The sequence below is a fragment of the Carettochelys insculpta genome, chromosome 27 (genome assembly GCF_033958435.1).
Source record: "Carettochelys insculpta isolate YL-2023 chromosome 27, ASM3395843v1, whole genome shotgun sequence".
NCBI lineage: Eukaryota > Metazoa > Chordata > Testudines > Carettochelyidae > Carettochelys > Carettochelys insculpta.
Genome location: NC_134163.1, coordinates 4,782,259 through 4,924,135, shown reverse-complemented (window position 1 = coordinate 4,924,135; position 141,877 = coordinate 4,782,259). Strand labels below are relative to the sequence as shown.

The 141,877-nt window shown below is 54.2% G+C and overlaps 3 protein-coding genes across 3 annotated transcripts; 1 reads left to right on the top strand and 2 right to left on the bottom strand.

Moving 5' to 3' along the window:
* Positions 1–58,835: 58,835 nt before the first annotated feature.
* LOC142002160 (kelch-like protein 23) lies at positions 58,836–66,385 on the top strand. The gene is made up of 3 exons (XM_074978027.1): positions 58,836–59,866; positions 62,208–62,619; positions 66,066–66,385. The coding sequence occupies exons 1-3, from the start codon at positions 58,945–58,947 to the stop codon at positions 66,376–66,378; spliced, it is 1,647 nt and encodes a 548-aa protein (XP_074834128.1). The 5' UTR covers positions 58,836–58,944; the 3' UTR covers positions 66,379–66,385.
* A 22-nt stretch (positions 66,386–66,407) lies between these two features.
* Positions 66,408–127,508, bottom strand: CERS4 (ceramide synthase 4). Its single transcript, XM_074978029.1, has 4 exons — positions 127,425–127,508; positions 91,362–91,535; positions 72,345–72,462; positions 66,408–69,216 (listed from the first exon to the last, which is right to left on the bottom strand). Exons 2-4 carry the CDS (start codon positions 91,532–91,534, stop codon positions 69,022–69,024), a joined length of 486 nt encoding a protein of 161 aa, XP_074834130.1. The 5' UTR covers position 91,535; positions 127,425–127,508; the 3' UTR covers positions 66,408–69,021.
* Positions 109,765–112,533, bottom strand: LOC142002161 (uncharacterized). The gene is made up of 2 exons (XM_074978028.1): positions 111,340–112,533; positions 109,765–110,983 (listed from the first exon to the last, which is right to left on the bottom strand). The coding sequence occupies exons 1-2, from the start codon at positions 112,052–112,054 to the stop codon at positions 110,361–110,363; spliced, it is 1,338 nt and encodes a 445-aa protein (XP_074834129.1). The 5' UTR covers positions 112,055–112,533; the 3' UTR covers positions 109,765–110,360.
* Positions 127,509–141,877: the final 14,369 nt, after the last annotated feature.

The window sequence follows — 141,877 nt, the reverse complement described above, 5'->3', positions numbered from 1 at the left end:
CGGTTTGAGTGACAGGCTACTAGTTTATAGCCAAAAAGCAGTTAGTATCCGCAGTTTTTTAAGGGGAAACTACACAATTTAACTTAAGAAAACTTTAGACAAACTAGCTAGCTTAAACTAACACAAGTAGTGTGTACACAACAAAGGCACGTTGCTGGCGTGATTTTTCACCCCTGCCTCTTAAACCTGGTGGAACCAGAGTCTTTCCCTCAATTCCTATAGGAAAGAAGTGTAATACAGGTGTAATTCTTACCCCTGCCTCACAGATCCAATGTGACCCAGAATCTTCCTCTCAAGCCCTCAGGAAGAAGAATGTACGAACCAAGAGTCCCAGTCTCTGGAGTCAATATCGGAGCTAACCAGCAGGTGTTGGTGATTCGAGCTCAAAGCGCGGGCGGGCGGGGGGAGGGGGTTGGGCTGCCAAATCCCTCTTTATACCCACTTTAGTAACGTAGGCTTCTTCCTGGTCTCAAGTGGCCAATCGTGGAGGAATGTGTTTGAATCACAGGTTTCCCAGGGAAGGTGCAAGGCTCAATTTGCACTTGTGAGGTGTGGAAAATTGGGCACCTTTGGAGGTGATAGGCTGAGGTTCCCCGTTCTTCCTGGGGGTAGTGATCAGGCGTGTCAATTACCGATATCAACCAGAAGGTCTGGTTTCCATGTATGGTAGAGCATCTGGGTGATACAGTACACCTGCATTCCCAGGGTATCAAGGGCTGCCTGTCTCTCTCTCTCTCCCGCGGGGAGCGGGAGGGAGAAGAAGAACATGCTAAATGGGTTGGCGGGGGTCGGGTTTCATGTGTGGCTATAATACCATGGGGCGGGGCGGGGGGGGCTGCATTTTGTGCGACCTGGGACCACCACGCCTTTGAGTGGGTGACTGATCATTGTGTCGTTTCCCCCCCCCCCCCCCCCGACCCCCACCCCCGTTGCTCCTGAGGGAGGTGCCCTTCATGATGTTCAGGGACATGTGGCTCCCTCTCACTAGGCTGCAGGAGTGGGAGCGGATGACAATGGTGAGGCCCCCCGTCCCCCCCCCCGCTCACCTTAGGACTCGGTGGTTTCCTCGCCCTCCTGGTTCCCAGGCCCAGGCTGCTCCTCCTCCAGCTGCCGCTCCTCTGCCAAGGTGTCGAGGCATGCCGGGTTGCCGGAATGCCAGTGCCTTTGGCCACGTGGCTCAGGGCCTCCAAACCAGAAGCCACCTGGAGTGTACTGTGGAGGCTTCCTGTATGTGGGGACTCCAGCAATGGACTCCAAAGGCTAACTTTAAGGCTCTCCACTGAGGTCTTGTCCAGAGCCTGCAAAGCAAGGAAAAGCCGCGGCTCAGAGTGAAGGACATGGGGCTATAGCTACAACTGGTGGGAAGAGAAAGCGCTGCGCAGCACTGCTGAGGCCCCCCCCCCCCAACCAAAAAACACAGAGAGCCATGGCCATGCCCATTCCCACCCTATGGCCAGCAGTTAGCAAGGGCTCTGGGATTTGAGACCTGAGCAGGGCTCTGTGGAGGGCGCTGTAGGCAGCAGGGCAGGAAAGAGCCAAGCTGCACTGGATGGGAGCTCAGTTGCTGTAGAAAACACTGGAAGGAAGGACTCCCCAAGGAGGATAGTGTGAGCCCCTGGCGGGAAAGGTCCAGCCAGGCAGCCTCGTCTCTCGCACAACCCCCCCACCCCGGAGGAGTGGGGTGGGAGGGGCTGGGTGTCTGAGTCTTCCTGCAGCCACAAGGGCATTGGCCAAGACTGCTAATCTACTGGTTACCCATGTTGGGGCGGGGGGGTCCAGCCCCATAGGCTGGGTATCACTGCAGGTTCCGGTTCTCCCGCAGCAGCTGGGAGCCACGTCGCTGCAGCTGCCGATCTCTACACCTTCCCACAACACCAGCAAATTTCCCAAGTGCAAGGCAGTTGGGTGATGGCTGCAGGTGTGTGATGGGGTTCTGGGGTCCCCCAAGCTCTGCACCCTGTCCGCAGGCAGGAGAGTCTCTCACTTAGCAGGAGAACAGCAGGTTTATTAGCCGACAGGACACAGCATCGTACAGAGGAGTCAGTGCAGCAGGCAGAGACAGCCAGTCCAATCCATGTTGGGGAGAGGAGCCCCCGAGGGGCCCCCATAGCCGGCGCCTTGCCCCCTCCTTTGTCTCTCTCTCCCTCAGCCCAGACCCACTGCCTCCAACTCCCAGTCCCAATTCAAACCCCTTAAGCTCCACCTCCTCCTTTGTCTGCAGTACAAAGGTGTTACCTGGTCGTCAGGGTGACCCTTAGCAGGAGCCCCACACCCTCTGTGAGTCACACACACACAGGTATCCCCCACTCCATCACAAGGTGTGCGTGAATGTTTGGGGGCTCAGACAAGACACCCCGATTCCCCAGAGTATTGGGCGAGCCCCTAGGCCTAGGGTGTTCCCAGCCCCTCCCCAGCCCTGCCTGGCTGCTCACCTGGACCAGAGACGCTGCAGCTATCGGCCTGGCTGCTACTGTAGTCCCAGGTGCAGCTGTCCATGGGGAGTGGGACCACCCTGCTAGCGCTGGGACTAGAACCCGACAGCTCCTGCTCTGAGGAGTCTGGAGGGAGCTTCGTGTGCTGGCAGTGCGATGCTGCCTGATGGGATTCGGGGCTGGGCTCCTGGGGCAGATGATGGGGCTACTTACAAGCGGGCCTGGGCTGGTGGGACTCGGTTCAGAGGGCTCCTCGGGATGAGCAGGATGAGGGGGACCCTCACCTACATCCCTGCAGCCCTATGGAGTACATGGGGGCACAGCACAGAAAAGAGAAGATTGAGGAGGCAGGTATGATAGCAGTTTTCAGGTATCTAAAGGGTGTCAGCAAGAGGAGGAGTGTTCTTTTTGGCCTCTGAGGATGGAACAAGAGGCAATGGACTGCAGCAAGGACCTTTTAGGTTGGACATTGGCAGCGCAACCAGCACCATCAGGGTCCCTTCGCCCATGCGGTGGGCTTGCAGCCCCATGCCACATCCTCCCCTGCAGCCTGATACTTCTAAGCCTTTTCCATTCACCTCGCCCCCTGTCCCAGCCACAGCAGCACCCGCCCCACATTTCCTGGAGTTCACCAGCAACACAGCTGGGCAGGAGCTCACTGCACGGGCTGCTCCCATTCTCCCTCTCAGCACTTCTGCACTGCGACAAGCAGGCAGTCTCCTCTTCCTAGTACAATGGGTCAGTCACAACGACCGTCCATCCCTTTGCAGAAGCAGACGCTCCTTCCCGTCCCAGCTCTCGCATGCCCAGGCTAGAGGCGGACTCAGACCCAGGAGGCCGGGCTCCTCCTGTGACACCTTTCCCCACGTCAAAAGGCCCAAAGCTCAAAGTCACAGGGTAGCCAGGGTCCCTTGTTTCCCATTGATTTCCATGTGCAGCAGCCAACAGGGCCAAGCCTGCAAGCCCTCCCTTTTCTAAACACTTCATGACACGTTGGAGGCAGTACTGATCCCTTCAGGACCTATTGGGGGCCCCCCCTCAAACATGGAATGCCCGACATGGTGAAGGAATCTTGGGTTACTTCACCAAGCACTAATCAATCTGTCAGTCTGCAAGTTTTACAGATTGGTTTTACAGATACAAATTTGGCATGACCAGTTCTTCCAGCTACACATGGGTCATTTTTGTCAAATTTAGGATAAACTACTTTGCTAGTCTTTAAAGTGCTACTTGACTGCTTTTTTGTTTTGGTAGTGTATAGACTAGCACGGCTTACACTCTCTTAGGATTCCTTAGTTACTGCTTTTTTTTCTTTCACCCAGGGTGTCAACGCTTCTCCCCCACCCAGGCTCACTACCCCGAAGAGTTAACGACACATGCGGATTCCAGAGTACAGAGAAGGGAAGCAACCCAAGGGTCCAATAGAGAAAGGTGATGGCAGAGGCAGAAGGAGGAGCCAACAGTTCCAACCTCTGTTCTATTGAAAAGGTACAATCCCTCAGGCAGGGACAGAACTCAGGAAACCAAAGGGTGGGGGGAAACTTTTACTGAACTTGGTTTCAGTCAGAAAAATCCCATTCAGACAAAACCAGTTTGTTACTTCAAACTGCAGCCAGGATGAAAAATCATTGCGGAGTGCCGCAAGGCTCAGGTCTGGGTTTAGTGTTGTTTAACATCTTTATTAATGACCTGGATGAGGGACTGGATTGAATCCTCAGCAAGTCTGCGGATGACACAAAACTAGGGGGAGAGGTAGATACGGTGGAGGGTAGACAGAGAATCCAGAGTGACCTGGATAAATTGGAGGACTGAACCAGAAGAAATCTGATGCAGTTCAACAAGGAGAAGTGTAGAGTCCTGCAGCTGGGGGGGCTGGAAGACGCCCATGCATTATTATAGGCTGGGGACCAACTGGCTCAGCAGCAGTAAAATGGAAAGAGACCTAGGGGTTATGGTGGATGACAGGCCAGATACGAATAAACAGTGTGTCCCTGTAGCCAAGAAGGCTAACAGCATACTAGGGTGCATTAGGAGGAGCAGTCTGGGCACATTGGCTGTGTGTACACGTGCCCCAAACTTCGAAATGGCCATGCAAATGGCCATTTCGAAGTTTACTAATGAAGCGCTGAAATGCATATTCGTCTGTAAAATTAACACGTCGTCGTTCGAAATTAACACGCCTTGCCGCCACGCGGCGCGTCCAGATGGGGCTCCTTTTCGAAAGCACGCCACCTTCTTCGAAGTCCCCTTATTCCCGTGAGCTCATGGGAAGAAGGGGACTTCGAAGTAGGCTGGGACCTTTCGAAAAGGAGCCACTTCTGGACGCGCGGCGCAGCGGCAAGGCGCGTCAATTTCGAATCGCTGCTGCCGCCCGCATGCTGATGAAACGCTGAATATGCATTTGGGGCACGTGTAGACATAGCCATTGAGATAAGTAGTTATTCCCCTCTGTTTAGCACTGGTGAGGCCACATCTGGAATAGTGTGTCCCGTTTTGGACACCTCAGTATAAAAAGGATGTGGATTTGCTGGAGCACGTTCAGCGGAGGGCGACAAAAACGATTAGGAGGCTGCAGCACACGACCTATGAGGATAGGCTGAGGGATTTGGGCGTGTTTATTTTACAGACGAAAAGACTTAGGGGTGATTTAATAACAATCCTCAACTTACTGAAGGGGCACTCTAAAGAGGAGGGTGACAAACTGTTCTCAGTGGTGTCAGAAGGCAGAACAAGGAGCAATGGTCTGAAGTTACAGAAGGAGAGGTGTTGGTTAGATATCAGGAAAACTACTTCACCAGGAGGTTTGGTGAAGTGCTGGAATGCGTTGCCTAGCGAGGTGGTGGAGTCTCCATCCCTCGAGGTTAAGTCCCGGCTTGACCAGGCCTTGGCTGGGATGACTTAGTGGGTGTTGATCCTACTTTGGCCAGGGGGCTGGACTAGATGACGTCCTGAGGTCCCTTCCATCTCTGAGATTTCGTGATTGTATTTTGTTCCTTTCCTTCTTGGAGCCTGGCCCTGGGGGTGGGGTGTAATGGGCTTCATATTGGTTATACTCTTCCATACTAGGCCCAGCTGCCACTCCGGAGCTCACCAACCAACCTCACATAGGTGAGGACAACCTCTCCCGTCATATTCACACTCCCATACTCTGTGCGTTACCCCCCTACTTACCCCACACCACCCAGCCCTCCCCACCACACCCCTCACTCCTTCCCTTGTCTCACAGGTCCAACCCACCTTCAAACTCCACCTACCACCCCAACCCCCGTGTGATGGACTGAGGGGTGTGTGTGACAGGCTGAGCAGCTCATGAGGGCTGGGGACCGCTGGCTGTAACCCAAGCTGAGAGGTAACACCTCTGTCCCTGAACAAAGGGCGGTGAGGAGCCCAGCTGGGTTTGAATCTGAGCTAGCAGAGGGGAGTGGTGAAGGCAGTTAGCCTGTGCTGAGGGGAAGCTAGACCCCAGAAGGGAGCAGCCCTCGGGTCTCCATTCCTTAAGATGGATTGGAATGACTGACTCTGCCTGCTCTACTGACACCACTGCACTGTCTCTGTCAACTAATAAACATCCTGTTCTACCTGCTGCGTGAGAGTCACTCCTGGCTGCAGGTGGGGTGCAGAGCTTAGGGACCCCTGTACCCCATTACAGATGGATACAGTTAGAAGGAACATTGGGGGGGGTGGTCAGGCTTTCATCTGAGGCATATGTGTGGGAACCAGAGTCTCCTGTAAGCTGAGCACTTGGACAGCTACCCAGGAAAAATTCAGGTGCTGCCCAGCTGATTAGCTGAGGACCACAGCCACTCACAGTGAGTAGCAGATGTTTCTATTGGTGGTGTGCATCTGCACATAACCAATTTTTTCCCACATACGGATGGAAAAACTTAGTGGGAATCCTGGTGTGGGCGCTGGGCTGTGGGGTGCAGCCTCCCCCCCCAACGCGCCCTTAGGAGGCTGTGGGGGAGCCGTCTGTCCCTGATCCCCTGCTGTGCTCACAGACCTGCGAGAGCAGGTGGCAGGAATGCTCCCTCCAGATCTCCAACACTGTCCAGTACGTGCTGGAGTTCACTAAGTGCATTGATGGCTTCATGGTGCTCTGCCATAACAACCAGATCATCCTCCTCAAAGCGGCGAGTGCGTGGGGAGACTAACCTCAGCCGCAGTCGGGCTTCTCCCCTTGCCCTGCTGGAGCAGCAAAATCCCCCCTCCCCACCAGCATCTAGACACTGGCAAAAACACGTGGGAATAGGGCCCTGGCCTGGTCTCCTGGTGGCACAGTGGGGCTGAGCTAGTGCCCCAGGGGCTGGGGAGCCAGGCACAGCATGGGTCTGCTGCCAGCTACTGACTGGGCTGGTGGTAAGGTGGGAGGGGGACCTGGCTCCCCACCCCAGAAGGAGCAGGGCTGAGAGGAATGGGCGGGGCTTACCTCAGTCAGCCCCCACCCCCATGCTCTCTCAGAGCCACACTCAGTGCAACAGCCCAGGGCACCGCAGTGTTTCACAGGGGCTTGGCACTCTGGACGCTGCCTTGGCCGCAGTTCCAGACCTCGTTGAAACACTGGGTCCAGGGGTCTGCTGCTCTACCCAGTGGTGGGCCTGGCTGCTGCCCCAACATGCCTTTACAGGCCCTGGTCAGGGTAGCGGCGTCTACACGTGCACGCTACTTCGAAGTAGTGGCACCAACTTCGAAATAGCGCCCGTCGCATCTACACGCGTCAGGCTCTATTTCGAAGTTAACTTCGACGTTAGGCGGCGAGACGTCGAAGTCGCTAACCTCATGAGGGCTACGTCTACACGTGCAGCCAACATCGAAATCGTTTATTTCGATGTCACTACATCGAAATAGTATAATTCGATGAACATCATCTACGGCTGCGTCTACACGTGCACGCTACTTCGAAGTAGCGGCAGTAACTCCGAAATAGCGCCCGTCTCGTCTACACATGTTGGGCGCTATTTCGAAGTTGAAATCGACGTTAGGCGGTGAGACGTCGAAGTTGCTAACCCCATGAGGGGATGGGAATAGCGCCCTACTTCGACGTTCAACATCGAAGTAGGGACGTGTAGAAGGTCCGCGTCCCGCAACATCGAAATAGCGGGGTCCTCCATGGCGGCCATCAGCTGGGGGGTTGAGAGATACTCTCTCTCCAGCCCTTGCGGGGCTCTGTGGTCACCGTGGGCAGCAGCCCTTAGCCCAGGGCTTCTGGCTGCTGCTGCTGCAGCTGGGGGTCCGTGCTGCATATACAGGGTCTGCAACTAGTTGTTGGCTCTGTGTATCTTGCACTGTTTAATGAAAGTGTGTCTGGGAGGGGCCCTTTAAGGGAGCGACTTGCTGTTGAGTCCGCCCCGTGACCCTGTCTGCAGCTGTGCCTGGCTCCCTTATTTCGATGTGTGCTACTTTGGCGTGTAGACGTTCCCTCGCTGTGCCTATTTCGATGTTGGGCTGAGCAACGTCGAAGTTGAACATCGACGTTGCCAGCCCTGGAGGACGTGTAGACGTTATTCATCGAAATAGACTATTTCGATTTCGCAACATCGAAAATCAGCTATTTCGAAGTTGGGTGCACGTGTAGACGTAGCCGTAGACGTGACGGGCGCTATTTCGAAGTTACTGCCGCTACTTCGAAGTAGCGTGCACGTGTAGACGCAGCTTACACGTCCGCCAGGGCCGGCAACGTCGATGTTCAACTTCGACGTTGCTCAGCCCAACATCGAAATAGGCGCAGCGAGGGCATGTCTACACATCAAAGTAGCACACATCGAAATAGGGATGCCAGGCACAGCTGCAGACAGGGTCACAGGGCGGACTCAACAGCCAGCCGTTCCCTTAAAGGGCCCCTCCCAGACACAGTTGCACTAAACAACACAAGATCCACAGAGCGGACAACTGGTTGCAGACCCTGTGCCTGCAGCATGGATCCCCAGCTGCCGCAGAAGCAGCCAGAAGCCCTGGGCTAAGGACTGCTGCCCACGGTGACCGTAGAGCCCCGCAGGGGCTAGAGAGAGAGCATCTCTAAACCCCCCAACTGATGGCCGCCATGGAAGACCCAGCAATTTCGACGTTGCGGGACGCGGATCGTCTACACGTTCCCTACTTCGACGTTGAACGTCGAAGTAGGGCGCTATTCCTATCTCCTCAGCTGCGTCTACACGTGCACGCTACTTCGAAGTAGCAGCACCAACTTCGACGTTAGGCGGCGAGACGTCGAAGTCGCTAACCTCATGGCTGCGTCTACACGTGCAGCCAACATCGAAATAGCTGATTTCGATGTTGCAACATCGAAATAGTCTATTTCGATGAATAACGTCTACACGTCCTCCATGGCCGGCAACGTCGATGTTCAACTTCGACGTTGCTCAGCCCAACATCGAAATAGGCGCAGCGAGGGAACGTCTACACGTCAAAGTAGCACACATCGAAACAAGGGTGCCAGGCAGAGCTGCAGACAGGGTCACAGGGCGGACTCAACAGCAAGCCGCTTCCTTAAAGGGCCCCTCCCAGACACAGTTGCACTAAACAACACAAGATCCACAGAGCCGACAACTGGTTGCAGACCCTGTGCATGCACCATGGATCCCCAGCTGCCGCAGCAGCAGCCAGAAGCCCTGGGCTAAGGGCTGCTGCCCATGGTGACCATAGAGCTCCGCAGGGGCTGGAGAGAGAGCGTCTCTCAACCCCTCAGCTGATGGCCACCATGGTGGACCCCGCAATTTCGAAGTTGCGGGACGCGCAACGACTACACGGTCCCTATTTCGATGTTGAACGTCGAAGTAGGGCACTATTCCTATCCCCTCGTGGGGTTAGCGACTTCGACGTCTCGCCGCCTAACGTCGAAGTTAACTTCGAAATACCGCCCGGCGTGTGTAGCCGTGACGGGCACTATTTCGAAGTTACTGCCGTTACTTCGAAGTAGCGTGCACGTGTAGACGCAGCTGAGGCGATAGGAATTCTGCCCTACTTCGACGTTCAACGTCGAAGTAGGGAACGTGTAGACGATCCGCGTCCCGCAACGTCGAAATTGCTGGGTCCTCCATGTCGGCCATCAGCTGGGGGGGTTGAGAGATGCTCTCTCTCCAGCCCCTGCGGGGCTCTATGGTCACTGTGGGCAGCAGCCCTTAGCCCAGGGCTTCTGGCTGCTGCTGCGGCAGCTGGGGATCCATGGTGCATGCACAGGGTCTGCAACCAGTTGTCGGCTCTGTGGATCTTGTGTTGTTTAGTGCAACTGTGTCTGGGAGGGGCCCTTTAAGGAAGCGGCTTGCTGTTGAGTCCGCCCTGTGACCCTGTCTGCAGCTGTGCCTGGCATCCCTATTTCGATGTGTGCTACTTTGACATGTAGACGTTCCCTCGCTGCGCCTATTTCGATGTTGGGCTGAGCAACGTCGAAGTTGAACATCGACGTTGCCGGCCCTGGCGGACGTGGTTATTCATCGAAATAGACTATTTCGATGTTGGCTGCACGTGTAGACGTAGCCGGTGTGGCCAGGGAGACAATGCGAGAGGCTTAAGGCAGAGCCATCTCAAAGGGGGGCGGGGATGTGGCTAGGGGCAACCCCCCCCCCTTCAGGGCCCAGGCCTAAGACAAGCTCCCTCACACCACAAGCTGCACCCCTCCCCCCCAGACAATGGGGCCCAGGATTATCTGGGGCAGAGGGTTGTGCGGTGGAGGCAGCAAGGGTTGCCTCCCCTCCCCCCACACTCAGCACATGTGTGGCGGGAGTCTCTGTGCCGCGCCGCGCCGCACCTCCCCCCCAGCTTCTGCAGCTCACTTCCCCAGAGTGGCGGGAACCAGGGGGTGTGCCGCATCCTGCCGCTGCAGAGGAGCCAGGCCCAGCGGACGGGGAGGGCGGCAGGCACAGCACAGCAGGGCGGAGCAGGCTGCTGCTCCCACTGCCCCCATGGTGCATGTGGGGGGTGGGGGTGAAAGGAGGTGGCCTCCACCACGCCAGGCCCTGGGCCCCAGAAAAGCCCCGTCCCTGCTGTGCATAGGATGGTTGGGGTGGCTGCTGCAGGGCCCCCAAAAGCACAGAGCACGCTGGAGTCTGGGCTGCTCTGGTCTGTGCAGAAGCCCATAAGCCGCTCTCCAGAGGCTGCTGGACATTAGAGCCCCTTGGTGCTGCTCTGATTTACATTGGGGCAGCCTAGAGTCAGGAATGGCTGAAAGCCGCCTTTCCCCTCACTGCCCTGCAGGCTGCAGCTCCTGGAGAAGAAATTCTACAGGGGATGTCCAGAGGCCACTTCCTTTTTCCTTCCCTGCTCTGCCTTCCCCTTCCTCTGCTCTCTCTCTCCCCATTGCCTTGCTTTTCTCTCCTCCCCACCCCCACTTCTTCCCCTTACCCACCCTCCTGCATCCCTTCCCCTCTGTCACCCTCCTTCTTCCTGGCTCTTATTTACAAACTGAGGCTGCTCTGGCTCATTCACACACAGCGAATCACCCGCCCCAGATGACCACAGGTCCCACCTCCCACTGTGGGAAGGAATAGTGGAGTTCATGCTTCTGACAGGAGCTGGAGCCTAGGGCCAACGGAGGAGCCCTGTCAGACCACACTGGTAATGGTGGGAGGCCCAGGAGGCAGGTCATTGAACAGGGCAGCCAGCTCAGCCCTCACACTGTCTCTCCCGCTTGGGAGGTGACGAGGTGTAGGGGCATTGTCCTGCACCCACCCCTCCCTGGAGAGATCCTGGCACCCCTATGGGGGGTCTCTCTCTCTCTCTCTCTCAGCCCTATTACCTGGTCAGCTTGCTGCATCCAGAACCTGTTTTGAGACTCCTCTTCCTGCCTGGCTTCTGGATGATCACAGATAGCAGCTGGTGGCACTGGGTGAGGGACAGAGAAGGGGAAAAGAAGAGGTGCTGGGTGGTGAACCGGGATCTTGTAGAGCCATAGCCATGCACTGGGCAAGGGAGAGAGAACTGGAAAAGTATTTGCATAGCTAGAATCCATATATCAGGATTGACTTATTTCCCTAGTGAAGACCTAACCTCTATACTCTCACATCGACCTCCTGTACGTTGCATGATAGAGTACAGGGATCAACTATCGACTCCAGAGACATGATTTCGTCATGTCTTCACCAGATGTGCAAAAGTGAATTCCGAAGATCGACTGTGACCGGGTCGATCATCTGCATAGTATAAATGAGCCCTGAGGGTATGTGTACACTGAAAAGCAACATCAGCACAGATGTAGCTGGACTGTTGTAGTCTGGCTGACCACCTACTCCCTCTGGGGGCAGAAGAATTCTTCTATTGACCTAACAGTATCTATACCTGGCCTTATATTGGCTTAACTACATTTCTCAAGGACAACTGAACTTTTAGGTGCAGATCTGGCCTAGGGTTGCCAAGTTGGTAATATTTAAAAATCAGGCACTCCATGCCCTGTCTTTCCTCCCCACCCATCCGCCAAGACAACTCTCCTACCTCTTCACCCAAGGTCCTGCCCTGCTCCTCTTTGCAGCCCCCAACCCCAAGAATTGCCCCACCTCTTCCCTCACCTTTGCCCTCAGCCCACTCCTCCCTTCCCGCTGTCTCTAGCTGCTTTTCCCCTTCCCACCCCACACCTTTGTCAGGAAGGACTTGGCTGCTTTGCCAGGGCTGGGAGCTGCAGCTGCCTGATGCTAGAAGGAGGGAACCCAGACTGAACAAGGGCTGGAGTAGATGATGACCCAGCACCTCCCCTGCCTGTAATAATTGTACTTTGGGTATTGTGACAAAGCCCCTTGTCAGCCTCTGTGGGTCCCTGCATTCTGTGGCAGATCTGTGTTGCCTCAGAGACTCGTGGAGGCCCCCTTTTGCCCAGGCCATTCCAAAGAGAGGGGTCTCAGCTTAGGGAGCCATCCTCATCATAGGCAAGACCAGTACAGGGAGAATAATACCAGTCCCCTTGCAGGCCTGCGCCTGCTCCAGTAACGTGATCCCTTGGGGGGAAGGGTGGGGGGAGTCCAGACCCACCCTCTACCCTGGACTCCGGCCCAGGGTCCCCATGAGAACAAGAGGCAACCGGCAGGACGTTTACCCCTGCCCCGAAGTAATAGCCTCACCCTGGGCCACTTCCTCCACCACTTCCCTGTGGTACCTTTTGGCTCTGCTCGTGCTCTGCTCCTCTGGTGCACCTCCCAAAACTTCCGCCCCTGCTACCAGCTGGGGAGCCTTTTATAGGGGGCACAGGGCCTATCTGACCAATGAAGGTCTGGGCCTAGACAGGGAATAGAGACACTCTGTCTTATAGGCTGAATGGGGGGAATCCCATTTGGGGAGCCCCGCGATCGGGAGGTGAGGTGCTGGGCAGCCTTTGGCTGCTTCAGGACCCCTGGGGCTGTCTTTCGGCTCCCCTTCTGGGCCAGCTTCTCTTCCCTGCCTTAGGCAGGCTGCTTTCTTCTTCACCCCGCCCCCCCCCCAAGCTAGTTTCTTCTGAACCTGCTGCGTGGGTGGTGTGGGGGGGGGGACTCCTGCTGCCCTGCCTCTTGGCAGGGAGGGGGTATCCCCCTTCCATCTTCTCGGGGGAGACTCTGCTGGCCCTCTGCTTGGGTCCACCTTTCCATCCACTGGCTGCTGCATCTTCACTGCTCCGGAGGAGGTAAGGGGCTTTCTTGGGCGGTGGTTGGGCTTGCACCCACAGCTTGCTGTGGAGTGGCTTGGGGTGGTGAGTTTTAGTGGGGCCCCTCCCCACCAGGGCTCCAGAGGGGGCGGGGGGTGTTAGGTTGTGGTCCCTGCCCCACTCTTGAAGCCACTGCCTCCTTCACCTCCCCACCCCCTCCACGCCCACCTGCATTGGGGCCCTTTCCATCTGGGCCCCATCCTAATTATCTGCCCCTTCCTCCTTCCTGCTCTTGTGGGGCTCTACAGTGGCTGCCGTGGGCCGACCCTCAGGCACCCGTGGGCACACTCTTCCCCCAACTCCCCTCTCCTTTGGTTGGCTTTGCCACCCTTCCATCTTGCCCCCCCTTCCTTGTGCCACGCTCCCCCACCTTCTTCTGTTAGATGCCTGAGCCCCTCCCCTTCCACTCACTCACCTCCCCACATTTACAAATATTGAATTCCTCCCCCCCCCGCCAAACAAACATCCCAATGCAGTTGCAGGAGCTGCTTACCACCCTGTGCTGGGAGTGGTGGCCCCCTTGCACCTCTCTTTCCTCCCTCTTCCCTCCTGCCCGACTCCCACCTGACCAGGTCCTCAGTTTGGGTGGTGGAGGAGGGGTAGGCAGCCACTTCCTCCCTCCCTTCTCCTCTCCTCCTACCCTCCCGTGCTCTTTCTTAAAGTGCCCCACCTCAATAAATTCCCTCGCCCTTGCACCCTTCACCATGGACTCTACAACCAGCGGGGGACCATCTGGCGATGCCCCCCTCCCTCTTCCCTCCACTGGCACCCCTTCCACCTCTGAAATGGCGGCCTCCTCGTCCAGGGCCACCGGAGTCCTTGCCATCTTGTCGGCCGAGGGCGCAGGCGTAGGCTCTGGGGCTCCTGGCAGCCCCGCCGCGGCATCCTCCGGAGACTCCGCCCTGCACTCAACCCCCCCAAAAGGGTAGGAAGGCCCAGGGGAAAAGAAAGGCAAGAGGCCCGCCTGGAAGGCCAAACCTCCCATGGCAGGGGCTCTTACCCCAGCTACTGCAACATCTGGCGCAGCTCCCCCTTCTCCCTGCCCCCCCTGATTCCACCACTGCGCCTGGGGGTTCCGATTCTTCGGACCCCAGGTCGTACGCCCAGGCCTCACATGCTGCTTCCTCTGCCTCCGCCAGGACTACCACCCACGACAGTCGCGGCCCTTTCCTCCGCGCTCACCAGGAGGCACAGAGTCCGCTGCATCCTGGCGGCTGCCTCGCCCCACGTGGAAACCTATGTGCGGGTGTTGGCACGGGCAGTGGGTGGTGGCAGCCTCCCGGATGTTTGGGAAGATGGTCTTCTTCCTGGCTTCAGAGGCCGCCGCCCAGGAGGTGGTGGAGAGGGTCCTGGCCGTAGGGGGCGTGCACGTGCCCCTAGAGACACTAGAAGACCTGGGCGAGGGGGTGGTGTTCTCCTCCATCCCACCCTTCCTCCCCAACTCCGCGCTTCTGCCTTTCTTGCCACCCTGGGCCGGCTTCTGTCAGTCCTGAGCCCCCTCCCCCCTAGGCTGCAAGGACCCTGCCCTTCGGCATGTGCTTTCTTTCCACTGGCAGGCTCGGGTACAACTGTCGCCAGCGGCAGCACAGGTCGGGGTAGCCCAGGAGTGGGCTATGCTGGAACCCTATGAAGGGGCCCAGGACCGGGTCTTTTACACCCTGGGGGAGGCCCTGTGTTTTGTGTGCCGGGCGGGGGGGGCACATCCGGAGGGATTCCCTCCTGGCCCGGCGCGAAGAGGAGCCCGGGACCTCCTCCAACATAGGGAGGCGACAGCTAAAAGACCGGCAGCGCCCCAACCTCGACAGGCCCTGGGACCACCCCTCCTCCTCTCATCCCGGACGGCTCCATCGCCACTCGGGCGTCGGAGGGTGCCCGGCCGCACAGTGCCAGGCAGGAAAAGCGGGCGCTGGCACCCGAGCGGGCACAAGAGCCGGGCCCTTGGAGGAGAGGGAGGCAGGGCCAGCGGCAGGACCAGGGCAGGGCCCACCCCAGGGCGGGTCATCCCTTCCCGCTGCCATCCCAGCCCCTCCTTTCCTCCCTCCCTCCTTGCTGCCTCAAGCTGCGTCTACACGTGCACGCTACTTCGAAGTAGCGGCAGTAACTTCGAAATAGCGCCCGTCACGTCTACACGTGTTGGGCGCTATTTCGAAGTTGAAATCGACGTTAGGCGGCGAGACGTCAAAGTCGCTAACCCCATGAGGGGATGGGAATAGCGCCCTACTTCGACGTTCAACATCGAAGTAGGGACGTGTAGACGATCCGCGTCCCGCAACATCGAAATAGCGGGGTCCTCCATGGCGGCCATCAGCTGGGGGGTTGAGAGATACTCTCTCTCCAGCCCTTGCGGGGCTCTGTGGTCACCGTGGGCAGCAGCCCTTAGCCCAGGGCTTCTGGCTGCTGCTGCTGCAGCTGGGGGTCCGTGCTGCATATACAGGGTCTGCAACTAGTTGTTGGCTCTGTGTATCTTGCACTGTTTAATGAAAGTGTGTCTGGGAGGGGCCCTTTAAGGGAGCGACTTGCTGTTGAGTCCGCCCCGTGACCCTGTCTGCAGCTGTGCCTGGCTCCCTTATTTCGATGTGTGCTACTTTGGCGTGTAGACGTTCCCTCGCTGCGCCTATTTCGATGTTGGGCTGAGCAACGTCGAAGTTGAACATCGACGTTGCCGGCCCTGGAGGACGTGTAGACGTTATTCATCGAAATAGCCTATTTCGATGTCGCAACATCGAAATAAGCTATTTCGAAGTTGGGTGCACGTGTAGACGTAGCCTCAGTCCCCTGGCCTTTCCCTTCTGCCACCCAGCACCCCGTCCTCGGAGGATAAGGTGCTGGTAGGGGGAAAAAGGACGTGCGCACACTCGGCACGCGAACCTGTCAGAGGACGGGGCGGGCGTGCCCCGCAAAGCACCAAAAAGAGACGCCAGCCCCAGCCCACCGACCATCTGCTGGGGGTGGCCAGAGTCTCTGTGGCAGCCATAAAGGACACCATCCATTCTGCCCCGGAGCCGGAGCCTCAAAAAACAGAGACTGCCTCCATCATCCCCTCACCCTGCTCCGACACCCCTCCAGCCACTGCCCAGCTTGCCACTGCGGAGCATCTGGAAGAGGTGAGCCTCGGCCTCGCCCTCCTCTCGCAGGAGGTCGAGGCCCTGGGTCTCAACCCGGCGGCCCTTGACACGGACGGCATTCTATTGGAGGCCTGCGGGCCCTCCCTTTACTCCCCACCCCCCCTTGCTGCCCCTCTCCCTGTCCACTAACACCCCTTTAACTGCCCCCCCTTCCCTGCTCTGGCACATCGCGGGGTGCGGCCCCCCCCCCAATCGGGGACGACCTGCCAGCGGGGGTTGGCCAGTCCGCGGACGCCCCGGGAGAACTGGTGTTCCCATTATGCCCTCCCTCCCCTCTTGGGCCCAAAGACCCTACCACCATTCCCGCCACCCCATCGGTGTCCGTCACTGAGTGCATGGGCACCTTGCCTCTAACCCCAACTACCTTTCCACCGCCCATGGAAGTTCCCCCTCCCGAGATCCCGTCCGCTCCCATCCCAGGCCCTACTCCCACCCTGGCCCCGCTCTCTACCCCCACCCTGGCTCCCTTCCCCAATCAGTGCCCCATCCAAAAACCTGTAGCCCTCCTCCCCGTCCAGGCCCTTCCCTTCCCCCTCTTCCTCCACTCCCGCCCCTTCCTCCTCCCCCCACTTCCCCCCCATTCCCTTCAGACCCTTCCCCTCCAAACCTCATCCTCCCCACCCTCCACTCAACACTTGTCCACCCACGTCATGAAGGAAAACCTGGTGCACATCTACGTCGAGTGCGCCTGGCTGCAGCCCATCTTCTTCTGGCTGCACTTTTCCCCACACCTGCTCATCTTGTCACACCCTATCTGCGGCCCCACAAAGTCGCGGGACCTCCTCGTCAGCCTTCTCCTGGCCATGGCCAAAATGGCCATCTACAAAATGAGGGAGAGGAGGCTGGCAGAGGGGGCGACCTGCGAAAGTGGAGCCTACTTCCATTCCACCTTCCGATCACGAATCTGAGCAGAGTTCCTCTGGGCGGCGTCCACCAACTCCCTGGACACATTCGAACAGCGGTGGGGGCTGTGCGGGGTCCTCTGCTTCGTATCCCCTTCCTGCTCAATTATTGTAAACCTTTGATCCTCACTCCTGCCCGTTTTTTATCTTTGTTGCCCCCCACATTCACTTGGAACCGGGTGTTTTTTGTGGGCCCCCCCCTCGGTATGAGACAGGCCTTTTAGTTGTGGGCAGGCTATGCCTGCCCACTCCCTCCCCGGCACTCAAATAACAGGCTGCAGGGCTGCTGCGGGGATCCCTTTTGGGGAGCCCCGCGGTTGGGAGGTGAGGTGCTGGGCAGCCTTTGGCTGCTTCAGGCCCCCCTGGGGCTGTCTTTCGGCTCCCCTTCTGGGCCAGCTTCTCTTCCCTGCCTTAGGCTGGCTGCTTTCTTCCCCACCCCGCCCCACCCCTCCCAGCTACTATCTTCTGGACCTGCTGCGTGGGTGGTGTGAGGGGGGACTCCTGCTGCCCTGCCTCTTGGCGGGGAAGGGGGTATCCCCCTTCCATCTTCTGGGGGGGGACTCTGCTGGCCCTCTGCTTGGGTCCACCTTTCCATCCACTGGCCGCTGCATCCTCACTGCTCCGGAGCTTGCTGTGGAGAGGCTTGGGGTGGAGAGTTGTGGTGGGGCCCTTCCCCACCGGGGCTCCGGGGGGGGTGGGATGTTAGGTTGTGGTCCCTGCCCCACTCTTGAAGCCACTGCCTCCTTCACCTCCTCACCCCTCCACACCCAGCTGCGTTCGGGCCCTTTCCATCTGGGCCCCACCCTACTCATCTGCCCCTTCCTTCTTCCTGCTCTTGTGGGGCTCTGCAGTGGCTGCTGTGGGCCCACCCTCAGGCACCCGTGGGCACACTCTTCCCCCTAACCCCCCTCTCTTTTTGTTGGCTTTGCCACCCTTCCATCTTGCCCCCCCTTCCTTGTGCCATGTTCCCCTACTTTCTTCTGTTAGGTGCCTGAGCGCCTCCCCTTCAACTCACTCACCTCCCCACACTTACAAAAGCTGCTTACCACCCTGTGCTGGGAGTTGTGGCCCCCTTGCACCTCCCTTTCCTCCCTCTCTCCTCCTGCCCCACCCCCACCTCACCAGGTCCTCAGCTTGGCTGGTCGGGGAGGGGTAGGCAGCCACTTCCTCCCTCCCTTCTCCTCTCCACTTCCCTCCCCTGCTCTTTCTTAAAGTGTCCCACCCCAATAAATTCCCTCGCCCTTGCACCCTTCACCATGGCCTCTACAACCAGTGGGGGACCATCTGGCGATGCCCCCCTCCCTCTTCCCTCCACTGGCACCCCTTCCACCTCTGAAATGGCAGCCTCCTCGTCCAGGGCCACCAGAGTCCTTGCCATCTTGTCGGCCGAGGGCGCAGGCGTAGGCTCTGGGGATCCTGGCAGCACCGCCGCGCTGTCCTCCAGTGACCCCGCCCCGCACTCAACCCCCCAAAAGGGTAGGAAGGCCCAGGGGAAAAAGAAAGGCAAGAGGCCAGGCTGGAAGGCCAAAGCTCCCGGGGCGGGGGCTCTTACTCCAGCTGCTGCAAAATCTGGCGCAGCTCCCCCTTCTCCCTGCCCCCCTGTTCCCACCACTGCGCCTGGGGGTTCCGATTCTTCGGCCCCCAAGGTTGTATGCCCAGGCCTCGCACCCTGCTTCCTCTGCTTCCGCCAGGACTACCACCTCTGACAGTCGCGGCCCCTTCCCCGCGCTCACCAGGAGGCACGGAGTCCGCTGCCTCCTGGTGGCTGCCTCGCCCCACGTGGAAACATACGTGCGGGCTTTGGCACGGGCGGTGGGGCCTGCGGCTGTGGTGGCGGCCTCCCAGATGTCCGGGAAGATGGTCTTCTTCCTGACTTCGGAGGCTGCCGCCCAGGAGGCGGTGAAGAGGGACTTGGCCTTAGGGGGCGTGGAGCCGCTGGAGCCGCCCCTGGAGCCACTGGAAGACTGGTGCGTGCGTGTGGTGTTCTCCTCCATCCCGCCCTTCCTCCCCAACTCCGCGCTTCTGCCTTTCTTGCCACCCTGGGCCGGCTTCTGTCAGTCCTGAGCCCCCCTCCCCCTATGCTGCAAGGACCCCGCCCTTCGGCACGTGCTTTCTTTCTGCCGGCACGCTCGGGTACAACTGTCGCCAGCGGCAGCACAGGGCAGGGTAGCCCAGGAGGGGGCTGTACTTGTGCCCTAAGAAGGGGCCCAGTACCGGGTCTTTTACACCTTGGGGGAGGCCTGGTGTTTTGAGGGCTGGGTGGCGGGGCACGTCCGGACGGATTGCCTCCTGGCCCGGCGTGAAGAGGATCCCCGGACCTCCTCCAACCTGGGGGGCCACGAGCCACAAGAAGGGCGGCGCCCCAACCTCGACAGGCCCTGGGACCACCCCTCCTCCTCTCATCTCGGACAGATCCATCGCCGCTCGGGCGTCGGAGGTTGCCCGGCCGCACGGTGCCAGGCAGGAAAAGCGGGCGCTGGCACTCGAGCGGACACAAGAGCCGGGCCTGCGGAGGAGAGGGAGGCAGGGCCAGCGGCAGGAACTGGGCAGGGCCCACCCCAGGGTAGGCTCTCCCTTCCCACTGCCGTCCCAGCCCCTCCTTTGCTCCCTCCCTCCTTGCTGCCTCAGTCCCCTGGCCTTTCCCTTCTGCCACCCAGCGCCCCGTCTTCGGAGGACTGGGTGCTGGTAGGAGGAAAAAGGAAGAAAGGAAGTGCGCACGCCCGGCACCCCACCCTGTCGGAGGACGGGGCGGGCGTGCCCCGCAAAGCACCAAAAAGAGACACCAGCCCCAGCCCACCCACCGAACCCCGGCCACCGACCGTCTGCCAGGGGTGGCCAGAGTCTCTGCGGCAGCCATAAAGGACACCATCCCTTTTGCCCCGGAGCCAGAGCCTCAAAAAACAGAGACTGCTTCCATCATCCCCTCACCCTCCTCCGACACCCCTCCGGCCGCTGACCAGCTTGCCCCTGCGGAGCGTCCGGAGGAGGTGAGCCTCGGCCTCGCCCTCCTCTCGCAGGAGGTCGAGGCCCTGGGTCTCGACCCGGTGGCCCTTGACACGGACCGCCTTCTATTGGAGGCCTCCTGGCCGTCCCTCTACTCCCCAGCCCCCTTGCTCCCCCTCTCCCTGTCCACTAACACCTCTTTAACTGCCCCCCTTCCCTGCTCTGGGACATCGCGGGGTGCGGCCCCCCCTCTCAATCAGGGACGACCTCCCGGCAGGGGTTGGCCAGTCCGCGGACGCCCATTATGCCCTCCCTCCCCTCTTGGGCCCAAAGACCCTACCACCATTCCCGCCAGCCCATCGGTGCCCGTCACTGAGTGCGTGGGCACCTTGGCCCTAACCCCAACTCCCTTTCCACTGCCCATGGAAGTTCCCCACCCCGAGATCCCCTCCGCTCCCATCGCAGGCCCTACTCCCATCCTAGCCCCCCTCTCTACCCTCACCCTTGCTCCCTTCTCCAATCAGTGCCCCATCTAAAAACCTGTAACCCTCTCCCACTCCAGGCCCTTCCCTTCCCTTCCCCCTCTTCCGCCACTCCCGCCCCTTTCTCCTCCCCCCGCTCCGCTTCCACTCCCTTCAGACCCTTCCCCTCCAAACCTCATCCTCCCCACCCTCCACCCTCCCCTCAAAACTTGTCCACACACGTCTGCCCCCGAGGCTGTGCTCGCCCAGGAGGCCTTTGCCGTACCGCCCACTCCCAGCACCTCCGGGGCTGCTCTCCCTTTGCCGCCGCCATCCCTCACAAACTTAGATCTAACTCCCCGCTTCGACCTTTTTTCCAGCCGCCAGACCCACAAGAAAATGGTGTTGACGGATCTCTGGCACCCCGAAACCCCAGCACCCCATGCGCTGGCGGGCGAGATACACCAGTTCTTGGACGACGTCCGCGGGTCCAAGAACAAGGTCGCTCTCGCCCTCCAGCGCTGGGATGACTTCCACGCCAACCTAGAGTCTGTGAGGGCTCTTTTGAAAGAGGGCAAGGGTACCGGGAGGAGGGACACCATGGCCTAGCAACAGGCCCGCGGCTTCCGTGTCGCTTTAATTACCTTCGGCGTTGGTCACGGCTTCCTGCGTGGCCCCACGGGGGCCGTCGGTGTTCTCTCCGGCGAGGATCCTCCCCAGCCCTCCAAATGGCGCTGATAGTCTTTGCCTCATTAAATGCCAGGGGCTGCGGGTCGGTTCTCCGCAGGTGCCGAGTGCTCTCCTTCATCTGGGTCGGGGGGGGGGGTACTCGATCATCTTCTTGCAGGAGACCCGCACTACTCCGTCCGCCGAAGCCAGCTGGCAGCTGGAGTGGGGAGACGGGGTCCATCTTCGTCACCTCTCGGCCCATCGGGCCGGGGTAGCGACCCTGTTCTCCCCAGACTTGCAGCCCGAGATGCTGGGGAGCATCGAGGTAGTGCCAGGCAACCTGCTATATCTCCGGGTACGGATACAGGGGCTGCCCCTCCACCTCCTCAACGTCTATGCCCCGACATCTGGCCCAGAGAGAACATCTTTCTTCTGGTAGGCAGCGGCCTTCCTACGCTCCATTGATCCTCACGAGTGCCTGGTCCTCGGCGGGGATTTCAATTGCACGCTTGAGGAATGGGACCGTACGGGGACTGAGCAGTGCCAGGCCGCTGCGCACGTCCTCAGGGAGCTCATCAACCATCGCTCCCTGGTGGACATCTGGCGCAGCCACCACCCGGACGAGGATACCGTCTTTACCTACGCCCGAGTGGTGGGCCACAAATCTGTACGCACCCGGTTGGACCACATCTATATTACTCGCCAACACCTTTCCCGAGCCCACTCCTCCAGCGTGTGGCCGGTCCCTTTCTCCTACCACCACCTGGTGGCCGTGAAGGCTTCCCTTTCACCGGGGAAGCAGAGGTCGGCCTACTGGCATTTTAATAATAGCCTGCTACGGGATGTGGGCTTGGTGGCATCCTTCCGGGAATTCTGGAGGGCCTGGCGTGGGCAACGGTGCGCCTTTCCCTCGACGCGGCGGTGGTGGGAACTGGGAAAGATGCGCACACGGCTCTTCTGCCGCAACTATACCCGGGGGGCCAGCTGGAGGCGGGATGCGTTGATAGGGCACCTGAAACAGGAGGTCCTTGAGCTGGTGTGGCGTCTAGCCGCCAGCCCCGAGGATCCATCCCTCTGTGGCTCGTACCGGGACAAGCGCGACGAGCTCAGGGCCCTCAACGCCCTCCGGGCGCAGGGGGCCTTTGTGCGGTCGCGGATCCAGTTCCTACGGGAGATGGACCGCGGCTCCCGCTTCTTCTACACCCAGGAGAAAAAGAGGGGTGCCAAGAAATATATCCCCTGACTCCTTGCGGAGGATGGCACCCCTCTTATGGATCCGGCGGAGATGCGTGAGAGGGCTCGCGCCTTCTACGCAACCCTTTTCTCCCCGGATCCAACCGACCCCGACGCCTGCAGAGTGCTTTGGAACCAACTCCCTTCGGTCAGCGGGGGCGACCGGGACCGGCTAGAGCTTCCTCTCACTCTGGCCGAAGTCTCGGAAGCCCTCCGTCTCATGCCCACCAACAAATCCCCGGGCATGGAAGGGCTGACCGTGGAGTTCTACCGCGTGTTTTGGGATGTCCTCGGCCCGGACCTGCTCAGCAGCTGGGCCAAGTCCTTGCAGAGCAGGGTCCTCCCCCGTCATGCAGGCGGGCCGTTCTCACCCTGGTGCCCAGAAAGGGGGACCCCCGCGACCTCCGGAACTGGCGTCCCATCTCGCTCCTCAGCACGGACTACAAGATAATTGCCAAAACCATCTCCCGTCGCTTGGGGTCTGTGCTGGAGGACGTGGTCCACCCCGACCAGACCTACACCGCCCCAGGCCGTACTGTCTTCAATAACCTCTATCTGGTCCGGGATCTCTTGGAGCTTGGGTGTAGGGATGGCCTGTCGTTCGCCTTCCTGTCCTTGGACCAGGAGAAGGCGTTCGACAGGGTGGACCACGGGTATCAACTGGGCACTCTGCGGGCCTTCGGCTTCGGACCCCGTTTCATCGGGTTTCTCCAGGTGCTGTACGCTGCCTCAGAGTGTCTGGTCAAGCTCAACTGGACCCTGACCGCCCCGGTCAGCTTCGGGCGAGGGGTGCGTCAGGGCTGCCCGCTGTCCGGCCAGCTCTCCGCTCTGGCCATCGAGCCCTTCCTCTTTCTCCTTTGGCGAAGGTTGACGGGGTTGGTGCTCCGTGAGCCGGAGCTGCGGCTGGTCCTGTCGGCGTACGCCCATGACGTACTCCTCGTGGTCCAGGACCCGGGAGACCTGGTGCGGTTGGAGGCCTGCCAAGCTATGTACTCGGCGGCCTCCTCCGCCTGGGTCAACTGGGTCAAGAGCTCTGGCCTGGTGGTCGGGGCTGGGTGGCAGACGAGCCGTCTCCCCCTCGCGGTCCAGGCCATCCGGTGGAGCACCGATCCGCTGTCCTATCTGGGCATCTTTCTATCCGCCACGCATCCCTCTCTGCCGGAAAACTGGCAGGGCTTAGAGGGCAGGGTCTCTGAGCGGTTGCGGAGATGGACAGGGCTGCTCCACTGTCTCTCCCTAAGAGGGAGAGCGCTTGTGCTGAACCAACTAGTCCTGTCCATGCTCTGGCACGACCTCAGCACCCTAGTCCCACCCCCGAAGTTCCTGGACCAGCTCCAGAGGTTAATCCTGGACTTCTTCTGGCCAGGACTGCACTGGGTCCCTGCAGGGGTATTTCATCTTCCCCCGGAGGAGGGAGGACAGGGCCTCACTTGCATTAGCACTCAGGTCCATATCTTCCACCTCTGGGCCCTGTTGAGACTCCTCAACACCACCACCAACAGTGCAGACAGTCCGGCAAGGAGTACGCTGGCGCACGCTTTCCTCCGCCGTTACTGAGGGCTCCGATACGACCGGCATCTCTTTTTCTTATCCTGGAGAGATGGTCTGCGAGGCCTCTTGGAGCCGCCAGCCTTCTACAAAGACCTCCTCCGCACCTGGCAGTTGCACACAGCCTCCAGGTCCTTAGGGGCCGCCTTGTGAGAAGACCTCCTCGCGGAGCCCCTGCTACACAACCCCCACCTTGGTGTGCAGGCAACGGAGTCTCCCGTGGTGTGCCGTAGGTTGGTCCTAGGTGGAATCACCAGGGTCGGAGACCTCCTGGACTACGACCGGGGGGACTGGATGGAGGTCCCGGCACATGGGGCTCTCCACTCCGCTCCCGCCGATGGGTACTCGAGGAGGTTAAGGCCGCCCTGCCGCCCACTGCACATATCTACCTTGGCCGGGTCCTGCGAGAGGGTGCGCCCCGCCCCCCTCTCACTCCTAGCCACAAATGGTGGGACCTCTTACCTCCATCGGAGGGTGGGGAGCCCCGGTGGGCCATCCTCTACTCTGCCTTGGTTCCACGGCCCGCCGGGGACATCAGCTGGAGAATCCTCCATGGAGCGGTGAGCACAGGCGCCTACCTGGCGTGGTTCACCCCCATCCCAGACACCTGCACCTTCTGCGGCATGAGGGAAAACCTGGTGCACATCTACGTCCAGTGCGCCTGGCTGCAGCCCATCTTCTTCTGGCTGCACTTTTCCCCACACCTGCTCATCTTGTCACACCCTATCTGCGGCCCCACAAAGTCGCGGGACCTCCTCGTCAGCCTTCTCCTGGCCATGGCCAAAATGGCCATCTACAAAACGAGGGAGAGGAGGCTGGCAGAGGGGGCGACCTGCGACTGTGGGGCCTACTTCTGTTCCTCCCTCCGGTCACGAATCCGAGCAGAGTTCCTCCTGGGCGGCGTCCACCAACTCCCCGGATATCTTCGATGAGCGGTGGGCGCTGTCTGGGGTCCTCTGCTCGGTATCCCCTTCCGGCTCCCTTATTTTAAACCTTTGACTCTCACTCCCGCCCGTTTTTTATCTTTGTTGCCCCTCACATTCACTTGGAACTGGGTATTTTTAGTGGCCCCCCCTCTCTATGAGAGGGGCCATTTAGTCGTGAGCAGGCTATGCCTGCCCACTCCCTCCCCGACACTCCAATAACAGGCTGCAGGGCTGCTGCGGGGATCCCTTTTGGGGAGCCCCGCGGTTGGGAGGTGAGGTGCTGGGCAGCCTTTGACTGCTTCAGGCCCCCCTGGGGCTGTCTTTCGGCTCCCCTTCTGGGCCAGCTTCTCTTCCCTGCCTTAGGCAGGCTGCTTTCTTCCCCACCCCTCCCAGCTACTATCTTCTGGACCTGCTGCGTGGGTGGTGTGAGGGGGGACTCCTGCTGCCCTGCCTCTTGGCGGGGAGGAGGGAAACCCCCCCTTCCATCTTCTGGGGGGGGACTCTGCTGGCCCTCTGCTTGGGTCCACCTTTCCATCCACTGGCCGCTGCATCCTCACTGCTCCGGAGGAGGTAAGGGGCTTTCTTGGGCAGTGGTTGGGCTTCCCCCCACAGCTTGCTGTGGAGGGGCTTGGGGTGGTGAGTTTTGGTGGGGCCACTCCCCACCGGGGCTCCAGAGGGGGGTGGGGTGTTAGGTTGTGGTCCCTGCCCCACCCTTGAAGCCACTTCCTCCTTCACCTCCCCACCCCCTCCACACCCAGCTGCGTTCGGGCCCTTTCCATCTGGGCCCCACCCTACTCATCTGCCCCTTCCTTCTTCCTGCTCTTGTGGGGCTCTGCAGTGGCTGCTGTGGGCCCACGATCAGGCACCCGTGGGCACACTCTTCCCCTTAACCCCCCTCTCCTTTGGTAGGCTTTGCCACCCTTCCATCTTGCTGTGATGGAGTGGGGGGGGTGCATGTGTGAGTCAGGCTGGATGTCCGAGGCAAGCAGCAGCTCCCAGTGGCTAAGGATGACCCTGGGGCTACAACTGGCAGATAACACCTCTGCCTGAACAAAGAGCAGGGAGGAGCTGAGCTGGGTTTTGAATCGGGGGCGGCAGTTAGAGGCGAGGAGAAGAGAGAGCTGGAAGGCAGCCAGCCTGAGGAGGGGAAAGCTACACCCCAGAGGGGCACCCCTCGGGGTCTTCCCCCCAGGACAGGTTGGAAGGACTGTCTCGGGCTGCTATGCTGTTGCTTCTGTGAGAAACTGGACATCTGTTGCCTAATAAACCTGCTGTTGTACCTGCTGAGTGAGAGTCACTCCTGCCAGCGGATGGGGTGCAGTGCAGGGGGACCCCTGAACCCCATCAAACTGGTGTCAGAAGTGGGATGCACTGCACCCACGGATGAGCTCCCAGCAGTGGCTGACTGAGCACCAGAGAAGGAAGGAGTCTCACAAGAGTCAGAGGGGGAACAGAGCCATTCCTGCAGCTGCTGCTGGTGAGTGGATACCCCGGGAAATAGCGGGGAGATGGATTATACCCGACTCCTGAAGGCAGAGCTAGCAGGGCTGTGCAGAGAGAGGGGCCTGACCGTGGGGAAGGCGACCAAGGCCCAGCTCATTGCACAGCTGGAAGAGAATGACCGATCCGGGGGGGCAGAGCCTGTCCCGGCAGAAAGTGGCCGGTCAGCCTCGGGAAGCATTTCGGATTCTCCGACAGGAGCAGGGGCTCGACGCCGTCAGACAGACGCGGTGCCCACCAGGTCGCGCTCAGCTAGCGGTGGTCCATCGCGGGCAGAGTCCCCCGCCGCAGAGCTGAGACGGCTGGAACTCGAGGTGAAATTAAAGGAACTGGAGCACCAGGAACGGGAAAGAGAGCGTGAGCATGAGCGACAGGAACGAGAAAGAGAGCGTGAGCACGAGCGCCAGGAACGAGAAAGAGAGCGTGAGCATGAGTGCCAGCTACAAGAGAGACAGCGGGAGGAGAGAGAGCGAGAGCGGGAGCATGAGCAAACCATGGCAGAGGCGAGACGCCAAGAGGCCCCAGCTGCGGTAAGCGGGGAGAGGGCCAGACAGCTCGGGGTGGCCAGTCACTTGGAGACGCGTGTGCTGGCCCAGTGTCAGGACACAGGGGACATGGACGAGTTCCTTACCGCCTTCGAGCGAGCCTGTGAGTTGCATGAGGTTCCCCCAGATGAGTGGCTCCGGCACCTCACCCCCTTGCTGGGCCGGAAGGGCGCAGCGGTGCTCAGCCAGCTGGTGGGGCCGCAGCCTGGGGACTATGAACAGTTCAAACAGGCCCTGCTGCATAAGTTCGGGCTGACTCTGGAGATGTACAAGAAGAAGTTCCAGGAGGCGCAGAAGAGGCCAGAGGAAACCCACGTAGATACAACCGCCCGCCTGAAGCAATACTACCAGAAGTGGGCATTCGGAATGGGAGTCCAGTCCGTAGAGGACCTGATCAAGCTGGCGGTTGTGGAGCGATTCTACGAGATGTGCGCACCTGACCTGAGGGTGTGGCTCGTGGACCGGAAGCCGGGGGACTCACATGATGCAGGGAAACTGGCAGATGACTTCACAAACAGCCGGGCCAGGTTTGAAAGTGAGCCCCACAAGGAGAGGGAGTCTCGGAGAGAGAGGGAGTCCCGGAGGGAGAGGGAGTCCTGGAGAAACCGAGAATCTCAGAGAGACCGGTCCCTAACTGTACGACAGAGGGGACCACCTCTTGGGCGAGCCCAGGAAAGAGGGGCCAGCCACCCACCCCCCAGAGAGCCAAACAGAGCCCGGACAGAGCAGCCGGCCCGAGGGACACAACCAGACCCAAGCTGTTACCGCTGTGGGCAAAAGGGGCATAGAGCAGCCCAGTGCCCCAGGCTCCCAGACAGGTTGAGCAGGCCAGGGGGTCATGGAGTCAACTGGGTGGGGTCCCAGAAGTCAGAGGGGCTGGCGGCCAAGGCGGGTGGTGCTGACAATGGGCACTCGGATTGGGCCGAATCCGCCCCACAGACCAGCTCCTCAGGGGGACCAAATGCTCAGAGGCCAGTTTACAGAGTGGGGGCAGCGCTACCTCTGTGGAGCAAGTGTCTCAAACACCTCGAGGTAGACGGGAAAAAGGTCACGGGGTTCTGGGACACAGGCGCTGACGTGACGCTGGCCCGACCCAGGGTGGTGGCAGCGGGCTGCATGATACCCGATTCCCACATGACGATAACAGGAATTGATGGGACCCCTTTCAAGGTGCCCATGGCGAGGGTGCACCTGAAATGGGGGAAGAAGGAAGGCCCCAAGGAAGTGGGCGTGCACAGCCATTTGCCGGCAGATGTACTGATGGGGGCTGACCTGGAGAACTGGCAAGGTGAACGCCCTCGTGCCCTGGTCCTGACCCGTAGCCAAAGAAAACGAGGGGTGCGCTCCCCAGATTCAGGGGTACAGGCCCAGCCAAAGCCACAGGGGCCAACCCTGAGAGAAAGGGGGCCCCCAAAAACCAGATCTCACAGGCCAGGGATGCTGGAGCCAGGCAGGGATGGGGAAGTAGCCTCCGCTCCTGCCCGAGCGGAAGAATTCCAGGCAGAGCGGCAGAGAGACCCCTCCTTGCAGAAGCTGAGGGAACTGGCCAGTCTCAGCCCAGCTCCGCAGCTGGGGGAGGGCTGCAGGGAGAGATTCCTGTGGGAAAAGGGATTCCTGTACCGGGAATGGGCTCCCAGACGCAAAGCGGAGCCATGGAAGGTCCAGAGGCAACTGGTGGTTCCCCAAAAGTACCGGCGCAGGCTGCTGTACCTAGCCCATGATGTCCCGCTCGCAGGACACCAGGGGATCCACCGCACCAGGAGAAGGTTGTTACAGAACTTTTTCTGGCCAGGGATCTTTGCAGCTGTCCGTCTGTATTGCCTGTCCTGCGATCCCTGCCAGAGGGTGGGGAAGAGCCGGGACAAGGGGAAAGCTGCCTTGAGGCCACTGCCCATCATAGAGGAGCCTTTCCAGAAAGTGGCTATAGACATAGTGGGCCCCTTCAGCAAGGCAACGCGTTCGGGGAAGAAATATATTTTGGTAGTGGTAGATTTTGCCACGCGATACCCAGAAGCAGTGGCCTTGACCTCTATCGACGCTGACACCGTGGCAGATGCACTGCTGTCCATTTTCAGCAGAGTGGGGTTCCCCAAGGAGGTCCTCACAGATCAGGGGTCCAACTTCATGTCGGCCCTACTGCAAAGCTTGTGGGACAAGTGTGGGGTCCGGCACACCTGGGCCACAGCCTACCACCCGCAGACCAATGGGCTGGTGGAGAGGTTCAATGGGACTCTGAAGCAGATGCTGAGAACCTTCATGAATCAATACCCCCATGACTGGGACAAGTACTTACCCCACCTGCTGTTTGCATACAGGGAGGTGCCCCAGGAATCCACGGGGTTCTCCCCGTTTGAGCTGCTGTATGGAAGGAGGGTACGGGGACCCTTGGACTTGCTCAGAGAAGAGTGGGAGGGGACGGCCTCCCCTGAAGGGGAGTCAGTGGTACAGTATGTACTGACCTTCCGGGAAAAACTCACCGAGCTCATGGGCCTGGCCAGGGAGAACCTCTCCATGGCCCAAAGGAAGCAAAAGGTCTGGTATGACCGTAACGCCAGGGCCCGAGCCTATGCCACCGGGGATCAAGTGATGGTCCTTATACCTGTGCGGCGGAACAAGCTGCAAGCGGCCTGGGATGGGCCCTTCAAGGTCGTCAAACAGCTAAATGACGTGAATTATGTGGTGGAACTGTCGAACCGGGCCCACAGCCACCGGGTCTATCATGTGAACATGATGAAACCTTACTGGGACAGGCAGAACTTGGTGCTGGCCGTGTGCAGACACTGGGAGGGGCAGGGGGAAGATCCCTTGGTGGATTTACTCACAAGGACTGGAGCCGGCTCCTTGCTGGAGTCTATTCCCCTCTCAGACCAGCTGACCCCTGCCCAGCAGACGGAGATCAAGGAGGTGCTGCATTCGCATCAACAGCTGTTCTCGGACAGACCCGGACGCACTGACCTGGCTGTCCACCGAATAGAGACAGGCACCCACGCCCCTATCAAGTGTGTGCCATTCAGAGCCACAGGGAGGACGGCTCAGGACATAGAGCGGGAGGTTGAAAACATGCTGGCTCTGGGGGTGATCCAACCCTCGTCCAGCCCCTGGGCCTCTCCCGTGGTGTTAGTCCCTAAAAAAGATGGGTCTGTTCGGTTTTGTGTGGACTATCGCAAGCTTAACGCCATCACTGTCTCGGACGCCTACCCCATGCCCAGGCCTGATGACCTTTTAGACAAGCTGGGGGGAGCCCGTTACCTCACCACCATAGACCTCACCAAGGGGTACTGGCAAGTGCCATTAGACCAAGATGCCCGGCTGAAGTCGGCTTTCATCACTCCTGTGGGGCTCTACGAGTTCTTGGTCCTGCCCTTTGGCCTCAAGGGGGCACCTGCTACCTTCCAGCGTCTGGTGGACCAGCTACTGAAGGGGATGGAGAGCTTTGCCCTGGCTTACATGGACGACATTTGCATCTTCAGCCAGACGTGGGAGGACCATGTGTCCCAGGTCAAGCAGGTGCTGGACCGACTCCAGAAGGCTGGTCTGACTATCAAGGCAGGGAAGTGCAAGGTGGGAATGGCTGAGGTGACCTACCTGGGCCACAAGGTGGGCAGCGGCTGCTTAAAGCCAGAGCCAGCTAAAGTGGAGGCTGTCAGAGATTGGCCCACACCCCAGACTAAGAAGCAGGTCCAGGCCTTCATTGGGATGGCGGGGTACTACCGGAGGTTTGTGCCCCACTTTAGCTCCATCGCAGCCCCCCTCACGGAGCTGTGTAAGAAGGGAAAGCCTGACAAGGTGGTTTGGACCGAGCAGTGCCAAGAGGCCCTCTGCGCGCTGAAGGAGGCTCTGGTCAGGGCCCCAGTGCTGGCAAATCCAGACTTCAACAAGCCCTTCCTGGTGTTCACCGATGCCTCAGACGTGGGGCTGGGGGCGGTGCTAATGCAGGTGACTGACAAAGGGGAGAAACACCCCATTGTGTACCTGAGTAAGAAGCTGCTGCCCCGGGAGCAGAGCTACGCGGCCATAGAGAAGGAATGTCTGGCCATGGTGTGGGCGCTGGGGAAGCTGCAGCCGTACCTGTTTGGACGGCGTTTCACCGTGTACACCGATCACTCACCCCTGACCTGGCTGCATCACATGAAAGGGGCCAACGCCAAGCTCCTGCGGTGGAGTCTGCTCCTGCAGGACTACGACATGGAGGTGGTCCACGTCAAGGGGAGCAACAACACCATAGCCGATGCCCTGTCACGCAGGGAGGGCCCCGAACTTCCCCAGGTCACTGGCTAAGTGACCCCGCTCAGTGCGGTCTGGAAGGGGGGAGAGATGTGATGGAGTGGGGGGGGTGCATGTGTGAGTCAGGCTGGATGTCCGAGGCAAGCAGCAGCTCCCAGTGGCTAAGGATGACCCTGGGGCTACAACTGGCAGATAACACCTCTGCCTGAACAAAGAGCAGGGAGGAGCTGAGCTGGGTTTTGAATCGGGGGCGGCAGTTAGAGGCTGGGGAAGGGAGAGCTGGAAGGCAGCCAGCCTGAGGAGGGGAAAGCTACACCCCAGAGGGGCACCCCTCGGGGTCTTCTCCCCAGGACAGGTTGGAAGGACTGTCTCGGGCTGCTATGCTGTTGCTTCTGTGAGAAACTGGACATCTGTTGCCTAATAAACCTGCTGTTGTACCTGCTGAGTGAGAGTCACTCCTGCCAGCGGACGGGGTGCAGTGCAGGGGGACCCCTGAACCCCATCACACTTGCCCCCCTCCCATGTGCCACGCTCCCCCCTCCTTCTGTTAGTTGCCTGAGCTCCTCCCCTTCCACTCACTCACCTCCCCACACTTACAAATATTGAATTCCTCCCCCCCCCCCCGACACCGCAATACATTTGCAGGAGCTGCTTACCACCCTGTGCTGGGAGTTGTTGCCCCCTTGCACCTTCCTTTCCTCCCTCTCTCCTCCTGCCCCACTCCCACCTGACTAGGTCCTCAGCTTGGCTGGTGGGGGAGGGGTAGGCAGCCACTACCTCCCTCCCTTCTCCTGTCCTCCTCCCCTCCCCTGTTGTTTCTTAAAGTGCCCCACCCCAATAAATTTCCTCGCCCTTGCACCCTTCACCATGGCCTCTGTCCCCTGCTGGTTGTAATCTCGCGATGCCCCCCTCCCTCTTCCCTCCACTGGCACCCCTTCCACCTCTCCCTGCCCCCCTGTTCCCACCACTGCGCCTGGGGGGTTCCGATTCTTCAGCCCCCACCAGGTCGTACACCAAGGCCTCGCACCGTGCTCCCTCTGCCTCTGCCAGGACTACCACCCCCGACAGTCGCGGCCCCTTCCCTGTGCTCACCAGGAGGCATGGAATCCGCTGCCTCCTCGTGGCTGCCTCGCCCCAAGTGGAAACCTACGTACGGGCGTTGGCACAGGCAGTGAGGCCCAAGGCCGTGGTGGCAGCCTCCCGGATGTCTGAGTAGATGGTCTTCTTCCTGGCTTCGGAGGCCACCGCCCAGGAGGCGGTGGAGAGGGGCTTGGCCGTAGGGGGCGTGCACGTGCCCCTCGAGACACTGGAAGACCTGGGCGAGCGGGTGGTGTTCTCCTCCGTCCAACCCTACCTCCCCAACTCCGCCCTTCTGCCTTCCTTGCCAACCTGGGCCGGCTTCTATCAGTCCTGAGCCCCCTCCCCCTAGGCTGCAAGGACCCCGCCCTTCGGCATGTGCTTTCTTTCCGCTGGCAGGCTCGGGTACAACTGTCGTCAGCGGCAGCACAGGGCGGGGTAGCCCAGGAGGGTGCTATACTGGTGACCTATGAAGGGGCCCAGTACCGGGTCTTTTACACCTTGGGGGAGACCCGGTGTTTTGTGTGCCGGGCGGTAGGGCACGTCGGGAGGGATTGCTTCCTGGCCCGGCGCGAAGAGGAGCCCGGGTCCTCCTCCAACCTGGGGGGGCATGAGCCACAAGACCGGTAGTGCCCCAACTATGACAGGCCCTGGGACCACCCCTCCTCCTCTCATCCCAGACAGATCCATCGCCCCTTGGGCGTCGGAGGTTGCCCGGCCGCACGGTGCCAGGCAGGAAAAGCGGGCGCTGGCAGCCGAGCGGGCACAAGAGCCGGGCCCTCGGAGGAGAGGGAGGCAGGGCCAGCGGCAGGACCTGGGCAGGGCCCACCCCAGGCGGGTCGTCCCTTCCCGCTGCCATCCCAGCCCCTCCTTTCCTCCCTCCCTCCTTGCTGCCTCAGTCCCCTGGCCTTTCCCTTCTGCCACTCAGCGCCCTGTCCTCGGAGGACTGGGTGCTGGTAGGGGGAGAAAGGAAGAAAGGAAGTGCGCACGCCCGGCACCCCACCCTGTCGCAGAACAGGGCGGGCGTGCCCCGCAAAGCACCAAAAAGAGACGCCAGCTCCAGCCCACCGACCATCTGCCGGGGGTGGCCAGAGTCTCCGCGGCAGCCATAAAAGACACCATCCCTTCTGCCCCGGAGCCGGAGCCTCAATAAACAGAGACTGCCTCCGTCGTCCCCTCGCCCTCCTCCGACACCCGTCCAGCCACTGCCCAGCTTGCCCCTGCGGAGCGTCCGGAAGAGGTGAGCCTCGGCCTTGCCCTCCTCTCGCAGGAGGTCGAGGCCCTGGGTCTCAACCCGGCAGCCCTTGACACGGACGGCCTTCTACTGGAGGCCTGCGAGCCGTCCCTCTACTCCCCACCCCCCTTGCTGCCCCTCTCCCTGACCACTAACACCCCTTTAACTGCCCCCCTTCCCTGCTCCGGGACATCGCAGGGTGCGGCCCCCCCTTTCAATCGGGGACGACCTCCCGGCGGGGGTTGGCCAGTCTGCGCACGCCCCGGGACAACTGGTGTTCCCATTATGCCCTCCCTCCCTTCTTGGGCCCGAAGCCCTACCACTATTCCCGCCACCCCATCGGTGCCCGTCACTGAGTGCATGGGCACCTTGCCCCTAACCCCAACTCCCTTTCCACCGCCCATGGAAGCTACCCCTCCCGAGATCCCGTCCGCTCCCATCCCAGGCCTTACTCCCACCCTGGCCCCCCTCTCCACCCCCACCCTGGCTCCCTTCCCCAATCAGTGCCCCATCCAAAAACCTGTAACCCTCACCCCCTCTAGGCCCTTCCCTTCCCCCTCTTCTGCCACTCCCGCCCCTTCCTCCTCCACCCACTCCCCCTCCACTCCCTTCAGACCCTTCCCCTCCAAACCTCATCCTCCCCACCCTCCACCCTCCCCTCAACACTTGTACACCCACGTCTGACCCCGAGGCTGTGCTCGCCCAGAAGGCCTTTGCCGTACCGCCCACTCCCAGCACCTCCGGGGCTGCTCTCCCTCTGCCGCCCTCATCCCTCACAAACTTAGATCCCACTCCCCGCTTCGACTTTTTTTCCGGCCGCGGGGCCCACAAGAAAATGGGACTGACGGATCTCCGGCACCCCAAAACCCCAGCACCCCATGCACTGGCGGGAGAGATACACCAGTTCTTGGACGATGTCCGTGGGTCCAAGAACAAGGTCGCTCTCGCCCTCCAGCGCTGGGATGACTTCCACGCCATCCTAGAGTCCATGAGCGCCCTTTAAAAAGAGGGCAAGGGGAGCAGGAGGAGGGACGCCACAGCCTAGCTACGAACCCGTGGCTTCCGTGACGCTTTAATTACCTTCGGCGTCGGTCATGGCTTCCTGCGTGGCCCCACGGGGGCCGTCGGTGCTCCTTCCGGCGAGGATCCTCCACAGCCCTCCAAATGGTGCTGATCGTCTTTGCCTCATTAAATGCCAGGGGCTGCGGGTTGGGTCTCCGCAGGTGCCAAGTGCTCTCCTTCATCTGGGTAGTGGGGGTACTCGGTCACCTTCTTGCAGGAGACCCACACTACTCCGGCTGCCGAAGCCAGTTGGCGGCTGGAGTGGGGAGACGGGGTCCATCTTAGTCACCTCTTGGCCCATCGGGCCGGGGTAGCAACCCTGTTCTCCCCAGACTTGCAGCCCGAGATTCTCGGGAGCATCGAGGTCGTGCCAGGCTGCCTGCTGTATCTCCGGGTACAGATAGAGGGGCTGCTCCACCACCTCCTCAACATCTACGCCCTGACATCTGGCCCGGAGAGAACATCTTTCCTCCGGCAGGTGGCGGCCTTCCGTGACTCCATTGATCCTCGCGAGTGCCTGGTCCTCGGCGGGGATTTCAATTGCACGCTCAAGGAACGGGACTGTATGGGTACTGAGCAGTGCCAGTCCTCTGCGGACATCCTCAGGGAGCTCATCAACCATCGCTCCCTGGTGGACGTCTGGCGCAGCCACCACCCAGACGAGGATACCGTCTTTACCTACGTCCGAGTGGTGGGCCACAAATCTGTACGCTCCCAGTTGGACCACATCTACATTATTTGCCAACACCTTTCCCGAGCCCACTCCTCCAGCGTGTGGCCGGTCCCTTTCTCGGACCACCACCTGGTGGCTGTGAAGGCTTCCCTTTCACCGGGGAAGCAGGGGTCAGCATACTGGCATTTTAATAATAGCCTGCTAGGGGATGTGGGCTTGGTGGCGTCCTTCTGGGAGTTCTGGAGGGCCTGGCGTGGGCAATGGTGCGCCTTTCCCTCAGTGCGGCGGTGGTGGGATCTGGGAAAGGTGCGCACATGGCTCTTCTGCTGCAACTATACCCGGGGGGCCTGCTGGCGGCGGGATGCGTTGATAGGGTAGCTAGAATGGGAGGTCCTTGAGCTGGAGAGGCGTCTAGCCGCCAGCCCCGGGGATCCATCCCTCTGCGGCATGTACCAGGAGAAGCGGGACGAGCTCAGGGCCCTCGACGCCCTCCAGGTGCAGGGGGCCTTTGTGCGGTCGCGGATCCAGCTCCTACGGGAGATGGACCGCGGCTCCCGCTTCTTCTACACCCAGGAGAAAAAGAGGGGTGCCAAGAAATATATCCCCTGCCTCCTCGCGGAGGATGGCACCCCTCTTATGGATCCGGCGGAGATGCGTGAGAGGGCTCGTGCCTTCCACACAACCCTTTTCTCCCCGGATCCGACCGATGCCGACGCCTGCAGAGTGCTTTGGAACCAACTCCCTTCGGTCAGCGGGGGCGACCGGGACCGGCTGGAGCTTCCTCTCACTCTGGCCGAACTCTCGGAAACCCTCCGTCTGATGCCCACCAACAAATCCCCGGGCATGGATGGGCTGACCGTGGAGTTCTACCGCGTGTTTTGGGATGTCCTCGGCCTAGACCTGCTCAGCGTCTGGGCCGAGTCCTTGCAGAGCAGGGTCCTCTGCCTGTCATGCAGGCGGGCCGTTCTCACCCTTGTGCCCAAAAAGGGGGAACCCCGCGACCTCCGGAACTGGCGTCCCATCTCGCTCCTCGGCATGGACTACAAGATAATTGCCAAAACCATCTCCCGTCGCTTGAGGTCCGTGCTGCAGGACGTGGTCCACCCCGACCAGACCTACACTGTCCCGGGCCGTACCGTCTTCAATAACCTCTATCTGGTCCGGGATCTCTTGGAGCTTGGGTGTAGGGATGGCCTGTCGTTCACCCTCCTGTCCTTGGACCAGGAGAAGGCGTTCGACAGGGTGGACCACGGGTACCTCCTGGGCACTCTGCGGGCCTTCGGCTTCGGACCCCGTTTCATCGGGTTTCTCCAGATGCTGTACGCTGCCTCAGAGTGTCTGGTCAAGCTCAACTGGACCCTGACCGCCCCAGTCAGCTTCAGGTGAGGGGTGCGTCAGGGCTGCCCGCTGTCCGGCCAGCTCTCCGCTCTGGCCATCGAGCCCTTCCTCTGTCTACTTTGGCGAAGGTTGACGGGGTTGGTGCTCCGTGAGCCGGAGCTGCGGCTGGTCCTGTCGGCGTACGCCCATGATGTATTCCTCGTGGTCCAGGACCTGGGAGACCTGGTGCGGTTGGAGGCCTGCCAAGCCATGTACTCGGCGTCCTCCTCCTCCTGGGTCAACTGGGTCAAGAGCCATACTGCAGAACCGTACTGCTGTAAGGTGGGTGCATAACTGGCTGGATAACTGCTCTCAGAGAGTAGTTATTCATGGTTCACAGTAGTGCTGGAAGGGCAGAAGAAGTGTGGTTCCACGGGGGTCTGTTTTGGGACAGGTTCTCTTCAATATCTTCAACGATGTAGATATTGGCATAGTGAGTGCATTGCTTCCGTCTGTAGGTGGTACCAAGCTGGGTGGGGAGACTAGGGTGGTAGTTCAGAATGATCTGGCCACACTGGAGAAACGGCCTGAGGTCAATAAGATGAAATTGAACAAAGACAAATGCAAAGTGCTCCACTTGGGAAGGCCTAATCACTGTCACACATACAGACTGGGAAGTGACTGTGTAGGGAGGAGTCCTGCAGAAAGGATCTAGGGCCAGAGTGGAGCACAAGCTAAAGAGGAGTCGACAGTGTTGCCAAAAAAGCAAATTCTGGGCAGCACTAACAGGTGTTGTGAGCCAGACACGAGAAGCAATTCCTCTCCCACACCCTGCGCTGAGCAGCCCCCGTTGGAGTTTTGTCCAGTTCTAGGCCCCGCATTTCAGGAGAGATGTGGAGCAGATGCAGAGAAGAGCAACAAGGCTGATGGAAGGTCCAGAGAACATGAGCTGTGTGGGGAGACTGACAGAACTGGGCTCCTTTTGGCTTAAAATAGAGAAAGCTCCGAGGGGACATGAGAGCGGTTTTCAAGTACTTAAGAGAGCTGCAAGGAAGAGGGATAATTGTGGTGCCCGCCCAGGCAGCCCCCTGCCCCACCCCCTCTCCACTCCCCCCTTCCCCCGCCCAGCCTGTCCTGTGACAGGGAGTCCTTCAGGCTCTGGGGTGCCCTGAGGGCTGAGGCGGGAGCTGAGCGTCTCTGGTGGGGCTTGGGGACAGCTTTCACTTCCAGGGCTGCTGGAGGCTCCTGGGCTCTGAGTGCTCATTGCGCAGCCACTCGGGCTCTGGGGCAGCCAGCCAGTGCCCCATGCCCGCCCACCCACCGGGAGAAGGGCTGCGTCTGCAAGGGCAGCACTGGTAGGTGCAGCTCCTGGCTCGGGGCCATGCAGGGATGTCCGGGGAGAGACTTGGGAGCCTGGGGCTGGGGACCAGGACCTGGGGAAGGGGCAGAGCCAGAGGTGGTGCTTGGTATCGCTTGAGACAGGCACTGACCCTTGTGCTCGTGCCAACATTTCAACGGCTAAATGGGGTGTCCCCATGTGGCCCCTCTGGGTGGCCTCCCTGCCCACCTCCTCTCCCACCCCCGCCCCCTTCAGGCAGTAGGGCTGGGACATTGGGGCAGGGTTAGGGGTGCTTTTAAATAGTGGCTCTGCCTCACCCCAGAAGTGGCTGCATTTCAGCACTGGGGAAAGTGACTCTGGGGCAGCACTGCAGTGGGCTATCAGGCAGCTGTTGTGTTGCACCCCAGGGGGGGCTGCAGTGTAATGCTGGGTGGAGCAATTTCCATACAAATCCATCGAGGGCAACATGATTCTCACCATTTTGGGGGTGGGGAAGGCAGGAGGGAGGTTTTGTTGGTGCTGAATTGGGCTGGGTGGCTGGCCCTGGGAGACACCCTACTGACTAGTGCAAGCTCAGCAAAGCAATGGGACAGGGATCGTCCCACCAGACGCCCACTTGGACTTGGAGGGGCTGAGTTATGGTGAGCCCCCTGCAGGCCTAGCCTGGTCTCGCTGGCGCACACAGAGCTCAGCCAGCTCAGCCCGGTGCTGATGAAGCCAGATGCAGAGCTGTGAATGCCCCTGCCACCTCTCTTGCCCTGCCAGTGACAGAAGGAGGGGTTGAGCAGGAGGGCTGGGAGCCTGGACCCTGGCTTTCCCCTGCCCATTGTCTTCCCTTACTGCTGCCGGCAGGATTGCAGACAATTACCCCAGCACGGCTCACCTGTCCCCCAGCCCCTGGTCCAGTTGTCTCATCTCCCTCCAGTTTGGGTGACCCGAACAGACTGGCCCTGACTGTGCCTGGGATGGTTGTGAGTGTTGTACCTGAACCCCAGCCCCAAACCCCTCATACCCCACATCTCCAGACACCTGCAGCATTAAAGAGAATCGGGGAGTTCCAGGTTCATTGGTGTGATGGTTACGCATGTCAATTACCAATTCAGTCTGATATTCTCAGTCATGCAGATGAGCTTTGTTGCCAGCTCTTTGCTGACTCCTTGTTCTGAATTCTGACCGAGTTCAGCTCATTGGTTTGAGAAGGTCGCCCACCCCTGCCTTAGGGCGCAGGCTTTTGTGGGTAAAACCCCACGTGGGCAGGGAGGTGAGATGTTCTGGCTGGAGTAGCAGTGTGGGCAGAGCTGCCAATGTTGGGGTTTCTGGCAGGGACTGGTTCTTGGGTTGGGGTTTCTGTTATGTGGGGTGTGGCTGCTGGCGAGTGTCAGTGTCAGGTGGGGGCTGTGTGTTGGCAAGGCCTGTCCTGTCCCCCAATGCCTGTGAGAGGGAGGGACCATTATAGGAGTGGGGGTGGGTCATTGATGTGCTGGTGGGACGTGAGCTGGGGCTGTACATGACGTTGGGGTGTTCTATTAGCTGCCCTCCTGGGCCTGTCCTATAGTAGGTGACTTCTGGGCACAGGTCTGGTTCTGTCAGTCTGTGTCCTCTGTTTGCCAGGTGGGTGTTGCAGTTTCATCAAAACCCAACACAGACCCTGGGGGTGTTTGTCTCTGACAGATTGGAGCCAATGTGGGTTATCTCAGGACTGGGCATTAGACATTGAGGCTACGTCTACACGTGCACCCAACTTCGAAATAGTTTATTTCGATGTTGCGACATCGAAATGGTCTATTTCGATGAATAACGTCTACACGTCCTCCAGGGCTGGCAACGTCGATGTTCAACTTCGACGTTGCTCAGCCCAACATCGAAATAGGCACAACGAGGGAACGTCTACACGGCAAAGTAGCACACATCGAAATAAGGGAGCCAGGCACAGCTGCAGACAGGGTCACGGGGCGGACTCAACAGCAAGCCGCTCCCTTAAAGGGCCCCTCCCAGACACACTTTCATTAAACAGTGAAAGATACACAGAGCCAACAACTAGTTGCAGACCCTGTATATGCAGCACGGACCCCCAGCTGCAGCAGCAGCAGCCAGAAGCCCTGGGCTAAGGGCTGCTGCCCACGGTGACCACAGAGCCCCGCAAGGCCTGGAGAGAGAGTATCTCTCAACCCCCCAGCTGATGACCGCCATGGAGGACCCCGCTATTTCGATGTTGCGGGATGCGGATCGTCTACACGTCCCTACTTCGATGTTGAACGTCGAAGTAGGGCGCTATTCCCATCCGCTCATGGGGTTAGCGACTTCGACGTCTCGCCGCCTAACGTCGATTTCAACTTCGAAATAGCGCCCAACACGTGCAGACGTGACGGGCGCTATTTCGAAGTTACTGCCGCTACTTCGAAGTAGCGTGCACGTGTAGACGCAGCTCACGTGTTGGGCGCTATTTCGAAGTTGAAATCGACGTTAGGCGGCGAGACGTCGAAGTCGCTAACCCCATGAGGGGATGGGAATAGCGCCCTACTTCGACGTTCAACGTCGAAGTAGGGACCGTGTAGACGATCCGCGTCCCACAACATCGAAATTGCCGGGTCCTCCATGGCAGCCATCAGCTGGGGGGTTGAGAGACGCTGTCTCTCCAGCCCATGCGGGGCTCTGTGGTCACCGTGTGCAGCAGCCTTTAGCCCAGGGCTTCTGGCTGCTGCTGCTGCAGCGGGGGATTCATGCTGCAGGCACAGGGTCTGCAACTCGTTGTCGGCTCTGTGGATCTTGTGGTGTTTAGTGCAAGTGTGTCTGGGAGGGGCCCTTTAAGGGAGCGGCTGGCTGTTGAGTCCGCCCTGTGACCCTGTCTGCAGCTGTGCCTGGCACCCTTATTTCGATGTGTGCTACTGTGGCGTGTAGACGTTCCCTCGCAGCACATATTTCGATGTGGTGCTGCACAACGTCGATGTTGAACATCGACGTTGCCAGCCCTGGAGGACGTGTAGACGTTATTCATCGAAATAGTCTATTTCGATGTTGCTACATCGAAATAAGCTATTTCGATGTTGGCTTCACGTGTAGACGTAGCCCATATGAGAAAGTGTTCCTGGCAGCCGACACAGCTTTAAGGGAAACTGAGGAACTGACTCAAAACTCGAAACATAACTATTCATACCCCTCTTCCAGTTATTAAACCCATATTGGAAGGAAAGGAGCTACCGCCAGGTCTGGCACAGAAAATGACAATTCAAAGGTGGGCACTGTACATACACCACAGTGTAGGTGGTGCAGACACTGCACAAAACCACACCACAATTAAAGAATCTTTATGGAAGGTGGGCATGCCCGAGGAATACCACCTACCCCCGCAACCGTCTCCTATATGAGACGCTGCTCCATTTGACTCATCTCACCCTGAGGGAGTGTGGTTCACAGACGGCAGTGCTAAATTAATCAAAGGAAAGTGGAGGGGAAAAGCTGCAGCCGTCCCAGCAGACAATTCCACCACACCCTTAACTACTGAGATTGACGGCTCTGCCCAACTTGCAGAGCTGGTAGCAATAAAACTTGCTTGTGAAGCTGGTGCTCACACTGTATACACTGATTCATATGCTGTGTGGGCAGGTGCCACCCAGTGGATCACTAACTGGAAAAATAATAACTGGAAAATAGGAGGAAAGCCTGTATGGGGACTGGAATACTGGAAATGGCTTTATAATCATGCCACTCAGCAACCCCTAAACATAGGACATGTGTCAGCCCACCAAAAGAATAGCACTCCAGCTGCACAGCTGAATAACCTGGCTGATGCAGCAGCTCAGATCTCTGTTACCCAGGTGGATTGGGAACGCCTATATATCTGGCTGCATGAAATTCTGGGACACACAGGAAGTGGGGAGCTGGTAAGGCAGGCACATATCAGGGGGTGACCCCTCACCCACCAACAGGCTTGGGATTTGGTACAAGCCTGCACTACATGTGCTGAGACCAGGAGGCATATCACTGAGGGACAACGGTTTGCCACACTAAGGGATGGGAAGACACTATGGGGAACCTGGCAGGTTGATTATGTGGCACCAGACAAAGGTGGAAATACATTCTCACAGGGGTGGAAGTCGTCTCGGGAACAGGGTTTGCTTACCCTGCTCATTTAGCAACAGGACTGTCCACAATTATGAGACTAAACCGCCTAATAGCACTCGTCCCAACACCCCAGGAAATTCAGTCTGACAATGGCTCACACTTTAAAAACAAGCCTGTCCAGGAGTGGGCTCTCCAGAATGGAATTCAATGGACCTTTCACCTCCCATACCGACCTCAGTCCAGTGGCATAGCTGAGCGATGGAATGGACTGTTAAAATACCACCTGGAGCCTACGGACGGTACCTGGGGAGACAGATTAGATACTGTGGTCCAGCGGCTTAACAACCGGCAGACCCCTGCGGGTAGCCCAATTAGCAAGGGATTCTTCCGTACAAGAAGAGCCTCTCTGACTCCAGCAGCACCACCAGCAAGCTCCACATATGCCCCTGGGGATACTGTGGTAGTTAAGCACCCCAGCCTGGGCACACACACTTGTATACTCCAGTCTTACAAAGGAAAGGGAGTTTGGATTATTGCAAACCCCCACAAGCTGCCACTAACCATTTCTGAGGCTTGGATTGTATCCAAGACCTGCTGACTTTGTGCTTTCTTTCAGGAAAGGAGTTAACAAGATAACAACCCACACGGGACTTGCAAATACACCTTAAGGGCTCTTCACTTATCAGCCTGAGCCGATCCCAACGCACACAATAGCATGACGCCCGAATTAGCTGCAATGTTCCTCCTGATCACTGTGATCTCAGCTGCACCTGAGCATCCGCTCAAAAACGCCATCCAGACCATTGCCTCTGCTGCTGGTGCTACAAACTGCTGGATGTGCACCCTGCTAAACTCCTCCACAGGACTTGGAGTTGAATTTGTTCCTTTAAACTTAAATGACTAGTGGAACAAAAGCGACTTTTTCCAGTGGGGACCAGCCTGGTTTGATGACAGCAACCCCAGCGATCACAACCTTTTAAATGACTCTGGGAAGGGAACTTGGGGGTGGCATGGACAATGGAGACCTACACTGTGGGGTCAACCTTTGGAATATATAACAGAAACCTCCAGGGAAGTGTACCCATCTGCTTTGAGAATAAAAATGGCACAGGACCCCACCTTGGGTGGTTAAGGGATCAGCAGTGCACCCACATCATAAGTTTTAATGAGAAATTAAAAATCTGGGATATCTATCCCAGTACAACCCCCCAAAAACCCTTAAGGTGCTGGGGATATAACATCTCCCACAGTGGCACATTATTGCGGAGGAATGTCACTGTTATTCCCCTAAACTTTAGTCAATACCCCGAGGGAAAAGCCTGGTACGATCATTCCCTATTCATAATTCCCACCACTGGACAAATATACAACCCCACACTGGTAACCAGTAATACCCTACTCTCTAACCAGTGTGCCAGAGCAGACGTTTTTGCTGCAAACCAAGTCCTACAGGACCTGTTGTTTGCTTTGCATTGCACAACTGCTAATGACAGTCACTGTGCTACCCACCATATTCCAAAGAAAGGACCCGCTGGAACAGGGTGGTATAAGGGACCCTATTCCCCTACCCTAAAGAAAGAGCCAGGACTGTTTTTCATCTGTGGGCAGCAAGCCTACAAGTATCTACCATTAAACTGGATAGGGCGCTCCTCAGTAGGGCACGCTGCCCCTGGGGGACTTACTGTACACCCCCACATTATGGGTCCAGGTGTCACTAACCTTGGAAGTTTCTTGCACCGAATGCCAAGAAGATTCACCACAAACCCCCTTATAGAACACCCTACAGGTTTCCACCAGTTCACCCGTGCATTCCTGCCCTGGCTTGGAGTAGCTGAGCTGGAAAAGGCACTAGTAAATGTATCTGGGCAAATAGAGCAGGCTCTAAACAACACTGCAGATGCCCTAGGCTTGCTTAATGAGCAAATACAATCAGTAGCCTTCTATGCCCTACAAAACAGAATAGCCTTAGATGCAGTTTTAGCCAAACAAGGGGGAGTATGTGAAGTAATTAACCAGTCTTGCTGTTTTTATGTAAATAAATCAAGACATATTGAACAAGATGTACTCACTATAAAGGGCGCTATTAAGGTACTACATGCTGTAACTGAGGATGGGAAAATCTCATGGCTAGATTGGCTAGCCCAACACTTAGGACTTTCATTAACTCCATTCCTTCACTCTATTGTAAATACTATATTAACTATTTTACTCATTGTACTTGCTTGCTCTATACTTCTATGTATTGTTAGGTGTTTTATGTACACAGCTGTCTCCTCTGCACAAATCCAGTATATGGCATTGGCAAGTGATTCTAATTAATCCCTTGATCCAAAATTACCTAATCAGACCCTGCCAATAGGGCAGTTTTAGCTTCCTCCAAGGAGGGCAAGAGGTGGTGGCATCACCACCACCTTGTATCCTGGGACATAATAAGGCGTGTCAAGGGGGTGGAATGTAGCCAGACATGAACCCCCCCATTTGGCCTTTTCTTCCTCCCCCCCCCCCCACTGGGACAGACAGAGAGAGAAATAAGCAAGGGAGACAGGTAGCCTTCGATGTCCTGGGAACACAGGTGTGCTGTCTCGCCCAGCCTCTCTACTATACACAAAAACCAGACAGTGAATGGGCTAGCTAATGGCCCCCTTCTGGCTGATCTCGGTGATTGACACGCCTGATCACTTCCCAGGAAGAACGGGGAACCCGTGCCCATCACCTCCAAAGGTGCTCAATTGTCCACAATTCACAGGTGCAAATTGAGCCTTGCACCTTCCCTGGGAAACCTGGGATTCAAAACACATTCCTCCTGATTGGCCACTTGAGACCAGGAAGAAGCCTACGTGACAAAAGGGGTATAAAGGGGTTTGGCAGCCCACCCCCCTTTGAGTTTCAATCATCTACACCTGCTGGCCAGGTCTGGAATTAACTCCTGAGACTGGGGACGCCTGGTTCGTATCTACTTCTTCCCAAGGGATTGAGAGAAAGATTCTGGGTCACACTGGATCTAGGAGGCAGGGGTAAGAATTACACTTGTATTACACTTCTTTCCTATAGGAATTGAGGGAAAGACTCTGGTTTCACCAGGTTTAAGAGGCAGGGGTGAAAATCACACCTGCAACTTGCCTTTCTTGTGTACACATTACTTGTATTAGTTTAACCTAGCTAGTTTGTCTAAAACTTTTCTTAAGTTAAATTGTGTTGTTTACCCTTTAAAAAACCGCAGGTACTAACTGTTTTGGGCTGTAAACTGCTAAAAACCATTAGCCTGTCACTCAAACCGCGGGAAGCCCTCACCTTATCTTTACAACGCGTTTACCCCTTTGATCTATTAGAACACTGTGATCCTCCACTATCTTTTACATAGAACTGTAGAAAATCATTATCTTGTGTATCAAACCACGGGGGTCCTTACCTTACCTTAATTGGCAAGCTGCGGTCAGCAATCACCTTCTGTAAACATTAGTAACCAGGAGAAAAATCATTATTCTGTCACTCACTCGGCGGCCATCTTGGTTCCATTCATAAAGTGAGCGGTCAGGTTAAAACCCCCTTTTACACGCGGCAGCCGCTTCTGCTGTAAAATCGCTGCCAGCGGTTTCCTGTTAACTGTTAGTAAAGTTATAAACAAAAATTCACAGGTGTGGTGCTTTGATCACTTGTCAAATTGTTTCCATCTTTGTGTAAATAAAAAGTAACTGTTAAAGCCTCTGTAAGTGTAATTTTCCTCTTGCTGCTGTACCCGAACTAAACACAAACCAAAGAACCCAGCCTGCCCTGGCTGCTTATCGTAGCTGCTGGTGTGGCATCACCCCCTTTGCCCCACCAGACCTTTAGCTGGCACCTGGGCATCGGCTCACAGGCCCCCACCCCGAATAAGATGGCACCTCTGAAATCCAGTCTGGTGAAGTCATCGCTGACAAAGCCAAACAGATGGAGCGCTGGGTAGAGCACTACTCCGAGCTGTACTCATGCGAGACCATTGTGGTTGATACAGCCCTCAATGCTGTCGAGCTCCTACCAGTAATGGACGAACTGGACTGGGAACCAACTGTGGATGAACTGAAGAAAGCCATTGACAGCATTGCAGTAGGAAAGGCCCTGGGCCAGGATAGTATACCACCAGAGATAATCAAGTGTGCCACAGACACCCTCTTGGAACCCCTACATGAGCTACTGTGCCTGTGCTGAGAGAGGGAGAGATTTCACAGGATATGCACGATGCTAACATTGTAACCTGGTATAAGAACAAAGGAGACAGAAGCAACTGCAACAATTACCGTGGAATCTCCCTCCTAAGCATCAGTGGTAAACTGTTTGCTCGCATCATCCTCGGCAGACTCCAGAAGATTGCTGAGAGGGTGTATCCCGAATCACAGTGCAGATTCCGCGCAGAGAGATCTACCGTTGACATGGTCTTCTCTCTGAGGCAGCTGCAGGAGAAATGCAGGGAGCAGAGGAAGCCACTCTATATTGCCTTCATCGACCTGACCAAGACCTTCGACTTGGTTAACATGGATGGACTGTTCAAACTGCTCCACAAGATAGGCTGTCCACCATGGTTACTCAGGATGATCCAGTCTTTCCACGAAGACATGAGCGGAACCATCCAATATGATGGCACATTATCGGATGTTTTCAGCATCAGCAGTGGCATCAAACAAGGATGCGTCCTTGCTCCGACGTTGTTCAGGATCTTCTTCGCGCTCCTCCTGAAGCATGCCTTTGGATCTTCAATGGAGGGCATCTTTTTGCACACAAGATCTGATGGGAAACTGTATAATCTTGCAAGGCTGAAAGCTAAATCTGAGGTGCGAGACGTCCTCATCAGAGATATGCTGTTCGCAGATGACGCTGCTGTAGTGTCATACACAAAAGACCAGCTTCAGAAACTGCTGGATCGGTTCTCCAAAACATGAAAGGACTTTGGGCTTACCATCAGCCTAAAGAAGACAAATGTACTTGCTCAGGATGTTGCTGAACCTCCATCAATCAGCATTGCCAACTATACTTTAGAGGTCGACCACGAGTTCATTTACCTCGGGTCCACCATCACTGACACCCTGTCATTGGAGTCTGAGCTAAATAGGAGGATTGGAAAAGCAGCCACAACTCTGTCCAGACTCAGTGAGAGAGTGTGGAATAACATCAAGTTGTGCACCCACACCAAAATGCAAGTCTACAGAGCCTGCATCCTCAGGACCCTCCTTTACGGCAGCGAGTCTTGGACCCTGTACGCCTGCCAGAAAAAGAGGCTGAACATCTTCCACTTGTGCTGCCTCAGGCGCATCCTTGGATTATCCTTGTCCAACACCACCGTCCTTGAGCAAGCTGGAATCCCAACCATGCACGCCCTCCTCAAGCAGCGGTGGCTCCGCTGGTTTGGCTACGTCCACAGGATGAATGATACAAGGATCCCAAAAGACATCCTGTATGACGAGCTAGCCTCTGGCAAAAGACCTCCCTGACGCCCCCAGTTGCACTACAAAGATGTTTGCAAGAGGGACCTCAGGGAGGTAGACATGGAGCCGGACATCTGGGAGGACCTGGCAGACGATTGCATCAGAATGAAGCAGGAACTACACAAGGGCCTTCAGAAGGGCGAGATGAGGCTCAGAGGGCTAGCAGAGGAGAAGCGAACCCACAGAAAGCACAGTAAGGACCTGCGAGACACCCATTACACATGCAACAGATGCAGCAAGGACTGTCACTCTCGTGTGGGTCTTCACAGTCACAGTCACAGCTGCAAATGATTATCCCAAATGGAACTACAAAGGGCGCGATCCATAGTCTATGTAGACTGAAGGGTGCTACTACAAAATGGGTGGCCAACGCGAGCCCTACTGACGGCTGGTGTCATCCTGTCCCCTTCCCTCCCCACCGCAGGGGCCTCCAGGGGCTCGGCGAACGTGGAGCAGGTGCAGTCTGCTGAGTGGGGAGATGAAGACCTGGAGGAAGCTGCTCTGCAAGATATCAGAGAGCAGCTCCAAGATCGAGAAAAGGCACAGACGTTCCCCAGCTGGCAGGAGTGCTGATTGTCCAACCCCTTCCCAGCATCCCCACCCCCTCCAGGGTGACTGGTCCATGAGTGTCCCCAACTCTTAGTGGGGACCTTCCTCCTCCAGGATGGGGGAAGCCTGAGCCTTGCTACTGGCATGGATGGGGCAGGGAGGTCACAGGCTAACAGGCTGTCTCTACCATCCCCACTCCTGAGGGCGCAGTATGAGGTGCAGAAGCTCCGGTTCCTGCTGGCCATCGGCCCCATCTGTCTGGCTGCCCAGAGGCGAGGCCACAACATGCTGGAGCCACATTGCTGCAAGGCAGCCGTGGTGGAGAGGCTCATGGTGAGCAAGACGGTGTAAGGGGAAAGGAGGGGACACCCCGGCCCTTGGGGTGGGGCTGGGGGTGCAACAGAGACAGAGGTTGCTGGGGCTGAGCCCTGGGAAGGAGACAGGAGAAATTTGGAGCCTGACTGCTCGTGGGCAGTGGGAGAGTGAGGGGCTGCAGGGGGAGGGGGCAGCTGGGGATGAGGGAGGAGCTGGTCCCAGCTTGGGAGCTGGGAAGGGGCTGCATGGGGCAGTTCTGACAGGAGAAAGGGAAGGGGCTGAGCTAGGCAGGACCCTGGGGAGGAGGCCCCCTGTGCTGGGCAGGAAGGGAGCGGAGGAGCAGGAGGCGGGTGGGGGGATCCTGCTGGCTGGGGTGGGTGCTGGCGGTGGGATCTCCTGATGGGGATGAGTCCAGGGTCCCGAATCTCACACGCTCCTTTCTCTCTTCAGGGTCTCACAGGAGATCATTGACGAGGAGCCTGGAGACCCTCCATCCATCACAGTCTTGGCCAGTGCCCTCGTGGCTGCGGGCAGCCTCAGGTACTGAGCCCCTCCTGCCTGACTCCTCCCCTGGGTGCTCTGGCCCCAGGCTGGGCATCCCTGCCCCCACCCCCCTGGCCCCCTCTGACAGGCAGCTCTTCTGACAGAGAGGCCGCAGAGGTGCCCTGTCTCTTGACTGGGCTCTTCCCATCTCTCCAGAGGTGCTCTGGGGGCTTTGGGAGGAGATCCCTCCTAGGGTCAGATCCAGATGAGCCGCAGTCTCCAGGCAAGAGGTGCTGCTCCTGCCCTGCCACTGTCTGTGTGGGAGGCCTTGGCATTCCCTGGCTCACGGCCTCAGCTTCCATTTTCCCTGACTAGGCACATGAACACCTGGGAGATGTTTGGACAAAACATCTCCTGTCACCCGAAAACAGGGCCACGTGCTGCCCAAGTCTAGGGGTCCTCCACCTGAAAGCACCACGCCACTCACACAGAGCACGTCCCTTCTCCACGCTGAATTGCTTAAACAGGGGCACTTAGTCTGCGTCTGCTCTACGAAGTTGTTTCGAAATAACACCCCTCCACACAAAGGCATTTGAGATGGCACCCAGCTGTTTGGAAATCACATTCTGGGCACATTGTGCCTATTTCAAAAGAGTGCCGCTGGAGGCCCTGGGGCTTCTTTCAAAATAGGCGTTATTCCTCCTGCAATGAGGTTTATCGATTTGAGAATAACACATTTGCTATTCCAAGGGCAGCGTTTCATTCCCCATTGGTCTCGTTGCACAAGGGTTACTGGTAAGCTCCACGTAAACACTTATTTCAAACCCTGGTGCAGCATTGCCTGTCCCAGATTTGAAATAAGGGAGCCCGGAATAATGTATGCAATTTACCCACTGCAATTTGCACAGGTTATTTCAAGATACACTTCCAGTGTAGCCCTAGCCTAAGGTTTATTCTAAAAGAAAGAAACCCAAGGTTGAAAATAAAATTTCAAATGACTCCAGTCTCGCACCCCAATGTTGAGTTCCTGGTGCAGGTAGCAGAGCTAAAAGAATTGGCCATTGTATAAGTTTCTGGAATTCATCCTTTGTTATGCTGGGTTATCGGTCCTGGTACGCTGACTTCAGAGCACAGATGCTCTTTACACATAGAGCTTGTATCTCACAGAGCTCAAAGGGACCTCGAGAGGTCATCGAGTCCAGTCCCTGTCCTCTTAGCAGGACCAAACACCCCCGCTCCCCCGACATAATGTTTTAATCTATTTGCCCCAGGCCCCTGTTGGGGATTCCGAGCCCCTGGGGTACAGTGTCCCTCCAGAAGTCCGAGGCTGGAGGTCAAAGCAGTGAGGCAAGAGTTAGACGTAAAAGGAAACTTTATTAGGCATGCGTGCAGGCTGCCATCTTACAGAGAAGTGGGAGACCTGAGAAACACTTTCAAGGGCTTTTTATACAGTTTGTTTAGACAGTTTAGTCGTTAATTTTCTTTAACATATGAAAGTCTCAGCAGAATTGCCCTGAGATGTTTCTGTAAGCACCAGATGTGCTTCAGGCCAGTTTACACTACAAAGGTACGTGATAAACCAGACAGAGGAGCCTGCAGGATAAGGGACTTCAAAGAAGTGCAGATGACCCTCTAGTTTCTGTTAGAGTGAGGCCTGGTTAGTGTGAAAAACTCTTTTAACCCTTAAAGCAGTTTTTCCCCCAAGCCCCTAAATGGTGTCCTTCAGGATTGAGCTCCCCACAAAGCACTGAGCGATCCCTCCCCACTCAAGCGATGACTTGGAATGAAGGCAAACGGGGGAACCTCTCGGGCCCTTTTCATACACTTGCCCACGTGGAGGGAAGTCCATTGGTCTCCCGGGGTGAAAGTACCACCCAAGATGTTGTTTGTCACATGAGGAACTCACCTATCTGGGCAGGACTCTGCAGCAGCTGTCGCTGACACGCTGGTCCCAGCAAAGTGCCTCACATGAAGATGGGCACCACTCGAGCTGCATTGCCATGAAGTGCTTCTATTGGCATCAGTAGCCGCCCTTTCACAGCACACTGGCCAAGGCTGCTGATGTTCTCCCAAACGTTTGCAACACAAGTGCACAGCCACCACTGCTAACTTCACACCCCACAATGACACACATCTCAGCAGCAGCAGCAGGAGAATCAGGGACTCATACGCTTTCCACAGACACCTCCCTCGGAGCACTTGGCCCAGCGTTTGGTACACACATAGAACAGCGACTGCAACCAAGTTTTAAATGTTCACATCAGACTCCAATAACGTCGCCCAGGTTGTGCCGATTCCCTGGGGTTTCACATCCGTGTTGATGCCTGTCCCCTTCCACAGTGCACAGTCTGATCCCAGCTCTTCCCTCTCGGCAGCACCATGAAGCCGGCCTTGGAGGGAGAGCAAGAAACCCACCTCCTGCGCACTGCCCTGCACGCTGTGTGCACCTGGGACACCCAGCAGGACACCAGCCAAGACCAGGCAGATCCTCCTCCGACCCCAACCTGCCAGGAGCAGGAGTGGCTGCTGCTCCCCGGTCCCTTGATTGGCTGGAGCTCCAGCGACAGACGGGGGTCTGAGAGGGACGAAGCTCCAGGGCTGGACCCTTCCCTCCAGGGGAATCACGTTACCCTCCTGGGGAGACCTTCCTTCCGATGTTTTGCCCGGCATCCGAGCTCCCATCCACAGCAGCTTTGCTGTTCCCTGCCCTGCTGCCTACAGCGCCCTCCGCAGGACCCTGCTCAGGTCCCATGTCCCCGAGCCAGCCCAGCGCCCTTGCTAACTGCCGGCCATGGGGCGGAATGGGCAGGGCCAGGCCGTGTCTTTGGGGGTCTCAACAGTACCGCCCAGGGAACCCTTTTCCCAGCTGTGGTGGCTGCAGCCCAGGTCCCTCACTCTGAGCCGCGGCTCTCCCTTGCTTTGCAGGCTCTGAACAAGACCTTACTGGAGAGCCTGGACTTCATGCTGGGGAGTCTCCTGGTGGAGTCCCCACACACCGGCAGGCTCCACGACCTCTTGGAGGTGAGCCCAGGGGAGGGGCAGGGAAGGGGCCCTTTTCCCTGAGCTCACAGGAAGACTGGTCAGGAGAGCCTAGCAGCTCCGTTTCCCGTCTGTCCCCCTCGCTGGCTCCCCTCCCTGGGCTGCCCTTAGTCGGGTCGGTCAGGGCGATCCTGTGTCAGGCCCAGCCGCTTGCAAGGGCAGAGGAAGGAGCTGGGCGCCCAGCCAGAGCTCTGCCTGGGGCTGCTGAACGCTGACCCCCTGAAGGGCTTGAGGGGTGAGAGTCTGAACCCCACTGCAAGATCCAGGAGCTGGGCTCACAGAAGAGCCTTGGGAGGGACACAGGAGCGTCCCAGGGAATCAGCCCTTCTCGGCAAGGGGACCCGAGATCCCTGGGGGCGACAAACCCCTTGTGAAGCTCTGCCGTCCCGGCCTCGGCTCTTCCACCCTGCGCACAATATCTCAGCCCCTAGGGCTGGGGCCGGGCTGGTTTGCACAGCACGGGCCCTTGCCCAGTGATCCTGACCTGCCTCCTCCCCTCACAGCACCTGGACTTCTGGCTGGTGTCCAGGTGCCCCAGGAGTGAGCAAGGGCCCTCCACTGCAGCGCGGCCCTGCTCAGAGTCGCCGCCACCCTCCTGGCGTTTGATGTAAGTGACCTCCGAGCCCAGCGCTGCCTCCCACGGGTGGAGGTGCTGCCGGGGCGGCGCCGTGGAGCGTTTTGCTGGCGAGGCAGAGTCGGAGTCCTGCGGGGGGCAGAGGGAAGGAGACTCCTGGCTCAGGGACACTGGGAGCTGAGAAGTTGATGCTGATGGTGTCCCCTCTTCTCTCTTCCCCATTAGAACTCAGCTGAGTTCCCAGAGCTTGGGCCGCCATGCAGCTCATCTGCCCCTCTTTATTGGAGACCCATCTCCACACATCCACCGACTGGCCTGGGAGGATGTGTACAGACTCTACCAGCTGCTGCTGCACCACAGGGGTAAGGAACCCAGCTGGGCCATGGGACCCAGAGACATACTGAGAGTGATGGCACCTGGGTGGGATGTGTCACTTCTGTCTCCGCCCTGCTGTGCCCCCTGCCTTTCGATGGGGCCAGGATGCAGGAAGGGCTCTGCCCACTGTGCAGCCATCAGTGGGAGGGGAAGGACTCACACCCTGCAAGCAGAATGACCCGGGTGTCCCTCTCAAGGCTCACCATCCACCAGGCGGAGGACCTGTGGTACTGGGACTGGGAGTTGGACAGCTGGATCCTGGACTTCAAAAACACCATCCGGATGGGAGAAGTAAGGACATGCAGACAGGGCACGACAGGCTCAGGGGACAGGGCTGGCTGGGTTCTCTGGGTGGTTAGAAGTTACTGGTGTGGGGCAGTCTCTGGACTCCCTTAACGCCTGTCACCTTGGAACAGGGTTGTGGGACAGTCCTGAATTTCCTTCACAAGTCCTGCTGCCCACTGGAGATTTTTGCATAAATGGGGGATGTGGCACTTGTCAGGGAAATTTCATCCTGCAGCTAGGGCTGCATGCAGGGCCTTGCACCCACCACCCCCCGCCCGCAGGCCTGTGGGGGTGCCCCCTCCTCCCAGTTTTCAGAAAACTGATGCAGGACAGGCAGCCATGCTAGGGATCCCGGGGCTGGGGCTGCCTGTCCTGCGGAAGTTTTGCCAAACTCTGGCAACCCTCCCTTGGAAGAAAGGGGGTTCCCTGAGCCAGGTGCCCCTGAGAGCCGCCCTGGAGCTGCAGCTGCTCTCTGCCTCTGCCCCAGGGCCACCAACGGGTAAGGCTGTTCTAGTCCCGGGATTTGGAGCCTGGTTCTGGGCTGTTGGCTAACGCCTCTCACCCCCTGGGTTTTAGGTCTCTGTGAAGTTCCTGTTGGCGCAGCAGCGGTGGTATTTCCTTTGGGCGGCGGTGCTGGCCATGCACTTCCCCCTGCTACACCTCAGCCAGGCTGAGCTGCTCGTGGCCTCCTCCCTCCTGCAGCAAGCCCAGAAGCTGAGGGCCAACACAGTGAGCAGCTGAGGAGAGGTAGGAGATGGCGGCAGGGCTGGGGCCTCGTTCCCCCTCCGGCCATGTGCTGGCCTGGCAGCTGGGAGCCTGGTGGGAGTGAGCCAGAGCAGGTGCTACTGGGAGGGGAGGGGGATTCTCCAGCACTGCTGGGGAATGGGGGGCAGGAGAGCCCCTAAGTGCTCTCTGGAGCCTCTCCCGCCTGCTCCACTGGACCCACCGAGGTCCCCGTCACCTGAGCCACCAGCCAGGGTCACTCCCAGCTGGCAGCTGGGAGGCCCAGGAGTGACTGTGGCTGGCGACTGGGCAGGCTGGGCTGAAGCCGAAGGGCAGGGAGAGCTCGTCCTGCTGCTGCAAGGCCAGGCTGTGCTGGAGAGAACAGTGGGGCGGGCGGGAGGCTAAGTCAGCAGGGGGGTCTGACCCCCCCCCCTCCCCAGGGCTGTCCCCCTGGGCCTTCAGTGTCGGCCCTTGGGGTGACCTGGGGAAAGGCCTGAGACTCCCCCCACCACTCCCCTTCCCTGCTGGCAGAACCCTCCTGTCCCCGGCTAGTGCCCCGGGGGTGAGGCTCTGATCACATGGGCTGTGCCCTGGGGTGGGACATGGAAGAGCTGTCAGGGGCACTGGGGAGAGTCACCCTATGGGTGGGGGGACTCACACAGGGGCTGACGAGCAGAGAACAGGCCTCCAAGCTGAGCTCAGGAGGGTGAATCCCTCCCTCAGCCAGAGCGGGTGGAAATGCTGCTGGTGCCAGGTGCCCCCTGACTCGTGGGGGCGACGAGTCTCTGATGGGTTCTCGTTCCCTTGCAGGCGGCAGACACGAGGGATAACGTACTGCACGAGCTACACGTCCGCCGCCACTCGCGCCAGCTGCCCAAGGCCCCGCAGGGGCTGTGGTCCTGAGGGAGCCAGTGGTGACCGTCCCTTCTCGGCTGACTGGCTGTGGGGAGCAAGAAGGTGGTCAATGAGCCCCCGGCCTCCTCTGCCATCCTATCATCTTACATCCCCTGCTCACCTTCACTGCCTCTGGCTTCCTCTTTGGCCCCATGTATTTGAGGAACCCTTTGTGTTGTCTTTAACTTTCCTTGTCAGCTGTAATTGCTTCCCACTCCCAACCCCCTTCTGCTCTGACCCACTGACACCACTGCCCTCCCAGAGCTAGAAATAGAACCCAGCAGTCCTGGCGCCCCCCTAAGACCCTGGACTCTGCCCCCCACAACTCATGTTTTGAGGTTTGCTAGGCTTTCCTTCTGGCTCAAGGATCCGGATCTTGTAGTCCACCCTGAGAGTGCTGCTGCAGCTGTCCGTGTAGTGGGGAACAGAAGAGGGACAGTGAGTGATGGGGGCAGGGGGAGCCAGGCAGTGACTCCAGTCTTTTCTAGATTGAGTGCTTCGCCGACACTACACCCCTTGACCCACAGCCATCACGGTGCTCCTGTGCTGCCCATTCCAAAGCCCTTGGGAATGTCACAGCAACCAAAAGCTAAGAATCTGTTTCCCCCTGCTCCAAAGCCAACCACCCAAGTGAAAAAGAGACTCTCCATCAACTATTAGCAATATAGGGACTCGGACACACAGATGGGCAGCCCCAAGGCCATACCTGGAGAGGACAGTGATTTTAGCTCAGTAAGATGCAGAAGCCCACAACCTCTCATGTGCATGCCATCTAGTATTTTTATCATGTCAGATGGGGAAACTGAGGCAGTGACTTGGTGAAGGGTGCACAGCAAGGGGCTGACTGACATGGGAAGAGAAACCAAAAATAAAAGTCTCTGCTTTCTCTGCCTTCTGGGGCATGGAGAGGGGATGAGAGAGTGTCCCTGGAGTGCTACCGTAATACAACTCACTGGAAACGTACAGCACGTGGCACAATGTGGGCTGCTCAGTGAACAGGCTTCTGGTCACTACCATAATCCGCTTAATAATCATCACTGAGACAGCGAAGGGGAGGGGGGAACTGTATCAGCTGAGTAACATTCCCTTCCCTCCCTCCCGCTGCAGCCAAACATCCACCTGCGGGGATGAACGATGAGCGGGAGCTCCTGCCTTGGAGCCATCAGCAAGGGACAGTGGCTCTCTGGGAGGGGTGGGTGGTTGTAGTGGTTGCAGAGGACCAGCCAGGGGAAGCCCACCCCTCCCACAAGGCCCCCAGCAACCACCCCCACCCCTTCCAATGTCAGCTGGGAGTATACACAGCTCCCCGCAAGGGGGGCTCCCTCCCCTTTCTTAGGAGCTCTGGGCTTAGAACATCTGGGCACTTTATCTCCCTGGCCCCAACATCTGGGCACATGAATGCCTCCAATATCCACCCCCCCGCCCCACGTGTGCTTAATGCCCCCATTCACCCAGGATTTCCTCTGAGGACAGCCCACCCCCGCCCCAGGAACATGCTGTACCCCACCCACTTTTAAAACTAGTCAAAGCCCCTGGATTGCGGGGATGGGCAATAGAGGCTGGAAGCCCTCAGAGGGAAATCCCAGCATCTTGCAGGGGTGCCAGGGAGGGAAACTGGGTAGCACAAGGCTTTAGTAAGGGCTGCTTTTGTTCTGCCCGCCCACAAGGCTGCCCCTCCCCACCCCCCACATGCCTCAGGAGCCAGAGTGCCAGCTACCATGGTTGCTCATGCAAAGGGAACCACAGGCCTCTAGGGGCCAGGCTGAGACCCCCTACACCTCATTGCACACAACAGCCACTATTCATTTAGCATCTCCTCCCCTGCACCTCCTTCCAGCCACGCGAGCCCTGGTTTCAGCAGCTTGAACTCACTATTCTGGAGTGACAGTCGACATGACAGCGCAGGGGTGACAGGGCTCCGAAATGTTGCTGATTTGTGGGAGGGGGTTGGGGAGCCCCAGGAACCTGCAAGGCCAGTGATGGGGGGATGGCAGGGTGGTATGGGAGAGGAGGATTCGTGGAGCAGGTGAATGCAGGTTAAACTCGTTACCCAATATGGGCTTGGGGGGGTGGGGTGGTGTTTCTATTTTACACATGGGGGAACAGGCCCAGAGAAAAGAAGTGACTTGCCCAAGGTCACGGCAACAGGTGACAGAGCTGGGAATGGAACCCAGGAGTCCTGCCTCCCAGCAAACCTCCCCTCCCCCACTCCCTTCACTTAGTTGCCTTCCAAGCTGCAGCCCAGGTGAGATCTTGAGGGAGGCTCAGGGTAGGAACCGCCCAGCTTACTCTACACTGCTTTGATGACTGAATCTATGCAATCTGAAACTAACTTTCACAGACTTAAGAATCAGCAAATAACATCACTGGCTGCATCAGTAGTTATGACTGTTGATCTGAAGAAGTGGGTCTGTCCCACGAAAGCTCATCACCTAATAAATTATTTTGTTAGTCTTAAAGTGCTACTGGACTGCTTTTGTGTTTTGATAGTATATAGACTAGCACAGCTATCTCTCTGTTACTAGTTATGACTGATGTATGTAAAGTACTGCTTTAACAATTCTTCTCTCTAACGCCATTCTTTCTTTTTTTTATTAATAAATCTTTAGGTATTTAGATCTAAAGAACTGGCGAGTGTGTTGTTTGGGTAAGATCCAAGTATATATTGACCAGGAACTGGGACTGGGCCCTTTGGGGTCTGAAAGAATCTGTGCAGTGTTGGACGAAATAGGCTTAAGAGCCTCTCACCTTAAGCTGGGGGTTCTTGGTGCAGCCAGGTACAGCAGCTGAGAAGTCTGTGGGATTGCTTGTGTGGCTTCTGGCTGGCCATTGGGCTGGCAGAGGTACTGTGGTGGCTGATTGGATTTGCCTTAGTGGCCACGTCTACACGTGCATGCTACTTTGAAGTAGCGGCGCCAACTTCGAAATAGCGCCCGTCACGGCTACACATGTTGGGCGCTATTTTGAAGTTGAAATCGACGTTAGGCGGCGAGACGTCGAAGTCGCTAACCCCATGAGGGGATGGGAATAGCACCCTACTTCGAAGTTGAACGTCAAAGTAGGGCACATATAGACAATCCACGTCCGCACCATCCAAATAGCGGGGTCCGCCGTGGTGGCCATCAGCTGAGAGGTTGAGAGATGCTCTCTCTCCAGCCCCTGCATGGCTCTATGGTCATCGTTTGCAGCAGCCCTTAGCCCAGGGCTTCTGGCTGCTGCTGCTGCTGCAGCTGGGGATCCATGCTGCATGCACAGGGTCTGCAACCAGTTGTCGGCTCTGTGGATCTTGTGTTGTTTAGTGCAACTGTGTCTGGGAGGGGCCCTTTAAGGGAGCGGCTTGCTGTTGAGTCCGCCCTGTGACCCTGTCTGCAGCTGTTCCTGGCACCCTTATTTCGATGTGTGCTACTTTGGCGTGTAGACGTTCCCTCGCAGCACCTATTTCGATGTGGTGCTGCCCAACGTCGAAGTTGAATGTCAACATTGCCAGCCCTGGAGGACATGTAGACGTTATTCATCGAAATAGACTATTTCGATGTAGCGTGCACGTGTAGACGTAGCCAGCGAGAAGGAAATCCAAGCATGGGGCAGTAAGTGGCCTGGATTTTAAATAAGAGTGCTCAAGGTTGACTTCTCTAGCTGTGCCTGGAAACCTGGTCCTATCACAGTGGTGTAGTCAGCAGGATCCACAGAACCTGGTCAGTTGAGCTTGGGATAGCAACTCCATGCTATTCTAAATTTGAGTTTTGGGTTTTGAGAGGTTTTGCTGAAAGTGCAGTTGCAATGGATTTGCAACAGCATGAGGGACTTGAAAGAAAAGCCCTGGACGCCTCCGAGATTTATCCTTGGGGCTAGGAGAAATCACCTCACCTCTCTGTGCCTCAGTTTCCTTCAGAGTTGACATCAACTGCCTACCCACCCACGGGAAGGTCTTAGGGCTAGTTAACTGGGTTAGGTAAAATCTGTAATGAAAACCAACATATAACTGCCAAATGTTTGCTTTTTTAATGGAATTTGTGGAGGGTGTAGGTGGTACTTTTCTACTCAGCCACTCACTGCTAGGCTTTGGAAATCTAGAACCTCTGAAGGGGTGTTTTACCACTTCCTTTTTATGCTTATAAACTGTCCACAATACCTCAGTTTTGTTTACAGATTTACTGCCTAAGAGCTGTGAGGATTCTAAGAGGACCCAAGTGCAGTGGCAGAGTAAGCTCAGTGAGAACAGGACAGACAGGGTAGCCAGACAGGGCTGTGGGAAGGATGGTCTATTTTTAGAACAAGGCAGGCTATCCCATAATTATGGCAGTGCCAGTTCCAGATGCCTCATGTGAGCAAAGGGAGCTGACGGGCTGAGTTAAAATTAACTCCTCCAGCTGACAACTAACATGGACTGTTCACAGGAATCGGAACGGCTGAGACTTCAGTCAGAACCAGTTACTGATACCATTCTTGAGATCGGTCAGAGACTTTTCCAGGTCAACCGTGCTGCACTGTCATTCCACAGTCGATATTTTGAGGCCATGTTTTTCGGGGGCACTAGAGAGAGTTCCGAACAGCACATAGTGATCAGAGGAGTAGATGCAGAGACCTTCCAAGTGCTTCTGGAGTTCACTCACACAGCCAAGGTGCTCATAACGACGCACAATGTCACCCGCCTGCTTGAAACTGCCGACTTCCTCCAGTTTGAGAGAGTGAAGCGGATGTGTGAGACTTTCCTGGAGAGGGAGCTGCATGTTTCCAACTGCCTGAGCCTAATGGCCTATGCACAGTGCTTTGCCTGTCCACAACTTTATGCCTCAGCCTTCAACGTGGCTCTTACACACTGGACGGAAGTGACATGTCAAGAAGAATTTGAGCAGCTCTCCAAAGAAATGCTGCTGCAGTTCCTGCAAGATGACAACCTTTTTGTTCCCCGAGAAGATGTGGTTTTTGATACTGTGATGAAGTGGACAATGCATGAACCAGCCACACGGGAGGAGGACTTTTTGGACTTGCTGGGACAGGTCAGGGTCACCTTCCTGAGTCTTTCCTTCCTTGATGTCTTGGTGAAACAAAGCAAACACCCTGGAGAGAAGCTTACCTTTTCCAGGCTGTTAAAGAAGTTAGACACCTGCCCTCCACTCAGCTGGAGGAACACAGAGCTGTCACCGCACAGCAGCAGGAGCTATGACACCCTCTATGTTCTGGGAGGGAAGCATGACAAGGAGCAGCAAGAACTGTTTCAGTTTCAACCTAAAACTGGCACCTGGCATCTTTGCTCCCCACTGAAGTGCAAGAACCTCATCCAGTATGCAGTGGCAGCAGTAGGTAACTCTCTTACTCAGGTTCATGTGTACCCAGGAGAGCTCTTTACAGCAAGAGTGCAGGTGGCAGCAGCAAGGACAAGGAAAACTCAGAGGAAGTCAGGGGTTGATGGCTTTGGGCTGACAGTCTCATCCCATTAAATCAGCAATGCTGTTAGTGACTAAACTCACAAAGTTCTCTATGCTGAGTAGTAACAAATAAATAGCAGTGTTAGTCTGTACTCCAACCAAACTAAGCAGCTTTCATGGGACAGACCCACTTCTGTTTGATCTGAAGAAGTGGGTCTGTCCCATGAAAGCTTATCACTGAATAAATCATTTTATTAGTCTTTAAAGTGCTACATTTCTGCTGCTTTGTTTTGTTAAGGGTCTCTGTGCTTCAAAGAGAGTCGTTACTCCTGATGGTCTGGCTGCAAGGTGGGTGTGGGCAGACTTGACTGAAAAGAAATCCTCTTTCTGAATTTGATGACCATGGCCGTGTCTACACTAGCCCCAAACTTCGAAATGGCCACGCAAATGGCCATTTCGAAGTTTACTAATGAAACACTGAAATGCATATTCAGTGCTTCATTAGCATGCAGGCGGCTGCGGCACTTCGAAATTGACGCACCTCGCAGCCGCGTGGCTGGTCCCAGTGGGGCTCCTTTTCAAAAGGACCCCGTCTACTTCGAAGTCCCCTTATTCCCATGAGCTGATGGGAATAAGGGGACTTCGAAGTAGGCGGGGTCCGTTCGAAAAGGAGCCCTGTCCGGATGAGCCGCGCGGCGGCAAGGTGTGTCAATTTCGAAGTGCCGCGGCCGCCCGCATGCTAATGAAGTTCTGAATATGTAGTTCAGCGCTTCATTAGTAAACTTCGAAATGGCCATGCAAATGGCCATTTCGAAATTTGGGGGCTAGTGTAGACGTAGCCCATGTGGCATACATGGTAAAGCTATGATTTAACTTCTACTTACTCCAGTTGCACGGAGAGTAATTCTATTGACTTCCTAGTAGTGTAGCTCCCATTTTAGGGCCAGAGCCTTCTGGGTCACAATGATGATCTTCAGAATTAACTCCATGGGCCTCTGGTTTACATTGAGTGCGTTAATCTGTCAGAACATAGTGACTCTTCTGTTAGACTAACACACCTGAGCAAATGCTGAAACAATGCTGTGAACTGGTGGGAAGTTTAGTGCTAGTTAAAGGGCTGATCATCTGTGTATCGTTGCAGCCATTTTGTGATTTGGGATTGGGGTGGTCAAGTTGTAATAGGATGAATACTCATGGAACACACATTTCAGGCTTACTGCTCTGTACGAAACCTTATTTTAAGAGTTAGCTTCCTCCTACCACAGAAAAGTAATGAGTTTATCCAGCTCAAGTGACCAATCACAACTAGCCAATGCTGCTGAATTTCAATATTGAGTGTCAAACATTTGTAGCAAACATCCGTACTAACAGCTGAAGGAGAGATAAAGACCCCAGTCCTGCCTTCTGATCTACATGGTGTGACAAGTCCCTTGTCAGCCCCTGCGAGGTTCTGTACTTCTGGGTGAATTTTATTGGGTGCCTCAGAGACTCACAGTGGCCTTTCCGCTGCCTGGGTCTTCCCAGAGCCAAGGGTCTCCACTTACTGAGCCATTTTCATAATAGGCAAATCCCAAGAGGGGGAACAAAGCCCTTTCAGAAGGTTCTGATGCTCCTGCCCTTCTGCTAGGGCAGCCCTACAGGGAAGGGTTGGAGAAGCCCAGGCCCACCCACTACTCTGGGCTCTGGCCCCTGGACCCTAGATAGGAGGAAGCTGATGTGGCCCCAAACACAGGGACTTTTCCCCAGGCCATTCCTCCCACCACTTCCCTTGAGCACCTTCCCGTGAACCTGGCTGAGCCTCTTTACTCTTCCAAAACATCAGTCATCCAGCCCCTCTTCCTGGTCCAGTCCTCTTCTCTTTCCCTCTGTCTGCCAGGGTGGGGGAGGGACCTTTTATAGAGAGCCAAGAGGCTTTAACTGGTATCAGGTTTCTGATTAGCCTTTGCTGCAGGCTGATTCTTAACAAGTCCCAGCTGCCTGCCTTGGCTGCTGGGCCACATTCTGTGAGCCTAGGTGAGGAACAAAAAGTCATGGACTTAGCACCCAGCATACTTGTAGCGTGCAGCCTATGGTCTGACACACCGCACAGATCCCTATACTTTCCTGGAGCCCCACTGATTCCAGGAACTTGCTCAGGTGCAAGGGACTTCACAAAGATCAGGATGCAGAAAGGAAGCCTGAATATGCAAATTGCCTGAGGGGAAGTGGGCTGCAGAACATAAAGGAGGATGCTGAAAGATGCCTCTGCCTGATGCTTCTTTCCATTCTATCCCCAGGGAACTTCCTTTTTGTAACTGGAGGTTATTTCCGAGATGAGTTTGTCTGGTACAGTGTGGACTGGGTGTTGATCTATAATTGTTGCGACAACAGCTGGCTGGAAGGGCCTGCTATGAAGCAAGCTCGCAATAGCCATTGCGCTGTAGGGACTGGGCCCTACCTGTACGTCCTTGGAGGGAGCACATATGAAGGGATAGTCTCAGATGTTGAGCGCCTGGCGTTAATGGACTCCGAATGGGAAAGCATGAGCCCCATGGCTCAGCCTGTGGAGCGAGCAGGTGCAGTCAGCATGGGGACCAGGATTTATGTGGTGTGTGGCCTGGATGAAAAAGGCGATGTATACGGTGGAGTGCAGATGCTGGATGTGGAAAAGGATAGCTGGGATGTCATCTCCTTCTCACCGCTTCCCAGGTAAGGAACTCTGCTCTGTGATGGGCCTTTCTGAAAATGATTTCACTGACCCAGAGATAGGGGGTGAAATCCTGGCCTTATTGAAGATAATGGCAAAACTCCTGTTGATTTCAGTAGGGACATATTTTACCTCTGGTTGGTCATGTTGATCATGCTGGTTTTTGTTTGTAGTCTGCATATCTTGAAGCTGGTCCATCTGGTCAGGGGATAAGATGCCATTCAGAGTAGCTTCCACAGCAGCACTTAGATTGGTCTATATTCTCTGGGATCGCATCTCTTGAAAAAACAGAATTAACTTTTTTTATTGTTCGTTACATACTGACCTTCTTGTAAAGTGTTTGCAGATGAAAAGTTAAAGAGTGTAATATAAGAGCTAGGTATTATGAATTTATTTATTATGAAGCATTGCTTGGGTCCTTAACGGTGATACCAGAGACTGCATGCAGATTGGGCCTCAATGTATGGGATGCATCTCTAACATCTAGTAAGAGTCATTCTGCCCTAAAGAGTTTATATTTGTACTTCTGGAGTTAAATGTAGCATGGAGGGAGCAGGAAAGAGGGGATATGAGTCACATGCATCTGCTTCAGCCCAAAAGAGCGCATGCTGCTTGTTGAGGGCTAATTTACTTTGCTCTTTAGAGAGAAATATGCCAGTCATACAAATTTCAGCTCAGTCCCCAGCCCTTATGGTCTGGCTCTCAAACAATTAAAGAGTCTGACTCAATGGAATTGGGACAATGCCAGGATGAAAATCACATCATAAAGATTTGCACAGTAAAGAATCACACAGCCAAGGGTCCTCAGGCATTTCATTGGCTGCCGTGATGGTGTCTTGTGGATACTATTCACTATGCTGTGAAATATGTCCCCTCCCATTCGTGGGTCCATAGGCGTCAAGGCCAGAAGGGACCACTGTGATCATGTAGTCTGTCCTTCATTGCACAGACCAGAAAACCGCACCTGCTCTGCCTCTTTAATCTACCAACTTTTAGCTGAGCTGCAGCATAGTTTTTAAAGGACACCCAGTCCTGATTTAAAGACTTGAAGGCACAGAGGATTTAGCACCCCTCCAGACACCGCCCCCATTCACTTTTTCCAAAAGTTATTCATTCATGGTTGAAATAGGCATCTTATGTCAGCTAGAACGTTGCTAGTTTCAGGCAAGGGCTTGTGGTGGAATTAGAGCATATTGAATAGAACGATTGATCCAGTCTTCCCCTGAAGGCCTCAGAGGAAGGAGACTTGGCCACATCCCTTGCTAATCTATTCCAATAGTTAATTATACAATTTGCTTAAAACCTGTGTCTTATCTGTGTATCATCTGCAAACTTTATTTATAAGGGGCCCTCACCTCGATTATCTGGAATTATCAAACACCATGTGGTTCAAATTTCTTCTGCCATCACTGCACCTGCAGCTTGGGAGGCCAAACCACAACGCTCCATGGCTACGTCTACACGAGCCCCAAACTTCTAAATGGCCACGCAAATGGCCATTTCGAAGTTTACTAATGAAGCGCTGAAATGCATAGTCAGCGCTTCATTAACATGCGGGCGGCTGTGGCACTTCGAAATTGACGCGCCTTGCTGCCGCGCGTCTCGTCCCCACGGGGCTCGTTTTCGAAAGGACCCCGCCTACTTCAAAGTCCCCTTATTCCCATGAGCTGATGGGAATAAGGGGACTTTGAAGTAGGCAGGGTCCTTTCGAAAACGAGCCCCGTGGGGACGAGACGCGCGGCAGCAAGGCGCGTCAATTTCGAAGTGCCACGGCCACCTGCATGCTAATGAGGTGCTGAATATGTAGTTCACCGCTTCATTAGTAAACTTCAAAATGGCCATTTGCGTGGCCATTTCGAAGTTTGGGGCTCGTGTAGACACGGCCCATGTGTCATAATTTATCTTTTACTGCTTCAGTTCTTTTACCTGTTTGTGGCTTCAACACCATGTACTATGACATCATAAACTACCAACAAATACTGACTCCCGCAAGGTCTGTCCAATCTGTATTAAGTCCTGGGTTCCTTAGGCGAGGTATTTCCTCTGCTTTTTGGTGTTTTCTTTTCTTGACAGGTGAAGCAGGAATCCACTCAGTCCTTCACATCTGCAGCCTTGCCAGTGAAACCAAGTTGTTGGCTATTGGTGGATACCTGGTTTGGTGTCCCTTCGTACCTTAGGTGACCTGTTGCTTTGTGATCATGAAGTTTATCAGCAAGCTTGCTTGCAAGACAATCCTGTTGCTGTCATACAGCCACAGATTGGTAGCCAGACCAATGGATAATCATTCCTGCACTGTGCCAGTCAGTGTGTCCTATAGATCTTTTGCCACCAAATAAAACTCAGGGTCCTTAAACTGTTCTTCTCAGACCTCCTCCTAAGACGTGGCAGAGCCTATGCTCATTGTCCTCAGCTGAGCACATCCACAACCATGTTCTGCTTCCCAGGTTTATGGTGGGCTGTGAATGTAGATCCAGCCAATTTGTGAAGCCACCTGCACAGACATCCTTCTCAATTGTGCTTCATAAGGAGTTGTTACTCAGGATTTTTAAACCAAAAGCTTTTGGTATCTTCATTTTTTGCAAGGCAATGTCAGGAAATAAATGGAGCTGCATTACATCTGTCTGCCAGAGGACTGGCAAAAATCATACAAAGGGGTTTAACTTAAAGCCTTCACTTTTAGTCTTCAGCATTTTTTTGCAGGAATGCCCTTATTATTGTTTGTTTAATTGTAAGGTCACACAAACACACCAGATTATAGAGCACCCACAACCAGCGATTACCTCTACAAGTCTGGAGTGGTTTTTGAGTAATTTAACAGCAGAGTTTTGGTGGTCAGCCTTCCATCTGCTGCTGGGGATTTTTTCCCCACCACAAAGCAATTTGCTTGACCCAGACCCTTAATTTTTTTTAATACTTAAAAATGTTACAAAACTACTTCAAGCAAAAATGTTACATAGCTGACAGAACAAATCAGCCTTTGGGCAAAAAGCAGGTGTTACCAACAAAAATTGTTAAACAAGCACTTTCAAGCCATTAGTCTGGCACCTAATCTTTTCCATGACAGTTCTAAAATATGTTCAGACTTCCTGTTTTTACAGACATTATCTGAGCATATTAGGGGAAGGAATGCAGAGCCTGGTTAACTTCTGATGATTGCCTTAACCCCTCCCTCCCTGCTTCTCCTTAGTCTTGCTAAGTTCCCATGAAGGCCCATTAACAGCAGTTAGCAAAATTGTTAATAATCGGCAGCGGTTTCGGCACTGAAAATGCCCCCATTGTAGCCACTGAAGGCCTCCACAATAGCCAGCGTCTGTTCTATGGCCAGTTCTGAGACACTTGATTTCCCTCTTAATTTGCAGCCTCCAAAAGATTGACTGGATGCCTGCTGGGAGTTGCTAACCATTCTCTTTGTGGCCTGCAGAGCTCACTAGTTTTTCCTTCTCCCTAGGTATGACCTCTGTGTTACTGCTCTGAATGGTGCGCTCTACACCATTGGAGGTGCAACCTTTCGCTTTGATGTGGCCACGAATGAGTGGACCCCAGTGGATGAAGAGTGCCTGACTCAGAAATTCTTCATGGGATGCAGCACTGTGAATGGCCAGATTTATCTCCTGGGGCAGCGGAAGGGGAATGGGGCTGTCCCCAATATGGTCCTCTTTGACCCTTACCTGGACATATGTCAGGTGGTAGACAGCAAACTCCCTTGCCCTGTTCCTATGTATGGGTGTGTCTCCGTACGAAAATTTGACACGTGGGCTTAGGCAAGGCTGGACTCAGGTAGCTACATTCAATGTGTTGACGCTTACAAGGGCTGGTATCTGTTGTCTGGAGACCATCTAGAAACTTGAAAATGGTGTTAAAAAAACCCAAGCAGTCCTGTAGCATCTTAAAGACTAACATTCATCTATTGGATAAAACCCACAAAAGCGCATTACCTAATAAATAAATGTGTTAGTCTTTGAGGCGCTACAGGACGGCTTGTTTTTGTGAAGCTACAGACTACAATGGCTACCCCTCTGAGACCCTTTGAAAATAGTCTTTATCCCTCCCCAAGTTTGTGTTTATAAGTTTGGCAAACCCTGGTATTTGTCCTGGCCATGGAAGACTTGCTCCTTTCTTTATTAGGACCACTCCGCAGGTGGTTGCGTGGTTCCATGAAAACGTTAGCAAACTCACAGACTGCTGCAGAAGGAATACCAGCATTGTGAGCTCATTCAGAGGCATGGCTGTTAGGCTTTTGTTTGTGTTTTGATTTTTCCAGTGACAGGCCTGAAGCATCTTAAGTGCCACAGAGCTCTCCATGCAGCAGTGGGTGGACAGCATCTGTCCAAGGAGAACCAAGTTTCAGTCAATGAACATTGATTCTTTCATTTTCAGCCCCAGGGGACGATTGTATGTAAAATGCAAACGGAGCCAAATGCAGCCTATAACAATTAGCTGCTTCACCCTTGACTCCTAGCCTGGGCAGGCCCTTGATATATTTTGGAGAGAGTGTGGCCACCACCTCCGCACCTTCGGGGGGACAGCAGCCTGGTTCCTGTGGTACTGAAGTGGGAACACCACAGTCTCATGCCACCACTAGACTGCGCTCCACCCTTTCCTTGCTCTATGCTTCCAATGTACAGTGACATGACAGAGATGCAACTTGTACAAATGTAGCTTTTTTTAAAAACCTTTATTGTATACAGCTTCTAGGATCACACAGCACAGTATACGCAAAAAGGCTCACATGCAAAAGAACAGAAATTAGAACTGCATCGTGACTGCATGGACTGATGCTCCACTCTCGTATATCGAGTCCACCGTTCTCGACTAAAGTGCCATGCCACGAGGTTCAGCAGTTTCTCCCTGGATCCCTTTCTCCGGAGAGAGGAAGCAGGACAGCAATTCCCTCCCTTCTTGCCAAGTGCCAGCTCTGCAGCCATCCTCTTGCACTGCTCATGGGAGGTGTGCATGGTCACCTAGGCTGTCCATGTCTCCCACCCATTTCCCTTGTCACGCCCAGCTCCCTAGAGAAACGTGTGAAGGATGAATACTGACAGCTGCTGAACACCTGCAGGAATTGTCTGGCACGTCTGACCTAGTGTCCAGGCAGGAGCAATCCAGGACGCATCTTCTACCCACCTTCTCTGAATGGCTGAGCACAGCAGAGAACCTCACCCAGTCCATGACAGAATCATGTCTGGCCCAACAACAACAAAATGACTCACATCTCCTCTTCAAATCTCCTGGACTTCCCCTGGCCCTCAGCTTGCTGTGGGGTATGTGACTGCCCAAAGGGGCATCCCTGTCACACAAACTAAAGCAGGGCTTTCACACACAGCTTACCCCAGGGCCAGGCCCAGCCTGCCCAAGGCCCCCCCCAGCAGCGTTCCGGGAGGGCAAAGGGGTTTGTGGGGGTAACGTCCAGGCATTCTCCCTTCCCCAACCTCAGCTCCCCACCAAGCCTGCTGGCCCACACGTGCCTCCCCAACCCACTGCTTTTGGGCAACTGAGCTCTGCCTCTGCTCCCCACAGAGCCACCACCAGCAGCACGGTGGGGTGAGAGTGGCTTATGGCTGTTAGTTCTTTGACACTACCAGCATGTCCCTATGGCCCAGGGAGCTGTGTGCTGAACTGTCCTGTTCATAGGAAGGTTTGGTGCAGCTGCCCTGGGCCCCAGGCTTTGGGGGAGCCCATGGCTGCCGCCCCCACCTGTTTATGAATGAGATGGACCCCATACTCAGTTTAGCCCATGGGGCCCTGGGCAGACTGGTGCCATCAGCAGGGATGGGACCACCTCCCATGGTCCCCTCGGCAGCACAAGCCACAGGGAAGCAGGGCTACGCAGGAGTCACCACCACCTCCCACTCTCGGGGAGGGGGGGGGTGGCTGGAAGGAGGGGGCCAGAATGGAGGCTGACCTTGGTGGGAGGATAGAGACACTCCCCACCTCCATCCAGGGCTGCAGGCACGTGGGCCGGATTGGGGAATTGCTCAGACTGCAGATGGCCCCCCCGGCCATGAGTCTGGGACTCCTGAGCTGAAGAGACTGGAACTCACTGCTGGCCTTAACCACTGGTTGCCACGTGCCCACAACCTGGCTCAGGTGGTGGCCTCCTGCCAAACACCACTAGGCAGGAGAGTCTACCTCACGGCTGCTCCGTGTTTATCAGCTCAAGGGAGCAAACAAGGCCTGCAGCAGTTTGATCCCTTTCTCTTCAGTCCCTTTAAGGCTATGACCCATGCAAAGCTTGTAGTGCAGCAAAGCCCAGGCGCAGCTCTCACCTAGGAAGTGACAACACACCCTTCCCTTCTCCCAAGCAGGAATTCAGCTATGAAAATAAAACTGCTTCCCTCCCAGTCTACACAGCGAGCTAGATGACCCCTAAGGACGGGAGGCTGCGTGCAGCACAGCCGGGTGGGCTATCTGCCTTTGGCATGCCCATTGGCGAGACGGGCCCTGCTGCTGAGCGCCTGGACCCTGCTCTTCTGCGTGCAGTTGTTGTTCGTGAGGTTGCTGACATGTAGAGCCCCATTCCTCTCCTTTGCCCTCATTCGGTCTCTCTCCTCCTCAGCCACATCACTTTCTTCTGTGTCACTCCTCAAGTCCCTTTCCATCTGCAGGAGAGAAACAGTTGGAACCAGAGGCAATACGAAGGCTGCGGTGCCTGAGGCCCTGGGCAGGGGGATGCAACCCAAAGTCAGTGGCACACTATTTTCTCCCTAGCACAGAGAAAGGGGCTGTGATGGACTTCTGCACAGTGTTCCCTTTAATATTTTCCACACTAGGCAGAGGCCAGGCTACTGAAGGAAAGGGAACAAAGAGGAAGCCGTGCTAGTCTATACACTATCAAAACAAAAAGCATTTTGGTTCTCTGTGCCTTAAATATTGAGCCTGTTCTGGTCCGGCTATGGTCTGAAGAAGTGGGTCTGTCCCACGAAAGCTCACCTAATAAACCATTTTGCTAGTCTTTAAAGTGCTACTTGACTGCTTTTTGTTTTGAAGGAAAGGGAATTTTGCTGCTGACTTCAGGAGAGCCAGGATGTCACCCACTGTTCACAGATTTGCACCTATTGTTTACTTTCCCTCTTCCTGTGTTGTACATGTCTCCAGGCCTTGGACGCTCTCCTCTGGCTGTTTATTTTGGACCCGATCTGTTCTACAGGGGCCTCTGTCATTCTGCATCGGAAAGAATACCTCACCACTCCCCAGAACCGCCAGCAGCAGCAGCAGACTGGCCAGGCTGTTGGGAGTCAGGAGTTCTGAATTTGGTTCTGGACTTTGTCACAGGCTGGCTGCAGGACCATCCTACTTGCTCAGCCGCTGAGCGCCAGTGGCAGGGAAAGGACCGTGAGGGTGTCAGGTGGTGAAACCCATCCACAGGGGTGGTGTGCTTTTGCCAGACTGAATCAGACCCTGCAGGGGTCCATCCAGTTCAGCATCCTGCACCCGAGAGTGCCAGATGCTTATGGAAACAGGAAGAAACCCACAAGAGGCAGGTGTGGGATAATCACAGCTCTCATGCTAAGACTTCATATGTGGATTTAAACCCTCAAGCATCAAGTTTCACCTCCCTTCAAGCGCTCACCTTGAGAGCCAGAGCACTGTAACTGGACCCTGCTGCCAGGCTGCTCAGGTGTTGGAGATCTTTGCCCAGGCCAAGTGCACCAGAAATTGCCCTGCCAGGGCACCACATCATCTCCTGCAGGGACACCCCACTGCTCCACACTGGATGTGTGATGGTGTCCACTACTCTGGCCTGGGGCACCTGCCGATAAGACTGATTCCAAACTCCCAGGCTTCATGCAATGCACAACCTCTCTGAGCAGCCTGGCTGCTGAGTGGAGCCTGCAGGCTGCCATGCTGTACAAATAACAAGCAGTCCTGTAGCACCTTAGAAACTGACACATTTATTAGGTCATGAGCTTATGTGGATGAGACCCACATCTTCAGACTGTTGGAGCAGACACTTAGAAAGCAGGGGGTGGGAGGGAAGGGGGGCAGGAAGGAGGGAAAAGGTGGGAAGGGTTACCTGTCAATATGAGAGCGAGTAGCTGAAGCAAATTAGGTTAAGTAGCATGTGTGATGCTCCTGGGAATATCAGAGGTCGGGGAATTGCCCTTGTCAGGCACAGGAGAGTTGAGATCGCTGTTAAGGCCTCATTTAAATGTGTCAGATTTGCAAATGAATCCCAGTTCTGATGTCTCCCTCTGCGACCTTGTGGTAAAACCCTTTTGCAGAAGAAGGGCGACTTCTAAACCCCTCAGTGACTGTCCTGGGAGGTTTACATGTCCCTCCCCACCCCCATCCCCCTGACAGGTTTGTGTGTATCCCAGTTCCCGACGCCGGACTTAGGTCCACTCATTCACAGAGATTGTCACTGAATCTTCCCCACTCCACTCTGCTAACCTGGATTCTAACTGCCTGTGTCAATCACCTGAGGACGTGGGTCTTACCAACAAAAGCAAATTCATTTGTCAGTCTCTAAGGTGTTCGGGACTGCTTGGTATGAGTGAAGTTACAGATTAACAGGGCTTCCTCTCTGACGGCTACGTCTACACGTGCACCCAACTTCGAAATAGCTTATTTCGATGTTGCGAAATCGAAATAGGCTATTTCGATGAATAACGTCTACACGTCCTCCAGGGCTGGCAACGTCGATGTTCAACTTCGACGTTGCTCAGCCCAACATCGAAATAGGCACAGCGAGGGAACGTCTACACGCCAAAGTAGCACACATCGAAATAAGGGAGCCAGGCACAGCTGCAGACAGGGTCACGGGGCGGACTCAACAGCAAGTCGCTCCCTTAAAGGGCCCCTCCCAGACACACTTTCATTAAACAGTGCAAGATACACAGAGCCAACAACTAGTTGCAGACCCTGTATATGCAGCACGGACCCCCAGCTGCAGCAGCAGCAGCCAGAAGCCCTGGGCTAAGGGCTGCTGCCCACGGTGACCACAGAGCCCCGCAAGGGCTGGAGAGAGAGTATCTCTCAACCCCCCAGCTGATGGCCGCCATGGAGGACCCCGCTATTTCGATGTTGCGGGACGCGGATCGTCTACACGTCCCTACTTCGATGTTGAACGTCGAAGTAGGGCGCTATTCCCATCCCCTCATGGGGTTAGCGACTTCGACGTCTCGCCGCCTAACGTCGATTTCAACTTCGAAATAGCGCCCAACACGTGTAGACGTGACGGGCGCTATTTCGAAGTTACTGCCGCTACTTCGAAGTAGCGTGCACGTGTAGACGCAGCTCTAGCTGTGCTGTAGTAACTGGCAGAGTCGGAGATGGCTGTTTGTCAGGGGGTGTTGAGATGCGATGTAGAAATAGGCCCAAAGAGGCCATGTTTACTGGCAGAAGAACAAGGCATCAGGAACTAGATACTTTTCTCTTTGGGGTAGCAGTGTCCCTGGCCCTTGAGGTTTGGAGCAAGCCTGGTGTCCTCCTTGTAATGCCCCAATGCTCCAGCTGCCGAATGTGCCAGAGTAAGTCCCCAGAGTGTGAAACTGAGAGCTGCTTCTCACAAAACTTGTAGAAGGGCTGGGTGCCTCCAGCTCCTACCGCTCTCAGGGAGACACTCAGCACCCCTGAGACCTGACTCTCTGGCTGAGGCTAATGGAGATCCTGCACTTTATGCTGCCAAATTTGAGACCTTTGGCCAGACATTTCATTCAAAGCAATTCCAGCCAGCTGGCAACAAGGAATGTGGGACGAGGGACTGGCAGAGTTCAAGTGAACTCACCTTCTTTGGCTCCTTGCTGTGAGTAGTGTAGAAGTTTTCCAGCACAGGGTTGGGTGGAACTTTCTCTATCACCTTGTCCCTCAAACCCAGCTTTCTGCCCAGGGGCAGGGCTATGAACCTGCAAGAGACCACAGCAGGGGTCAGTCAAGAGGTGGTTATTCCCTTACTGCTCCCCAGGATGGTGTCTAGTCATTCTTTAAGGCATCCAACCCAAGGGCTTACAATCCACCCAAAGAAAGCACCTAGCACACCAAAGGGAGCAAGAACACAGGCCCAGGGTCTTTGTCTATGAACGTTTATGCTCCAAAATATCTGTTAGTCTATAAGGTGCCACTGGACTTCTTGTTGTTTTTGAAGATACAGACTAGCTCAGCTACCTCTCTGATACTCATCCATCTTACAGTCGATGTATCCAATCCATACTTCCCTTACTCATGGGCAAGAATATTGTGGGAGACTGTATCAAAAGCGTTGCTAAAGTCAAGGTATATCACATCCATTGAGTTCCCCATGTCCACAGAGCCAGTTACCTCATCATAAACCTAATCAGATTGGTCAGGCACGACTTGCCATTGGTGAATCCACGTTGACTACTCTTGATCACTTTCCCCTCTTCCAAGTGCTCCAAAATGGATTCCTTGAGGATTTCCTCCATGACTTTTCCGAGGCCTGAGGTGAGGCTGACTGGTCTATAGTTCCCTGGATTGTCCTTCTTTCCTTTTTTACAGATGGGCACTACATTTGCATTTTTCCAGTCATCCAGGACCTCTCCTGATCTCCACGAGTTTTCAGAGATAATAGCCAAAGGTTCTGCAATGACATCTGCCAATTCCCTCAGTACCCTTGGATGCATGAAATCCAGTCCCAGGGATTTGTGTGCTTCTAGCTTTTCTAAATAGCTCTTAACCCATTCTTTCCCCACCAAGGGCTGCCTACCTCCTTCCCATACCGCATTGCCTAGTGCTGTAGTTGGGAAGCTGACCTTGTCCATGAAAACTAAGGTAAAAAAAGCATTGAATACTTCAGCCTTTCCCACATCATCTGTCACCCAGTTACCTCCCTCATCCAGTAATGGCCCCACGCCCTCCTTGATAACCCTCTTGTTAACATACCTGTAGAAACCCTTTTTGTTGCCCTTCAGATTCCTTCCTAGCTGCAGTTCCAATTGTGCTTTCACTTTCCTGATTACCCCTCAGCTTTCCCTAGCCATATATTTATACTACTGCTTAGTCATCTGTCCAAGTTTCCACTTCTTATATGCATCCTTTCTGAGTTTAAGCTCGCCAAGGATCTCCCTGTAAGACAAGCTGGTTGCCTGCCATATTTGCTTTTCTTACTGTGCATCAGGATGGTTTGTTCCTGTGCCTTCCATAAGACTTCTTTAAAATACTGCCAGTTCTCCTGAACTCCTCTCCCCTTCATATTAGCTTCCCAGGGCATCCTGCCCATCATTTTCCTCAGGGAGTCGAAGCCTGCTCTTCTGAAATCCAGGGTCTGTAATTTACTGCTCACCTTTCTTCCTTCTGTCAGAATCCTGAAATCCACCATCTCATGATCAGGTTTCCACTCAGCTGTATTTCTCCTACTAGTTCTTCCCTGTTTGTGAGCACCAGATCAAGCTGCACATGGCTCCTGGTCGGTTCCTTCCAGGAAGTTATCTCCAACATTCGCCTAAAACTTCCTGGATTGTCTGTGTGCTGCTGTATTAGTCTCTCAACAAATGGCTGGGTGATTTAGGTCTCCCATAAGAACCAGCACCTGTGATTTGGAAGCTTCTCTTAGTTGTCTGAAGAGATTCTCATCTACCTTACCAAACACTAGACCACCTCTGTTGCTTCCGCTTCTAAGCTTATCCCAAAGACACTCAGCTGTCTCTTCTCCCTCCATGAACTGGAGCTCTGAACAATCATACTGCTCCCTCACATAAATCCCAACTTCTCCTCCTTTTCTGCCCTGACTCCTTCCTGAACAGTTTATACCCTTCCACGACAGTGCTCCAGTTATGTGAGTCATCCCACCAAGTCTCCGTTATTCCAAACACCTCAAACTTCTTTGGCTGTGCCAGGGCCTTTAATTCCTCCTGTTTGTTTCCCAGGCTTCTTGCATTCGTGTGCAAACACCTTCGATAACAAGCTGATTGGAGTACTTTCTCCTTTGGAACAAGCGGTCCTCCTTTGTAGTACCTTCTCCCTTCCCCACTTATCTAAGGACTTCGGTCACTGTAGCGAGCCGCTGTGGCCTCCCGCCGACTCAGAGGCGGAGGAGGCTGGGCAGGGGCCCTGGTGGGCGGGCCCTGAGCCAGAACACCAGTGGCCCGCACCTCAGAGGGCGGGGCCTAGAGCCAGAAGGGCCAAGGGCGGAGCTCGGGACCCATTAAATGCTGGGCCTCCAGGCTGGGAAGGAGCTCCTTTGCGGGCTCCTGGGCGCCAGGGGCAAGAGAACCCGCTGCCACCCACCGGGCAAGAGCAAGCTCCCAGCTGCCCAGACCAACCTGGGCAGCTACAGATCCGGATGCCCCAGGGGACCTACTTGGACTTCCTGAATCTGCCAGGGCCCTCATGCTGGTGGAGGATCCCCTCCTTGGAGGGACCGCCAGGCCCAAACAAACAGCCTGGGGCTAGCGACCACGAGGCCCCAGAAGCGGCCTGCCCTGGAGTTCCAGCGGACCCCTGCAGTGCCCAGGCCCAGGACTGCCTTGGACCCACTGTGCTACCACCACCTGACTACCCCAATAACGTGGAGATGACCGACTGGCCGGAGTCTCCAAAGGCAGACGATTTGGAGGGGACCTACCCTTCGGGACTCACTGACCAGGCTGACTCTCCCCAGATGGACGTCGAGGTAGGAAGTGGCCCAGGGAACACTTCGCTGGAACCCATGGTGGTGTGTTGCAGCCTGGATCCCCACTGCCATGGTCGTCTGTAAGTGACCCACAGGGCCCCAGGCTGGGTTGCAGTGGTGTGGGAGGGCCTGCGACCCCCTACCGCCTCCCTGACGGGGTAAACCCTTGCCAGGCTAGAGCCAACCCCACTGAGGGATGGGCTTGTTTCCAGACTTTGTGCTGCTGCCCCGCCCTGAACAGAGGGCTGGGCTTGTTCCCCAGACTTTGTGCTGCTGCCCCACCCTCAACTGAGGGCTGGGCTTGTTTCCCCAAACTTTGTGCTGCTGCCCCGCCCGGAACTAAGGGCTGGGCTTCCCAGGACGGTGGGTGTGACCGCTGTCTCGCCTGGAGCTAAGGGCAGGCACCTGACTGTTTGACTGGCCACAGTCCTGCCCCAGCCTCTAAGGCGAGGCCCTCCAGCTGCTGGCTGACCGACCGCCAGCCCTTAAAAGAGACAAAGCCCTGGGATGGCTAGACCCAGGGGCAAACAGTAGGGGCCCGTGCCACCCAGAGGGGCGCAGCCATAGCACCGGGCGCCTACAGTCACCATCCCCCGACAAACCTAATTTAGCCTCACCAGTGCTGAATAGAGGGGAATGGTCACTTTCCTCGCCCTGCTGGCAATGCTCCTACCATTGCACCCCAATATGCCATTTTCCTTCTTGGCAACAAGGGCACATTGCTGGCTCATATCCACCTTCTCACCTCCTGCAATCCCCAGGGCCTTTTCTGCAGAGCTGCTGCTTAGCCAGCCAGTCCCCAGCCTGTAACAATGCTTGTGATTCTTCCGTCCCAAGAGCAGGACCCTGCACTTCTTGTTGAACCTCACCAGATTTCTTTTGGCCCAATCCTACAATTTATCTAGGTCACTCTGGACCCTATCCCTACCCTCCAACGTATCTACCTCTCCCTGCCTCCCAGCTTTGTCTCATCCGCAAACTTGCTGAGGTTGCAATCCATCCCCTCATCCACACCATCAATGATGATCTTGAACAGCACCAGCCCCAGGGTTGACACCCCCCCAGGCACTCTGCTTGACACCGGCTTCCAGCAGTGCGGGATGCTGACAACACACAACACCCATCTTCCTGGCCCATGGAATCAACCAGGTTCATGCCTGACAGGCCCTCTCTTCACAATGGTCTAGAGGGCCCAGCCCTCTCTTCCTTGAATGTACGAGGGTGTGTGGCTGGCAGCTCCGGTGAGAATTCCACAGGGCAGAGCCTTCCCTCACACCCCCCCGTCACAGGGGAGGCGGCTGTCAGTTGTGCTGGTTTTTCCTAAAATCTCCCACAATGTAGGGAGATGTGCTGGGCACCTCAAACCCCAACTCAACCTGGCTGCACAGGTTGCACAGGCACACCATGCAGCCCCCCCAACCATGCAGCCACCTAGCCACGCAGAGACCCCACCATGCAGCGACCCTGCCACGCAGCCACCTGGCTGTGCAGCAACCCCACCACGCAGGATGTCTGGCAAGAGCACACAGGGTCACGAGAACCTGTGCTCCTGCAATGTGAACTTTCCCCTTCATCACTTGTGCCTGTTTGGGTGCGCCTCAAAGTACAAGGCCTGGTACCTTGGAGCAAAGGGATGGTGCAACAGGAAGGAGACACATGTCGAGCTAAGTAATCTGCACTACAGCTGCGGTGAGCCAGACAGCAGGTGAACAAACTCCTGCAGCCTGGAGTGCGGACTCACCAGTCAACGTGCACCTACAGCCAAGCAGCCCTTGTCACAGGCTTTCTCCCAGTTGTTTCTCCCTCTGGATCCCCCAGCATAATTTGCACTGGTTGCCATGGAGGTGCTGCCAGGGTCTGCATGTGGGGGGGCTAAAGCTGCCATTCAGCACCATGCCAGGCCACTTCCTGGCTGGCCTTCCTACCCCATCAGTGCTACCGAGTGCTGAGAATTGGGGCAGGGACAGCTATCCTGGCTAGCGTTCTGCAGCAAGGGCCAGAACTCTAGCTGGGCACATGGACATGGGGCAGGAATAATTTTTCTTGTGGGGGTGCTGAGAACCACTGAACCAATCTGTTTATAATGGGAACCCACTTCAGCCTGGGGGTGCTGCAGCACCCCACCCCCCCTGCATCTCTAGTCCCACCTCCCAGTTCAAATCCTCCACTGGTACTGACCAACAGACCTTTTCTGAGCATGGGTTCTCATCACCACAAACTCCACATTCAACAACATGCTCGACATACTGCATGTGCTGTCTCCTGCCTCTCCATGGTGGGAAAAGCGTGGGCGGGAGCAGGTCCCATTTCAGTAGGGTTGCTTTGGTTTTTAAAAACTACATGGCACTTTGCAGTTGTTAGGAAAGGAAAGGGAGGGGTCAAAATGCAGCCCTTAGAGCAGACGATGGGGTGGTCTGGAATGGCCCCCTGTTCCTGGGAGAGGGCCACAGCAGAGTCTCAGACTTGCCCCCATCTGCAAAGTACCCACAGAGCAAAGAGGTTGCTAGGGACTACAGAGGTGTTGCCAACTCTCACAGTATTTGGTCTCTGCTTAAAGGCCCAGCTGCTTGAGCCACTACATGGACCTCTCTTGAAAAATAAGGGTCTAGCTTTTGTGGTTGCAGAGAAAAGCTTAAAATGTGGCCTATGCATGACCTCATGGCTCAGAAGGCCAGGATCCTGTGTCCAGTAGTTTAAAACTTCCTGATTTGGGGGTCCTGACGCATGGTTGTGACTGCTCTGCTATGGTGACTGATTTTCCCTGCTTGTTTATGCTGACTTTCCACCTTATGGGGTACAGGCTACTGAAAGTGTGAAGACACACACTGCTGTGCTAATGGCGTGTCTGCCCCCTGCCCCCCAGTCTGCTGGCTCAGGCTGCGAAGACCAGCAGTTGGTGAAAGCTGCTTCCATCCATGTGCTTCAACTTCAGCACTTGGCATCTTTCCTGAGATCAGACGTGTGATGTTGATGGACAGGTGTTACCAGTCCAGCCTGGTTTTTCCACTCCGTATTTTGGATTTAATTTTGCATTTCTCTACTACACATGCAAGACATGTAGTTCTTGCAGCACCGATGGGAGCTAGAGCAGAGGGGCAATAAAAGGCGTTACATAGACTTGCTTGGCAAACCAAAGAGAAAAGTAAATTAAAACATAGCAACTAGCTCCAAGAACTAGGAGAATGTCTATGACAACTGACTGGCCTCAGTTCTCCCCTGCAATCCCACAGAAGTGAGGGGGTTGCAGGACGGGGCTAGCCAGCAGAACATGGTCCATCTGGCTGAAAGATCTAAAGTTCCTGCAAATACCAGGGGCAATGCAATAAAGCAGCAAGATGCACATCCACAGTTGGCAAAATGCCTTTATGGCAAACTTCAGGGCTGGGAGTCAGAGCTGAGCGCTGTTCCATTCTCTGCTACAGATTTCCTTTATGATCTTGTGCATCTCAGTTGTCCTCCTGGGAAATGCAGATAAGATTTTCCTGTGTCACAGGCCTGTGCAGAGGAGCAGATCTGTACATCACTCCCCTGGAAGGAACTATAAAAACACAAATAACTGCGGGGCTGATGGGAAAATAATACAAAGAGGCCCAGCTGGAGATCCAGCTCTGAAGAGCCCTTCCCCACTCAGCCTTGGGAACGTCCTGAACCAGACGAGGACTCAGGACTACAACACACCTCTTCAGCACCGACACCAGCTCCCAAGCCCAGCAAAGACCCCTCAGAGATGAAAAACCCTCTGGGGATGACTTGGGAAAAAGTATCACAGAGGCATTAACCCAGTAATTCGTGCCGTAGCCTAGCTAACGTATTTATTTATCAGGGCAAAACTTCCCAAACTTGGGTACCCTAACGCAGGCAGCAGGATGGCCTCTTCAGAGGCAGAGAGCCTCCATGCCAGTAGTGTGTTGCCAACTCTGACCAAAGCTGTTCCAAGAGATTCCCTCACCTTCCCCGACTAAAATCACCAGCATTGCTTTCATTAGCTACCAGGAGGGCAATACCCACTTCAGGAGACTTCAGGCCAATCCTGGAGGGTTGGCAACCCTAGACTCATTTGAACAGCCCAGTCCTCCATCCATATGTCATCCACCCTGGCCAGTCCTGACTGCAAAATTACTGGGCAACCCGGTAAATAGCTTGGTGCTTTTGAAAAGCAGGACGCTGGAGCAGGGGCCTAAATCTAGGCCCACAAAGCCCAGTATCAGGACTGTGGGTGTTCTCTGGATGTGGGAATCAACAGCTGATATGTGCTCGAGGCTCTAGTGGGCTTGTTCACTCAGCTCCCTGGGGCTCAGCAGACAATGCTGGCTCAGAGTTGATCCCTCCCAGATGCCACCAGTGCATTATGCAGGGTCTGTTCCCATGCTGGACTCTGCAGCCAAGGTGTAGTCCCAGCTTGCAGCCTGGCCCCAGCCTGTGGGGACTGAGCACCCTTTTATTTCCAGCCCTGTCTAGAGTAACTTGCAGAGAAGTCACTCTGGTGCAACTCAATGGAATGAGCTGTGACAGTGACACCATGGGCTGCAGAGAAGGCAGCGTCAATGGTGGAAAGGCACTTAAAGTCTCAGTGCAAGAGATTTTGCATTTGTTGGTCCTACAAGGAGCCATGGAGTGACTAGTGGGTCCTGTCTGTGGGCAAAGTGACCTCAGGAGCAAGGCAATACGGACCACTCAGCCTCAACACAGAGCTCAGGAGGCTGGTGCCAGAGCTGGGGGGTGGGGGGGCAGCGACAGCTTAACCATCAGCTGGAGCAGGAACATTTTTGCAAGGCTGGCCTTTCCTAAGAGCCATTAGCCCAGCAGCTGAAAGGTTAATTCCCTGCCCATTCCATCACTGTCTCCCAGACACGAGGAGAACCATTAAAAAATGAAAAATGCCTTTTCCTAAATGAGGACATTGTCTCCCTGCATGGGGCCAGGCCTGAAGGGGCACCGCATCCACACTGACGCATCAAGTGAAGGCTTTATTTTAACTTGCCAGAGGACGAGCTGAGGTCTGCCTTTGCCTCTGCTGCAAGCCAATGGGATCCTGCAGGACATCTCAGCCACAAGGAGAAGCTGGGAGGGTCACCAGCTGGGCTCGGGCTAGCCTGTGTCCTGTCCGAGTGACCTAGCAGGGGCCTGACCTCTGGGAAATGGCCTCCCCCATCACCATGTCCAGCTCCTCAGATTCCAGCTTTGCATGGCAGGTTTTAAATCACACAAGGGACAACAGTTCTGCTCCTGCCCCATAACCCCATTACTGCCCACAGACAGGAGGGTGGTGAAGCACTGGAATGAGTTACTGAGACAGGTGGTGGAATCTCCATCCCTAGAGGTTGCTAAGTCCTGGCTTGCAAAGTCCTGGCTGGGATGACTTACATGGGACTAAGCATGCTTGAGAGGGGAGGGGTAGCTCAGTGGTTTGTGCTTTGGTCTGCTAAACCCAGAATTGTGAGCTCCATCCTTGAGGAGACCATTTAGGGGTGGACACAAATAGATATCAGGGATGGTGCTTGGTCCTGCCAAGAGGGCAGGGGACTGGACTAGATGACCTTCTGAGGTCCCTTCTTGGTCTAGGAGATGTGTATCTCCAAAATTAGGCAGGGGGCTGGACTCAGTGACTCCTGAGGTCCCTTCCAGCCCCAGGGTTCTATGATTCTGCATCAAGTCTGACAGGCTTGCCAGGAAAAGAGACTCTTTCAGCAGCATTCTGGCACTGTCTCTTGCTTCCTAGCTGAGTCCTCCAGATGCTGCTCTGGTTTCAATCTCTCCTCCATTGGTGGTGAAAGTAAATTAAATTTCTTACTAGTGCTATTCTATTGCAAATCCCTGCTGGGGGCAAGCTCAGGGCAGTGAGCTGGGGTTGGGGTTGTGATATGACAGTACTGGTAAGAAAATTTAAGTGGGGGGATGGAGTTGGGGGGTGGGGGGGGTTCAAGGCAGGTGTCTGGGCCTGCTGGGGGGTGGAGGAATCAGGGCAGGGCATGGCGGAGCTACAGGACAGGACAGCACACAACTTGCCTGTCCCCTGCCCAGCCTGAGGGAGAGGAACGCAGCAAACTGTGCCTTGCCCCCTCACCCCCTGACAGCCACGGGAAGGGGAACAGCAAGCAGTGTCCTGGACTGACTCTTGGGGAGGGGCTACAGCCCACACCCTCCTAACAGCACCTGGGGGTCTACGGCAATCCTGGACCAGTGGGGGGCACCCAGCTGGCCCCTTTCAGGTGTCCAGCTGCCTGCTGCTTTGCACGGCACAGCACGCTGGAGCAGAAGCCAGGGAACCATGCCAAGAGGGCACCTCAGCTCCTCCTGCAACCGAGAGTCCCAGCTGGCCGGCGGTGACCCCGGGTGCACCAGCTCACTTCCACCTCTGCTCCTTCTTCCCCCGGAGATATGAGTGTGATCCCTTGGCACCAGCCTGGCAGTCTCACCTGCTAGTTATCACTGCTCTCTGCCACTTCCCAAGGGGATCAGAGCCAGGGTGTGGCCTTCAGCAGGTTTCGAACCTACCTGACCCATCTAGTACCACAGGCAGAGCCTGGTGATCACCAGACCCAGCGGAGCAGAAATGAGATCAGTGAGGAGACGCCACCGGACGCTTCACCACCACACTGGGAATCGGGCATCAACACAGAGAGAGTACCGGCTGCGTGCCATTACCATCTGACCATGACCTACTCCCCTGCTCCCACTGCGGCAGCACCGCTGGGGCCTTCGCTCTGGTCACAGCTGCACCAATTCAGCAACAATGATCTTTCAAATGTATTTCGGGAACTGGTCATGCATGGTCACAATCGGATGCTAACTTGGCTCATCGCCAGTGAGAACCAAGCTGCTGGGACCCCACTCTGGCTAATCCAGGTGGGTGTCAGTTTAAGGGTGCCCGCCCACAAAGGTGTTTCAGACCAATTTAGTGACAAATGTGCAATGTGGGGCCACTCTGAAAATAGACAAGGCTGAGTTTGCTCCACAGATCTGGTAACAACCACACCTCCAAAGCTGCCTGGCCCCTTGTGCTAATGTCTCCCCTTCACCCCCACTCGAGCTCATCACAGCCATCCTGCAATCTTCCTTTTAGAATCCAAGGGACTGACCTGCCCATTGCAAACCACATGGGGGAGCCATGTTACTCTGTAGCATGCCCCAAACTCCAGAGTCTGGTTTTCCTCTCCCTTCTTCCACCTCTGAGGTGCCACAGGCCTGCTTGCAAGCCCCAGACCCGCTTCTGCCATTGCCTGCGACTCTACTCTATTATCACAGTTACCCACTTGCACAGCCCCCCCTGTGTGGGCGGTGCTTTGGAAACTTGTTGAGAAACAGGTGTTACTCCAGGCAGGGACCAAAGGCTGCGTGGATGGTGCCAGGCGGGAGGCTGAGGAATCAGAGAAGAAATGGTGCCAGTGACAGTTTAGGCTGCAGTGCAGTATCCGTTCACCTTATAAAAAAAGTATTTAACTATCTGAAATGTCTCTGGTCTGGGCCAGAAGATGGATTCTTCTGGAAAGTTTGAGCAGAAATAGTTCTGCCCTCTCTGAGTAGAAGAGAAAATATTACGCTACCCGAAAAAAAACAAACAAACTTGCAACATTTACTGGAGCAGACACTCCATCCTCAGCTGGGTGCAGGTGGAGTGTGGCCTGGAGGCAGATGCCTCCCCATCATGCTCCTGTGACGGCTTTCTTTGGTTTTGCAAGCTGAGCATTTGCACTGCAAGCTCAGAAATGAATGGCTGAGACATGCTCAGCTTGGCTGAGGTACTGCGCACAGAGTGCCTGGCTCCCAGGCGCTAGTCTTGGAGGGCAGCCGCAGGAAGGCAGCAAACAAGGACAGGAGCTGGTACATATGTGCACAGCAGGCACACCTGGACCAGCGCTGGGGGGAGCCGGCAGGCACCAGAGCTGGGTGCATCTGCTCTTTATTGGGAGCCAGCATGACTTCCTGAGCTGGAGGAGAGGGAAGCACCCTCCCCAGAATGAGGTGTCATGTCCAAAGGGGAGCACTCTCTTTGCCGTTAGCCTTCTTGGCTACAAGGGCACACTGTCTATTCATATCCAGCCTTTCACCCACCATAACTCCTGGGTCTCTTTCCATCATACTGCTGCTCAGCCAGTTGGTCCCCAGCCTGTAACAATCCTTGGGATTCTTCTGCCCCAGGTGCAGGACTCTACACTTCTCCTTCGTGAACTGCATCAGATTGCTTTTGGCCCAGTCCTCCAATTTATCCAGGTCACTCTGGATTCTCTCTCTACCTTCCAACAAATCTACCTCTCCCGTTAGCTTTGTGTCATCTGCAAATGTGCTGAGGGTGCAATCTAGTCCCTCATCCAGGTCATTAATAAAGATGCTGAACAGCACCGACCCCAGAACCAAGTCTTGCGGCACTCCACCTGGAACCGACCACCATCCAGATAGTGAGACCACCTTTTTGTGCCTCCCAGTATGGAAGAAAAGTGGATGTCCTGGAGCAGGTCCAGCAGAGGGCAACAAAAATGATTAAGGGGCTGGAGTACATGACCTATGAGGAAAGGCTGAGGGATTTGGGGTTATTTAGTTTGCAGAAGAGAAGACTGAGGGGTGATTTAATAGCAGCCTTCAACTTTCTCAAGGGGAGCTCCAAAGAGGATGAAGAGAAGTTGTTCAGTTGTGACAGATGGCAGAACAAGGAGCAATGGTCTGAACTTACAGTGGGAGAGGTGTAAGTTGGATATTAGGTAAAACTACTTCATCAGGAGGATGGTGAAGCACTGGAATGCGTTAGTGAGAGAGGTGGTGGAATCTCCACCCCTAGAGGTTTTTAAGTCCCAGATAGACAAAGTCCTGGCTGGGATGACTTACTTGGTGTTAATCTTGCTTTGAGCAGTGGGCTGGACTCGATGACCTCCTGAGGTCCCTTCCAGCCCTAGGATTCTAGGATTCTAAGTGAACAACAAGAAGTCTTGTGGCACCTTATAGACTAACAGATATTTTGGAGCATGAGCTTTCGTGGGCAAAGACCTGCTTCATCAGATGCATGAGTGGGAGATGGTGGTTTCAGAGGGGCATTTAAAGAATGGGTTCCCAGAAAAAGGGAGGGCTAGAGCTGACTAGGTCTATTCAGCAAGGTAGAAATGGCTCATTATCGATAGTAGGTATCAAAAGAGGAAAAAACAAGTCAGATCAGACAGAGGGATATGAGCTGTTGTCAGACTTTAATGGGGAGATCTTAACACCCAGGGCAGAGAACTGCCTTTGTAAGTTGCGAGCCACTCCCAGTCTCTGTTTAATCCTTGGTTAATGGACTCAAATTTGCAAATAAATTGCAGCTCAGAGATTTCTCTGTCCATTTGATTTTTGAAATTTCTTTGTTTCAGGACTGCCACCGTTAAATCTGCTACTGAGTGTCCAGGGATATTGAAGTGTTCCCCCACAGGCTTCTGTACATTACATGCTGTACATTCTGGTTTTCCACATAAGCAAGGGCTAGACCAGGAGCAGGCAAAATTCAGCCCACGAGCTGCAGCCAAACATTCAGATGGATCCAGCCTGCCAGTGTCCCATGGCCCAGCGGGACCCTCAGACAGGCTCCCTGCCTGCCACACCCCACCACTGTTTGAAGCGGCTGACTGCTGGGGTCTTCGCACACTGCCCACGCACCTGGCACAATCCTTGCAGCTCCCACTGGCCAAAAAATGGCCAAAGGGAGCTGTCTGGACCATGCTTATAGGCACAGACAGGTCACAGAGCCCTGCAGCCCCAGGGCTGAGACACACACAGACCCCAGCAGCTGGCTGCTTTGAGTACACAGAGCCACAGAAAGGGGATCAGGCTGGGTGGAAGGAGGCTATGTCTAACAAACTCTGGTAACCAGCGTGTGATGGGGTTCAGGGGTCCCCATGCACTGCACCCTATCTGCAGGCAGGAGTGACTCACTCAGCAGGTAGAATAGGAAGTTTATTAGGTGACAGAGGCCCAGTTTCTCACAGAAGAGTCAGTGCAGCAGTCAGAGGCAGTCATTCCAACTTGTCCTGGGGAGAGGAGCCTGAGGGGTGCCCCTCTGGGGTGTAGCTTCCCCCCTTGCCTAGCTAGCTGCCTTCCAGCTCCCTCTCCCCACCAGCTTCTAACTGCCGCCTAAGATTCAAACCCAGCTCGGCTCCTCCCTCCTCTTTGTTCAGGGCAGAGGTGTTACCTGCCAGCCTAGGTTATAGCCCCAGGGTCATCCTTAGCCACTGAGATCTGCTCTGCTTGTCTCACACACATCCAGCCTGAGTCTCACACATGCACTCGCCCCACTCCATCACACACTGCTCTGCCCTGAGCCTCATTCCAAGCCAGGTTTGCATGCGTGCAGCTGCTCAGGAGAGGCTCCAATGCCCCGGCCGACAAGCAGCATGCACACAGCTGGGTTAGTGTTTCTCCTGGCGGTACGCATTCATGCACACCTCAGTGCACAGAACATTTACTGTGCAGACATGGATGGAAAAGATTAGATGGAACATTTCATACTGGCACCGCCAGCAGGTGGTAAAGGGTCATCAGCAACTTCCGCAGCTGCCCCCCCCCCCCGCAGCGAGGGGAAGGTGTAAACAACGAATTTACATTTCATCACAGGCACTATTAAAACCTCACACCCACAGAAGGCTGCAAGGGTATTTCTGTCACTAGAAAGTGAGCTGTAAAGGAGGAGGAGGAGGAAAACTCCTGACTTCACTTCTCCCCTACCCACCTCTGGCCTCATGACTCTGGAAGAGGTGAACAAAGGGGAAGTGGTTGCAAACCAGCCTGAGAAATTTACAACAGCAGGTGATGAAGCAAAATCTTCCCTTCTGATTTGACTTTAGCTTGTTAAATGTTATCTTGAGTAATTAAGCTCTTATTTTCCTTCCCAATCAATCATGATTTCAATGCATCATGACTTGTAATCACTTAAAATCTTTCTGTAATTAAAACATGCATCTTACAGCTTTATCTCAACTGGAGTGTCTGGATTAGAGTGTGGGAAATGCCAGCTGGGATAACAAGGCTGGTGAACACACCACTTATATGAACCTGCATTATTCAGTACTGTGCTATTCTGTACGAGACACACTGGGTCAGACCAAAGGTCCATCCAGCCCAGGATCCTGTCCCACAACAGTGGCCAGGTGCTCCAGAAGGAGTGAACAGAACAGGGAATCATCCCATGACCCCCTCCCCTGACATCCATTCTCAGCTTCTGTCAAACAGAGGCCAGGGACACCATTCTTGCCCAGCCTGGCTAATAGCCATTGATGGACCTAACCTCCATGAATTTATCCAGCTCTTTGTCAAACCCCTGTTAAAATCCTGGTCTTCACAATCTCCTCTGGCCAGGAGTTCCACAGGGTGTCTGTGTGCTGCGTAAAGGAAAACTTCCTTTTGTTTGTTTTAAAACCTTCTACCTATTGATTTCATTTGGTGACCCCTAGTTCATGTGTTATGGGAAGGAGTAAATAATTTTTCCTTATCTACTTTCACCGCACCTATCCTGACTTTAGAGGCTGTTATCATTTCCCCCACAGCCAGCTCTTTTCCGAGCTCAAATGACCCAGTCTTAGTAGTTTCTCCTCAGATGGCAGCCACTTTGTACCCCTAATCATTTTTGTTGCCCTTTTCTGAACAACTTCCAGGGCCAAGGTATCCTTTTTTGGACCACATCCCCTCATTGTAGGGGGGAACAAAGCTGGGATGGGGAATTTGTGGATGTTGTCCTCTACGTAACTCCTGTGTGATTGGTGAGAGTACTCGTGTTTAGCCAGGAGTGAATCTGCACGCTAAAGGCTGCATGAGCAGGTCAGGCACAGCTGTTCTGACAGCAAAGCTCGTCAAAAGACCCCTCCAGGCTAGAGAGTTACAGGAACATGGCTGCGCAACAGCCCAATGTACACCCTGCAGGAACATGGCTGTGCAACAGCCCAATGTACACCCTGCAGGAACGCAGCTAGGCAACAGCCCAGTGTACACCCTGCAGGAACGCGGCTAGGCAACAGCCCAGTGTACACCCTGCAGGAACGCGGCTACGCAACAGCCCAGTGTACACCCTGCAGGAACACGGCTGCGCAACAGCCCAGTGTACGCCCTGCAGGAACATGGCTGCGCAACAGCCCAGTGTACGCCCTGCAAGAACATGGCTGTGCAACAGCCCTATGTACGCCCTGCAGGCAAGCGGCTACACTAGAGCCCAGTGTACACCCTGCAGGAACGCGGCTACACAAGAGCCCAGTGTACACCCTGCAGGAACGCAGCTGTACAACAGCCCAGTGTACACCCTGCAAGAACACAACTGTGCAACGGCCCAGTATACACCATGAAGGAACTTAGCTGTACAACAGCCCAGTATACACCCTGCAGGAACACGGCTGTGCAACAGCCCAGTGTACGCCCTGAAGGAACACAACTGTACAACAGCCCAGTTGTACACCCTGCAGGAACACGGCTGTGCAACAGCCCAGTGTACACCCTGCAGGAACACAACTGTACAACAGCCCAGTGTACACCCTGCAGGAACGCAGCTGCGCAACAGTCCAGTGTACACCCTGCCTAACATCACTGTTAAGGCAGTTAAGTGGATAAAAAAATTGAGCATCATTCCAAACTTTTCTGGGTGGATAGGTCATTGTTGTCATGGAGACTTGAATGGTTTGCCACAGGATCCACACACTACCAGGGGTGCCTCCTCCCAGCTATTCGGGGAATTAGCTCTGGCCACACAATGTGCCCTCCTCTGACAATGTCTCTCCACCATCTTCTCAACTGGGAGCCACAGCCTCCTCTTCATGATCTCCCTCCAGCCAGGCCACTGCAGGGCTCCCCCTGCCAGGGAACAGAGGAGAGTGTGTAACAAATCTTTTCCACTGTTCTCTGCTTGGAAAGTGCCACAACCCAGTGGCTGGCAAGGGACCCAGAGCCTGCCCTTTACTCTGGGTTCCAGCTCAGGGGCCCTCCAAGCTTACCTTCCTGCTTCCCCTGAGCCTTTCCTATCTTTATCGCTTAACACCCCCAGCCCCCACCCCACTGCAAATTCACCAGCCTCCCAGCTCTCTCCTCTCACAGGGGTGAAATTCAGCACAGTGCAAGATGCTCATACACCATAGCTATGAAGACTATGGGAAAACTCATAAGGAAACGAATTCTTCCACACTCAGTGCAGGGATCAGGGGGTGGGAATAAATAATGGGGGGGGGGGAAGGGGCACACACTGATTGCTGAGAAATCTACAACAGCTATGTTATTATCAGAGCGTCATCCACCCTATGCACAGGAGCTCACGTGGAAATCATGACCTGTGATGTGGATATGGTCTGAAGAAGTGGGTCTGTCCCACGAAAGCTCACCTAATAAACTATTTTGCTAGTCTTTAAAGTGCTACTTGACTGCTTTTTGTTATGACCTGTGGTTGTGTAGTTAAAGACTGCATCCCAATGCACATGCCCACGGAGGCAGAGGGAAGGTTACACAGGTGACCTTCATTCTGGCACTTCCTAACTTCACAGTACTTGTTTTTGCTTTAACGTTTTTTTCTTCCCAACAGACATAACCAGCACCTCTCCCTTCCCCCTTGTTCTAGGCTCTGTGGAAGGCAGCAAACCTACACCAGAACCTTCCCTGTTTACAAATGCTCTCTGCTTCTCCAAACTGCAGGAAGCACCTGATAAATAATTAATTGTAAAGCAGGGTGCTAGTTGCTGTACACACCAAAAAGACAGTACTTGCTCTTTTGTCACTGGGGCAAATGGAGGAAATATTTGCTTTGCCAAGGTTCCTGAGCCAGGACTGAACCAAGGAGTTCTATCTGGAAGCTACTGGCTTGTCCTGTCGATCAAGAGTCTGCAAATTATTTCCCAGCATGAAGCAGACCTTTCAAGCATGTTTTCTCTCCTGTTCTTGCTCACATACCAACCCTCCAGCCTGTGTATCGTCTGATTCATTCACAAACATCTGGGAGGTCTTTCCAGCAGTCTTTACACAGAGAAGTAACATCAGAAAACACTTAATCTTCTTTTAATAGGATTTAGCAGCTGGAAACCAGGCGGAGAAGCCAGGACAATCTGATCAGCTGATTCTCCACAGATCTCTGCCAAGTGCTTGTCAGAGAACAGTTTGGGAAGCTGGCACAGTGCCTGCTGGACGGGAGCCTCATGCTCCACGTGGTTCAGTTTTCCAGCTGGGAGATGGGGCAAAGCACACAGGCACTTTACACTTACACCACATTGGCTGATGTGCTGCACAAGACTTTTCAGCTTGAGCTAAAGCGATGAGGTTGCCCGCCTGGGGGCTAAACCAGCTCACATATTCTGTGGATTGGCGCAGAGCAGAATACACACAGCATTACAGTAAACCCTCCATTTAATGGACTGATCAGGGGAGGGGTGTCCATTAAACCCCAAAGTCCATTAAATCAGAGGGTTTACTGCCCAACCCCCACATCAGTATCCCCCCCACTCGTCCCCCCCAAAAATGCTTATGACTTACAGCCACTGGAACCGGTGCTATCACCGCAGTTGGGAGCCCCGCTGCAGCTGGGAGCTCCACCGCAGCAGCAGAAGAAGCCACCACAGCTGGGAGGGGGATTTAGGATTTTATGGGCCCCGTTTAAGTGGACTTCGGGAACAACAGTGGGTGGCAGACATCCGTTGTTCCCAAAGTCCACTAAATCGGGGTCTGTAAAATTGAGGGTTTGCTTTAATTGTTCAGGTACTGCAGTATCTTTCCATCTACCAGCCTGAGAGCTGTTTGCAAATGTGACTACACACCGCTATTCCTGTTCCAAGGGCTAACCATGCACCTTGGGCAGGCATATGCAGCCATACAAAGTGGAATTGAAACACAGAGATGTCATTCTCAGTCTGCACTATGCAAATGACTGTGCAGGGTTAGGGAGCGAACTAAGACTCAGGCCACCAGGACTGACTTGCAATTCACACGGGGCACCACAGTGATACAAAGACATGGCTTCAGCTGGCTGCAGACACAGATTCTAGTCCCACTCTGCTTTGGGCTTAGCCCTCCTTTGTCCACCTGTCAAATGGAGCTATGCATAGGATCACAGACAATTAAGTCTAGAAGGGACCTCAGAAGGACATCTAGCTCTACCCACCTGCTCCAGGCAGAACCAATCCCAACTAATCATCCCGGGCAGGGCTTTGTCAAGCCTGGACTTAAAAACCTCCAAGGATCCCACTACCTCCCTGCGTAACACATTCCAGTGCCTCACCACCCTCCTAGCAAAGGAGTTTTTTTCTCATGTCTAACCTACACTTCCCCACTGCAGTTTGAGACAATTGCTCCTTGTTCTGTCATCTGCCTCCACTGAGAACAGCCTTTCTCCGTCCTCTTCGGAACCTCACTTTCAAGTAGCTGAAGGCGCTATCAGACTTAACCCACTGGGGCAGCACCGTTCAGAAGGCTCTACCTTCTATAATATTTTCTGAAACTTTCCTTGGACCTCAGGGACTACAGCCAGGGAGACACATCTTTGGCCCAGAAATGTATCTGGTTTTAAGACTTCTTCCCAACTATGCTCAAGGGACCACAACAATTGTTAAAAATACCAAAGTTTCTTCTCTACCCTCTTCAAGTTTAAAAAAACAGCTGCCTAATTTTTGATCAAATGAGAATTTATGCATCTAATAAATATATTTACTCCCTAGCAAATGAGAATTTATTTGTCTCAGGATAGAAACCAGGGATACAAAGTTTCAGATCAAAGAACACAGTTTCAGAAAGTGTTGAGTATCTGAAAAGAAGGACTATTACACAGTCTTAACTACAGCAGACACTAGCAGGGTAACCTAACACAATTTGTATAATGCTCTGGGACTGCTCACAGGTGATCAGGTGCACATGAACAAATGTGATATCATATTTGCTTCTAATGAGCAAGACTTAAAAACTAACCCAGGACCAACAATGCTCATGCTACCAACACTGCAAGGAAAAAAGCTGGAAGGTGCTTCTGGCGAGGGGAGGGGAAGTCACTGAGGGTGAGGCCTTTGGGGCAGAGTTTGTGTTCTCTGCCTGGCACCACTGGTGAATAAGGATCCAACTGTCTCAACACAAGTCAGAGTAAAGTCCCTGTGGGCTATTTCTCAGCCAAGCAGGCCAACCATGGGCTGCACTGGGAACTTCCACACCTGGGCTGTTCCAGCTCAGGGCCCAAACTACCTTCCTCAGAAACAGCAAGGGTGTGAGATTCACCTCTCAAAGAGGTACCGGACAATAACCAAAAGCAGGGTGCAGGGGAGGCTGAGCAGGAGATCTTGAGGCTGAGGGTAACGGACGTCCTCCGACTCCTGCATGTCTTCCCAGGTGAGTCCCGGAGGGAGCCAGTGCTCATGCCACCAGAACCATTCATTCACTGAGTGCATCATCCTGGAAGAGACAGAGACCCAAGTGATCTCCTCAAAGACAGCACACCAGGCAAAGAGCCGAGCATGCACCTGGCTAGGAAAGGAGTAGGAGGTGGGGACTTATGACACCAGAGACTTGTAATCTACTAACATACTTTTCATTAGACATTCTGCAAACCCAGGTTCCTGGCACAAGGCCCAAATGCTGTAATGAAATCAGACGCCCTGAAACACCGCAGAACAATGGCTGCCCTATATCCCAGCATGAAGCACCAGGTGCTTTGTACTTTAGACACTGCAGTTTCATGATTCCAAAAGTACTGGGAGGGGATTCCCCTACAGTGGATGGAGCGAGGCACCCCGTCTCCATGGGGCACCCCACACAGGGCCTGCCAATAGAGATCCTTTGACCAGCACCCTTCCTCCCACCTGGGCCTCCCAATCTCTTATTCCAGTCTTGTTTTATTAGCATGTTTGTTTTACACATGCATGTGCACACTGGGTGAGATGATGCCAAGACTTATTGAATAGAACAGAGAGGTATTAGTCTGTACTCCAACAAAACAAAACAGCAGAAATGTAGCACTTTAAAGACTAACATAATGATTTATTTGGTGATGAGCTTTCATGGCATACACCCACTTCATCAGATCAATCTCATTTCCAATACAGACTGACATAAGTACAGAGGACCAAAAAAAAAAAAAGCATTCAAAATTGACAGATCAAGTACATAAGAGTGAAGGAGGGGGTAATTATGCTTATAATTATCTCTGGCAGGAAACTTAACATCCCCTCCACCCCCTCCTTTAGTCCTATGCACTTGATTTATCAGTTTTTATTGCAAATTTTTTTGTCCTCTGTACTTATAAATGTCAGTCTGTATTGGAAATGAGACGCATCTGAGGAAGTGGGTCTGTCCCACGAAAGCACATCACCAAATAAATCATTTTGCTAGTCTTCAAAGACTAATTCAAGTTGCGCTAAAATCTGCACTTAAACCAGGAAAAAGTCTGTTTTATGCTTTAAGGATTAGCCCGAACCCCACATTTTAGCACAGGGATTCTTCTAGGGAAGCCCAATTTTCAATACTATTTTAAAGTACGTTATTTAAGCTGTTATTCCGTAACTCCACTGCAGGTGGAGCGGTAACCTGTGTCACTATCTTGTGCACACCTGGGCTAAGAACAGCTCCTCACCACACAGGCCAACAAGGAAGCAGCAGCAGAGAGGGAAGCCAGGCTCAGCCATACAGCAAACACTGTCTTACAGAAACCAAGGGAAGTGGGGAAGAACCCAAAGGTGAGAAATACTAGCACAGAACTCCCACCCAGAAAGGGCTCAAGTCTACCCAGCCCACTTCCTGCCAGCAGCAGTGCACAGCAGATCCAGTAGGGAAGGAGGATTTGTTTTTATAGGCAATTTTTACCCAATGTTTCCTTCTTGGTGTGAGGACATGGCTGACTCTGGAAGCATGCAGAGCCTGACTGAGGGTATGTCTATATTTATGGGAAGATTGACCCTAGTGGGAATGTGCTAAATCGAACCATCAGGGCTTGACAGTCAACCTTGAGAGTCCTCATTCTTGTGAGGAGTAAGGGAGTTCAATGGGAGAGTTTCTTCTGCTGCCTTCCCTCTGTGAGGATAGCCCGATTATGTTGACCTTAGAGATGTCGATTCCAGCTACACAATTGTTGTAGCTGGAAATACGTCTCTAAGATCGACTGTCAGATCTAGTGTAGACCTGGCCTGAGACAGCAGCTGAGCAACTCTGACTCTATGACTGTGTAACCGAGATCTTGTCACTTCCAGGCCTGCCCTCCCGCTGTAGGGCTGGGAGGGAGGCTGGTTACCAACGCAACCACTGTGTGCTCCATCAATAAGGACAATGCCTTCTGCATCCCCATGTCACACGGCACCTGTCTGGTCCTCAGGGGACTCAGGAGGTCTGCAGGTTAGCAGATGCTCACACTGGATGGTCTCTATTCACGGCACTCAGATTCCTTCAGCAGATTCCTCCTGTCTCCAGGGGGCCTGGCTCAAATTGATGCTTGGGCTGGAACAAGGAACTCCTCTCAGCTCCACCTTCTCACCCAGCCTCAGTCTGGGGTAAGGAGTGACTGGAGGGAGAAGAACTAGCACTGAGCATGGAGCACCAGCCAGCACTTGGTGACAATACCCAGTGAACGGAGACCTGGTCTCACAGCCGGCACATATCTGGAAATGCAGAGGAACTAAATGAGTTCCATGGACTGCCCCCCAACAAGCTGTACATCTGAGCGTAATACTTGCAGCTCCCATGATCAACGCTGGCTGAATTATTCACGGTGGCTTCTTTGGACAATTCAGCATAGCCTGTAGTCAGCGGGAAGGTTAATTATTTTGGGTTGATGTTTTGTGTTTCACAGTTCTGTAGTCAGCCGCTGGTCTCCGTTTCTCACAGCTCCCTGCTACCAAACAAAGCAGCAGCAGCAGCAGCTCTTCACAAAACGAATTCGTTTCTACAGTGAATTTAGAGCCAGCGAAATCTGTGAAAATGATACCCCTGAAAATGGAAGATCTATTTATTCCCAAAGTCTGCCCAGCATGAGCAGCTGCTGTACCAGCTTCCCTCACGTGGGAGTGCCCCAACCAACCAACTTCCCAGTACCTTGTGAGGTGGGGGACCAGCTCTAGGGCTGAGAGGATGGCATGGTCCCTAAGAGACCCACATCTCTGCTGAAAATGCCACCAAAGGTGGATAGCCATTCACAGGGTCCATTCACTGATGGGACACTTCCTTGCAACTGTGTCTGGGGATTAGCTCCACTCAGATCTCATCCCACACCCCCTTCACTGGCTGCTCATGCCACATCCCCTCTTTCTCCAGGACTGGCAGTGCTCCTTCACTACCCAGCCCTCTGGCCAGGTCACTCTCAGGTCCTTCTCTGCCAAGGTTCCAGCCCCATTGGGCCAGCTGCTCCAGACAGGCTTCCAGTCAAAACCAAGGTCCTGTGCCATTTGCAGTGCTGGTAGGTAACCCAGGCCTACCTGGTTCCAAAAGTGATTGCCAGCAACTTAACTCTGTATCTCCAAACACCCCTAAGCCTGGATGGAGAGACTGCAGACTCCTTCCTGGTACAGCCCCTGTCCTGCTTGACTTCATCACCCCCTGGGGAAGGGTAGCAGGCCTCCATTTAACCTGCTCTGCCACATGGGGCTGAAGAGGGTGAAATGGCATGTGGACACAGCTCACTGGAACTCAGCTGAGCCTCACTCAGAAGCTCCCTGCCACACTCCTGGGGACTGGCAATCAACTGAGGGGATGAAAGGCAGGTCTGCAAAGCACTGTAATAACCAGGCACAGGGACAGCATAGCTCAGACTTTTAAATGCCCAACACACTCACTCCCCATCTAAGGAGTTCTGTCCTTGGGGCCCAAGTCCTGCAGGTGCAAAGACACAGCACCTCTCCTCAGGAACCTGCCTGCTATGCATCTTCTCTGCCTCCACCTCATTTCACCAAGCCCAGAATTCAAAAGCCAAGCCAGGGCTCAAAAAACATAATGTTTCTAAATAATAAATACCAGGGATTCCCCTTGGTTTGGAGCCTCTGCATTGTCCTTGGGGTGAATGGTCAAGATCTTCTCAGCAACTGCATGTTCCAGAGAGTTTGGTTTTGTCAGGCAAAAGCGGAGAGTCTCATACAATCATAGGCCTGAAGGTGCTGCGCTTTTACGGCAAACACCAACTTTGTGTCACACGCAAAAAAGTGTAACAGCTGCAATACCAGACTCAGATGCTGAAAACGTTTACCCACTCACCATCAGGGCAACGGCAGAAAGCAAAGCAGCAGATTCCTGAGCCGCTGGTGTTAAATGAGAAGGGGAGAATGAACCTGGCAAGGGAGGCAACGAGAGCTTGCAGGAGCAGGAGGGTGCATGACCTGCCACCTACTGACACAGCAAACTCATGGCCCAGAAATATAAAAGGAGCATCTCAGAGGGGTCACCGTGTTAGTGTGGAGCCACAGACACAATGAGGAGTCTTGCGGCACCTTAAAGACTAATAGATTTATTTGGGCATAAGCTTTTGTGGGCAAAAGCCCCATTTGTCCGTAGTGGCCTGAGGAAAGCTTTTGCCCACATAAATCTGTTCAACTTTATGGCAGTTGTGTCCAAAAGAAAGATACTCAATTGCCACATTTCCCTCATGCCCCGGCAGCCAGGCACCGCCTGCCCCACCCCCACAGCCAGGCACCCAACCCCCTCAGCTAGGCACCGTCCCCTCTGCCCCCCACAACCAGGCACCCTACCCCCCTGCCCTGGTGATTCACCAGAGCCACGCAGCCCTGAGAGCCAGTGACGTGTCTCAGGTGGCAGCGTGGCAGCTCCTTGGGCAGTACACAGTGACAGTGGCTCAGGAGCCATGTGGCTGGCCTGGGGGCTGCTTGGGGGCTGCACGGCTCAGGGCTGGGCGGCCCCAGTGGGGCAGCACCTGAGGAGCTGATATGTTGCTGCACCAGCCTGACGACCGCATTTGCCATGATATGCTTCCCCATTCACCATCACATTGGGCGCTGCGGGTTTATGGTGCTCATCTTCAGGTAGGAGACTGGAGCCTGGAAAGAGGAGGAGGAGGAGGAGGTGCCTCAGCCAACTGCTTCCCACAGGCCTCAGAGTTGTTTGCATTCAGCTGGGCCACAGAGAGCCACAGACCCAACCTCACTCAGAGCACTGCTGAGGGGGAGCACAAGCTCTAGCCTGTTAAATGCAGGGCTGTGAGTTCAATCGTTGTAGGGGCATTTTGGGATCTGGGGCAAATGGTTTTTAAATAAAAAATCTGCAAGGCCTGGGGACCAATCCTGCTGTGAGTGCAGGAGATGGGACTCAATGACCTCTGAAGGTCCCCTCCAGCTCTAGGAGATAGGTAGGTATATCCAAACAGAGAGCAAGCAGCCTCCCTCGCCCAGTCCCCACAGTGCTCCATGCTGAGCACACAGCCATCTCTTTTCAATCCTGATGCTGACAGCTTCTGGGTTGTTCTAGGTCAGGGGTCAGCAACCAAAAGAGCAAGAACAGCCATTTTTTCCAATTTAGTAAAAAAATCAATAATTCAAGGGCCACAATGCATGTGAATACAAGACAGTCAAACCATACTTTTTGTAAACCGTTTTAAGAACAGCACACACACAAGGATTTGTAATGAGCTACATGATTACTAGAGGACGTTCCCAAATTTTCACATATTCAATCCTCCCCCTTTACATGTGTGTTTATACCACTGTTTTCCTGACATTCACTCCCCATCCTTCTCTCTCGGGAGGACTGGGGGGAGTTATCCAACGTTTTGAGATCACTTATTGTTTGCTGTTTAGATATGAGAATTGCTCATTGGGGGCTTTTAGATACACACCATTTATTGAAAATAATCAGGCGGCTTTTTTTTTACTTTGCAATTATAGCCGGGAGCCACACAGAAGTCCTTAAAGAGCCTCATGCGGCTAGTGGGCTACAAGCTGCAGACCCCTGCTCTAGGTATTCAGCTCCAGGATCACTCCAGGCAGCTCCAAAATTTAAAGGAACAAATGAATGTAATGACTAAGGGGTGAAAACATGATCTAACACCTGGAAACCCACAGGGCTTCTGACCCAGTCCCACTGGACATTCTGCTGAGGGAGCTGGAGCAATGCAGGTCTGACAGAGCTGGCAGCAAAGTGGACACAAAACTGATTGTGGACACAAGCAAAGTGGACACAAACAAAGAGTAACTATTCAAGAAAGGAGGCTGGATTGCAAGATGGTTTCAAGCTGGGTTCCACAGGGGTCTGCTCTGGGTCTGGCATTGTTTAACTTTTTATTGATAGACCTGGACATAGGAGCAGAGCACAAACTGTTCAGATGTGCAGCTGACACAAAGCCGGGAAGATTGCCAAGAGTTTGGAGAGGAGAGCTAAGTAAGATGGGCCTTGGTAAGGTGGAGAACTGAACAGGCAACACAATGAAATGCAACTGACTGAGAGGTAATGAGCTAAATTTAGCATAGAAAAATCAAATACACAAATACAACATGGGGGATGACTGGCCTGGCAGCAGCACTGCTGAGAAGGATCTGGGAGTTGTGGTGGATCACAACTGCAACAAGAGTCAGTATGGATCTACATTAAATCCCAGGAAAACCCCCCTGACAGTAAGAACAGCAGGTGAATGGAACAGAGGTGTTGCGGGGGCGGAGTTGTGGAAGCTCCTTCACTGGAGGTTTTCAAAAGGAGGCTGGACGGCTGTCTCCCTTGTATGGTTTAGACACAACAAATCCCTCATCTTGGCAGAGCCTAGCCCTGATGACCCTCCTGATCCCTTCTCTGTGGTTCTATGGAATACGATGACCCTACGCTTTGATTCTTTAACAATGCACTTTTACTTTTAAAATGAAGGAAAACGGTCCATTTTCCCTTTACATTTCAGAAAACTTCTAAAACAAATATCTGGTACAGATTGCAGCCCATCGATTTCAGTGTTGTGCTAATGCAGGATACCCCAAAATGAAACAGATTTGGAACCCAATCCAAATCAAAGAACCTGGCTCCTAATTTTCAGTGCCCAAGTTGACAAAAATGAAAAGAGTGCAACTAATAGGATGGGAGAGTGAGAGCTCATCTATGTTTAGAGAAATGCAGGCCTTCTGCTGCTACACTTTGATGTGGCGGGGGGGCTTCTCCTGGCAGCATAGGTACTCCCCACCCTGAAAGGCTAGGTCCACAGAAGAATTCTCCCACTCCCCCAGCACTGTCTACACATGGACTTGGGTCAGCTTGATTGCCCTCTCCGGGCACGTGCGTTTTTCACCCAGGCAAGCGACACAGACAAGCCAACTTAATTTTCTAGAGCAGACCAGGACTCATTTAACTTTTTCAGATTATTCCTGTTTAATTGCAGGTGTAATTGGCGAGGAGAGGAAATTTATTTTAAAACAAGTGTGATCACAGAAAGGCAGGGCTGAAAGCATTTTAATTAATTCTTAATGAGGTGCTGGTAACTTCAAAGTATCTCAAAGGCCGACGGAGGGGAACAACCCTTAGGGGGCAAGCTCCCGGCAGCGCTTTCGGTTCTCTGCTTATCTAGCAACAGCTCAACGGAGTTCTGGCCCAGGACCGGGGTCCCTAAGCTCTATCCTAGGAGGAAATATCAGCATCATTATGGCCCCATATGTTACTGACACTGGACTGTCCCAGGCTCATTACACCTCAGTCACAGCACTTATTCTGTGAACAGTGCCCAAGGCCAGAAGGGACCCTGGGGATCCCCTTGCCTGACCTCTGGCCCAGCAGGCCAGAGCACTTCTCCATAGGAAGTCTGGGAATGGACCTGTTAGGACTCCACCCTGTAAAAACCGTCAGTGGTGGAGAGTCTACCACAACCCAGGTGAACTTCCTCTTGTGCTTAATTATCCTCACCCTTAAATTTTACCCCATCTTTCCAGTCTGAACTTTCTAGCTTCAGCTTCTGGACACTGGAGCATACCAGCTAGACTGAAGAATCCATTATTAAATATCTGTAGCCTACATAGGTAGCCCCCAAGGCACTGAGACCACTGACAAGGGAGAGGGAAGTCTTTGCTCGATAGCTGGGGCTGAGAGCCAGGTGCCTTTTAGCACATGGCTTTAGCCCCTAAGGTCGTAGGCTCATTCCTGCCTGCTAACGACATAGTTCCATGGGTGTTACCCAGAGATATTCAGAGACTCTAATGAAGTCATTGCTTAACTTTCTCTTTGTTAAATGAGCTCCCTGAGTCTGTCCAGAGAAGTCAGGTTTTCTGATCCTTCAGTTGTTCTCCCAGCTCATCTCTCCACACTCTCCAATTTCCCTGTATTGTTCTTGACTTCCAGGAACCAGAACTGGACACAACATTCTTGCAGTGGCCACTGGGAGGCTGGCTCAGCTTGCCCTCATGTCTCAGCTCTTCAGTCCAGAAGCATCCCCAGTCCTGCCATAAAAGTGCCGTAGAAGGAGGTAAAATAATATCTTGGCTCCTACTCAAGATTCCTGTTCTTGGGTCACGTTAACATTTCTGAGCCAGCCTCACATTGGCAGCTCATCTTCAGCTGCCTCCCAAATATTTATCAGAGGTCCTGCTTCCCAGGATGGATTCCCCCGGCCCTGTTACTGTGACTGACATGCTCTCTCCCTAGAGCTGTGTTCCAGCACATATTGTCCGCTTCTGCCCAGATGCCCAAGGGATCCATCTGCTCTGTATCAGTCACCTGTCCTCTGCAGTATTCATCAGACCCCATTTGTTATGTCACCTGCAAACTTTATTGCTGATGACAGTAGGTTTTCTTCCAGGTCATTGATAAAACTACCAACTAACCTGGGGACAAATCAACCCCAATAGGTCGATCCTGCAGCCTTAGCATAGTATGTCACCTCTGATGCTAGTGAGCAGCTCTGCAGAGTACAGCCTGGAGAGGAGGGATGTGTGGGGTCAGACGTGCTGACCTAGAGAGTATTTTCTGTCCATAAACAACCAGCCCCAAATTCCCCTGTAATCTTGAGACTGACGCAGGTGGCACCTTCTAAAACTGGCACTGTCTGGTCCAGCAACATCCCTCATATGGCAGGACTGGGGATGTTCCTGAACCAGAGAGCTGGGACATAAGGGCAAGCTGAGCCAGCCTCCCAGCAGCCCCGTAGGAGGCAGTGGGGCTGGAGTCAGAGGCAGCCCCGCCAGGGTCTGGGGCAAGAGCTGGAGCACCAGCATCGCCTGGCAGCTGTGGACAGAGGGCTGGTGGTCAGGGACTGGGGGCATTAACCTCTCCTGGTCTGGCAAAATCCCTCATTCAGCACCACTGATGCCCTGAGGATGCTGGACCAGGGAGATGCAACCCAAAGTCAGTGGCACACTATTTTCTCCCTAGCACAGAGAAAGGGGCTGTGATGGACAACACTTCTGCACAGTGTTCCCTTTGTGTAGAATAAATTTTGTTACGTGCACTGAGGTATATGGATAGGTGTACCACCAGTAGAACCACATGCTGTGGGCACTCTGCTAATCACCTGGGTAGCATTTCAATCTCTCCTGGGTGGCTGCCCAAATGCTCACCTTGCAGGGAGCACTGATTCTGCACCAAGCCAGTCTCTTTAAACTGTAAGTAAAGGTTTCCCTGCCCCAGGGATCCCTGTTTACTGTTGCCTGATCTCAAACTATTATACCTATAAACACTTATGGACAGGAGAGTAGCCACTCTGGAATGCAAGCTGCAGAGTCAGCCACAGCCACTTGGATCTCTGTGCGCAAAGCTCCCACCCCTTTTCCTCACAGCACACTCGATTCACACTGGCTGAGCTCATGGCTAATTTTTAAAACCCAACTCCTGAGGCAGCTGAGGGACACTTTCTCTTCACATCAATTTGCCGCAAACAGACAATTACCAGGGCAAAAGACCTTCATGAAACCACCTTTGTGACATGCACAGAGATTATTGTGGGAACTCTACTGTCATGGCTATACTTTGCAGTTTGGAGACAATGCTGAAATTCCAGCCACCCTTCCTGAAGAGAGGTTAAACACAGCCGCTGACTTCCCAGTCTCTGATCCTGTCTGAAAGGGCAGTTTCTGTATACATGGAGAAAGACAGCCAGAGAATTGAAAGGCAGCCCCCAAAGGAAAGGCTGAGCCAGGGCTCTGGCTGGGGGAGGCAGTGCCACTCTGTGAGCACTGCCAACAGACACCCTCATTCAAAATTAGTTTTCTCAGTTTTTCACTGTGCTTGGGCGCCTACACACCACTTCATCTACCAAGCACAAGCCGCTGCCCTGTCTGCTCTTTTCTTACTGAGGGAATACGGTAAGTCTGAAGGGCCCAAGAGAAGAAGAATTAATTCCCTTATGCTTAAGTAGCAGGCCCAATAAACCCCCACTAAAAACCCAACACCTCTAAGTCAAACCACTCCAATTTTTAGAAACTATCTTAAATCAGACCAAACCACAAAACCCATTTGTGGTTTCTTCCACCTAAAATAACTCAAGAATAACCACAGTGGTTAGAACTGGAGATGGAGGAGTCTGACTTGGTGAAGGAGAAGACAATGGAAGGAAGCTGTGTGCACCAATGGAGATGTGAATAGGATGTAAACCCTAAACAACAATCAGGACCCTGGGGTTCTATACCCAGCTGTGCCACCAATACAATATGTGCCCTGGGGGGAATTGTATCTGAATTTCCCCATCTGTGAAAATGGTAATGTTACCTCCCTCCCTCACCTAGCTAAAGCCCACTCAGGTCTCCCCTCAGGAGACACTTTTGCATAGGTCAAGTTTTCTAAATTCTTTCTTCCAGACTCTCTCCATTTCACATGCAGCTTTCTGAATGTGTAGCCCCCAGACTTGGAGATGCGATTTCACCTGAAGCCTCCACTGTGCTGAGGAGAGCAGAACAGTTACCTCCCCTATCTCAGACGTCACACTCCTATAACAAACAATTGAACCATGTTCCTGACTCTCATTCCACCACTTCAATAGTTATTCCACAGTTTATATTAGTGCATTTGATTTTTCTTTCCTATGTGCATTACTTTGCACTCGCCTTTATTGAATTTCATCTTGTTAATTTCAGACCAATTCTCCAGGTCATTTTGAATGCTAATTCTGTCCTCCAAAGTGCTTGCAACCCCTCCCAGCATCTTCTTCCTTCCATTATCCATGTCTTAATGGAAATGTTGACTACTAGTGGATTCAGGACTGATCTATATGGGACCCTACTGCATATGTCCTAATTTGGCAGCAAATCATGGATAACTACTCTCCCGGTACGATTCTCCAACCAGATGTGTATCCACCTTGTAGTAATGTCCCTAATCGGTTCATAAGAACATCATGTGGTGCAGTGTCAAAAGCCTTGCTAAAATCATGATACATGACACCAACTGCTTCCCCCATCCACTAGGTCAGTGACAATGGCAAAGAAGGAGATTAGGTTGACTTGGCACAACTTGTTCTTGACAAATCAACACTGGCTTTTTAATCACTCAATTAGCCTCCTGCTTACAAGTGAATTTTTAATAGTTTGTTCAGGAATCATTCCAGTTATCACAGTTAGCCATACTGGTCCATAATTCCCCAAGTCCTCTTTCTTCCCCTTTTTAAAAATAGGCTTGTGCTTTTCTAGGACCTCACCCATCCTCCCACGTGTTCTTGAAGACAATCACCAACACCTCTGATTGCTCAGCTCGTTCTTTAAGTATCCCAGAGCGAATTTTGTTACTAGAATGTGTCTAACTTATCTAAATATTTGCTCATGCATTCTTTCCCTTATTTGGCTGGTGCTCCTTCTCCCTGGTTGTTGTTATTATCTGTGTTCTGCATCCAGTAACAACTCACTTTCTTAGGTTATGTCTACACTATAAAATGAACTCAAACTTATTAAGGATGACTGTGTTATACTGGATTTTATAAAGTTGAAATTGAGCATCCACACTTGCCCACAAAGTCCACATAGTAAGTTCCCACTAAATCACCAAAGTTTCGCCGTTGCAGCAGTGCATTGTGGGCACGTATCCCGCAGTTCCTTTAGCCCCATTGCATTCTGTTTTTTTTTCCTGGTGCATTATGGTAAAAAATGCCCTGCAATTGGTTGTGGGTATGTGACATCATTTTTCCCAGAATGCACTGCCCTCATTCTCCTCCCGTTAAAAATAAATGGCCATTTTTCAGAAGTCTCTTGGCTGATGAGAGAAATTGTTTGAGTTAGTCCACATTGTGGACAGAAACACCTTTGTTACGGAAAATCATCTTTACAGAAAAAGGCAGCTTTTACAAAAGAGTTTTTTCAAAAGACTTCAGATTGCCTTTAAATACAAGGGAAGAGAAAGAGGCTGAAGGAGCCAGGTTTGAACTCGAGAGAGAGAGAGAGAAATTTGTGAGCCATCACTACACAGAAGTGAAGAATGGCTGTTTTCAGGTGTCTCTTCTACCAGTGCAAATACACCAAACAGGATCCATGTGAATAGGGAAATACTTCATATTATTCTCAAGGAAAGAAGATACAATGAAAAAGTGGAAGTGCAGTGGTAGTTTATCTGGCTAAAGGAGCCAGATTTGAAGAGGAGAGAGAGAGAGAGAGAGAGAGAGAGAGAAATCTGTGAGTCATCACCCCATAGAAGTAAAGAGTGCTCTAGGGAGGCCATTTCACTGAGGTCTCCAAGGTGAGGAGTAGACTCACCATGAATACCCAAGACTAAATAGAAGAGAAGGAAAGAATCCCAGAGGGCGTTGGTGTCTCATGGCTGCTGGGAGGAGCCATAACTCATCAGAAGTAGCAGTGACCCAAGAAGAGAAGGAAAAGTTCAGGAAAGAATGAAGGGATTCCCTCGCCTCTTCTAGTGAAGAGAGAGAGTCAAAGCTCCATTCCACCATAGGAAATCTTCCCCACGCCATGCGCTTTGGGAAGGAAGAGTACTGGTGCCTTGTGGGGGCCAGCCCTGAAAAACATATGAGGCTACGGGCCAGCCACCCAGCACACAGTGCCTTGGGGGGCCAGCCCCGTAAAATGTTTGAGGGTGGCCATTGTAAATTCCAGAGGTTGAAGCTTTTAAGACAAGCCCCAGAAAATGTGAAGTGGAGAAAACAAGTTTCTCGTGGGGAAGATGCCTTCACCTCAAACAGGGCAGGCCATGCCGCTGTCTGGAAGCATGGTCTGCACTGCACAGATGGCATGTGGTGTGATGGGGCGGGGGGCTAGCCCACCAGCCACATGGTGCTGGGGACGAGAGTTCCCCGTACAGAGGTGAAGCAGAGAAAACAAGTTGAACAATGGTTGAAATGGTTCAGTGTGCTCTCAGAACTCATTTGGTAACAAGGTTATTTTTTAAAGTCACTATTCTTTAAAAAGGGACAGAAGGAAGCACAGTTCAAGCAGTGGCTGCTCAGCCTACGTCTACACTTACTGCAGAAGATGGACCACTCAGGTTTGATCCTTCAGGGTGCAGTTTCATACATGCATGAAACAGCATGTTCCGGGGTCAACGTTGACCCTGGAACTCCTCATGAGCCATGAGGATTAAGGAAGGTCGACAGGAAGAGTGCTCCCGTCAACCTATGGCCCTGAAGACAGCAACCAAAGTCGACGGCCGAAAAGTTGATTTTAGCTATGCAACTTGTGTACCTAAAATTGTGTATCAGCCGTTGACCTTCTGTGTGAGTACAGATGCAGCCTTAGAAATGTAACCGCTGCACGGCAGCTTGGAGGTGGGGGAGGGGGGGGGTGGCCCTGTAAAATGTGAAGCAGAGAAAACAAGTTAAACAACCTGTTCAAATGGCTCCATCAGCTGGGTGCTCTCAGAACTTATTAAACATGGTTTTTGGCTTCAAGATGCCTTCACCCCGCACAGGACAATTAACAACCAGAAGGAGGATATATGGGTCCACAAAAGGGAGGAAAAATCAGCCAAGACCAGGGGTGCACACCACTTTCCTCAGACTTTCTCCCTAAATCCTGTAGAGGGAAGAAGCCCTCTCAAGCATGAAACCCTGCACAGGACAGGGCATGCTGCTGTCTGCAGACATGATCCACACAGCCTTGCAGCAGTCGGGGGTGGGGGGGCAAGGGGGTGTAGGCCTATGGGTTGAAGCTTTCTATCGACAAGTGCCAGTTCTGCAGAACAACGGTGAAGTATGTGGGTCACATTGAGTCCCAGGAAGGTGTGAGTACTGACCCAGATAAAATAGAGGCACTCGTCACATGGCCACGTCCCAGCAATTATAGGGAGCTTAAAATCTTTCTAGTATTTAGTGGATACTACCGTAGATTTGTGAAGAATTATGCTACTATTGTCAAACCTTTGAATGATATCCCCTGTGGATACCCAATCAGCAAGAGCAACACTAAGACCAGGGGTAAGTTAAGGCCCCCAAAGCTTCCAGAGCAGAAGTGCCGTGGTCCTCTAGAGCCTTTTGGATCACAATGGGATGAGAGGTATAGGAGAGCTTTTCGAGGGATCTTTAACTGCCTATCTCATGCTCCAGTACGATTGTTCGCTGCCCCAAACAAACCCTTTATTTTACATACTGATGCCACTTTGGAAGGTTTAGGAGCGGTTTTATATGAAGAAGTGGCTGGCGAATGTAGACCTGTGGCCTTTGCCAGCTGAGGATTGTCTGACAGTGAGACTCGTAACTCCATCCACAAGCTGGAGTTCTTGGCCTTGAAGTGGGCCATCACTGAGAAGTTTTGTGACTACCTGTATGGTGCTAAGTTCCTGGTATGGACAGACAACAATCCATTGACGTATGTATTGACAAGTGCTAAGCTGGACGCTACTGGGCAGAGATGGGTGGCTGCCTTGGCCAGCTACGAGTTCACCATCCGATTGGGGAGAAGTAACATCGATGCAGATGCATTGTCCCAGCGCCCACAGCCATCAGAAATTGCTGAGATTCCTTTAGATGGAGTGAGAGCCATTTGCAATGGAAGTTATCACAAGTCCAAGGCCCCTGAGAGTTGTATTGCTGAAACTCTGGGTTTACCACCTGAGAGTGTGCCATCGGTCTTCGTGAACTATATTGTGTTGGACCAATCTCCATTGCCCAGGCTCAAAGCTGTGAACTGGCAAAAAGCCCAATTGCAAGATGCTGAAATCTGTGACACCCTACTTGCAAAAAGAGAGGGGCAAAACCCTAAGACCATTATTCCCTGGAAGCAAACTACTATTGAGGGAGTGGAACAAATTGAGACTGGTACAAGGCGTGTTGCACTGGGTCACAATAGATCCATTGCAAAATTGACAAACACAACTGGTGCTACCAACAGAGTACAGAGCCCTGGCCATGAGGGCCCTGCACGATGATTTTGGGCATTTGGGTGTGGAAAGAGCCCTTGAGCTTATCTGCCATAGGTTCTAGGCCCTGGATGGCCAAGGATGTACACAGGAAATGTGAGACACGTGCTCGATGTGTTCAACAGAAAACTCTGCCCACTAGAGCAGTCTATCTGCAGAACATCATGACCAGCAAACCCTTGGAGCTGCTATGCATTGATTTCTTGTATCTAGAACTGGTTAGGAAGAATATTGGAAACATCTTAGTGGTGACCGACCACTATACCTGGTACACTCAGGCCTACCCCACGCATGACCAAAAAGCCACCACCGTAGTATTATTATTGTGGAAAAACTACTTTTCAGTGTTTGGACTCCCAACTCGGATACACTCTGATCAGGGGCGAGATGTTGAGAGTCACCTCCTGAAGGAGGTGCTAAAGGTAGCAGGAATAAAAAAGTCCAGGGCAACCCCTTGCCCATCCACAAGGTGACCCTCCGCCAGAACAATTTAACCAAACTCTTTTGGATATGCTGGGGACTTTGCACCCTGAGCAGAAGGCATCCTGTTGCATGTTTGGTGCATGCCTACAATGCCACCAAGAACAACGCTACTGGAGTCACCCTGTATTTGCTGATATTTGGATAAGAGCCCAGACTACCTACAGACCTATGCTTTGGGGTGTCAGAGGATGGGGAAAGCTATGAGATGCATCTGCAGTAGGTTTCCCAACTAAGGGAAAAGCTGGTAGGATGCCTACCGTTTGGCTACAGCAGCTGCCCACAAGAACATAGATCGTAACAAACACCGGTATGATGCAAGAGTGCACCTGCAGGAGCTCCAGCCTGGGGATAGTGTTCTGCTGTGAAATCTAGGTGTTGCTGGCAAACACAAGATTGCTGATAGATGGAAGGCAACACCCTACTTGGTGGTGGAAAGACTTAGGGACCTGCCAGTCTACAGGATTAAACCTGAGAGTGGATCAGAGCCAAAGAAGACAGTACACAGGAATCTCCTACTGCCCATGGGAGAATTGGTTGGTGCCCCTTCTGAGGGGAACCATGGGATGGGACTGGGATGAGAAGAAAGTGCAAGGCCACATCCACTACCTAACACAGGCAGTGGGCACTGTGGGGCTAATCTACCCTTACCCAGCACCTTTGAGAGTGAATCTGAAGAGGATGAGTCTCCCATGGAGCATCTTAGAATGGGAACCAGATCCCACCAGATCCTATCAAGTAAGCATGGGGAACGTTCAACATCTTCAGCACGAAATCCCAAGGCAGAGGTGTTTAGGCCTGTGGCTGGAAACCCTCCTCCCACAACAAGACTAGACTTGAGTGAAGAATTTGTCCCATTTACAGACAGTCCGGAGGAGAACCAAACGTGTAGAAACACCTCAATTAGCAGACAGAGATGATATGTAAGTCGAAGGTGTCACTGATGCCCAGGACATCCCTGTGTATGAGCAAGAGATACAAGGGCCTATGCCAGTACAAAGGGAATCCTCCGGAGGACCCCCTTGCTCCTGTCCTCAGAAGAGGCTCCCACAGCCCGTTTGTCCACGCTCAATAGGTGACATAGGCTATGTCTACACGTGTATGCTACATCAAAATAGCTTATTTCGATGTAGCGACATCGAAATAAGCTATTTCGATGAATAATGTCTACACGTCCTCCAGGGCTGGCGCCGTCGACGTTCAACGTTGACGTTGGGCAGCACCACATCGAAGTACGCGCTGCGGGGGAGCGTCTACACGCCCAAGTAGCACACATCGAAATAAGGGTGCCAGGAACAGCTGCAGACAGGGTCACAGGGCGGACTAGCACTTCCAGGGCAACAGCTAGCCGCTCCCTTAAAGGGCCGCTCCCAGACACACACAGCCTGCACAGCACGCGGTTTGCAGAGCCACAGGCACGCACACCTTGGCGACACAGTTATGGACTCCCAGCAGCAGCAGCAGCAGCAGCAGCAGCAGCAGCCAGAGGTCCACACAGCCGCCCCTGCAGGAGCAGTGCTCGCCCTGCTCAATGCCATGCAGGAGGCAGCTGATCACATTCTAGCCACAGAAGAGGAGCTGCCCCCAGGGGAGGAGGAAGCAACCCCAGACCCTGCAGCCCCCCACTCCTCCCCCCGCCGCACATGCTGCCGGCTGTGGAGCTACCCCATGAGCACCAACTGGTGGGAGCGGCTGGTGCTCGGCGAGTGGGATGATGACCGCTGGCTCCAGAACTTTTGTATGAGCCGGCAGACATTTCTGGAGCTCTGCCAGTGGCTCACCCCCACACTGGGGCACCAGGACACCACCATGCGGCGTGCCCTCAGCGTGGAGAAACGGGTCGGCATCGCTGTCTGGAAACTGGCCACTCCAGACAGCTACCGATCCGTGGGCCAGCAGTTTGGCATAGGCAAAGCCACCGTTGGGGCTGTCCTCATGGAGGTAAGAGGACCCACGGGGAGGGGGAGGCAGCCCTGGGGGTGGAGGGGAGCCCTGGCAGGGGAGGGCCAGACACACCCCGCACACCCCTCACTGGTGCTCTCCCATGTCCTTCCCCTGCAGGTCGTCCGTGCCATCAACGCCTTGCTCCTCCACAGGCTCGTGCGGCTTGGGGACCTGGATGCCGCCATTGCGGGCTTTGCCACCCTGGGCTTCCCCAATTGCTTCAGGGCTCTGGATGGGACCCATATCCCCATCCGTGCCCCAGAGCACAGTGGAGGACGCTTCTTAAACAGGAAGGACTACCATTCGGTGGTCCTCCAGGCCTTGGTGGACAGCTGGGTCCGCTTCCTGGACATATATGTTGGCTGGCCTGGCAGCACCCACGATGCCCGGGTATTCCGGAATTTGGGCCTGTGCCGCCGGCTGGAGGCGGGGACCTACATCCCCCAGTGGGAGATCCCTGAGGGGGACACCACCATGCCCCTCTGTGTCATCGCAGACGCAGCGTGCCCCCTCCGGCCCTGGCTCATGCACCCTTACACGGGCCATCTGTCAGCCAGCCAGGAGCGCGTCAACGTGCGCCTGAACCACGCGCGCCAGGTGGTTGAGCGCACATTTGGCCGCCTCAAAGGGCGCTGGAGGTGTCTCCTCACCCGCCTTGATGCGGGCCCCACCAACATCCCCCAGATTGTGGGCGTGTGCAGCACCCTCCACAACCTGGTCAAGAGCAAGGGGGAGGCATTCTTTCAGGGCTGGGCTGTGGAGGCTGGCAGGGCCGACATGCAGCCACCCGCCGCCCCCAGTCGCCAGGTGGACCCCAAGGGGATCCGGGTCCGGGAGGCCCTGTGGGCCCACTTCGACCAGGCCGCAGGGTGAACGCTGGCAGACCCCCCACTGCACCCCCCCCATCCTCCACAACACTCCCTGCCCCTACGCCCACACCACAGAGCACCCAAGAGCACCCCCCCCACACTTTTCTTGCAAATAAAAATAAGCCTGTTGTTCGTGAAACTACCAAACGTTGAACTCTTATTATTATTATATTATATACAACAAATATAAATATTATATATATATTATATGATGATTAAGCCAAAAAAAGGGGAAGACAAGGAAGGGGAGAACTATTTACATGGGGGGACAGGTATCATAAAATAACAGGGGTCTAATACAAACTATATACAAAACACAAGTAAAAGGGGATATGTACAAAGGGGGAAGGGGGATGCAACAAGACAGAGGATCACATACAGGCCTGCACTGTCTCCAGTAAGCAGCAGCCCAAGTGGGCAAGACTACCCCTCCCCTCTTGCCACCCTCTACCCCTCAGTGCAGAATAACTCAGAAAGGATTCAAGAGCATCTCTGCCTGAACTTGCTTAACTCTAGAGTCTCCTTGCAAATGGAGAGCACCACCCAAACCAACTTCCCTGGCCAACAAAGATTACAAGACCCTCCCAAAGACCTGACCAACTCCAGACCATCTTTGGATAGGAGCCTGGACTAGCCAAAGCCCGCGTCTCTGACTCTCAGGCTACGTCTACACGAGCCCCAAACTTCGAAAGGGCCACGCAAATGGCCATTTTGAAGTTTACTAATGAAGCGCTGAAATGCATATTCAGCGCTTCATTAGCATGCGTGCGGCCGCAGCGCTTCGAAATTGACGCGCCTCACCGCCGCGCGGCTCGTCCCGACGGGGCTCCCCGCTGGGGATGGGCAGCTGCGACCCGCGCCTCGGCCTCAGCCCTGGCCAGGGCTGGCTGGGGGCCGGGCGGACTGGCAGATATGGCTGGCGGGTGTCAGCAGACCCCAGGTCCCCCTCGGCGGAAGGCCCCTCGGTGGTGGACGGCGGTGCGATAGCGGGTGGAGCGGTGGGTGGAGCAGGCGGGGCGGGCAGAGCGGTGGTCGGCGTGGCATGGGGGGCCAGGTAGTCCGCTATGCGCTCGAAAGTGCGCATAAAGGCCCCCCATGCCTCCTGGCGCCAGGCCAGCACCCGCTCCTGCAGATGGAGCCGCCGCTCCTCCACCCGCAGGTGCTGCTCCGAGACCTCCAGCTGCCGCCGGAGGATCGCCAGCAGCTGGGGGTCCGTTGCCGTCCATGGGTGGTGCTGGGTCCACCGTCGTCCCCGCCCTGGGGCTGGTCGGTGCTCCGCTGAGGGGCTGGCCTGGAGTGATGGCCCTGGTGGGCTCTCCGGGACCACTGACACCTTGCCGGCACTCTCCGGTCCCTCAGATGGTGCAGCTGCGGGACACAGGCGGGGAAGAAGAGTGGAGACAGCTGTTAGTGTGGCCCCTGAGCTGTGGCCCTTGTCCCCCCACCCCTGCTGCTGGTTCCCCATCCCCATCCCTGGGAGATGCTGCTACTGATGATGGGTGTCCCACCCCCTCCCCCCGGGGGACCCTTGCTTCCGCTCCCCCCATCCCCAGGGATGGGGCATGGCACTGTCGTGCTGGGGGGGCAGGGGCTGATGCACTCTTCTGAGGGACATGCCACTGCTGTCCTTGGGGCCATGGTCATCTGGGCATGTGGAGGGTCCTGGTCATGTCTGTTGCCCCCGCCCCTCAACCCCGGGGGTGTGCACCGGGGGGGGTACATACCTGATGGTCCGCTCCCACGGTCAGGGGACACCGGGTGGGCGGACGCCCTGCTGGAGCTCCGGGATGGCAGTGTGATGTGGAGCCCCACATCGCTGGAGGAGGATCCCCCCCTCCTCCTCCTCCTCTGGTGTCCCAGGGGTGGGCTCCTGGGGGGGCCCCTCAGGTGCAGGGCTTGCCTCCAGGGCGAACTCCGCCTCTGGGGCCTGCTGGGGCTCGTCGACTGAGGTGTCAAGAGTGGCCGGAGGGGAGGAGGTGTGCCGGGGGCCCAGGATTTCCCTGAGCTCCCTGTAAAAGGGGCAAGTGACGGGGGTGGCCCCAGATCGGCTGGCCGCTCCCAGGCCCGGGCGTAACCCTGCCGCAGCTCCTTAACCTTACTCCTGACGTGATCAGGAGTGCGGACAGGGTGACCCCGGGCGGCCAGGCCCTCGGCCAGCCAAGAGAACGGATCCGCATTCTGCCTCTTGCTCCCCATTACCTGGAGCACCTCCTCCTCGCTCCAGAGCCCAGGCAGGTCCCGGATCTCGGCCTCTGTCCAGGAGGGGCCCCGCTGCCTCTTCCCCAGCTGGCTGCCAGCCTGGGAGCCCTGGCTCCCCTTGGGGTGGGTGACCTGGGGGCGCTTGGGGGGCTGGTGGGCGGCCATCGCAGCGGGGGGGGGGTGTCTCTGGGCTGCAGGGAGGCGTGCAGGCTGGCCGCGTGGCTGTGCTGCCGCCTGCATCCTCTCTCAGCTTCCTGCACGGGAAGGCAGGGGGTGGGGACCTTTAAGGGGCCACTGCACGCGGCGACCATCGAGCTCAGGGGCTGGAGAGAGCATCTCTCAATCCCTCAGCTGATGGCTGCCATGGTGGACCCCACTATTTCGATGTTGTGGGATGCGCATTGGCTACACGGGCCCTACTTCGACGTTCAATGTCGAAGTAGGGCGCTATTCCCATCTCCTGATGGGGATAGCGACTTCGACGTCTCGCCGCCTTACGTTGATGTCAACTTCAAAATAGCGCCCAACACGTGTAGTTGTGGCGGGCGCTATTTCGAAGTTGGCGTAGCTACTTCGAAGTAGCCGGCACATGTAGACGCGGCTATAGAGTTATAAAGCCTGTAAATAGACTAAGTTACGAGACACCTGGTCCATGTCTACACTATCAAAAACTTCGAAATGGCCATACAAATGGCCATGTTGAAATTTACTAATGAAGCGCTGAAATACGTATTCAGCACCTCATTAGCATGTGGGCGGCTGCAGCACTTCAAAATTGACACGGCTCGCAGCTGCGTGGCTTGCCCCGACAAGGCTCCTTTTCGAAAGGACCCCGGCTACTTCGAAGTCCCCTTATTCCTGTGAGCAGATGGGAATAAGGGGACTTCCCAGTAGCTGGGGTCCTTTCAAAAAGGAGCCCCGTCTGGAAGAGCCGCGCGGCGGCGAGCTGTGCCAATTTCAAAGTGCCGCGGCTGCCGGCATGCTAATGAGGCGCTGAACATGTATTTCAGTGCTTCATTAGTAAACTTCGATGTGGCCATTTCGAAGTTTTTGGATAGTGTAGACATAGCCCTGGAGTGGTTGGGGAGGACATAATACACCTAGCACACAGACTTGTGGAAGCCATAGTGGGCTTCTTCAAACCCTTAGAAGGAATTCACATGGATGGTGTAATCAGAAGTGTGATTTGCTGGGAGGACAAATTCTCAGATGGGGGGAAGGTGTAAGGAATGTGCCAGCAGGAGCTCAGTACTGCTGAAGGAATTGGGGAATGTGTTCTGCAGAGATCATTTGCATGAAAATACAAAGGTGTGCATTTATAATACCTTGTAAACAAAGCCTCATGGGAGCAGGCAAAGCAAGGAGGTTTTGTCTATTGTAAACAACATGTTGTAAAGTCACAGTTTAGGCTATCACCCAATGTAAGAATTGTGCAGTCTCAACACTGCTTGAAGTTTTGTGGGGATACAGGGAAGTCATCACTAATGTGTAAAGATATGGATTACAGAGGGCTCCCCTGCCCAAGCATTGTGTGGTACAAGGAGGTGAGCGAGAGGGAGAGGGAGAGGGAGAGGGAGAGGGAGAGGGAGAGGGAGAGGGAAACGGAAACGGAAACGGAAACGGGCACAGGCATGGGCACTGGCTCTGGCTGGCTAGAGGCCTTTTGGCTAACCAGCTGTAAGACTGGTTTAACTAGTTCTCCCACCACTGGTAGACCTATAGTTAGGTTTATAGTTATTGTGTGACAATCTATCATGGTGGGTACTGTGATGCTGTGTCTAAGCCCAGAGCTGAATACCACCATGAGATGAAATCACTGAGAGCTGGAATCACAAGACAGCTGTGGATGGACAGACAGCACAACTGGCAGCCGGCAGATAGGAGAAGCAGCAGACTGACGAACAGTGTGATCAGCAGACAGCCAGCAGGATGAGCAGCAGTGGACAGACAGATTGTGCAACTGACGGGCAGCCAGTGGGACGCCAGACCAATGTAAAGGGGGCATTGCCGCAGGTTCAATGAAGGAATGCATCAGGCTGATGTGTCAGGACCTGCATGGACAGGACTGAGTTGTTAGTGGAGCATTTGAAATCAGGTACGGAGAAAGTTTGGGTGTGTGGATTGGCTGGTTACAGTATTGGACTGGTGACCCTGAGAGGCAAAGGACACTGCTCAATCCATTTGAGCTGGGACAGTTACTTGAGGGTTGGTTATGAACTCTGGGTGTGGTATTTTCCCAAGCTTATGCTATGTGAGTTTTCTGCCTTTTTCATTAAAAGTTTCTTTTCTACACTCAAGACTCTGTGCTTGCGAGTGGGGAACCATTGCCTCTCTAAGGTGCCCAGGGGTGTGAGACTTTCCCAGGCTACTGGGTCAGGGCTCGAGCTGGTTCTGTGTAAGATGGTTGAAAAGAAACTCCTAGATATTGAAGCCGGCCCTGGTTGCTGCCTACTCCTTCCGGCAGAAGGGTTACAAAAGTAATGCTGTTTCCACATTAGCATTAATTGAACCTTGCAAATCTGAACTTGGCGTTCCACTGCATCAAATGGGCAAGGCAAGAGGGTCAACCTTAGCACCCATTAAAATCAATCTAATGGCATTTGCAGTAAAGATCTTCACATTGTAAAATCAAGTTAAGTGCCTTAAAATTGAATTTATGCTCTAGAATGGAAATAGCTTTAATGAAAACTGGAGCTAAACAGGCATTAAATAGCCCACTCTTGGCTGGGGCTGTCTGTTGTCACTCTCCTTCCCCAGTAAACAGGAACACCTTCCTTTGTCTGTCTCTGGCTCCTAACATATCGATAGAACCTCGTTTTGTTGCCTTTTCACATGCCTTGTAGGGGAAACTGATTTGGTGCCTTCCCCACACTTTATCCCCGCGTGTTGCTGCTATTCTTTGGGGGCTCCACCTTAGGAATTTGTCCATATTCACCCTTTGGGTGGGGTGGGGCTCCTTTTTGATTCTGAGGTCATTACACAGCTCCTGATGCTGTCCTCCTCCTACCAGCCCTTCACATCAGGGTGTTTCTGAGTTCCTGACACAACTCCTTGTTCCGACATGTTCAGCAATGGCAAAGTGCCCTTCTGCCTTTGGCTGATGTAAAGCTTCTCAGCTCATTCTAGGTCAGACGCTCCACCCCAACTAGCAAAACACATGCACGAGATGGGCTCCTTCAGGCAATACGAGTGATTATAGGTGTGCAGAGTCTTGCAACACCAAGTCCTTTCATGCTGCTTGTTATATCTGTGTAGCTCCCTCTCCTGCCACAAGGTGCAGCAGTTTTTGAGCCACTAGGTCCTGTTCCATCTCATGCATATTTGGCCCTATGTGCATGTTTGTCAAGTGGCACTGTAAGGTTAGGAGACCTGGCTCAGACTCTCTGACATCCAGCTGATGTTGGGGAGAGCCTGGAGCTCAGTCCAGGAGGGGCAAAGAGTAAGTGATGGATTCCAAACATGAGGAAAAGTTGATTTTCTTTGTCAGAACAGGACCAAGAAATACAGCCCATAAGGCGAAACCCTCGCTGCACATCTGTGATCTGACTGCCCTGAGGTAGCTGCCCTCTTGCTCTCCAGAATCTGAGCTTTCTTTTAACAGAGAATGAAATGGAGGCCCTGTCAGCTCATGACAGCAGCGCTGTTTCAGCACACTGCTGCAGCGATCACTGCAGTTGGAGCAGAGCTCTAAGCACAGCTTCCTAGAACCGATTACTGACTTGATGCCATTCCCAAGCAGAGACCAGCACCACAGGCTCTAGTCCCTATGGCCAAGAAAGTAAGCTTCAAACTGGAGCAAAATCTGCCTGAGTCTGCAGGCAGCCTGGAACAACAGCATGAGAAGGTGTGAACTGCACCAACATACCTCGACATTATCTGAAGTACCAACAATCGTTTTTTTCACTGATGCAACAAGACAGAGGATCACATACAGGCCTGCACTGTCTCCAGTAAGCAGCAGCCCAAGTGGGCAAGACTACCCCTCCCCTCTTGCCACCCTCTACCCCTCAGTGCAGAATAACTCAGAAAGGATTCAAGAGCATCTCTGCCTGAACTTGCTTAACTCTAGAGTCTCCTTGCAAATGGAGAGCACCACCCAAACCAACTTCCCTGGCCAACAAAGATTACAAGACCCTCCCAAAGACCTGACCAACTCCAGACCATCTTTGGATAGGAGCCTGGACTAGCCAAAGCCCGCGTCTCTGACTCTCAGGCTACGTCTACACGAGCCCCAAACTTCGAAAGGGCCACGCAAATGGCCATTTTGAAGTTTACTAATGAAGCGCTGAAATGCCGCGCGGCTCGTCCCGACGGGGCTCCTTTTCGAAAGGACCCTGCCTACTTCGAAGTCCCCTTATTCCCATGAGCTGATGGGAATAAGGGGACTTCGAAGTAGGCGGGGTCCTTTCGAAAAGGAGCCCTCTGGGGACAAGACACGCGGTGGCGAAGTGCGTCAATTTTGAAGCGCCGCGGCCGCCCGCATGCTAATGAAGCGCTGAATATGCATTTCAGCGCTTCATTAGTAAACTTCGAAATGGCCATTTGCGTGGCCATTTCGAAGTTTGGGGCTCGTGTAGACACGGCCTCAGTGGAGAAGGGTCACTCATGTGACAGGAGGAGAAAGCCAGTTTTGCCCTTTAATAATCATCTACCGCTGCACCTGTAGGTCCTGGCACCAAGTGAGGGCTCTCCATCTCCAGTGCAAACACTCAGCCCTCAGCAGTGCCACTTTGCAATGAACTCTAGCAATGCTGGCAATGGAAAGGCTTGTGAGCCAGGCAACGGGGCCCTGGAGAACCTCGAAGCACAGCAGGCCTTCAGCAGACTCAAGTGCATGCACATACCTGGGGAGGGAAGCTGCCTCCCTCCCCCAGATCCTACTGAGCAAGCAGCAGCTAATGGACACAATGCCATAACCAGCAGACCAGTGGGAATTCCGGGTAGGCCTTGTCCTCACCAGACTCCTCTAGTGTTATCCAGACATGTGGCCATGTGGAAGCCACAAACTGCCTTCCCAGGCTAGGCCTCTGCCCTCTAGACGGGAGGGGAGGGTCTGTCTCCATGGCCATCAGGAAGTGGCACTCCCATGCAGGCAGACGTACACATGCTAGCATTGCTTGAGGTGCTCCTCAAGATGGCAGTGTGGCTGCAGCGGCACAGGCTGCTCTAGCCACTTGAGCTCATGCCCTGAGGGCCAGGTGAGTCTGCAGCAAGTGGCCAGCCCCAAGGCCACCTGTGCCATGGAGGCCACACTGCTATTTATAGCACACTGGCTTGAGTGCAGCAGTGTATCTATGTCTGGGAATGGAACCTCCCTGCTCCAGGGTAGCGCCACCCCAGGTGGGAGCACACTGTCATGGAGCTCCATCCACTGCTCCCATGGCCAGGAGCAATGCACACCCATCAGGGTTTTAATCCCTCCAGAGAGCTCAGCCATGCAGCACACCCATTCCAACACCCTGGCAAGTCACCACAGTACAGAAAGAGGCTAACCTAGCAGCTACCAATTGGCAGATGTACACAGAGCGCCTTCACAAAGCACCATTGTCACCCTATAAGCTCCCGGGGTTGGCCAAGGAGGCAGCTCTGATCAGCAAAACAGATTCATTCCCTGGTTCTAGCTCCTCAGGAGGAGCAGGAGCAAAGCAGAGAGGCATGTGTTTGGATCTTGGCTGCAGACTTCCCATCTGCCACTTTATTTGCTAAATAACCAATTACGAGAGTCAACTCACAAGTGGGATTTAACTTTTTCAATTTGATTTCACCTGCAAAGCAAAACCCACAAACCCAGGGACAATATCTCTTGCTCAGACAACCACAGGAGAAGAGAGCAGACCTATTAAAGCAGCCAGTTCACCTCCCAGCCAATGCTGTCTTGTCTCAGGACAACAGCTCTACTAGAATTAAGGTGGAGAATCCTTTCCTGTTTAAAGGTTTCAGAAGTAGCCATGCTACTCTCTCTCAGCAAAAGCAGCAAGGATACTAGGGACACTGTAGAGACTAACAATTTTATTAGGGCATAAGCTTTTTTATTACGGGTTCCTTGCTTTTGTTTAAAGGAAGAGAACTCTCAGTACTCTAAAATCTGCACACTTATCAGATTGCTTTGGAATCTGTGGTGATCCAGATTTGGGGGGTTACGTGACCGAGTGGTTTCTGAGACACACCCTCCACCCCGGCAATAAGCAGCTTTCTAAAGAGAAAGAGCTTTCTAAAGAGAGTGTCTGGTCAAGCTTTTCTGCTGAGACCTGGAGACCAAACCTCCCTTTAGTTCTAGCGCTTCACTCGCTGGAGGGTAATGCCCAGAGACTATATGGCACCTCTGGGAGCAAAAGTTGGAATAGGACCCACAGCAGCTCTCAAGTAAGGCTCATGCGCGAACAAACCACAGGGAGCACATGCAGAGTGCAGCTAAATGGACCTGTCCACGGAAAGCTCTCACTGCAGCCAGAGAGCACAGTGAGATCTGCAGTAACACAGCACTGGTTAAGTCCCGCCTTGGGCAGGACTCTGACAAGGGGGGGTGGCATGTTACTGCAAGGTGTCTCTGTCGGGCTCCTAGTGTGGTGCTGATCATTTTTACATGGGGAAGGTGATCAAGTTACTTTTGTAAAAAGGAGAGCCGTGAAGGCTTGCTTGCAAGGGAGGGGCGTTCTGAGTGGAAGATTTGGGGCAATAAGGATGAGAGGAGCTTTGGGCAGCAGAAGAGGTCATAGGGCTTGGGGGACACATGAGGGTGAGTGGAGGGGCACCCATCAGCCATGTTCCCTGTATGCTGAGTGCTTGGGCAGCTGCCCATGAGAAATTCAAACGCTGCCAAACTGATTAGCAGAGCGCCCACATATGGAGGACAAACTAGTGGGAACACTGCCCATCAGCCCCAAATTTTCCTCTTCTTTCAGTTACCAGGATTTGTGGGGAGGGAACGGGCACACTACCCACTAAGGGAATCTGAGCTCTTCTTGCCATCCCTTAAGGGCTGGGGCATGGAGAGGCCTTGCCTCACTAGGGGCACTGAGCCCAACTCCCAGCTCCACTAAGCATGTGCCAGGATCTGGGATCCCCTGCCCATCTCAGGCCCTACACGCCCCTCTTTATGTGAGCCAGGTTTTCATAGAACCCTAGGTCTGGAGGGGACCTCAGGAGGTCATCGAGTCCAGCCCCCTGCCTAAAGCAGGATCAACTCCAACTAAATCATCCCAGCCAGGACTTTGTCAAGCCGGGACTTAAAAACCTCTGTGGATGAAGATTCCACCACCTCTCTTGGGGGACTTGCCTTTTGGGGTTGAGGGGGATGGTCTAAGCTGCACTCCATTTCTCCCCCACAAGCAGGCTATGGGGCAGCCCTGCTCCTTGGGGCAGCTTCCAACAGGTATGCTCAGAGTCTGAACCAAGAACACATTGCTGAGCCTGGGCGAGCAGCTGAGAATGGGCAGAAATCAACACCTCTGCTGCACTGCTGTGGGAGGAAGTGAACTCCTGCTCACACCTCTCAGTGCTCTGGTTCCAAGCTGTACACAGTTTCCCCAGGGCGTCTGTTTCAGCTGAGGGCATCATATTGAGATGAACAGCCACTTCACATCTCTCTGAGCTGCTTCCCTGTTGCAACGCGCAAAAAGCCTCCCATTGGCCCTCTAGTCCCCCACAATATTATAGCAACACCAGCCCTGCTTCCTTTCTAAGGCTGGGGAGCCCTTTGTAGTTAAATCCCTAAAAACAAGGAGTCCTGGAGCACCTTAAAGACTAACAAATTCATTTATTAGGTACTGAGCTTTTCATAGAATCACAGAACACTAGGGCTGGAACGGACCTCAGGAGGTCATCGAGTCCAGCACCCTGCCTAAAGTATGATCAACCCCAAATAAATCATCCCAGCCAGGACATTGTCAAGCTGGGACTTTTGTGGGTAAGATAGCTCATTACCTAAAAATAAATTTGTTTGTCTTTGAGGTGCTACAGGACTGCTTGTTATTTGTGAAGCTGCAAACTAACACGGCTATTCCTCTGAGACTATTGAAATTCCTGTAAGCGTGAATATTTGAGAGCACTTATTCTAAAATCCACATATTTATACAAATTAGCCTGAAATTTGCTTTGCCTCATGGGAGCACAGGACAGGGTTAGAGACCCATATGAGAGGTTATTTGGGCAAAGAGTTTCTGAGACAGTCCCCAGGAAAAACCAGCGTTTCAGTAAGTTCACAGATTCTAGCAACGTTGACGTTTGAAACCCACCCTGGCCAACTAATCTGAGACCAAATACAGACTTCTGGGAAAACCCTGTCTCTGTCCAGGTGTATGGGGATGTATTGGAAGTGTGTGTAGAGCAGGGGGATGGGGGTGGAGGTTTGTTTGTTTGGGATTTTTAAGAATGCTAGTACAAGAAGAAGGGGGCTTGCAAACTCGGCAACATGTTCATGAAATTCTGCTCTAACACGCACACCCAGCAGCAGCCTCTTGGCCGTGCAGGGCCTCTTCTGCTGGCAGACTTCCCACAGCCTGGTGACAGTCAGGATCAGAGCGAAAGCACAGACCAGTCAGTCACTGATATCACCTCTCCTGACCTCAGGGATGTGTCGCCTGCACCAGGGAAGAGGCATGCCACAAAGGTTTTGATAAGGCAGGGTGAGTGGGGGAGCAGAAAAACTGAACAGAAACTCAGCAGTCTGTGCCTTGTGCTACCAGACTTGGACCAACCTGGCGAGTGGGATCAGGAGGATCTTCTTGAATACATAGACACCACCCCCATCTTGGAGACCAATGACAGTAGGCTGGCGACCTGTGACTTCTGTCCCCTGATCAGGCCCACGATCTACACCGAGCCCATGGTCCTTCTGTCAGGGGGCACGTGGCTTGGTGGGTCTACGTTGGACTACTGGAAAGGAATTCCTCAAATCCCACTGTCGGTGCTAAGGTTCAGGGGCCAAAAAGGGTGCAGCTGACCCTGTGTCATTAGCTCTGAGAGATCGCCATGTTAACCTGTTTCAGCCAAATCAGAGAATCCTAGAATCATAGGGCTGGAAGGGACCTCAGGAGGTCATCTAATCCAGCCCCCTGCCCAAAGCAGGACCAACCCCAACTAAGTCATCCCAGCCAGGACCTTGTCAAGCTGGGACTTAAAAACCTCTAGGGATGGAGAATCCACCACATCTCTAGGCAATGCATTCCAATGCTTCACCACCCTCCTGGTCAAGTAGTTTTTCCTAATATCCAACCTGCTTCTCTCTTTCTGTAACTTCAGACCATCGCTCCTTGTTGTGCTGTCTGTCACCACTCAGAACAGTTTCTCTCCATCCTCCTTAGAGTTCCCCTTCAGGAAGTTGAAGGCTGCTATCAAATCACCCCTCAGTCTTCTCTTCTGTAAACTAAATAAGCCCAAATTCCTCAGCCCCTCCTCAAAGGCCATGGGCTCAAGCCCCTTAATCAGTTTTGCTGCCCTCCGCTGAACTTGCACTAGCACATCCACATCCTTTTTATACTGGGGGGCCCAAAACTGGACACAATATTCCAGATGTGGCCTCTCCAGTGCCAAATAGAGAGGAACAATCACTTCTCTAGATCTGCTCAAAATGCTCCTTGTAACGCGTCCTAATATTCTGTTAGCCTTCTTGGTTACAAGGGCGCACTGTTTACTCATATCTAGCCTTTCATCCACCATAGCCCCTAGGTCCCTTTCCACTGTACTGCTGGAATTCTTCCATCCCAAATGCAGGACTCTAAACTTTTCCTTGCTGAACTGCACCAGATTTCTTTTGGTCCAAACCTCCAATTTACCCAGGTCACTCTGGATCCTATCTCTACCCTCCTATGAAGCTACCACTCCCGCTAGCTTAGTGTCATCTGCAAACTTGCTGAGGCTGCAATCCAGTCCCTCATCCAGGTCATTAATAAAGATGCCAAACAACACCGGCCCTAGAACTATGCCTGGCAGCACTCTGCTTGAAACCAACCGCCAACCAGATAATGAGCCATTGACCACTGCCCGTTGGGTCTGACCATCAAGCCAGGTTTCTATCCATCTTATAGTCTATGGATCCAATCCATACTTCCTCAACTTATGGGAAAGAATGCTGTGGGAGACTGTATCAAAAGCTTTGCTGAAATCAATGTATATCACATCCATTTACTTCCCCATGTCCACAGATCCTGTTACGTCATCATAGAAGCTAATCAGATTGGTAAGGTACAACTTGCCCCGGTGAATCCATGTTGACTACTCTTGATCACTTTCCCCTCTTCCAAGTGCTCGAAAATGGATTTGTTGAGGATCCCCTAGATTATTCTCCCAGGGACTGAGGTAAGGCTGACTGGTCTATAGTTCCCTGGGTTGTCCTTCTTTCCTTTTTTAAAGACGGACACTATTTTTGCCTTTTTTCAGTCATCCGGGATCTCTCCTGATCTCCAAGAGTCTTCAGAGATAATGGCCAAAGGCACAGCAATGACATCTTCCAATTCCCTCAGTATCCTTGTGTGCATTAAATCCAGACCTATGAATTTGTGTACATCTAGCTTTTCTAGGTAGCTCTTAACTCGTTCCTTCCCCACCGATGGCTGCCCTCCAAAACAACAAGGCATCCCATGGCACCTTAAAGATAAAAAATGTATCAGGGAATAACCTATCATGAGACACCACTCACTTCCTCAGATGCTTGCAGTGAAAAAGAGGCCAGGAGACAGAGATGGGAGTGTGACGGCAGTGCTGACTAAATCAGGGTGGATGTGGCTCACCTCCAACCAAGAGGAGAAGGTAAGAGTACCTGAGGGGGAAATTACCTATTGTAATGACAGAGCTATTTCCCTCCTCCTTCTCTTCCCCCCACGCACATCAGGAACACTCACCTCTTTATTCGTGTTGGAGGTGAGCCACATCCACGCTGATTTAATCAGCGCTGATGTTACACTCCCATCTCTGTATCTGGTCTGTCTTTCACTTCAAACATCTGAGGAAGTGGGTGGTGTCTCAGGAAAGCTTACACCCTAATACAGTTGTTAGGCAGGGCAACCCACTGTGAAGAACTCCAAGTCAAGTAAGGTAAAGCAGAGCGGCTTCTAATCCACATCCCAGGAATGTGGATGGGGCAGGGAGCCAATGGCAGACTACCCCAGCAAATGAAGGACCGGTGTGTGGTTCACCACTGAGTATGTGATCAGAAGCAGGGACCTTCCCTCCACACAGGCAAGCGTCTGTAAAAGAACTCTGGCAGGCACCATTTTGTCTTCAGTCTTCAGCCTCCATCTTGCCTGCAGTTGGCAGGAACATCCCTGTTCTGAACTGGGCCCGTATGGATTGTGGACCCATCCAACAAAAGATGTATTCCGACCCTCCCACCCAGCCCCATCTCAGCCCATCCCATAATCAATCCCCCTGCAGCTGCGTGGCCCCACCTCAACCCCCCCAGCTCCCTTCCCCCAGCTCAACCCTCCACATGGCTGCATGGCCCCAGCTCAACTCAACCCCCTGTTCACCCTGCAGTCCTAACCCACTGCCAGGCTTAACCCTCCCCATGCATCTCCCATGGCCCCAACCCACCACCAGGTTTCACTTTCTCCAATCCAGGACTTACATTTCAAAAGGAGCTCCATGTGCTCCTGCTGCTTCCCCAGCTGCGCAGCTCCCCCAACATACAGCCACAGGAGCAGCTCTGTGACCTGTGCCTTGAAAGAGCAGGAGTCAATTTAATTGGTTTAATGGTCCGGCTGGCCATTAAGCCAATTAAAGCAAGTCCTTCTCTTTCCTCTGCAGGCAGGGAGCTGGAGGTGGAGCGGCAGCAGTGGCACTTTTTAAATATAACACTGGAAAATAAGGCAGCAGAATGCCGTTCCGCTGCATTCTGCTCCCAAAAAAGCCCTGGGTGCATCTGATGAAGTGAGTCTGTGCTCATGAAAGCTCATGCTCAGAACTTTTCTGTTAGTCTATAAGGTGCCACAGGACCCTTCGTTGCTGTTACAGATCCAGACTAACACGGCTACCCCTCCCATACTGGGTGAGATTGTTCTCACAGCCTCTCATCTGTGTAAAGAGGGTACTGGTTGTAGCACAAGGGAAGCTGGAGTGCTTCAGGGTTTGGCTTGTGTAACTTTTGGCTGGTCACAGGGGCAGCAGCAAGGTGACCATATTTCCCTAAGAGAAACACGGGACGCTTGGTAAAATTGCTTTGAGTTTAGCCAGTTCAATGGCAATCCATTAGTAGGGACATTCAATATAACTCACTCCAAACCCCTGGGCCCCAGCTTGGAGCCTACTCCTGCTGCTCCCACAAGCCCTTCATCCCAGGCTCTACTCCACAGAACACACTCGAAGCTGGAGGAGCCTCACCCCATCTCACACCTCAGCCTTCTGGCCCAACCTGACTCCCTCCCATGTTCTGAACCCACGAGTTTTGTGCTCACTCCGGATCCTAGGGGGCCCCACAAAATCTAATAGCCCTGGCCTCCAGAAGAGTCATTCCAGCCTTACCAGCCCTCCTCCATGATTCACCTCCCTTGTCCCCTTCATCCTGTCTCTGCTCCCTCCTGAGCCCTGGCCCCCACCCTTCATGGGGTGCCTCCAAACCCCTGATCCCCCATCTAAGCCCTGGCCTGAGCCCAGCTGCCCTTTACCCCTCGGGCTCTTGCAGGGCTCTGAGGGCTGGGTCAGGGGCAGCACCATGGTCCACTGTTTGCTGCTGCCCGTGGGTTACCAAACTAAGTTTACCAACCCCCAGCAACTCCCCTTCAAGTGGCTGCCCCCCATTCCCTACCATCATAGGGCCCTGTCCTCCCCACCCCAATCCTATTACCTGATAGCAGTGTGTGTGGTGGGGAGGGGGAATAGCTGAGACACAGCCTGCCTACTCGGTCTTTCTCAGGCAGTGTTAAGGTGACCATCAGTCCCATACTAGGAGAGACAGTCCCGTATTACTTATTTTTCAAAAAGAACTAATTGTCTCGTATTTGAGCCCAACCCCGCTGACTTTTCCTCCAGCAGCTGCGCAGGAGTCATTTCCCCAAGCCCTGGGGAAGAGTGGGGAGAACGTGGGTGGCTGTAAGGTCACTGGTCTCCCTGGGGGGCCAGTGGCTGATGGCTCCTTCCCAGCTTCCCGGGGCTTGGTGGAGCCAGGAGGAGCCTGCCTTCCCCACCGTAGCTCCCCACTGTATCTCCCTGTCCCATATTTGGGACAGGGAAGCAGCAGAAATGGAGCACTTTAGAGGCTAACAAAATGATTTATTTGGTGATGAGCTCTTGTGGGATAGACCCACTTCCTCAGATCAATTGGGACAGGGAGGTATGGTCACCCTAGGCAGCGTGTGCAGAGTGCACAGCAGCCAGGCAGCCTGACCCCTTGCCCCTCCTCCTTCTCCCCTCCCATTGCCCCGGAGGCTGTCGGTAAGCCAGCAACAGCGTGTTTAAGCAATCTGGGTATGGAGCCGGCCCACCTCCTCCAGCTAGTTCTCTTAACAGCTCCTGTTGCTTACGGACCTGTCTCTTTAAATTGCAAGTCCCTACTTTGCAACAGAGAGGACAAGTCACCTGATTTTAGAAAAGTCGGGATGCTGTCCCAGAACAGTCCTGGCTAAAACAGGACTGACGGTCACCTTTAGGAAGCAGGGTGCTGTGGGATGGGTTTAGTGCCTTATGGAGGAGGACCTACAGCCCTGGGCTGCCAGTGGCCTGGTTTTAAGCACTTTGCCCTGGTTTGGCTCTCAGCAGTGCCCAGAAACCTCCCATATATAGCCCTGCCCCCATGCACGGTGGGGGGACTGACCCTCCCACTCAGGGAGGCAGGAGTGGCCCCCTCTCAACCCAGCTGGGTTTGAGGCCTTTCCCTAGTCCCACGGTGCAGGTGAGAGTGCGAGTGCAAGGGGACAACTGGGTCCTCTCTCTCCCTGCAAAGGAAGAGTCAGCAACAGGGCCCCAGTTCCCACCCCAGCGGTGGGGGGAGGGGATATGCACTGTGTTCTCTGCCTCCTGCTCTGCACAGAGATCCCCAGGGAGGGGGCAGCAGAGCAGCCCCATGCAGTGGTCACTGAGCTGCATGAGCCTTAGGGCAGAGCCATCTGCAGCAGGGCGAGAGCAGGAGGAATGGTTTTACAGGGACATGGCTTCAGGGAACAAGAAGTTAGTGGGATTTCAAGTGGCCCCTGAGACCCAGGTGGGCTAAGGCAGAGCTCTCCGGGGCATGAACAACTCATTCAAGAGATCAGCCTCGTTTTACAGGGGCTGCAGAAAAAGCCCTTGTGCAGTCAGCACTGACTATGATTTCATACCATGACATGTTCACACGCCGCCCTCCGGGACAGACACCGAACTGTATGCACAAGACCCGTATCTCAGTTTCTTTGTTTTACAATTCTTTGGGACAAGGGGAACCACCAGCAGCGTTTGCGTGACTGGGTATTTTTATGCCTGACTTTGTAGGAAAATCGATTTTAAGTGAGGTGAAACCTGAGCGGGGGGGCACAAGAGACATCAGACTGCTGGGAGGGGTACGTACAGCTCCCTGGAAAGGTGGAGAGCCCCTGGGTGAAAGACACTGCCACTGCTCAGGGCCACATGCTCCAGCCCTTGCTGAGGCAGGATGGGGGGCCCAGATCTGGCCAGGACTGGCCAAGGACACCCCGGCCACAAAATAAAGGCAAAAAACATAGAAAAAAGGAAAACTCCAGCTACAGTTGTCCCCAGGCTCTAACCATGAGGGACTGGGCAAGAACACCAGGGTCAGACTGCCTCAGTCCTCCACTGGTGCATACTGCCACCCCTGAGCCACCTCTCCCCACAAGCCCACCTGTTCCATTACCCCCTCCCTGGGCAATGCCAGCCCTGTCTCCAGTACCCCTGGCCAAACATGAGCTTCACCCCCATGTGCTCCAGGCAGCTTCCCTGCGCCCTAGACCCAACTTTGTGGTCTCAGAGCTGCCGCTGCTCTCAGAGCTCACCAACAAAGCTCACTCCTCCACTTCACCTGGGCAGAGCCAGCTGAAACCCCCCAGTCCTTCGTCCTTCCCCCAGGGCACTGCCCCCCACTGGGGCACTGCCCCCCAACCCCCTCACACTGGGATACTGCCACCCCACTGGGGTACAGGCCCTCCAGCCTCCTCCTGCTGGGGTACTGTCCCCCCCAACCCCCTCCCACCGGGGTGCTGCCCCCCCACTGGGACACGGACCCTTCAGCCCCCTCCAGCTGGGGTACTGCCCCCCACCCCCTCCCACTGGGGTACTGCCCCCCCAGCTGCCTGTCGCTGGGGTACTGCCTCTGTCGCTGGGGTACAGCCCCCTCTCGCCCGGACTCTCACCTGCTCCTCTCGGCGCCAGTGGCTGCGGCTGCCCTGCCTTGCCCGGCTCTTCTCGGCGCGGCGCGGGGGCGGCGGGAGGCGGCTCCGGGCCGGGGGCGGAGCACGGACTAAGGTCCCGCGGACCCCGCGCCCGGGCCGGCTCCACCCTCCGGTACAACCGGGCTCGGGCTCCGGCTCCGCTGCAGGCGGACAGGGACCCCCGCCTGCTCCGGGCCGGGCCGGTGGCTGTGCCCATGTGTCCTAGACCCAGCTCGGCTGGGGGCGCTGCGCGCTCCGGCCCCACGCCGGGCTCCCGGTGGCAGTAGCAGCCGGTCCGCGGCGCTGGGAGTGAGACGCACCCGTGATGCGCAGACTGGGCTGGAACCCAGTCGGGCCTGGGGCTCCCCTCGCCGCATGCACCGAGCAGCCCCTTTCCGCATCCAGCCCGCTTCGCCCTGTGGCCTGTCCCCTCCTCGGGGCCTCTGGGCCTTGCTGCGCCCCCTACTTTTAGTGAATCTCTTCATCCCCACCCCAGCCCCCACCAGCATAGCTACAGAAACAGGATTGACCCTTTGGCAGCCGTTGGGTAGCAGTGCCACGTGTGGAGGGAAACTGAGGCATGCCCCTTAACAAAATGTATAGTACAGAAGGTTCCTTCCACTTTGTCAGAATGAACTATGTAGCTCATGTGTGAAAACCCCTTCCAGCAGTCAGGGTTTTGCCTGCACCAGGGCTGGGCTAAAACCAGAAGGAACAACCCCTCCACCAAAGCAATGCTGGGTGCTGACTACCCAGAACATTACAAAAGCAACCTGGTGAGAACATTCAGGTGGAAGGACCTTCTGTCATATGCAAAATAATAGCGGAAGTGGGTGCTGACCACCGAATGGCTCCTCAGACCAGGTGAGAACTCGGCCAAAAGCACGGAAGTAACTGGCGTTCCTTGGGCCTCGGCTTCAGGCAATTTGAAGGTCTGAGTTTACAGAGTCCGGAGCACCCACCTCTCTCAGGGGTTCCAAGACAGGGCTCCCGGAACTGAGACATGTACCGTCACTTATCACTTGAGACCGCAGGCCACTGAATCCATCAACCTGTAAGCCTAAGGTGGTCAGAGCTTTGAAGACTCACTGTTATTTTTGGTCTGTCTTATAACTATTTTTTTATAAGTATGCAAAAGAAAAGCACCTTGGTTCAAACCTGGGTATTTAAACTCAGCAGTGTGTCAGCCAGGAGCTCAACCTCAGAGAAGTTTTATCTATTATTTTCAAACATTGCTGTAGTTTCCAGGTCAGTATCTAAGACCCTGTTCCTCAGTTCCCAGACAAGCTTTTTCAGGAGCTGATGCTGCAGACCTAGTTTGCCAAAGGTGCTTTGTAGTGAAGAACCAGAACAGGCGGTGCTGTGTGGTACAAACTGCCGGGCTCCAGTGTTACACTACATAAGACCTTTGCTGAGAGTGTTGCTGCCCCATGGGGACCACCAAGGTCACATTTACAGTTCTGTAATCAAGTCAAGAGCCGACATTGCCTTGTTGCTAAAGGTGCTGTTAGAGAGTAGCACAGTGACCAAGTCAGTAACTATTCCAGGAATAGCAACGAAGGGTCCTGTGGCACCTTATAGACTAACAGAAAAGTTTAGAGCATGAGCTTTCGTGAGTTAACTCACTTCTTCAGATGCTGGTCCTGGAAATCTGCAAGGCCAGGTATAAATAGGCCAGAGCAAGGCTGGGGATAACGAGGTTAGCTCAGTCAGGCAGGCTGAGTTGTATTGTCATCAGTAGATCTGGAGGTGTGAACTCCAAGAGAGGGGAAGCTGCTTTTGTATTTAGCCAGCCATTCACAGTCTTTGTTTAATCCTAAGCTGAGGGTATTGAATTTGCAGATGAATTGTAGCTCAGCAATTTCTCTTTGGAGTCTGGTCTTGAAATTTCTTTGCTGCAGGATAGCTACTTTTAAATCTGCTACTGTGGCTACGTCTACACGTGCAGCCAACATCGAAATAGTCTATTTCGATGAATAACGTCTACACGTCCTCCAGGGCCGGCAACGTCGATGTTCAACTTCGACGTTGCTCAGCCCAACATCGAAATAGGCGCAGCGAGGGAACGTCTACACGTCAAAGTAGCACACATCGAAATAGGGATGCCAGGCACAGCTGCAGACAGGGTCACAGGGTGGACTCAACAGCCAGCCGCTCCCTTAAAGGGCCCCTCCCAGACACAGTTGCACTAAACAACACAAGATCCACAGAGCTGACAACTGGTTGCAGACCCTGTGCCTGCAGCATAGATCCCCAGCTGCCGCAGAAGCAGCCAGAAGCCCTGGGCTAAGGGCTGCTGCCCACGGTGACCATAGAGCCCCGCAGGGGCTGGAGAGAGAGCATCTCTCAACCCCCCAGCTGATGGCCGCCATGGAGGACCCAGCAATTTCGACGTTGCGGGACGCGGATCGTCTACACGGTCCCTACTTCGACGTTGAACGTGGAAGTAGGGCGCTATTCCTTTCTCCTCATGAGGTTAGCGACTTCGACGTCTCGCCGCCTAACGTCGAAGTTAACTTCGAAATAGCGCCCAACATGTGTAGACACGACGGGCGCTATTTCGAAGTTGGTGCCGCTATTTCGAAGTAGCGTGCACGTGTAGACGCATCTTCTGTGAGCCACTCACACACACACAGGTATCCCCCACTCCATCACACCGCCTAACGTCGAAGTTAACTTCGAAATAGCGCCCGACGCGTGTAGACGCGACGGGCGCTATTTCGAAGTTGGTGCCGCTACTTCGAAGTAGCGTGCACGTGTAGACGCAGCTTGTGTGTCCTGGGAGATTGAAGTGCTCTCCTATGGGTTTTTGTATATTGCCATTTCTGATGTCTGATTTGTGTGCATTTATTTCTCTACGTAAAAGAATAAATGCACACAAATCAGACATCAGAAATGGCAATATACAAAAGCCCATAGGAGAGCACTTCAATCTCCCAGGACACACAGTAGCAGATTTAAAAGTAGCTATCCTGCAGCAAAGAAATTTCAAGACCAGACTCCAAAGAGAAATTGCTGAGCTACAATTCATCTGCAAATTCAATACCCTCAGCTCAGGATTAAACAAAGACTGTGAATGGCTGGCTAAATACAAAAGCAGCTTCCCCTCTCTTGGAGTTCACACCTCCAGATCTACTGATGACAATACAACTCAGCCTGCCTGACTGAGCTAACCTCGTTATCCTCAGCCTTGCTCTGGCCTATTTATACCTGGCCTTGCAGATTTCCAGGACCAGCATCTGAAGAAGTGAGTTAACTCATGAAAGCTCATGCTCTAAACTTTTCTGTTAGTCTATAAGGTGCCACAGGACCCTTCGTTGCTGCTACAGATCCAGACTAACACGGCTACCCCTCTGATACTATTCCAGGAATATGTCACTGTCCCTAAAGCCAAAGCCCTGAACTGGGAGAAGCTGTTTATGTAGCCACTGGCCGAGGGAGCTGCTGGTGACCTGCAGAGACCCAAGCTGGTCTGAGCTGACTCGTGCAGGGGAGCAGAAGACAGAAAAGCAGCTGCAGAGGTGCAGAAGGACTGAGGCGAAGCAGAGCAGGCCGTGTGGGTGGTGCAGAAAGACAAGAAAAGGCAAAAGCACAAACTGCAAATGCCCGTCCTTCTTTCAAAGTAAGAAAAAAACCCTTTTCACACCCAAGCAGGTCGAACACAGCGATGCCTTCCTGCTTTAAAATTCCCTCCTCCACACTTTCTGCAGTGAGCACAGGTGCGACTGCAAATGGGGAAAGGGGCAGTCTCTGCAATGGCTAGTGGGGGAGAGACTATCTCTCTGTTCCAGGCAACCCACAGGGTTGCTGGGTTTGGGAAGCTTGTTCAGATGTGTCCTGTCACAAAGGGAGCATGGGACAGTTTGTGTTAGACCTGCCAGCAGCTTTCTGAACTCTGTGCCTTACAGGACAGCTAGCAGTGAGCATGCCCACTTCTCTTTTCCAAGGCAGGAAATCTCTCACACACCTTTGTCCCCTGGTAGCGTGATTTGTGTAACAGATATTTATCTTCCTTGGCAACAGGCAGAATGAAATCCCACTTGACAGAAAAACAAAAATGGAGTCTTAAGTTCAGCCTCCCTGCCAACATCTCCATAACCACTGTGGTCCCAAGCTGGCCCCTGGAGATGGACTGGTAAAGATAGACAAGATAGACAGGTGACAAAATAGAGGCATTACTATGAGCTTTATGTTTTAAGTGTTCACATATGGCAGTGACAGGAAATTCCCGACCCAGTTCTCTGTAAAAGCCATTCAGAAAGGATCAAGTCCCACTGACTGAGTACTTCCCAAAGGTGTTGATGGGTTAGTAAAACAGGGTCAGCTGAAGACCAGAAGAGGCACTTTATCTTGTCTGACCTGTGTACCACAGACCACCAACTCCACCCTGCGCCTGCACCCCAGGGGACTAGACCGTTGTGTGTCACAGGCAGAGCACAGGAGAGACTGAGGGTCACTAATACCTGAGGTCCCACACAGGGAGATTATTAAACAAGAGGTACCAGTTAGTCCCAAAAAAAGACCTGCACTCACCTGCTGCCGGGGTAGATGAAAAGCCCCAAGGTCACTGCCAATCTGACCTAGGGAAAACTCCCTCCTGGCCCCACATCAAGGGATCAGTGGGACCCTGAGCCTGTGAGCATGGGCCAGACCCCAGCCAGCCCCTGGAAGACAGAGTGCCCAGGATCACCTCAGAGCCCTGGCCCTGCCCCTCATCCCTATCTGCAGCTGTGGCCATCCCAGACAGACTGCACAGACAGGCTGCTAGATGGGGGCACCATTCTGAGGGCAGGGGGCATCTCCATCGAGGGTCATCCCACGGTTTGGTGGAGGTGCAGCAGGAAGAATGATGCTGCCCTGTGCCCCTCCTCCTGCACTGCCCTGCTCTTCTGTGGTGCACCCTCATGCTGTCCCTTCCCTATCCCATCACAGCCATGTGGTTCTATGGCTCAGAACTGGTGTGCTTGAGGGAGCCTGATGTCACCCTTGCCACATCATTGTGTACCCCAGGGGCCAGAGCACATCCGTAGCCCCTGCCCCTGCTGTATGCAACAGCCCCACTGTACCAGTTGGGGACTGCGTGGGAAGATGCACCTGTAACATTAGCATGCCCTTGGACACAGTCCCTGCCCACATCCTGAACTACCCCTGACCACACCCAGCCACTAGCAACTCCCTGCACCCTGAGCCACCTCCTGTCAGCACACAGCCCCTAACAACCTGCTGCTGCACCCTGAGCTACCCGCTCCTATCTACCCCCTGCCATCACTCTGAGCCATTTTCAAATGTTTTGAGCTAAGCCCCCCGCTTTGAATTATACCTTTGGTTGCACTCTCCCCCCACCCCCCACCCTGCCATTATCTGCAAACCCAAGAGGGTTCAGGTGCCTAACTGGCCCCTGGAATCCTGGGTAAAGTTGCAAAGGAGGATACTGTTCTCATCAATTCTCCACAGCTAGGGACTGAAAAGTTAGAACGTGACTCTAGTCCTGACCTTGGGGATACATGCAGCCATGCCCCATGGGGGCTGAGCGGACAATGAGGCCATTACAGCCTAAACAAAACAGTCTGAGCTCTGAGGCCTAGGGCAGCTCATCTTTCAGGAAAAAGGAACTGAATGAGGCTCTTTGTGACTAAACTGAGGAGGTGAAAGAAAAGCTTTCAATTTGCTATACATTAGCCCTGGTCCAAGCTGTTATTCACAGCACAGCCCTTACTCCTGGGACCTGCCCTGGGTACCTCAGAGCAGGGGTGGACTAAGAACAGGTGGACCCCTGGCACAACACAGTCACAAGCCCCCCCATATTAAAATATTAATGTAACACTATTTATGGTTTAAAGTCTATTCATGCTAGTTATTGCTCACGATGCATAATAAAATTACACATACATTAGCTTTAAAATAAGAATGGCACAACATGTTTCTTTACTTAAATTGAATTGTTGATGTAAAATGGAGTTATGGAGCCTTGGGGCCACTCCCACCTGAGGGCCCTGTGTCAACGGCCCCTTTTGCCTTTACTTTAATTAGCCACTGCCCTAGGGCAGTTGGAAGGCATGGAAGCCATGTTTCAAGAGTGACAAATATCAGAGATATACATCAGAGAGGTAGCTGTGTTAGTCTGTGTCTTCAAAACCAAGAAGTCCTGTGGCACCTTATAGACTAACAGATATTTTGGGGCATAAGCTTTTGTGGGCAAAGACCCTCATCGTCAGTTGCATCTGATGAAGCGGGCCTTTGCCCATGAAAGCTTATGCTCCAAAAATCTGTTAGTCTATAAGGTGCCCCAGGACTATGGGTTGTTTTGAGAGTGGCCTTAGATCTCAGGTGCTGAACGGGAGACAAACAAGGCTGGTTAATTAGAGAAGCTAAGCGCTTGTAGCTGCAGCAGGAGCTAAGGAGACTGGCAATCAGGCCTTGCCCAGTTGGAATCTGAAACTGGATGTTTTAAACAAGAGGAAACCAAAATCAGGAGCCAGTTTTGAAAATGATTTGATGGACATAAAACAAGTTTTGAATCAGTCTCAGCTGAACCTGTCCAAAAGTGAGGGATAGGGGCCAAAGGTCATGCCCACTACATGTCCCCCCTGGGTGCCCTTTGTGCCCAAGCCAGAAGCCAGAGTGGAGTGGGACCTGTGGATCTTCCACTAGCCCTGGATGGGTGGGGACATGGGCTGGGAGCTGCTGTCAGTATCTCTACCCTGGGTGAGGGGAGGGTCTGTACTATGGCGTCCACTGCTGCCTGGGCAATCTACACATAAGACTTTACAGCAGATGGATACAGTGCACTGATGGGGGAGCACAAGGCAAGAAAGAGTGCAGCACAATGGGAAACTCTGCACAGAGCTGTGGCTTACCATTCAGGCCTTGTTGTTCAGGGCATGTGTGACTCTAGGAAAGTCTTTGAAGCTAAGTCTTAGTTTCCTCCATTAAAGCAGAGCCAATGCAATGAGAAAATCCCCTGCACAATACTTAGCCTCAAAAAAGCAGGTGGCAAAGAGGCCCATTAGCACTGCCCACCTCACCCCAATGAGAAGGTGGTCAGAACATGGTCCTTGTTGCAAGAAGGGTGAAGGCCCAACAGCATCCACCTTGTGGACGATGTGGGAAAGTGATCACGTTCACAGGTGAAAGGTCTGGCAAGATCCGAAGGTGGGACCACAGCTCAGCAGTACTGAAGGAGAAAATCAACCGAGGTTCCTACCCAAGTGTTGGGCCCTTGGAAGCCTACAACTGCAGCACGCCATAAACATGTTCACTCTTGTAATTTCTGATGCATGCCAGTCATTTATGCTTTCTTGTCTGTTCACGTGCTTAACGCATTATTGAAGCACTTGTTCAGGTCCCTTTGTTGCAGACTCGCTGCCCATGACAGTTCACCTATGCCAGTGCTAACACCATTACCTCTGCGTCTCTGAGGGCAACTAGCATGGGGGAAAAATAACGAGCTGCCTTATCTCTATTGCCGTTGATTTGCATGGAAGGTGTTGGGGCCAGTACAGAGGTGTCTAGAGACACAGGCATATGCCTAGCTCTGATTGAAGCTGTTAAGATTCAGATCCTCTAATGCGTTGAGGTATCTCTATCCCAGTGAAGTACCTTTGAACGTCTGGCCCATAGACACTCCTGACTCCTGTATCTATGCAGAGCTCCACCAACTGCAATGAGATCCCACCTGGGTGGAAGGGGCTGCCTGAGTAATTGCAGGATTCAGCAAAGCCACTTGGTACTTATGGTAACATTGCCCAGTGTGCCATCTAAAGCATTGAGCTGCTGTGTTCCTCTGGCTTCCCAGCCTGTGACATCTTTCACATGGCTTTGCTTGGGAACAGCAAACCCCGCCAGGCTCAGCTCAATCTCAGCCTTCAGCAAGCACAGTCACTCCTAGGTGCACATGAATGCTATGCCCAGCCACTCGTGAATAGACACAAGGTGAGACCCATGTAGCCTTCAGTCCCAGCCTTGCTCCCCAAACATGCGTTTCTTCTATCGTTCAGTAGCCCACTGGACTGTACAAGCTCATAAATTAGTCTGTCATTCTAACAGTGGGGCATGAATGCGTGCCAGCCCTGTTGGACCTCAGTAGGGATTCCCCAAACATTTCAAACACAAACATGCTGATTGAGATAAAACCAGTTAAACAAATCTACTGTTGTAGAAGACACTAGGGATAGACAGATTTTCAAGGATAAGGCATGTAAGTCAGAAATGGTTAAAAAAAAAAACAACATGTAAACTAATTCCCAAATTTTACCAAGGTCGGTAAGTTTAAAACAAAAAGATTTCTCTTACCCCAAACTTTCAATGTCCATACTAGCTGGAAAAACCCCTAGTCTAGAACCACCGCCCCTCTTCCCCCATGAAACTGTGTCTTTCAAGCCATCTTGCCACTGTGAGTAGGATGGGGGAGCACAGGTGTTGCAGTGGGGGGTGTCACTGTCTTTCCCTTTTATGCCCTGACCCCTGGTACTAGCAAAATCTTCAATGGTTCATGGGGTCAGGTAGTTCCATGGCGTATGTGAACTTCAGGTGAGTTGTAAATTTCTTGTTTACAACTCTCTGGCTGACCAATCTCTAATTAAGCAGGTAGTGTTTTTTTAGCACTTAGCTGATAAGCCAGCATGCCTTTGTCTTTGAGAAAATGGTCTAAGGGCATTACCCAGATAATCTGAAGAAGCCAGTCATCTGAAGAAGTAGGTGTTACCACGAAAGCTCATGACCTAATAAATTTGTCAGTCTGTAAGGTGCTACAAGACTACAACATATTACCCTGACCTACAGCATATTTCAGTGTTTGGTTCTCATGGGGCTGGGTTCCTGGATGCTGTCAATGGTCTTACAGCTGACCCTTCCCAGAGCTCAGCTGGTTCAGCGTCTGTGTTACTCTGATGAGGGACTATTACCCCAACTCTGTCCCTTTGCTGGGGGATGACCAGAGTTTCAGGTCCAGGAGGACAAGCTGGTGGAGTGCCCCAGAGGGCAGGTGGGAAGGTGGGGTCAGTGGTGTGATTAGCACACTGGGTGACAGTCTCAAGGGGACCTCTGTGATCCAACCCCTCCCAGAGATGATTGGCAGGCAGAGGCATTGCACTGTTCTCATTGCTACCTGGCTGACCCCTGAATGTGCTGCTGCTGCAGGGTTTCTAGCTGCTGCTGCCAGCCACATAGCTGGGACACTGCTGAGTTCCTAGGTTCCTCCAGGTGGAGCAGCTGTAAGTTTGGGGGGCCAGAATCCCACAAGATCTCATTGTGTCTGTTACCTGGGTTCCTCTGAGGCCAGTGCTCCAAGGCTTCTTTCTCTAGCTGCTTTGACACAGAGACAGCGCTGGGTTCCTGGTGGCTGCCTTGGATGACAAGCTAGTGACCCTTCCTTTCCTCAGGTGAGAGGGCAGCCAGCTCCTGTCTCTGCCTCAGCCAGAGCCTGGCTCTCTCCTTTTGCGACCGGGTGCTTGCGAACAGGGTGAGTGCTAACAGGAGGGAGTTTTGAGAGGCTCTCCTGGAGGAGGAGAAGGAAGGAGCAAACTAAAGCACCTTGGGGTAAGTGGCTGCTTGTGTTTGGGGGGGTTCTGGGCTTGTGTTTGTTTGTTTGTTTGTTTGTTTGGAGTGCTGAGCTGAGTGTTTGTTTGAAAGGCCGTGTGCTCAGGCAGGAAGTTGGAAGCTGTGAGTCTTGATTAGGTTTGAATCGAAACACCGTGTGCTGATTGGCTGAGCTGTAGGGAGAGGGAGGAGCTATCAGGGAGGCCGAGCACTTAAACCCCGCTAGTAAGTGACCAGGGAGTTTTGCGACCGGGTGCTTCCGAATAGGGTGAGTGCTAACAGGAGGGAGTTTTGAGAGGGGAGTTTAGAGGGGGGAGCTTGGAGGGAGCCAGTGACTTCTATTGCCCTTAAACTTAAACCCTTTATAACAACCTCTATCTGAAACATTTAATTAAACCCTCATATACAATTAGAGTAGGAAATGGAGGCAGAAGCCCAGCAGCAGAGTGGGGGCTATCCTGTTTATTGTGTTGAGTGCAATATGTATGACTACCTACCCTGTGGGCGGGTGGCGTATGTGTGCGCTCGATGCAAGGAGCTCCTGGCCCTCAGAGACCGAGTGCGTGCTGTGGAGGCCAGGGTGGCTGAACTGGAGGAGCTAAGGAAGGCAGAGGTGTTCGTTGATGAGACTTTCCGGGACATAGTAGGGCTGTCCCACCTCCAATCTGACAGTCCTGATGCTGTTATGGAGGATGAAAGGCTCAGGGAAGGAGAGCAGTCAATGGGAGCAGAGGGAAACCATCCCATAGTTGGGACCCTCCTTCCAGAGGGTGCTATTGTATCCTCTCGCGCTGAAGATACTTCTCCCGGGGAGGGAGCGCCAGCTGTTAGGAAGAAGCAGGTTTTAGTAGTGGGGGATTCGATCACTAGAAATATAGGTAGTTGGGTTTGTGGTGACCGGGAGAACCGTATGGTGACTTGCCTGCCTGGTGCGAAGGTTGCGGATCTCTCGAGGCATTTAGACAGACTTATGGGCAGTGCTGGGGAGGAGACGGTGGTCGTGGTACATGTCATTACCAATGACATAGGGAAGGGTAGAAGAGATGTTCTGGAGGCCAAATTTAGGTTACTAAGAAAGAGACTGAAATCCAGAACATCTATGGTAGCATTCTCTGAAATGCTTCCAGTTCCACACGCAGGGCCAGATAGACAGGCAGAACTTCAGAGTCTCAATGCGTGGATGAGACGATGGTGTAGGGAAGAGGGGTTTAGATTTATTAGGAACTGGGGACACTTTTGGGGTAGGGGGAGCCTATAGAGGAATGATGGGCTCCACCTAAATCAAGGTGGATCCAGATTGCTGGCATTAAACATTAAAAAGGTCATAGAGCAGTTTTTAAACTAAGAGGTGGGGGAAAGCCGATTGGTGCGGGGAGCACCTGGATCGGACGGAGACTTCTCTTACACGAGGCTCCATAGATAGGGATTCCCTAGAAGTTAGTCAGATAGGGAACATGGGAAATAATATATGGGCAAGATCAGATGTGAAACAATCGCATATAAAAAATCCAACGCGTCTGTGAAAGGCGGACATATAAATAGTGGTAGTTTTTTAAAGTGCAGACATATAAATAGTGGTAGTTTTTTAAAGTGCTTTCACACAAATGCTAGGAGTCGGTCTAATAAGATGGGTGAACTGGAGTACCTCATATCAAAGGAGGAAGTTGACATAATAGGCATCACAGAAATATGGTGGAATGAGGACAATCAGTGGGACACTATCATACCGGGATATAAATTATATCAGAAAGACAGAACAGGTCGTGCAGGTGGCGGAGTGGTACTATATGTGAGGGATAATATAGAATCAAATGAAGCAAAAATCCTAAAGGAATCAAAATGTTCCATAGAATCATTATGGATAACAATTCATTCCTCTAATATGAATATGGCATTAGGAATATATTACCAACCACCTAACCAGGACAGTGATAGTGATGCTGAAATGTTAAGGGAGATTAGAGAGGCTATCAAAATAAAAAACACAGTAATAATAGGAGATTTCAATTATCCCCATATTTATTGGTACATGTCACCTCAGGACGGGAGTCAGAGATTAAATTTCTTGATGCCTTAAATGACTGCTTCTTGGAGCAGCTAGTACAGGAACCCACAAGGGGAGAGTCAATTCTCAATCTAGTCCTGACTGGAACGCAGGATCTGGTCCAAGAGGTAACTGTTACTGGACCGCTTGGAAATAGTGACCACAATATAATAACTTTTAATATTCCTTTGTTGGGAAGAACACCGCAGCGGTCAAACACTCCGGCATTTAATTTCAAAAAGGGGAATTACACTAAAATGAGGAAGCTAGTTAAACAGAAACTAAAAGGTAGAGTAACTAAACTAAAATCCCTGGAAGCTGCATGGAAACTGTTTAAAGACACCATACTAGAGGCCCAACTTAAATGTATACCCCAAATAAAAAAACACAGTAAAGCCGTGTCTACACGTGCACGCTACTTCGAAGTAGCAGCACTAACTTCAAAATAGCGCCCGTCACGGCTACACGCGTCGGGCGCTATTTCGAAGTTAACTTTGACATTAGGCGGCGAGACGTCGAAGTCGCTAACCCCATGAGGGGATAGGAATAGCGCCCTACTTCGACGTTCAACGTCAAAGTAGGGACCGTGTAGTATTTGCGCGTCCCGCAACGTCGAAATTGCGGGGTCCTCCATGGTGGCCATCAGCTGAGGGGTTGAGAGATGCTCTCTGCAGCCCCTCAGCTCAATGGTGGCCGCGTGGAGCGGCCCCTTAAAGGTCCCCTCCCCCTCCCTTCCTGTGCAGGAAGCTGAGGGAACGTGCAGGCAGCAGCCCAGACACGTGGCCAGCCTGCACGTCCCTCAGCCACCCAGAACAGGGCCAGCACCTGCCATGGCTGCCCAGCGGTCCCCCCAGCGCCCCTAGGGGACCCCCCCTCAAGGGGAGCCAGGGCAGCCAGCCCAGCCAGGCTGGCAAGCGGCAGCGGGGCCCCTCCTGGACAGAGGCCGAGCTGCGGGACCTGCTGGGGCTCTGGAGCGAGGAGTAGGTGCTCCAGGTAATGGGGAGCAAGAGGCAGAATGCGGATGCGGTCGCTCAGCTGGCTGACGGCCTGGCTGCCCGGGGTCACCCTGCCCGCACTCCTGATCACGTCAGGAGTGAGGTGAAGGAGCTGCGGCAGGGTTACTCCCGGGCCCGGGATGCGGCCGGCCGATCTGGGGCCGCCCCCGTCACTTGCCCCTTTTACAGGGAGCTCAGGGACATCCTGGGCCCCCGGCACACCTCCTCCCCTCCGGCCACCCTTGATACTTCGGCCGACGAGCCCCAGCAGGCCCTTCAGCCGGAGTCCGCCCCGGAGGTAAGCCCCGCACCCCGGGGACCCCCCCCGGAGCCCACCCCTGGGACATCGTGGCTACGTCTACACGTGCACCCAACTTCGAAATAGCTTATTTCGATGTTGCGACATCGAAATAGGCTATTTCGATGAATAACGTCTACACGTCCTCCAGGGCTGGCAACGTCGATGTTCAACTTCGACGTTGCTCAGCCCAACATCGAAATAGGCACAGCGAGGGAACGTCTACATGCCAAAGTAGCACACATCGAAATAAGGGAGCCAGGCACAGCTGCAGACAGGGTCACGGGGCGGACTCAACAGCAAGTCGCTCCCTTAAAGGGCCCCTCCCAGACACACTTTCATTAAACAGTGCAAGATACACAGAGCCAACAACTAGTTGCAGACCCTGTATATGCAGCACGGACCCCCAGCTGCAGCAGCAGCAGCCAGAAGCCCTGGGCTAAGGGCTGCTGCCCACGGTGACCACAGAGCCCCGCAAGGGCTGGAGAGAGAGTATCTCTCAACCCCCCAGCCGATGGCCGCCATGGAGGACCCCGCTATTTCGATGTTGCGGGACGCGGATCGTCTACACGTCCCTACTTCGATGTTGAACGTCGAAGTAGGGTGCTATTCCCATCCCCTCATGGGGTTAGCGACTTCGACGTCTCGCCGCCTAACGTCGATTTCAACTTCGAAATAGCGCCCAACACGTGTAGACGTGACGGGCGCTATTTCGAAGTTACTGCCGCTACTTCGAAGTAGCGTGCACGTGTAGACGCAGCTCGTGGCAGGAGGAGGAGGAGGAGGAGGGGGGCTCCTCCTCCGCAGAATCCGGGCTGCAGATCCTCCTCCTGCCATCCCGGAGCACCAGCCGGGCCTCCGCCCCCCGGGGATCTCCGGACCGTGGGAGTGGACCGACAGGTATGTACCCCCCTCTGGTGTACACCCCTGGGCTTGAGGGGCTGGGGGTAATAGATATGTGTCCAGGGCCCCCCACATGCTCACATGGCCATGGCCCCAAGGACAGCAGGGCCATGTCCCTCACAGCAGTGCATCAGCCCCTGCCCCCCCCCCCCAAACGACAGTGCCATGCCCCATCCCCGGGGCAGGGGGGAGCGGAACCTCGAGGGGCCCCCGGGAGGAGGGGGTGGGACACCCCGCAGCAGCAGCAGCAGCAGCAGCATGTGATGGAGTGGGGGGAGTGCAAAAGGGAGACAGGCTAGATATGAGCAACAAGAGCCGAATAGCTCCCAGGGGCAAAGGATGATCGTGGGGCTACAGCTGGCAGGTGACACCTCTGCCCTGAACAAAGAGGAGGGAGGAGCCGAGCTGGCTTTGATTTGGCGGGGGAGGGCGGGGGCCACAGGTTGAGGCTAGGGGAAGGGAGATCTGGAAGGCAGCCAGCCTGAGGAGGGGGAAAGCTGCATCCCAGAGGGGCACCCCTTGGGGTCTTCTCCCCAGGACGGGTTGGAAGGACTGTCTCTTTCGACAGCTGGTGCTGTCACTCCTGGGAGAAACTGGGCATCTGTGGCCTAAGAAACCTCTCCTATCAGACCCTGCGGAGTGAAGTGAGAGTCACTCCCGCCAGGGGACGGGGTGCAGTGCAGGGGGACCCCTGAACCCCATCCATCACAGCAGCATCTCCCGGGGACGGGGATGGGGAACCTGCAGCACAGGGCTGGGGGGACAAAGGCCACAGCTCGGGGCCCACACTAACGCCTGTCTCCATTCTTCTTCCACCCCTCCTCTCCTGTGTCCCGCACCTGCACCATTGGAAGGACCGGAAGAGAGTGCCGGCGAGGCATCAGTGGTCCCGGAGACCCCTCTGGGGCCATCACTCCAGGCAAGCCCCTCGGCCGAGGACCGACCGGCCCCACGGCGGGCTAGACGGCGGACCCTGCGCCACCACCAGCTGACGGC

Coding starts and splice junctions, on each gene's coding strand:
- LOC142002160 (XM_074978027.1), top strand. CDS start 58,945: ATGGACTGTTCACAGGAATCGGAACGGCTGAGACTTCAGTCAGAACCA. Junction 59,867..62,207: donor GTATGCAGTGGCAGCAGTAG/GTAACTCTCTTA, acceptor TTCTATCCCCAG/GGAACTTCCTTTTTGTAACT. Junction 62,620..66,065: donor TCCTTCTCACCGCTTCCCAG/GTAAGGAACTCT, acceptor CCTTCTCCCTAG/GTATGACCTCTGTGTTACTG.
- CERS4 (XM_074978029.1), bottom strand. CDS start 91,534: ATGATGCACTCAGTGAATGAATGGTTCTGGTGGCATGAGCACTGGCTC. Junction 72,463..91,361: donor GTCCGGTACCTCTTTGAGAG/GTGAATCTCACA, acceptor GGTCTCTTGCAG/GTTCATAGCCCTGCCCCTGG. Junction 69,217..72,344: donor ACAGCAAGGAGCCAAAGAAG/GTGAGTTCACTT, acceptor TCTCTCCTGCAG/ATGGAAAGGGACTTGAGGAG.
- LOC142002161 (XM_074978028.1), bottom strand. CDS start 112,054: ATGCAGGCGGCAGCACAGCCACGCGGCCAGCCTGCACGCCTCCCTGCA. Junction 110,984..111,339: donor CCGTGGGAGCGGACCATCAG/GTATGTACCCCC, acceptor TGTGTCCCGCAG/CTGCACCATCTGAGGGACCG.